The 121896-nt window shown below is 41.3% G+C and overlaps 1 protein-coding gene and 1 pseudogene across 2 annotated transcripts; both read left to right on the forward strand.

The window, feature by feature from the left end:
- The first annotated feature begins 32855 nt into the window (after nucleotides 1-32855).
- LOC110540318 (disintegrin and metalloproteinase domain-containing protein 25-like) lies at nucleotides 32856-63637 on the forward strand (annotated as a pseudogene).
- Slc7a2 (solute carrier family 7 member 2) lies at nucleotides 63238-121355 on the forward strand. 2 transcript variants are annotated; one of them, XM_021627111.2, is made up of 12 exons: nucleotides 63238-63367; nucleotides 97827-98217; nucleotides 99124-99279; nucleotides 102515-102680; nucleotides 103585-103718; nucleotides 104640-104862; nucleotides 107199-107338; nucleotides 110264-110366; nucleotides 111761-111966; nucleotides 113270-113436; nucleotides 114290-114398; nucleotides 115860-121355. In XM_021627111.2, exons 2-12 carry the CDS (start codon nucleotides 97842-97844, stop codon nucleotides 116054-116056), a joined length of 1977 nt encoding a protein of 658 aa, XP_021482786.1. In that variant the 5' UTR covers nucleotides 63238-63367; nucleotides 97827-97841; the 3' UTR covers nucleotides 116057-121355. The 2 variants fall into 2 exon arrangements, with proteins under 2 accessions (XP_021482786.1, XP_021482788.1); XM_021627113.2 differs by lacking the exon at nucleotides 107199-107338 and adding an exon at nucleotides 107533-107669.
- The last annotated feature ends 541 nt before the right edge of the window (nucleotides 121356-121896 follow it).

Here is a 121896-nt window from a genome sequence, read left to right on the forward strand (position 1 = left end):
ATTTGCTCAATCATGTTCATAGCAGCTCTATTCGTAATAGCCAGAATCTAGAAACAACCTAGATGTCCATCAATGGAGGAATATCAATACAGATATTGTGGTACATTTACACAATGGCATACTACTCACTTATTTTTTATTTATTTTTATTTTTTAATATTATTTACAGTTTATTAACTTTATATACCAGCTGTATCCCCCTCCCTCATTCCCTCCCAACCCCATCCTCCCTCCCTCATCTTCTCCTTGCCCCTTTCCAAGTCCACTGATAAGGACTACTCACCTATTAAAAACAAGGAAATCACGAAATCTGCCGGCAAATGGTGGGAACTAGAAAAGATCATCTTGAAAGAGGTAACCCAGAAGCAGAAAGACACACATGGTATGTACTCACTCATAAGTGGATATTAGCCATATAATATAGGATAAACACACTTTAGCATCTTTATCACAAGTTTTAAGAGTTCTCTTCTATGGCTTTCTGTCTAGGCCATTGCTGTCTTCAGTGGCTGGGGTGAGTTGCAGTTTTCACAGAAGCCTTCCATGTCCTTCTTTCACAGCTCTGACTCTGCAATCATCAATACCATGGCAAAGTATCTTTTTGCCCTTCACTGTAGGCGCATGAATCATGGACTTACAGAATGTTTCTGACCACACCATGGACCACGAACATGCAACTGACCTCACCATGGTCTTTTGTGGCAGTACAGACCACAGACCTCAACCCAGCCTTCCCCTGCCGAATGGGCCACAGACAGCATCCAGTCCTTGGCAGCAGCACATGGTCTCCTGTGGTAACAAGGGCCAGGGACATAGACATAGACCTCAGCTGCCGTAGGAACACAGACGCAGACATGGCCCAAGGCAGCAAGCATGGATCTGGACCTCACTATTGTCCCAGCTGTCAGCATAGAGTACCACATCAATAAGGTCCCATTGACAGCAATGTCTGAGGCCATCAACATGGTCTCAGGCTGCAGCACAAACCGTGTCACTCAGCATGGCCTTCAGGAGTATCCCAGGCCTCAGACATCAACACTGATCTTAGCAAGATGATGCACCCAGATGTAGCCCTCAGTGGTAGCAGAGACCAAGACATTATGATGGCCTCAGCTCTACCTCTCCACTGCTCATTCATCTCTTCATTTCTTTATCTTTCCCACCTCTCCATTGAATATTTGTTTGTTGTAGTGGCATTGCAAATTGCAATATATATCTATAAACACACACTCACAAACATATATATATATATACACACACACATATACACACAAAATATATGAGTATATGTACACATACATATACACATACATATGTATACACATATATATGTACATTATATGTGTACACACACATGTGCACCCATGCGCGCGCACACACACACACACACAAATACCTTTTCTCTGCAACTTATGTCTATGAACCTGAGGCTTGCCCAGGCTTGATCTTTGTATTATGTTTGGTCTCCCAGCCTGGCAAGTAGCACAGCCTGAGCTGCAGTGCCTTTATGCCCAGAACTGGGGATTTGGGCCATCACTCAGCAAGCACATGTTTGTACAGGAGCTCCAGGGGCCAGCACATCTCTTTGTCATCCCCACCTGCAGCCCCACTGCTCATCAGGAACTATTTTTGTTCTTGCATCCTGCTGGCTGAGATGTGGTGGCTATGCCAGGCTCTGTTCTGTCATCTTCCAGTTTGGGGAGTCCACATTTTAAAAGCATCTTCCCTTAAGAATTGTGTCCCACCCCTTTTTTCCCTTGTTGTGCTAGAGATATTGTGGGCCTGCAGGCTCCTTTTCCACCACTGCTGCTATCACCTCTTGAAGCCTTCATAAGACTGTCAGACTGCTAGGTTCTCTATGCGGGAGCGCCAGTGGCCATCTTTACCTGCAGATGGGTAAGCCATTCTTATGATACAACAGCAAAGAATTTTGTTGCACTATGTCCATGCCTAGTACTTTGAAAAACAGAGAACTTTAGTGTGAGAAACTATGATGCCTGCAGAATAAGAACTTTTTGAGCAGCAGAGCATTCATGTTATTTGGCTACTGTTGGCTAATTAAGTTTTTTTTTTCAAAAATCTAAAATTTAAAGGCAGAATTTATCATTAAAATTGATCATGAAGATGGATAGATAGTCAGTTAACTCCAGTGGTGCAAACATGAGGCTCTACATTTTGTGTCCAGAACACATAGAAAATCTGGCCATGGTTATACTTATCAGTGACCTCAGGGATAAAGGAGATGGAGATGAGTAGAAACCAGGACATCATTGGTCAGACCAGCCAAACTATTGAACTCTAAGGTCAGTAAGAGAGTCTGTGTCAAAAAATAAGTTGGAGAGTGATCAAGGAAGACACTCAGTGTTGACCTCTGGCCTCTACACAAACATCCACTCATGCACACACATACATAAACACACCCACCCAGACAAGTGAATCTATGTACCAGTTTTAAAAATTTGGCAGTTAAACAAATGAGGGGTGGAATGGTTATTCTGGGAAGAAAACTAACTTGAAGCTAAGCAGTGTTTCATAGCTTGATATAAGTAGAAGAAATCCAGGTGAAATACAAGAAAACATCAGGGACATTGTAGCCAGCCCTGAAGAGACCTGATAAGCTAGGATCAGATGGAAAGGGAGGAGAACCTCCCCCATCAATGGACTTAGAGAGGGGCAGGAAGTAGATGAGGGAGAGAGAGTAGGATTGAGAGGGAAGGAGGGAGGGGGCTACAGCTGAGATACAAAGTAAATAAACTGTAATTAATATAAAAATAATAAATAAATAAATAAATGAAAAAATAAATACATTCTTAAAAACTCTTCAAAAAAGAAAGAAAGAAAACATCAGGGAAAAGACCGGGAATACTTTTCAGTGATTTCAGGTGGCCGTCCCATGACAGCTGCAGCTAATTTAATGGGTTTATTTTCAGTTCCTATGCAGCTGTTCCATCTATTTCTTTGTTGACTGGAAGTGTGGGCAGAGGACATCTTTGCCTTGCTCCTGATGTTTCAGACAAGCTCTAGCTTCACATCATTTTGGAGAATGTCAGCTCCCAGCTTTTCAATGTTGCCTTTATAGGGTCTAAACAAATATCTTCTATGAAGTTTTTTTTTTTTTTGTGGGGTTTTGTATGAAAATGGTGTTTCATTCTGCCAAATGCTTTTTTATCTTTATTGAGACAGTCTTGTGGCTTTAGTCTTGTGGTTTTCCCCCTTTTAATATGGGGATTAATATAGTGGGGATTAATATAGAGCCATATGCACAGCTCAAGCTTTCACTCTGTTAATAAAGTGGAGTATCCTAATTATACTTGCATGTCAAAGTACTTTTGAATCTCAGATGTATTTCACACTTGGTTTCATGAATAATTTTCAAGTACTGTTAAATTTGGAGTGGAAGTTGTCGGGTCAAAAGAAAACTCCATTCCTGCAAATTATGGAACTCTGTTTCCCTCTGCTAAAGGAGCCATTCCTCTCCTTATCTGTCTGAAGGGACAAGTGGTAGCAGTAGAATACAAGGCGCAGGCTGGCCTCCAAGCTCACTTAGAATTTTTGTTTTTCTTTGTTTGGAATAGGGAATTCATTAGTAGGCTAGGTTGGCTCACCACCAACCCACAATATATGCCTGCCTCCATGTGGGCAGCATTTTCCCCATAATCTCTCTTTATAGATGACTTATGAGGATAAGATTCAGACATTTCTATTTACAAGAAAACATTTTCTTGACTGATCCATCTTCCTAGCCCCAAATAATGAACTTTTTAGAACATCACATGGATGTATGTCACTGGACTTTGTTCACGTTCACTAGCTGATTACTCTCCATTGTCCGCCTTTTTCAGTCTAGACAGTCCACCCACTACGCAATAGTTCTGCAGCCCCACTTCAGATTGTATATCATGGATCATGTATATATTTATATATTAGTATAGATTCTATTGCTAGGAACGATTTTATCAGAATATTTACTGGGACTTTGTTTAAATTAGATTACTTTCAGTAATACATTTCACAACATTTGTTTATCAGTTTGTAAGAATACCTTTGTTGGATATTTGGTTGTTTACTTTAGGGCTTTGAAATACAGCATGTCCTGAATTCTTGGATTTTAGAGTTCTGTTGAGAAGATAAGGTTATTCTGATACGCCTTTCTTACCACTTCTAATGATTCTTTGATTTCTATGCTTGGATTCTTCATTATAATTTATTATATATTTTCTTTGCTGGCATGCTTACTTAGGCTTGAAATGCTTGTTAGGTTTGGAAGCCTATTTCTTTCTCTAGTTTAGCAAAGTTTTCTGCTCCAATTAGATTGAATAGATTTCTCATGCATTTAGTTTTATCTCTGTTCCTTATTCCCCATGCATTTTTGATTCAGTATAATGAACTTGTGACTCCTTCCAGGTCACAGGCTTCCCTCCCCAGTTACTCTTTCTCCTTATAATTCTGCTATATTGGCCATGCTAACTCCCTTGTCTTCAATGGTCAATCAAGTTCTTAGAATTGTAGTCATACTTATTGATATTTTTTTATTGGTATCTAAATGTGTTAATCAGTAAACCTTGTTTTTCAGTCCTGATTCTTTCCTAGACTTGGTTTTTTCTATTGTTGAAGTTTGTGTGTTGTCTATCAGGTCAATGTGTTTTCAGTAGATTCACTGTGATTTTCACATCTACATTCATATATAATTATTTTTAAATCATTACTTATGTGGAGACTTTCTTACACATGCTGCCAAATTTTTCATGCACATTTCTTCCTTATTCATGTTGCTGCACTTCTTCTCCAGGACTCGAATTGATAACATTACTTCATTCTTTTATAGCAAGCAAAATGTGTTCTTTGAAATCACTGATCACTTTTACTCGTGAACTATTGAAATCTTCGCCTTCCATTTTACTAACTTTATCATCTGAATTCACTTGTTGAGAAGCTGTGATCTTCTGGGGGGAACCACATTTTTCAGGTTCAAGGAAAAGTCCATTTTCTCAGATCTGGTAGTTAGACAAAAGCGCACATTCTTCAGGGACTTTTGAAGCTGGTTCCCTCTAACAAAGAAAGCTATTTCCCTTATCACTGATAGATGGGACAAATGACCATCTATCCCTTACCAAAGCACATGCTGGCCTCCAGTCTCCCTCAGTATCACAAGCACCTACTACACATTTCAAAGTTCATGCAAGCCTCATACATATATGCAGACAGACAGACAGACAGACAGACGCATATTTGGTAGATGTGGAGGGAGCAAATTCGAATGGCTCCAAACAACTTATGTTATTGTCCTGGCATATATACCTTCTAAAACAAAACTCTGCATATCAGAAGAAAAATTACCTCATGGCCATAAAAGCAATTATTACAGAAAGAGAGAACATCATTACACAAAGGGAATACAGCAAGATTGTTGATTGTTCATGCTTAACTAAACATTTCTTATCTACCACTTCATTCCACAAGTTCTTTGTAAGCTCAAAGCAAGTTCCTCATGTCATAGGATAACGAGGATTTTTACCAAGAAAGAGGTCATCTATCTTATGTTTTATTTTTGATGTCTTGTATAGCCAATTATTTATTCTCTGATTTTATATCCACAATAGAATCATCCATACCTAGATCATAACTTTTCTTTTCATGGTGCATATTGAGACCTGATATCATCTCTGGACTTGACCTAGAGTGAATGTTTTTCTAGATCATAAATCTGTCTCAAGCCTTTTCTCTCTTCCTAGTGCAATTTATATGGTTGACACAAGAAGGTTCACAGACTCTCTTATGCAGCCTCTGCTATTTTACAGAAGAGAGGGCTTAAAGTTACCTGAATCAAATCAGGTAAAAAATCATTATCAGGAATTAGGAACTCTTCAATTGATCTAAACAGCATTATTTCATGACAGCATATTTTCATATTGATCTGCAGAAAATTTGCCCAACAGAATTGGTAAATACCCAGAAAATAACAAGGAGTGAGGATTTCCCATTGCCATGCCAGATATCTGAGGGGTACAATGATAATAAGCATAGCAAGACATGTCAGCAGTGAGAAGCAATCTAGAGACAAAAATCTTTAGGGTCCATTCCTCTTCAGGTTATACATTTTGTCAGTTGTGCAAAGCGCAGCAAGCCCACTTGTTTGCCATAGCCTTTTCCCCATGGACCCTGTCACCTTGATATTTTGGTTGGTTATGCTTACTCTCTTTGTCTTCCTTCTTTGATCTTTCTCTCTCCCTCTCTGTCTTCTTTCTCTCCTTCGCTCTGATTTTCCACACTCTCCCTCACTAATCTCTCTGCTCTGTTCCTGCTTCGCTTATGGCTAGGTCCACTCTGCTACCCATGTTCAGTTTACTATTTTCTGCTCTGGATGCTTCCAGAATTCTCTGTCTGTTCTCTCATATCTACAATAAAAGCATTTTCCCTTAACCATACCATGGAATGTTCATGCCATCAGTTTAGACAACAATGTCTTGCTTTTTCATAACTTCTGTTTATTGGGAAATCATTGATTAGTATGTTTTCTTCCAAAGCTGCTGTAATAGCAACAGCAGCAGCAAACCAGATAAAAAATACAATTAAAAATAATTAAAGCTTACTAACTAATATACTACCAAAGATCATAGATTAGAGTATGGAAAATATAATGTCGAATGTATTATAAACTTAAAATGTATTAAGTGTAAATGTATAATCGTAAATAATAAAAAGGCAGGAAAGTGAGAAGGAAAGAATACTGAAGCTTTGGTAAAGAAACAAAATGAATGGAGGAAAGTGTTTTCTAAGAAAAAGGAAGGAGAAAAAAATAACATAATAAAATAAAATAAAGAAAAAGGAAGGAGGAAGCTTATGGCACTGGCTGTTCCTGGGGACTCAGAAGCCTGTATGATCGGGAGAAGAGGAGGGAGTGCCCAAAGACTGGGATCCAAAGTGTACAAATAGAAATTAATCTTAAAAAAGAAAAGAAAGAAAGAAGAGAGTTTAACAAAATATGACAAAATATAATGGGAAGAATAAAAAATTAAAAACATCTGGGTTGTTTCCAGCTTCTGGCTATTACAAATAAAGCTGCTACAAACATGGTTGAGCAAATGTCCTTTTTGTGTACTTGAGCCTCTTTTGGATATATGCCCAGGAGTGGTATGGCTGGATCTTGAGGAAGCGCTAGATGCCCCTCAACTGAAGAATGGATGCAGAAATTGTGGTACATCTACACAATGGAATATTACTCAGCAATGAAAAATAAGGAAATCTTGAAATTTGCAGGTAAATGGTGGGATCTGGAAAGGATCATCCTGAGTGAGTTGTCCCAGAAGCAAAAAGACACACATGGTATATATTCACTCATATAGATATACAACATAGGACAAACCCACTAAAACCTGTGCATCTAAAGAAACTAAGCAAGAGAGAGGACCCTAACTAAAATGTCCAATCCCCATCCGGAAAGGCAAAGAAGATGGACATCAGAAGAAGAAGAAAACAGGAAACAACCTAGGAACCTACCACAGAGGGCCTCTGAAAGCCTCTGCCCTACAGACTATCAAGGCAGATGCTGAGCCTGATGGGCAACTGTTGGGCAGAGTGAACGGAATTTTAGGTAAGAACTGGGAAATAGTAAGAGCTGGAGAGGACAGGGTCTCCACAAGGAGAGCAACAGAACAAGAAAATTTGAACACAGGGAACTTCCCAGAGACTCATACTCCAACCAAGGACTATTCATAGAGATAACCCAGAACCCCTGCACAGTTGTAGCCCAGGGCAGTTCAGAGTCCAATTGGGTTACATAGTAATGTGAAGAGGGACTGCCTCTGACATAATCTGATTGGCTTGCTCTTTGATCACCTCCCCGTGGGGGGGAGCAGCCTTACCAGGCCATAGTAGAGGACAATGCAGCCACTTTTGATGTGAACTGATAGACTAAGATCAGAAAGGAGAGGAGAACCTCCCCTATCAGTGGACTTGGGGAGTGGCATGCATGCAGAGGGAGGAGGGAGGGTGGGATTGGGAGGGGAGGAGGGAGGGGCTTATGGGGGGATGCAGAATGAATAAAGTGTAACTGATGAAAAATTAATAAAAAAATAAGAAAAATTAAAAACATAAAGGGCTGTCTTTTTAATGAAGTCAATATACTACAAAAAATATAATACAAAGAGTAAAGGAGAAACGCAAGATAAACAAATGTGAAGTGTTAGAACAGCTGTATCAGGACCTCTAAAGCTGGAATATGCCTCATGGGTGGGGTGCCATTAAATGTGGGGACACATGTCTTCCCTTTGACTTAGGTTGGTGCCAAGTCTGTATTGAATAATCTTAAGTCCTCTGACAGAGATATCTTCCTACAGTTACTCCTTTTCTGTGTAGACCATGAGCCTGTACTGACCATCCAGAGCTCTAGCATCTGTGGACCCAGCATACTCTCCAATGTTCTTGATATCACACATGTTCATATGACCTGTGGTGGCTATGCTCTAGCACACTGGGAAGAGAATGACAAACAGCACTGGGAGAGCCAGACAGTCTGCATCCTTTTAGAATCTGGTCGGCATTGAACACCCCACTGCACAGAACAGGCTGGGGGTTGCAAGTAAGCTTCTGTGGCCACAGAGCACTCAGTGCTTATGCTACTGAAGCTCATAGCAGATAGATGGCTTAGAGACTGCTCCAGCTACCCACTGACCTCAGCCTCACAGCTAGAAGATTCCTCATTCTTCCTCAGGTGTGGGCTGTGCTCCCAAACACTGAGGGCTGGCTACCTCCCACAGAACACTGACTGCACTGTACAGAGCAAGGCTCCTTTCCCTTGTTCTTGCAGCAGGCCACCCTCAGGCACTCCAATTCCCATCACCTTGTTACAACCACTTAAGATATGTTTGTCTTCTGCAACTCTGCCAAGGTAACTCCAGATGAAAAGCTGGCCCACCTCCAATTTGTAATTATGAGCCATTCCATAGACATCAGAAAAGGGAGAAAACAGGAAACAGGACAGGAGCCTACAACAGAGGGCCTCTGAAAGACTCTACCCAGCGAGGTATCAAAGCAGATGCTGAGTCTCATAGCAAAACTTTAGGCAGAGTGAAGGGAATCTTATGAATGAAGGGAGAAATGAAAGACCTAGAGGGGACAGGAGCTCTTACAAAGAGAGCATCAGAACCAAGAAATATGGGCCCAACAGTCTTTTCTGAGACTGATACTCCAGCCAAGGACCATGTGTGGAGATAATCTAGAACCTCTGAAGAGATGTAGCCCATAGAAGCTCAGTGTTCAAGTGGGTCCCTAGTAAGGGGAACAGGGGCTGTCTCTGATACGAATCGGTGGCTGGCTCTTTGATCACCTCCTGCTGAGTGGGGAGCAGCCTTACCAGGCCACAGAAGATGACAATGCAGTCAGTCCAGATGAGAACTTATTGGCGAGGGTTAGATAGAAGGGAAGGAGGACCTCCCCTATCAGTGGACTTGGGGAGGGGCATGGGAAGAGATGAGAGAGAGCAGTTGGGATTGGGAGGGGACAAAGGAGGGGGCTACAGCTGGGATACAAAGTGAATAAATAGTAATTAATAAAAATAAATAAATTTTTAAAAAATAGGAGCTATTTTGATGTACTAGTTCAGTTAAGGTTTCGTGTTTCTGTAAAACGTAGTTTCTGTTTCTGGGAATTGGTACCTATAACAATTAGTAAGATTTAATTATTTTTAATTGTGTTTTCTATCTGGTTTGCTGTTGATGCTATTATGCCTGTAACAGATGTTTTGGAAGATTTGACTGCTGATCTTTCTTATGTAACTATGCTTGACTACAAAATTCCCTACCTCCTGTTTTGTCCTATTAAAGAATCTTGGGTAATTGGCTCAGGGCTGCTCTCTTGATCTCTGTTTTAGGAGGAGACAGCTGCCACTCTATCTTTGGGATTCACTGAATAAAGCTTGCTTTGATTTGGTCATGACTTGGAGTTTCTGATTTTCTCCTCATGTCCATGGCATTAATACAGACTCTCTGAATTGTGATTATTATTTAAAAGTACCCTTGGTTGGTTGTCTTAAACAATAACTTCCACGTACAGATATCTAGGATGTGTGTGGCAGATTTAGTGGCAGAGTATATTGGCAGGAATCGGTACTCAGGCAACAGATCTCACACAAGAAATTTATTCAGCAAGGAGGTGGGTAGTGGGCAACAAAAGCCATTTCAGAGGAAGAACTTGAGAGAGAGACAAAGAGAATGAGAGAGAGACAGACAGTGTGAAAGACCAAGACAGAACATGAGCAGGTGACCTGTGATGGTGGCGGGCCTTTTATAGTGTTGGTGACTGGTAATGATGTAGCTTCTGGTGCTAAGTCCCTGAAGTCAAGCTGGGGGAAGATCTTATTTCCCTTCCTTTTGTTTATTATAAAAGGTGAGGAAATAGGAAGGGGTGGTGGTGAGGCAGAAATGTGGGCACCATGGTCTTTAGACTGCTTCCTGCTGTCTGAGGGCACCACCATCATTGGGGATCCAAGAAACCTAGGGTGCTGGCCATGTACTGTTAAGGGCAGGCTGTTTCCCTTGCTGCCCAGGCTCTGTGAGACCATCTGGGGCTACAAAAGTGCAGGCCTAGTTGAAGCAGTCTATGAGGCTGGATCAACTGGGATTATCTACTGTAAAGCTGTCAGGGGTGTAGATTTTGGGGAAACACCTGGACCTGGCTAGATGCTGGAAGATATATATTTGGAGGCTAGATGCTGGAAGATAGATATTTGGAGCAGAAGAACTTAAAATTGAGGAGTTTACAGGGAACATCTTTTTCTGAGGTATACATTCGATGCTTTCAGACCCACGGCCCTAGAAGTTAGAGAAGGGGAGTCTCAAGACCCAGGAAATTGGGGTGGGGGATTCAAGTCTCAAAAATAAACAGGATAAAGAGGTGGAGAAACAGGATGTTTGATTGTACTATAAGTACTCTCTGTTGAGTGATAGTACTTATCTGGAGTCCATTTGACCTATGAGAGATGGATTTAAGTTGATTCCCTGAAGCCTATAAGAAAAATTTTAACTTTACAAAATGAGATAAGTTTTAGAAATGTTAGTATTGCTGCTGTTTGTAATCAGTACTTAAATACACAGTGTAGAAAAGACTGAGTTTTTTGTGTCATTCGTTGCAGAATGTTTTGGGGTTAAAAGCATGAACAACACTCTTTAAGGCAAGCTCAGGGAGGACAGAAACCTTGCATTGAGAAAAAGGGGGAAAGCTAACTCTGGACTTCTTTCCTATATCCAGAAGACTGGATATATGTAGTTTAGACAGCTGTCTGACATTAAAAGAAACACTTTTAAGGTTATAGATAGAAGACAACCAAATAAAATTTTAAAGCTTGAGCTTATGACTATGATAATGGTAGTCAGTGGTTACCAGAGCTAGATTAATAGCTTATCAGAATGCCACTAATTAATGTGAAAACTTCGAACTTTTGAAGTCTTCCTATGACAGCAGCATAGCGTGGCAAAGGAATCTAAAATATTTTTCTTTTTAAAAAATACTTTAAGTCACTTTCTTATCACAACTTAAAATTTTACATCCTCAGGTCCTTGTGACCTGTATTTACACACCTTAAATCATCTTCCTAGAACCTAACACGTTTTTTTACATCATCATACCTTAAGCTTTTATATTCTCAGATCTGACATAAACTTTACACCTTTTTTTTTTCTATCCATCATTTGAGACACAGAGGGACTAGAGGAGTCATTGTAAAGTGAATTTCTATAAATAAAGGAGCAGTTAAATCACTGCATTGAAATCTTTGTTTTGTTTTGTGAGCTTATCTCTAGTTTGGAGTCTGGTAACAAAGTAAAATGTGTCTATATCTAGTAGTAACTCTAGGAAAGTGAGGCCAGTGGTCTGATTTTTACATACGAAGAGAAGTGAGAAGGCATCTGAAGCCTTGGTTCTGTTTTTTGCAAGATTACTTAATCACATTGTGAACCCCACGATTGTGTACCTGATTCTAGGTGTGGCTCAGTCATAGCACATACCTTTAATCAAAGAATTTTCTGTTTATTGTAAGCAGTAAATTATGGTATGGTTCAACCCTAGCACACACCTTTAATACTAGAGCTTTCTGTAAAGAGGATTAAACAAAGTCAACCCTAGGTCAAGAGGTGGTGCAAGAAACCAGTTGAAAAAAGTAAACATAGTCTATCACAGTCTCAACAATGTTCAGAAGCCCCAAATCCAAAATTGCTTCTGAGATTCATGCAATGTCTTTACTGCAATCCCTTATAAAATAAATATAAAAAACAGATACATACTTCCAACATACAATGGCAAAGGATATACATTACCATTCCAAAATGGATGAAAAGCAGAATAGTGATGAAATACTGGACCAAAGGAAGACTGAAACCTAGCTGAACAAACTGAAAACTCTGCATCTCTATGTTTCTAACTCCTTTCAGCTTTTTTGACTCAATCTACTTCTTTCTATTGGGTCAGTTCTATCCCTTGTTGGCAGCTTTCTTTGGCATGTATCTCACAGCTCTGGTATCTCTACCATCTTGGGGTCTCCAAGGCAATCCAGGTTTCACCTTCATAGCTTTACACAATGGACTATCTGGCCTCCATGCAAGGACATCCCTGCCATTTTGCCTGACATCAGCTGCTTTCCTTAGTCTCAGAGGGAGATTCCATAAACCCTTTCTTCTATCCTTGACTCTAAAGGCAGTACTACATGGCTGAAGTTGTCAGCTTCTGCTGTTTGCTGGGGATGGAACATGGATTTTCTTTGTTCAAATACATCTTGACCAGCTTTCTGTTTTAGATAGTTTCCTTTTCTGTCTAAGCTTGGCTGTCCTGGAACTTGCTCTGTAGAGCAGGCTGACCTTGAACTCAGGGATCATCATGTCTCTGTCTCCTGAGTGCTTGGATTTAAGGCATGTACCTCCGTGCCTGTACTTAAACAGTGCTTTAATTCCTTTTTCACAAGGTGGAAACTTAACTGGGAGGGATCGTGCCCTACTTTTATTTAATGTTATATCTTTTTGTTTGGTTGGTTGTTCTTTGGTTTTTCTTCAAAACAGGGTTTCTCTGTGTAGCCATGGCTTTCCTAGACTCGCTTTGTAGACCAGGCTAGCCTAGAATTCACAGTGATTTCCTGGCCTCTGCCTCCCTGAGTGTTGGAATTAAAGATATGCCTGGCTAACGCTGCCTGGCTAACATAACATCATTATTGTTTTTATCTACTTGAACACAGTTTTTAGCTCCATTCCACTTCCTGGTGCCCCTTTTCTATTTGAACCAGACATTTTCTAATTTTCCTTGCTCAGCTTGCTTTTTTTCATCAAAATGCTCTTCATGGGGATGGAGAGATACCTCAGAGAGTAAAAGCACTGGTTGCTCTTCCAGAAGTCCAGAGTTCAATTTCCAGCTACCCCACAGTGGCTCACAAACATCTATAATGAGATTTGGTGCCCTTTTCTGGCATGAAGGTGTACATGCATATATGACATTATATACATAATAAATAAATAAATTTTTAAAAAGGCACTCTTCATAAGAGGGAACAATAGTAAAAGTAACCACAAGCAGATATATATTAGGCTATTTTGAGATTTACTTTTTCAATGCAATTAATCCAAAACTCTTCACAACCCTCAGGCAAATTTTTCAGACAAGGGCAAAAAGCAGCCAAATTCTTTGCCAAAATATCATAAGAACAATCTCCAAGCCACATACTAAAATTCTTCTACTCTGAAATCTCTTGAGTTGGGCCCTCATACTTCAAATCACTCTCTGTACACTGTCTTTGATATTCTTACTAGAATGTCCCATTAAGCCCCACTTAAAGCATTCTACTGCTTTCCCAACCAACATTCCAAAATCCACATTCCACCAAACAGAAGCATGATCAGGCCTATCAGAGCAATATCCCAAACCATGGTCCCAACTTTGGTCTTAGTTAGAGTTTTATTGCTGTGAAGAGTCACCATAGTGATTCTTATAAAGAAAAACATTTAATTGGGGATGGCTTACAGTTTCAGGGGTTTAGTCCATTATTATATTTGCAAGAAACAAGGCAGCATGCAGACAGACATAATATTGGAGGTGGAGCTGAGAATTTTTTATGTGTTGTCAGCAAGAAGATACTATACCACACTGGGCATAGCTTGAGCAAATATAACCTCAAAGCCCACCTCCACAGTGACACACTTCCTCCAACAAGTCCACACCTACTCCAACAAAACCACTGCTCTTAATAGTGCCACTCTCTGTGGTCAAGCATTCAAACATATGAATCTATGTGGGCCATAGTTATTCAAACCACCAAAAATTCAGAACTTTAAATTTTTATCATCATGTTTACTATATTTGAAATCAGAGTTGAAATATATATATTTTATTGTAGTAAATATGACCTTAAATGTTTGTCATCATACAGAAATATATGCCAACTCAAAACATTTGAGACTTTTTGCTCCTTTAGTCTAAAAGGAGACACAATGATAAACAGAGAGTTTATTGGAACTAGCAAGTTTTCCAAATGTTGCTTTATACCACATGGTCATCTTAAGATGGACAGGAGCTCCACAAGGAGAGCAACACAACCAAAAATTCTGAACACAGGGGTCTTTTCTGAGACTGATACTCCAACCAAGGACCATTCATGGAGATAACCTAGAACCCCTGCACAGATGTAGCCCATGGCAGCTAATGTCCAAGTGGGTTCCCTACTAATGGGAACAGAGACTGTCTCTCATGAATTCAGTTGCTGGCTCTTTGATCACCTCCGTGATGGGGGAGCAGCCTTACCAGGCCACAGAGGAAAAGTATGCAGCCAGCCCAGATGAGACCTGATAGGCAGGGTCAGATGGAAGAAGAAAATGAGTGGATGTGGGGAGGGGCATGGGAAGAGAAGAGGGAGAGAGGGTGGCAGTGGGAGAGGACAAGGAAGGAAGCTACAGCTGGGATACAAAGTGAATATAAACTGCAATTAATAAAAAAATATACATTTTTTTAAAAGATGGTGAAATCACATGATATGTACTTCTTAACTTTAGTTAAGATTACTGCCAGCAGGTGATTGCTTTCATTCTGATGAAGTCAGCAGCCAAGATAAAGGAGAACCACATGGTTGCTATTTTAAAAATGTTTTTCTAGGTACCTAAATATCACAAAGACTCAACAAAGAAAGAGAATTCTAGGCCAATCTCCCTTATGAACATTGATGCAAAAATACTCAACAAAATACTTGCAAACCGAATACAAGAACACATCAAAGATATCATCCACTATGACCAAGTAGGCTTCATCCCAGGTATGCAGGGGTGGTTCAATATATGGAAATCCATCAATGTGATCCACCATATTAACAAACTGAAAGAAAAAAAAAACAACATGATAATCTCCCTAGATGCTGAAAAAGCATTTGACAAAATCCAACATCCATGCATGTTTAAAGTATTGGAGAGATCAGGGATACAAGGCACATATCTAAACATAGTAAAGGCAATATACAGCAAGCCTATAGCCAACATCAAACTGAACGGAGAGAAACTTAAAGCAATCCCACTGAAATCAGGGACAAGACAAGGATGCCCACTCTCTCCATATCTCTTCAACATAGTGCTGGAAGTCCTTGCTAGAGCAATAAGACAGTTGAAGGAGATCAAGGGGATACAAATTGGAAAGGAAGAAGTCAAATTATCACTATTGGCAGATGATATGATAGTATACGTGAGTGACCCAAAAACTCTACCAGGGAACTCCTACAGCTGATAAATACCTTCAGCAAAGTGGCCAGATACAAAATTAACTCAAAAAAATCAGTAGCCCTCCTGTATACAAAAGACAAAAGGGCTGAGAAAGAAATTAGGGAAACAACACCTTCACAATAGCCACAGGAGGACATAAAGTACTTTGGTGTAACCGTAACCAAGCAAGTCAAGACTTGTATGAAAAAAATTTCAAATCTCTGAAGAAAGAATTAGAAGAAGATATGAGAAGATGGAAAGATCTCCCATGCTCATGGCTTGGCAAGATTAACATAGTAAAAATGGCCATCTTACCAAAAGCAATCTACAGATTCAATGCAATGCCCATCAAATTACCAACACAATTCTTTACAGACCTGGAAAGAAAAATTCTCAACTTCATATGGAATAACAAGAAACCCAGAATTGCTAAAACAATCCTCTACAATAAAAGATCTTCTGGAGGTATCTTCATCCCTGATCTCAAGCTGTACTATAGAGCAACAGTTATAAAAACTGCATGGTACTGGCATAGAAACAGAATGGTGGATCAATGGAACCGAACAGAAGACCCAGAAATAAACCCACACGCTTATGGACACCTGATTTTTGACAAAGATGCCAAAACCATACAGTGGAAAAGAGATAGTATCTTCAACAAATGGTGCTGGTCCAACTGGATGTCTACATGTAGAAAAATGAAAATAGATCCATACTTATCACCCTGCACAAAACTGAAGTCCAAGTGGATCAAAGACCTCAACATAAAACCAGACACATTAAATTGGCTAGAAAAAAAAAAAAGTGGGGAATACCCTAGAACTCATTGGCACAGCGGACAACTTCCTGAACAGAACACCAACAGCACAGGCTCTAAGAGCAACAATCAATAAATGGGACCTCATGAAACTAAAAACCTTCTGTAAAGCAAAGGACACCGTCATCAAAACAAAACGACTGCCTACAGACTGGGAAAGAATCTTCACTAACCCTTTTATCTGACAGAGGGCTAATATCCAGCATATGTAAAGAACTAAAGAAGCTGAAAAGTAGCAAACCAAGTAATCCAATTAAAAAATGGGGAACAGAGCTAAACAGAGAATTCTCTGTAGAGGAGTATCAAATGGCAGAGAAACACTTGAAGAAATGCTCAACCTCATTAGCCATTAGGGAAATGCAAATCAAAACAACCCTGAGATTTCACCTTATACCCATGAGAATGGCCAAGATCAAAAACTCAAGTGACAACACATGCTGGAGAGGTTGTGGAGAAAGGGGAACCCTCCTCCACTGCTGGTGGGAATGTAAACTTGTACAACCACTCTGGAAATCAATTTGGTGCTTTCTCAGACAACTAGAAATAGCGCTTCCTCAAGATCCAGCCGTACCACTCCTGGGCATATATCCAAAAGAGGCTCAAGTACACAATAAGGACATTCGTTCAACCATGTTTGTATCAGCCTTATTTGTAATAGCCAGAAGCTGGAAACAGCCCAGATGCCCCTCAACCGAAGAGTGGATGCAGAAATTGTGGTACATCTACACAATGGAGTATTACTCTGCAATGAAAAATAAGGAAATCATGCAATTTGCTAGTAAATGGTGGAACCTAGAAAGGATCATCCTGAGTGAGCTGTCCCACAAGCAGAAAGACACACATGGTATATACTCACTCACATAGACTTGTAAGATAAACCTAAAATCTGTCCATCTAAAGAAACTAATCAAGAGAGAGGACCCTGACTAAAACGCTCAATCTCCATCCCGAAAAACAAAGAGAGTGGACATCAGAAGAAGAAGAAAGCAGGAAACAACCTAGGAACCTGCCATGGAGGGCCTCTGATAGGCTCTGCCCTGCAGACTATCAAAGTAGACACTGTGACTTTATGGCCAACTGTTGGGCAGAGTGCATGGAATCTTATGTAAGAAGTGGGAAGTAGTAGGTTATGGAGAGGACAGGAACCCCACAAGGAGAGCAACAGAACTAGATGATTTGAATATAGGGGTCTTCCCAGAGACCCATACTCCAACCAAGTACCAGGCATGGGGATAACCTAGAAACCCTGCACAGATGTAATCCATGGCAGTTTAGTGTCTAAGTGGGTTACATAGTAATGGGAAGAGGGACTGCCTCTGACATAATCTGATAAGCCTGCTCTTTGATCACCTCCCCCTGAGGGTAGAGCAGCCTTACCAGGCCACAGAAGAGGACAATGCAGCCACTCCTGCTGTGATCTGATAGACTAAGATCAGATGGAAGGAGAGGAGGACCTCCCCTATCAGTGGACTTGGGGAGGGGCATGCATGAAGAAGGGGGAGGGAGGGTGGGATCGGGAGGGGAGGAGGGAGGGTCTTATTGGGGGATACAAAGTGAATAAAGTGTAAAAAAATAACAAAAAAAATGAAAAAATGTTTTTCTAGTTCTCTCTCTCTGTATATATGTGTGTGTGTCTGTGTGTACGTATGTATGAATATGTATGTATATATATTTGAGAGTTTAAATGAGAATTGAATCCAAGTTAGTATACATACAGAACTGAATACAAGTTATACACACACATATATAGCCAACACATGAGTTGAATTATATATATATGTATAAATTTTTAATTATATGCATGTTGTTATAACTTTAAATCCATTACTTAAAGGTTTTGGTTTTTAATTTAATTTTATTTATATATTTATTTATTACAATTTAGTTACTTTGTATCCCAGCTGCAGCCCCCTCCATTGCTCCTTCCAGTCCCATACTCCCTCCCTCTTCTCGCCCTATCCTCTTTCCCTAGTCCCCTGATAGGGGAGGACATCCTCCCCTTCTAGCTGATTCTAGCTTATCAGGTTTCATCAAGGCTGGCTGCATCATCTTCCTCTGTGGCCTGGCAAGACTGCACCCCCCATGGGGAGGTGATCAGAGAGCCAGCCACTGAGGTCATGTCAGAGACAGTACCTACTCCCATTACTAGGGAACCCACTTTGGAAACTGAGCAGCCAATGGGCTTCCTTTGAAGAAAAGGTCTAGATCCTCTCCATGCATGTTCCTTAGTTGGAGTATCCATCTCTGCATGCCCCGCTGGGTCCAGGTATTTCAGCTCTGATGTTCTCCTTATGGAGTTCCTGTCCCTCCAGGTCTTTCCATCTCCCTCTTCTTCCATAAGGATTTTGGCATTCTGCCCAAAGTTTGGCTATGAGTCTCAGTATCTCCTTCCATACCTTGGTGGGTAAAGTCTATCAGAGGTCTTCTGTGGAAGGCTCCTGTCCTGTTCCTTGTCTTCTCCTACTTCCAATGTCTATTCTATTTGCCCTTCTGAGTGAGGATTGAGCATCTTCCTTAGGGGGCTCCTTGTTGTTTAGCTTCTTTGTTTAGTATGTTTATATTATGTGGCTAATATCCACTTATAAGTGAGCATATATCATATGTGTCTTTCTGCTTCTGGGTTACCTCACTCAGGATGATCTTTTCTAGTTCCTACCATTTGCCTGCAAATTTCATGATTTCCTTGTTTTCAATTGCTGAGTAGTATTCCATTGTATAGATGTACCACAATTTCTGTATCCATTCCTCCTTTGAGGGACATCTAGGTTGTTTCTATATTCTGACTATTAGAAATAAAGCTGCTATGAACATAGTTGAGCAAATGCCCATGTTGAATGGTGCGGCATCTTTTGGGTATATGCCCAGGAGTGGTATAGATGGATCTCGAGGTAGCACTATTCCTAATTGTCTGAGAAAGTGCCAGATTGATTTCCAAAGTGGTTGTACAAGTTTACATTCCCACCAGCAACGGAGGAAGGTTCCCCTTTCTCCGCAACTTGTCAAGCATGTATTGTCTCGAGTTTTTTTTTTTTTTTTTTCAATGCAGTTTATTCAGGAACTTTGAACAATCATCTGACCCTGGGGAAAGCCAACCCACAGCTTAAATAGCCTCTGGGTAGACAACCCCAGCATGCCACGTGGGCAATGCAGATAGGTCCACATACATGGAAGCAAGCCAGATCCTCAGCCTTAGCCAAATATGGAGTTCTTTGTGACAGAGAGCACTCACCATCAGGAAGGTGGAAGGCGGAAACCAGCTCCATCTTTAAGGTGCGGCATTACGCAGCTCTCTACAGTTCCCCCTTTTTGTTTTAGACGCATCAGGCAAGAGTAGAGGTCTGATCTCTGATATTAGAAATAAATTGGGACTTTGTACCGATGTTCATTTAGGTGTCATCCACCCAAAGGGCATCAGACCCGTCTGATACCTTTTTCTCAGAGGCGGGACCTGGGGCATCAACCCGCATGCAATCAGACATGCTCTTCTCTGGGTCGAAAGCAGCTGGCCCTGAGTGCAGTGCTTAGCCTTGCATCCTGAGCGTAACATTTTAGCTTTTTATGGTAGCCAACCATGCTTGGGGAGACTGTCCTGCTTCAATGGCAGTAAAGGCCTGAATGGTCATGGCTGCATTACGTTGTTGTGAGACTCTAATCTTGCATATATACCACAGGCAAACCAAGGAGACCAATACCAGAAGGCCTGCTAACGTTCCCATGCCCGCCTTAGCCATTCTGATGGATTTAAGGTGAAATCTCTGGGTCGTTTTGATTTGCATGTCTTTAAGTGATTCTCTGCCATTCCATATTCCTCTACTGAGAATTCTATTTAGCTATGTATCCTATTTTTAAAATTTTATTTTTTATATTAATTACAGTTTATTCACTTTGCATCCCACCTATAGCCCCCTCCCTTAATCCCTCCCAATCCCACTCTCCCTACCTTATCTTCTCCCATGCCCCTCCCTAAGTCCACTGATAGGGGAGGTCCTCCTCCCCTTCCATCTGACCCTAGGGTTTCATCTGGACAGGCTGCATTGTCTTTCTCTGTGGTCTGGTAAGGCTGCACTCCCCTCAAGGGGAAGTGATCACCAGTCTATTTCTATGCCAGTACCATGCCATTTTTATTATTTTTGCACAATGGTACAGATTGAGATCTGGCAAGGAGATACCTCCAGAAGATCTTTTATTGTACAGGATTGTTTTAGGTATTCTGGGTTTTTTGTTTTTCCATATGAAATGAAGAATTGTCTGTAAAATATTGTGTTGGTATTTTGATGGGATTGCATTAAATCTGTAGATTGCTTTTGGTAGGATGGCCGTTTTCACTTGTTACTCTTACCAATCCATGAGAATGGGATATCTTTCCATCTTCTGATATCGTCTTCAATTTCTTTCTTCAGAGACTTGAAGTTTTTTTTCACATAGGTCTTTCACTTGCTTGGTTAGAGTTACACCATTATACCAAGGTACTGTCTGTTATTTGTGGCTATTGTGAAGGGTGTTGTTTCCCTAATATCTTTCTCAGCCCGTTTGTCTTTTGTATACAGGAGAGCTTCAGGTATTTTTGAGTTAATTTTTTAGCCATTGACTTTGCTGAAGGTGTTTATCAACTGAAGGAGTTATCTGGTAGAATTTTTGGGGTCACTCATGTATACTATTATACCATCTGCATGTAGTGATACTTTGACTTCTTCCTTTCTGATTTGTATCTTTTTAATGTCCTTTAGTTGTCTTATTGCTCTGGCTAGGACTTCAAGAACTATGTTGAAGAGAGAAAGGAGAGAGTGTGCTGCCTTTCCTTTTCCCTGATTTCAGTGTGATTGATTTAAGTTTCTCTCCATTTAGTTTGATGTTGGCTATAGGCTTGCTGTATATTGTCTTGACAATGTTAAGTGTGTTCCTTGTATCCCTGATCTCTCCAAAACATTAAACATGAATGGGTGTTGAATTTTGTCAACCACTTTGTCAACCAGCATCCAAAGAATTTTCTTGATTTTTTAAACCATGCCCAATGAATTTATAAATCCCGAGATGAGAGTTTATAGCATAATCTTAAAATTTTTTCTGAGAGCAAAGCACAGAAAAATCACCAAGAATCTCATGTCTGATTGCATGCGGGTTGATACCCCAGGTCCCGCCTCTGAGAAAAAGGTATCAGACGGGTCTGATGCTCTTTGGGTGGATGACACCTAAATGAACATCGGTACAAAGTCCCAATTTATTTCTAATATCAGAGATCAGACCTCTACTCTTGCCTGATGCGTCTAAAACAAAAAGGGGGAATTGTAGAGAGCTGCGGAATGCTGTGCCTTAAAGATGGAGCTGGTTTCCGCCTTCCACCTTCCCGATGGTGAGTGCTCTCTGTCACGAACAATTCCACATTTGGCTAAGGCTGAGGATCTGGCTTGCTTCCATGTATGTGGACCTATCTGCATTGCCCACGTGGCACGCCTGGGTTGGCTACCCAGAGGCTATTTAAGCTGTGGGCTGGCTTTCCCCAGGGTCAGATGATTGTTCAAGGTTCCTGAATAAACTGCATTGAAAAAAAAAAAAAGAATCTCATCTATTTCTATTTCTCTTAATTTTTCCCCTTGGGGAAATGTTTACATTGATGTATGTCTTAATGGTGTTCTGAATTTCATCTGTCTTTCATAATCATTCAATTTTTACTTCTCAGTTTACTCATTTTTTATTTTCTCACTCTTAGTGTGACTCACACTTTGTCAATCTTATTTATCTTTCCAAAGCCCAACTTTTTGCTTCTCTAACTTTTTGTATTTTCATTGCTATTCCTTCATTTATTATTATTATTTTTATTTTCAGCTACTATTTATGTATTTATTTTATTATTTTTTATTATTTATTTATTTTCAAATACTAATATACTTCAGTAGTTTTCAATAACTACTGTAGTTTCAATTACTAATGTGCTTTATTTTCAACTACTAATGGGTTCAGCTTATTCTTGGTTACATAAGGCCCTTAGTTATATATTAGTTGAGATCTCTCTGATATTCTAAATATCGGCACTGGACCTATGTACTTTTCTTTCATGACTGATTTCATTGTATCTGAGAGGTTTTTATATGCTATGGTTTTTGTTTTTAGGATTTTTTATATCTTCAATGACCTACTCATCATTCAGTGGATTGTGTCATTTAATATCCCAGAGTTTATGTGTGTTTGATAGTTTCTTGTACAATTTATTTGTGCTTTCCATTTCCTTGTGATCAGGCAAAATACAAATAATTATGTGTTTCCTGATATTTGGTAAGACTTCCATTTTGTCCTAACATTTTATTTCTTTTACAAAATGTTCCATGGTTGTTAAGATTGTTTATTCTCTACTCATTGGATAGATTCTTATGTAGCTTCTGTTAAATCCTTTTCATCTATGATATCATTTAATATAGATGTTTATCTGCTTATGTTTTGCCTGAATGATGAGAATAAGCTGAGGCTATGTTGGCAGCATGAACAAATATACAGAAGACATAATATTTATGATCTTAGGGCAAGTAGAGACGGGTAGTAAAGAAATGAGATTCGTTTTGAAAAGTTATTGAAGCATACTAGAAAACCCGATTACTCATAATGAGAAGTCAATAGAAAATAAACTGTTGATATAATAAAGGAGTGGAGTAGAATCTTGTCCACTTGCAACGTTCTGTAGACTGAAACACTGTTGCTAGGCAGTTCAATCTAGAACTCAACTTTGTGAGAGACAAAGGAATATGGAGACTAATATTCTCTTTGTCATGTAAAGTCTCGAGAAAAATCTACACTGCAAATGTGACATGAAGCAAGCTATCATTAGAAAAGGTCATCAACATTGTCACTTCACCTGCTAGTAAGTCATTCAGAAATTTAGCACTAGAGAATAGAAGCATTAGACTATGGACCCACATACCATGATTCTTACCCAGTATTTCAAACCTTTAATTGACAAAAGGAATTATATCTGTCTTCCTTCCTAATATGCTTTATTTATTTGATTGGCTATTCTAAACATTTCTAATGTGTGGTTACTCTTGTTTTGAATAACACTGAACTAGGCACTATATCAGAGAAAATGCTCGGTAGGACGTATAGTACAAAGATTGATTAATTTGATGAAACTCTGGAAAGAGAACAATGGCCAAAGGATTTTAAAAGTCAAACTTAACCATTTCTGTACTATATGGCACTATGTACCTTTATGAATGAAGATGTTACAGTCACTTGGGAGTGATAGAACATTGAGTTATTGTATAAAATATTGTAGACAGTACAAAAAAATCAAGGTGATATACATGTCTGTATATATACATTTATATAAATTATGCAATAAATGATGATGAATTCATATGGAAAGCAACAAGTAATACATGCCTATAATTCCAACATTTGAATGGGGTCTGAGGCTAAAGAACCATGAAATCAAAGTGATGTCCTGAAACCCTATCTTAAAAATAACATCAGGGGCTGGAGAGATTAAGAGCACTGACTGCTCTTTCTGAGGACCTGGATAAAATTCCCAGCACCCACATGGCAGCTCACAACTGTATGTAACGATCGATTACCCTCACACAAATATACATGCAGGTGAATTCCAATGCACATAAACATGAAAATAAAGTATATAAAAAGTAAAAATAATAAATTTCAAAAGCAAGGTAAACAAATGACAGTATTAGAATGTTACTCACAATTTGGATTTTGTCCTCAATAGTTCCTTTACTCGTTTTCTCTTCTGCTATGGTCTCTAGGTATTTTGCACGTTAAGCCTACACTGTGTGACTGTGTGTGTGTGTGTGTGTGTATGCGTGTGTGTGTATACATGTGTTCACTTGTAAGGTGTATGCAAATGCATACATAAGCACATCAAACATAGGCCCCAAGTAGATGTTAGCTGTATTCCTCAACTTTCCTCACCTTATTTTGGGACAGGATGATATCTCAATGTGCACAGAACTTACATATGTAGCTAGATGGGCTGGCCTAATACCCCCAAGAATTGATCTATTTCTGTTCTCTCTGCTTTAGCCTCACCGGCCATTGCTGTGCTTACAGACACAAATCACCAACCCTGCTGTGCAAACATGAGTTCTGGTGACCCAAATTAAGTCCTTATGCATGGCCCACATGATGAAGCCATCTCTTCAGTCTTGTAAGTCTCTTTTTTTTTCTTTTTATTCAATTTACATCCTTTTGTACTTTCATCCCTCCTTCCCTCCAAGCCCTACCCTCCCAGCCTCCCCAGCCACTTCTTTTCCTCAGAAAAGGGGAACTCCCTTTCCCATCCAGCCCAGTTCATCTTGTTGGATCAGTATTGGGCATGTCCTCTTACCCTGTGGCCTGGCAAGACAGTACCACCAGGGGGAAGTGACAAAAAGCTGGCAAATGTCCTATGAAGTCCCACTTACCTTACTAGAGGACCTACATGAAGCCTAAGCTGTCTATCTGCTACATCTTTGTAAGGGGCCTAGTTTGTGCATGGTGCTTGGTTGATGCTTCAGCCTCAGCAATCCCCTCTGGGCCCTGGTTAGTTGGTCCTGTTGTCCTTCTTGTGAAGCTTTTGTCATATCCAGGTCCTTTTCTCTTTCCTCCCACTTTTCCACAAGACTTCCTGAGCATTGCCCAATGTTTGGCTGTGAGTCTAGGCATCTGTTTTGAGGCGCTGCTGGGTAGTGCCTCTCAGAGGACAACTCTGTCAGGTGCCTGCCTGCAGACTTAGAGTAGTATCCTTCATAGTGCCAGGGGTTGGCACTCTTTGATAGGGTGGATCTTTGGTTGGGTCAACTATTGGTTGGGTATTTCCTCAATCTCTGCTCTGTCTGCTTTATCTTTGTCCCTGCACCTCTTGTTGGCCTGGTAAATTTGGGGTTGAAGTGTTTGTGGATGCGTTGGTGTTCCCCTCCTTTTGCTAGGAGACTAGTCTAGTTAGTGGGTGTTTTACTCAGTCTCTATGGTCTATGCTACTAGGAGTCTCTGCTTGAATTCTCTTCGTATCCTCCCAGGAGCCTACCCTGACTTGGGTCTCCAGTTTGTCACAGAGATACCCCCACTCTCAGTTTCTCTTTTCTCTACAGGCCCTCTGTCCCTTTGCTCTCCCCAGGTCTGTTCTCTACCCACTTAACTCTCTGCATCCCTTCTCCTACCTTGTTCCCTCTTTTCAGCCACTACCTCTGTCTATTCTATCTTCCTTTCCAAGTGAGACTTATATATCCTCACTTAGGTCCTCCTTGTTATTTATCTTCTTTGGGCCTGTGCCTAATAGTATGCTAACCTGTACTATATGGCTAAAATCCACTTATAAGTAAGTACATACCATGTGCTTCTTTCTGGTCTGGGTTACCTCACTCAGGATGGTCTTTTCTAGTTCTCACCATTTGCCTGAAAATTTCATGTTTTCTTTGTGTTTAATAGCTGGGTAGTATTCCATTGTGTAAATGTGTCATAGTTTCTTTATCCATTCTTTGGTTGAGGTACATCTAGGTTTCCAGATTCTGGCTATTGTGAATAAAGCTGCTGTAAACATAGCTGAGCAAATGTCCTTGATGTATGGTGGAACATCTTTTGGGTATGTACCCAGGAGTGCTATACCTGGGTCTTGAGGAAAAGCTGTTCCTAATTTTCTGAAAAGAACCAGATTAACTTCCAAAGTGGTTGTACAAGTTTACATTCCCACCAGCAATGGAGGAGGGTTCTCCTTTCTCCACACCCTCTCCAGAATTTGCTATCACTTCAGATTTTGATCTTAGCCATTCTGGCTGGTGTGAGATGGAATCTCAGAGTTGTTTTTATTTGGATTTCCCTGATGACTAAGGAAGTTGAACATTTCTTTAAGTGTTTCTTGGCCAGTTGAGATTTCTCTGTTGAGAACTCTCTGTTTAGTTCTGTGCCCCATTTTTAATTGGGTTAATTTGTTTATTGGTGTTTGATTTCTTGAGTTCATTATATATTTTGGATATTAGCCCTTTGTCAGATGTAGGAACGGTGAAGATCTTTTCCCAATATGTAGATCGTTGTTTTGTTCTATTGACAGTGCCCTTTGCCTTACGGAAGCTTTTCTGTTTCAAAAGATCCCATTTATTAATTGTTGATCTAGAGCCTGAGCTGTTGGTGTTCTGTTCAAGAAGTTGTCTCCTGAACAATGAGCTCGAGGCACTTCCACACTTTCTCTTCCAATAGCTTTAGTGTATCTGGTCTTACCTTGAGGTCTTTGATCCACTTGAATTTGAGTTTTGTGCAGGGAGATAAGTACAGATCTGTTTACATTTTTATACATGTAGACATCCAGTTAGACCAGCACCATTTGTTGAAGATGCTGTCTTTTTTTCCACTGTATGGTTTTGTCTCCTTTGTAAAGATCAAGGGACTGTAGGTAGGTGGTTTTATTTCTGGATCCTTTATTTGATTCCATTCATCCTCCAGACTGTTTCTCTGCCAGTACCATACAGTTTTTACTAATATTGCTCTATAGTATAGCTTTGAAGTCAGGGATGGAGATATGTCTAGAATTTCTTTTATTGTGTAGAATTGTTTTAGCTATTCTGGGATTTTTATTTTTCCATATGAAGTTTAGAATTGTTTTTCCGAGGTCTGTAAAGAACTGTGTTGGTATTTTTGTGGGGATTGCATTGAATCTGAAGACTGCTTTTGGTAAGATGGTTTTTTTATTAATTATTTTTTTATTAATTACAGTTTATTCATTTTGTATCACAACTGTAGCCCCCTCCCTTGTCTCCTCACAATCCCATACTCCCTGCCTCTTCTCCACCCATACCCCTCCCAGTCTATTGATAGGAGAGGCCCTCCTCACCTTCCATCTGATCCCAGTCTATCAGGTCTCATCAGGAGTAATATGACTGTTTTAAATAGGTTAATCCTGCTAACCACAAGCATGGGGCATCTTTCCATCTTCTGGTATCTTTGTCAATTTATTTCTCCAGAGACTTGAACTTCTTGTCATACAGGTCTTTCACTTGCAAGGTTAGAATTACACCAAGATACTTTATATTACTTGTGGCTGTTGTGAAGGGTGTTGTGTCCCTAAATTCTTTCTCAGCTAATTTGTCGATTGTGTCACAGGAAGGCTACTGATTTTTTTTTTAATTTATTCTTGTATCCAGTCACTTTACTATAGCTGTTTATCAGCTGCAATAGTTCTCTGGTGGAATTTATGGGGTCACTTAGGTACACTATCATATCATCTGCAAATAGAGACATTTTGACTTCTTCCTTCCCAATTTATGTCCCCTTGATCTCTTTTAGTTGTATTATTGCTCTACCTAGAACTTCAAGTAATATATTGATGAAGTATGGAGAAAGTGGGCAACCTTGTCTTGTCCCAGATTTTTGTGGAATTGCTTTGAGTTTCTCTCCATTTACTTTGATGTTGGAAATTGGCTTGCTTATAAAAGCCATTATTATGTTTAGGTATGAGCCTTTTATCCCTGATCTGTCTGAGACTTTCATCATGAAGGGATGTTGAATTTTGTCAAAGGCTTTTTCTGCACCTAATGAAATAATAATGTGATTTTTTTTCAGTTTGTTTATATGGTGGATTGTATTGGTGGGTTATTGTATGTTGAACCATACCTGTGATGAAGCTTACTTGATCATGGTGCATGATGTATTTGGTGTGTTCTTGGATTTGGTTTGTATTTTATTGAGTTTTTTGCATCGATGTTCCTGAGTGAAATTAGTCTGAAATTCTTTCTTTGTGAGTCTTTGTGTGGTTTAGGTATCAAGGTGACTGTGGCTTCATAGAATGAGTTTGACAATGTTTCTTCAGTTTCTATTATATGATAGTTTGAGAAGTATTGGTATTAGCTGTTCTTTGAATGTCTGGTTGAATTTTGCACTAAAACAATCTGGACCTAGGGTTTATTCGGTTGGGAGACTTTTGATGAATGCTTCTATTTCCTTAGGGATTATAAAACTGTTTCAACTGCTTGCCTGATCTTGATTTAACTTTGGTAAGTGAAATCTATACAGAAAATTGTCCATTTCTTTAAATATTCCAATTTGTGGAATATAGGCTTTTGAAATAAGGGCTAATGATTTTTAAAATTTCCTCATTGTCTGTTGTTATGTCCCTCTTTTTCATTTCTGTTTTTTTGTTAATTTGGATACTCTCCCTCTGCCTTTTAGTTTGCCTAATGGTTTGTCTACCTTGTTGATTTTCTCAAAGAACCAACTCTTGGTTTTCTTGGTTCTTTATATTATTCTCTTTGTTTCCACTGTATTGATCTCAGCCCTAAGTTTGATTATTTCCAGTCATCTATTCTTCTTTGGTGTGTTTGCTTCCTTCTGTTCTAGAGCTTTCAGGTGTGCTGCTAATCCCTACTAAATTACTAGTAGGGATCTCTGCAATTTCTTTACGAAGGCACTTAGTGCTATGAACTTTCCTCTTAGCACTGCTTTCATTGTGTCCCATAAGTTTGGGTATGTTTTGTCTTCATTTTCATTGAATACTAGAAAGCCTTTAATTTCTTTCTTTAGTTCCTCCCCAACCCAGTAGTCATTGAGTAGGAAGTTGTTAAGTTTCCATAAGTTTCTAAGCTTTCTGCTGTTTCTGTTGTTGTTGAGTCCCAGTTCTAATCCGTGGTTGTCGGATAAGATACAAAAGGTTATTTCAATCTTTTTGTATATGCTGAGGCTTGCTTTGTGACTATGTATATGGTCAGTTTTAGAGAAGGTTCTGTGAGATACTGAGAAGAGGGTATATTCTCTTGTGTTTGGGTGATCTGTTCTATAGATATCTGTTAGGTCCATTTGATTCATGAGGTCTATTAGTTTCTACATTTCCTTTCTTTTTTTTTCTTTTAATTTTTTTTTTTCAATGCAGTTTATTCAGAAACCTTGAACAATCCTCGGACCCTGGGGAAAGCCAGCCCACAGCTTAAATAGCCTCTGGGTAGCCAACCCAGGCGTGCCACGTGGGCAATGCAGATAGGTCCACATACATGGAAGCAAGCCAGATCCTCAGCCTTAGCCAAATGTGGAGTTGTTCGTGACAGCGAGCACTCACCATCGGGAAGGTGGAAGGCGGAAACCAGCTCCATCTTTAAGGCATAGCATTCCGCAGCTCTCTACAGTTCCCCCTTTTTGTTTTAGACGCATCTACATTTCCCCACGTAGTTTCTGTCTCAGCGATCTGTCCATTGGTGAAAGTGGGGTATTAAAGTCTCCCAGTATTAATGTATGGGGTTCTATGTGTGATTTAAGCTTTAGTAATGATTCTTTTACATATGAGAGTGGCCTTGCATTTGGAGCATATGTTCAGAATTGAGACATGGTCTTAGTGTATTAATTTTCTTTGACGTGGATGAAGTGTCCTCCATCTCTTTTGATTAATTTTGGTTGAAAGTCTATTTCATTATATACTAAAATGGCTAGTCCGCCTTACTTTTGGGGTACATATTCTTGGAAAAACTTTTTCCAGCCCTTTACTCTGAGGTAATGTGTATCTTTATTGCTGAGGTGTGTTTCTTTTATGCAGCAAAATGATGGGTCCTGGTTTCGTATCCATTTTGTTAGCCTGCATCTTTTTTATTGAGGAGTTGATGCCATTGATAATAAGAGATATTAGTGTCCAGTTGTTGTTACTTCCTGTTATTTTGATGATGGGGGCAGTAGTGTGTGTGTGTGTGTGTGTGTTTGTGTGTTTGTGTGTGTGTGTGTGTTTGTAATTCCTTTCTTTTGATTTTGCTGATGTGGAGTTCTTTAATACCTGTGTTTTCCTGGGTGGAGATGGCCTTCTTGGGTTAGAGTTTTCCTTTTAGTATCTTCTGTAGGGCTAGATTTGTGGATAGGTACTATTTAAATTTGGTTTTGTTGTGGACTATCTTGTTTTCTCCCTCTGTGGTAATTCAAACTTTTGAAGGGTATAGTAGTCAGGACTGACATCTGTGTTCTTTTAATGTCTTTAAGATATCTATCCAGGTCCTTCTGGCTTTTAGAGTTTCTGATTAGAAATCAGGTGTAGTTCTGATAGGTTTGCCTTTATTTGTGACCTGGCCTTTGTCCCCAGTAGTTTCCAATATCCTCTCTGTGTCCTGTACATTTTGTGTGTTGATTATTATGTGGCAGGGTGATTTTCTTTTCTGGTCCAATCTATTGGGTGTTCTGTAAGTTTCCTGTCTGTTTATAGGTCTCTCTTTCCTTAGGTTGGGGAAGTTTTATTCTATGATTTTGTTGAAAATATTTTCTGGAAACTCAGTGGCAGGCTCTTTGACCTTCCCAACCCCCAAGGGAGGAGCAGCCCTGTTAGGCCACAGAGGAGGACTTTGCAGCCAGTCCTGAAGATACCTGATAAAACAGGGTCAGATGAAAGGGGAGGAGGTCCCAATCAGTAGACTTGGAAAGGGGCAGGGAGGAGATGAGGGAGGGAGGGGTTGGGAGGGAATGAGGGAGCAGGATACAGATGGGATACAGAGTTAATAAAATGTAACTAATAATAAAAAAATAAAAATTAAAAGAAAATATTTTCTGGACCTTGGAGCTTGGAGTCCTTTTTCTATTCCCATTATTCTTAGGTTTGGTCTTTTCATAGTGTCCCAGATTTCTTGGAAATTCTGTGCCAGGAGCTTTTTAGTTTTAACATTTTCTTTGACTAATGTATCAATTTCTTCAATTGTATCTTCTACCTTGAGATTCTCTCTTCTATCTCTTGTATTCTGTTAGTGATGCTTGTGTCTGTATTTCCTGTCCGCTTTCCTAGGTTTTCATTTCCAGTATCACCTCAGATTGTATTATCTTTATTGCTTCTAGTTCCATTTTTAGGTCTTAAACAGTTTTATTTATTTCCTTCTCTGATTTGATTATAGTTTTCCATATTTATTTAATTCAATGAAAACTTCTTGGTTTAAAAACTTACTATATTTTGATTTAAATTCAAAAATAAAAACATGTACCAGAAAACACAATGTCAATTTTCAACTGAGTTTCTATTTCTTGGTTTTAAATTTTTAAAAATTAATAAAATAGTATGGAACACAAATACAAATTAGTAAAGAACCATGGGATATGCTTCTTTTTTCTTTTTATTATTAGTTACCTGTTATTAACTCCGTATCCCAGTTGTATCCTGCTCCCTCATTCCCTCCCAATCCCACCTTCCCTCGCTCATCTCCTCCCTGCCCCTTTCCAAGTTTCTGATAGGGCAGGACCTCCTCCCTTTTCATCTGACCCTGTTTTATCAGGTATCTTCAGGACTGGTTGCAAAGTCCTCATCTGTGGCCTAGCAGGGCTGCTCCTCCCTTGGCGTTTGGGGAGGTCAAAGAGCCTGCCATTGAGTTCATGTCAGAAATAGTCCCTATTCCCCTTACTAGGGAAACCCACTCGTTTACTGAGCTACCACAGCTACATCCAAGCAGAGGTTCTAGGTTATATCCATACATGGTCCTTGATTGGGTAAACAGTCTCATATAAGACCCCTGTGCCCAGATATATTTGGTCCTTGTAGATCTCCTGTCCTCTCCATGTTGGACATGCTTCTAATGCATCTGTCAATGACTTGAGCATTTAGCCAAGGTGTCCAGCTAGCTGAACTACATACCATGTTTCCAGGAACATGCTCAAATAGGAGGATTTCAAACTAAAGATAACAGTAGCACTTACCTAGCACATTTAGAAAACTTGTAGACAAGAAGATCTGGTGGAGTTAGAAAAAAGACACCAATAGCTCCCCAACCAAGATTTATGACCTCTGAAGTCATGAGAGTTTAAACAGGAGTATTTGACATTAATCAAATTCGAACAATTAAAGTAAAATAAAAAAGTAATGACTTACTATGTGATATGTTTGTGTGTGTGTGTGTGTGTGTGTACACTGAACTGACAATAAAAAGTAATGTGAGTAGTATTTACAGATCTCTCCTAAATAAAGGACTCAACAATCCATTGCTGGAAATTGAAAAGGCAGCTTGAATGTATTCCAGATTTATGTAGGTTTATATATGATATATGGTCATTGTCTAATGACATATTTTGCTTTGAATATTTATTGTAGGTATGTGAACATATATTTCAAAAATGTTAAATCCATAAGTTCTTTGTCTAGGTTCAGAAAGCATCAACATTGGCAAATTAAAATTCTTACACACATGTTTGACTGTACTTCAACAAAATTAAACAGCAAATCAAATGTACTATTTGGAGTCATGCCTTGAACCACTACCTAAGCCATTCAAGCTCAGACCTTTTTCTTTCTCTTCTACCTTTACCTACCTACAACTAAGCTACTCCATGTCTGACTTCTTTTTCTTCTCTCATTTAGTGTTGCTGCACTAATGCATCAACTCATCCAGAAGACAGACCTTTAAAGTCAGCACTGCATGCAACCAAGACAAAGGGCAACCTCCTCTGCTGTCTCATAAGATATGGTGGTGGCTATGGGTGGGCCTGTGATGCTCATGAGGATAAATCATCTGCTCCTCTGGCTGGAGATGTTGATCATTCATTCAAAATGGCCCCTGATTGGGTATGCTCAACACACCAGCCTCCCAGAAGTTGTGACACCCTTACAGGTCCCAGGAAACAGAACAATGTGGGCTATGGGATGGCTGACCTACAGCCTGCACTTTGGAGGACAGAGACATTTTATCTGCATAAAAGCCAAGAAGTTCTTGGTATCTAGACACTTCTCTCTATTCACTTACACTGACCAAGGAACTGTACATGAGAACCAGCCCTTTATCAAGAAGGATTGCTACTACCATGGCTATGTGGATGGAGACCCAGAATCCATGGTTGCTCTTACCACCTGTTTTGGGGGATTTCAAGGAATGTTACAGGTAAATGGCACAGTATATGAAATCAAGCCCAAGAGACTTTCTTCCACATCTGAACATTTGGTTCACAAGACAGAGAGCAAGGAGACAGAATTACTTTCGATGAGATGTGCATTAACAGAAGAAGAGCTAGCACGACAAATGAAGCTTCGAGAGAAAGATAACCCCACTCTGATGCAAAGCAACTATGAGGGATGGTGGACCCACAAGCGTTTTCTTGGCCTGGCATTGGTTGTTGACCATGAGCGAATTCGTTATCACGACAATAATATTTCACGAGTGTTAGTGGAAATAGTCCTCATTGTTAATATAATAAATGAGATTTATCATACATTGGATATTGAGGTAGTTTTAAACGGAGTAGAGATGTGGGATAAAGGAAACCCATTCCAAGTGAACACCATAAAGAAACTCCTAAAAGATTTTTGTTCTTGGAAGACTGTCAGCATCAATAATCGTATTCCAAATGATATTGCCCATCTCTTTGTGAACCATTATTTTGGTGTCTACCTTGGTTTGGCTTATCTTGGAACTGCCTGTAGGCCAATTTTTAATTGTGGAGTTGATCGTCTCATAGGACATAATCTTCTTTATTTTGGATATATTGCAGCCCATGAGATGGGTCATAATTTGGGTATGTGGCATGATGATGTCTCATGTACTTGTGGAGCAAAAGCATGCTTAATGGCTGCAACAAGCAGTGGCATCCAGAAGTTCAGTAACTGCAGTTATGCTGCATTTTGGAGAACATATGCTACTACCAACTGCATGAACAAGGAAAAGAAGCCAATAAGCAAGCATGAACACAAGTTCTGTGGAAACGGTGTGGTTGATGATGGAGAGCAGTGTGATTGTGGATCTTCGCAGAGGTGTGTAAAAGATCCATGTTGTACATTGGGTTGCAGGCTCAAAGATAGAGCTACCTGTGCTTTTGGGCTTTGTTGCAAACATTGCCAGATCATGCCAGCAGGCACAGTGTGTAGAAAAAAGAACAATGAATGTGACCTTCCAGAATGGTGCAATGGACATTCATATGAGTGTCCTAGTGATGTTTATTTGCTTGATGGGAGCCCCTGTGAAGATGGTGGCTACTGCTATGAAAAGAAATGCAATAACCGAGAGAAACAGTGTCAGCAAATCTTTGGCAAAGAAGCCAGGAGTGCAGCTGAGGGATGCTACAGGAAAATCAACACCCAAGGTGACCGTTTTGGCAACTGTGGTATATCCAAAAGTACATACTTAAGATGTAATGACTCAGACGTCCTCTGTGGGAGAGTTCAGTGCAAGGATGTAACAGGTATTCCCGTTTTGGAAGATCATTCCACTGTACACTGCACTCACTTCAATGGTGTGACCTGTTGGGGGACTGACTACCATTATGGGATGACAATGCCTGACATCGGTTCTGTGAAAGATGGCGCAGACTGTGGTCCAGAGCATGTGTGCATGAATAAGAAGTGTGTCCATAAGTCAGTTTGGGCAAGCCCATGTTCATCAGAGACTTGCAATATGAAAGGCGTGTGCAACAATTTACATCACTGCCACTGCAATGTGGGGTGGGACCCTCCATATTGCCTAGAGAGAGGCTTTGGAGGGAGTGTTGACAGTGGCCCTTTCCGTGAGAAAGAAGATACTTCTAAGGAAAGAACGATTATATTGACTTTTATTCTTTATGTTAGTTTTTCACTATTGGGGTTTGTATTGCTTGGGGTTTCATATGGGTATCTAAAATCACTTAGTAATAAAGAACCTCATTCTTCAGATGGGTAACAAGAAAGCAGTGTTTCAAGCACTTGAAACAATAAAAAGTATGAAATTTCAGAAGTAGCAACAAATATTCACAAATTATCTATGTCTGACTGTGTACCCTCTAGACATGGGAAACATTGTTTCACAATTCACTGATACAAGTTCTACAGATATTTAATATTTCAGGATTGAAAAACTCATCATTCAATAAATCCCTGGATCCTAGTACATAACTAATGTTCTTCACTCCCAGCAATTTTACAGCTTCATACTTCATGTTTTTTGAGACAGGGTTTGTCTGTGTAGCTTGGCTATTCTTGACTCATTTTGTGAGTCAAGATGGTCTCAAACTCACAAAGATTTGCCTGCCTTTGCCTTTCTAAGTTTTGGGATTACAGGTATGTACCACTGTTCCCAGCTTAATTTGTCATTTTTAATTGAAAAATTCATGATATATTTTGATCATATTTCCCTTCCCCCAACTCCTGCCAGTTTTCCCCAGCTCCCTACCCATCTAAATTTATGATTTTTCTTTCTCGCTTTTAACATACAGACAGACAAAGCCCCCCCTCCCACAGAAATGAAAATCAAAATAAGCAAATGCTCAATGAAACAAAAATTGTTCAAACAAAAAAGAAAGCAAAATACTTTTTTTTAAACCCTACAAAAATACCATTTAATTTGATTTGTGTTGGCCAACTGATCTTGAGCATTGGGTCTGCCTGAAGTTAACATAAACAGTAAGATTTGATTAGAGAAAACTAACTTTTTATCTGCCAGTGTATATCAATTTCAGATACATTCTTGTTGAACAGTGGTAGCCCATGTTACTTCGCCCTTAATTCTGCAAATCTGTATAAATTGAATATTTGTAGGCCTTGTTCTTGCTGCTAGTTTCTGTGAATTCATGTATGTATCAGTCCTGTTATGTCTAGAAGACACTGTGTCCTTGAAGTCATATATCCCCTCTGGCTCTTAAAATCTTTCTAACTCTTCTATATAGATATCCAAGCTTGAGAGGAAGGCTTTAATGAAGTGATCTCATTTAGGTATGATTTAGGTAAGAAGTCTCTCTCTCTCTCTCTCTCTCTCTCTCTCTCTCTCTCTCTCTCTGTGTGTGTGTGTGTGTCTGTCTGTCTGTTTCTCTCTCTCTCTATCTCTATCTCTATCTCTATCTCTCTGTCTCTATGTCGCCCTCAACAGTGTTTCTCTTGTAACTTTGGCAATCCTGGAACTTTCTCTGTAGACCAGGTCAAACTCACCAGGATCTGCCTGCCTCTGCCTCAGAAGTACTGGGATTAAAGGCATGCTACCACCACTGGACAAAAGGAGTGTTCTTAAGTCTCTTAGTCTATGCATTGTCCAATTGTGGGTTTTTGTGTTAGTTATCATCTCCTATAAGGAGAAGTGACTCTGATAGGCCTGAATGCAGCATTGATCTTTGGTTATATAATATGTCATGAGTAGTCTTGTTATTATTACATTCCTTTAACAAAGTAATAGCATTGCGTTTATCCCTAAGCCTGTGCCATATCTAGATTCTGATTCTTGGCCATTCTACCATTGCCAGATACAGGTTCCCTCTTATAGAGTGGGCCTTAAATCAAGTCATAAAGTGGCTGTTTTCTCCCATAACATTTGCACCACAGTTGCGCCAGTATATCCTGCAGGAAGGTTTCTGTTACAGGTCACAGGTTGATAGCTGAGAGATGATTGCCTTTCACCTCCAATAGCATGTGGAGGATATTCCAGTACCACAAAAATTAGTCATTGAGGTGAAACTTCTAACTAGGCACATGGTTGATTTTTCCGTCTTAGGTGACATAGATAAGTGCTTTCTTCTCCAATAGGGCCTTGCCATAAGTTTGTGGAAAATAACAATGCCCTTGGCAACACTCTGTCATGTTGGGTGTTTCATGGGCCTCTTGGGCCAAAAAGTCAAGATGATGTAACTCATTCCTACCACTGGAGGTATCGATTAGTGGCATATGATGGTGTTATCTAGATGGGGCATTGACTGCCCTCATATTTGGTAAAACAATTTAAACTCCTTTCATATGTATATATTTTAGGAAGTTTCTACAGTAGTAGGTTTCTATATGGTTTTTCAAATGTCCTTTAGCATTACTTATCCCTGTCCATCTTCCCTTTTTACCCCTCTCTTCCACTCCTTGCCTATTTGACCATCCTGTTCTAGTTTCATCTTTATATATCCATAATAATAAATTTTGTTATTCTTTTATTCAGAGATCCTTTCCTCCCCTTTACTCTCTCATTAGGTTACTGGACTCTGTGGTTATTCTGATAGTAGCACCCATATTGAAGACATAAAAAGGATCATCCATACATAAAAGATAATATACAGTATTTGTTACTGTCTGGGTTTCCTCACTCAGTGTGTGTGTGTGTGTGTGTTTTAATTCTATCCATTTACTTGAACATACCATACTTTCACTTTTCTTAACAGCTAGATAACATTTAAGTGTACTAAGTTTTTATTAGCCATCATCCGCTGATGGACATCTAGGCTGTTTCCAATTTCTAGCTATTATGAATAAAGCAACAGTGGACATGGATTAGAAAGTATCTGTGAGCCGGGCATTGTGGCACATGCCTTTAATCCCAGCAGTCAGGGAGGCAGAGGCAGGAAGATATCTGTGAGTTTGAGGCCAGCCTAGTCTACAAAGTGTGTCCAGGACAACCAAGGCTATACAAAGAAACTCTTTCTCAAAAAAAAAACAAAACAAACAAAACAGTATCTCTGTAGTAGGATGTGGAGTGCTTTGTGTATATGCCCAGAAGTGGTATAGTTGGATCTTTAAGATCTAATTCCAGCTTCCTTGGGAGCCATAAAACTGATTTCCATAGTGGCTGTACAAGTTTGCATTCCCACCAGCAATGAGTAAGTATTACCTGTTCCTCACATGACATGCCTTCAGTCCTCAACATGAGCTGTCACTTGTTTTATTGATTTTGGCCATCGTGATTGGGATAAGATGAAATCTCAAAGTAGTTTAAATTTCCATTTCCCTAATGGCTAAGAATGTTGAACATTTCTTTAAGTGTTTCTTAGCCATTAGTGTTTCATCTTTTGAGAACTCTTTGTTTAGTTCTGTACCCCATTTTTCAATTGGGTTGGGATTTTTTTTACGTCCATATTTTAGTTATGTATTTTTAATACTAATCTTTTATTAGCTGTGTAATTGGTAAATATTTTTCCCATTATGTGGCCTGCCAGTGTGCCTTAGTGGTGGTATCTTGGGCTATACAGAAGATTTTCAGTTTCATGAGGTCCAATTTATTAATTGTTGATCTTAGTGCCTGCACTAAATGGTGTTCTATTCAGGAAGTCCTTTCTTATCACAATGAGTTCAAGACTAGTCTCCAACACTCTCTTCTATCAGATCCAAGGTATCTGGCCTTATGTGAAGGTTCTTGATCCACTTGGAGTTGAGTGCAGGATGATAAATATGATTCTATTTGCATTCTTCTACATGCCATCTAGTTTGACCAGCACCACTTTTTTATTTTTACTCTAGCTCCACAGTACGACTTGAATTATGCGATGGTAATATTTTCTATAATTCTTTTGTTATTCAGAATTTAAGCTATCCCAAGTGTTTTCTGTTCCCATGTGAAGCTGATTTTTTTTTTCAATTTATCTGAAGCATTGTGTTGGGATTTTGGTGGCAATTGCACTGAATATTTACATTTTTTTCTTTAATGAGTATGCAGTGTCCTTCATCATCTCTTATACTTCATTTTAGTTTGAAGTCTATTTTTGTTTGGCATTATAATGGCTGCACATCCTTATTTCTTGGATCCATTTGCTAGGAATACCTTTTCTCATCCTTTACCCTGAGGAGATGTCTATTCCTGGTGTAGAAATATATTTCTTGAATGCACTAGAGAGATGGATCTTGTTTGCACATATATTCTGTAAGTCTGTGTCTTTTTAGTGGGGGAAGTGAGACTATTGATATTGAGAGCTATCAATGAGCAGTGTTTATTTTATTGTTATCGTTAACATGGTTTTATTTACATTCTTTTACATGCTATCTAATTTGATAGGCACCTTTAAAAAAAATTATAGCTCTTTTGTACAACTGTGGGTTGGTGGGTGATACCTTGATGGTCTCTCAGTGTTTGTAGAACATCTCTTCAGGCCCTTCCAGGATTTCAGAGTCTTCATTGAAGAGCCTCATTTTATTTTAAGGGTCTGCCTTTATATCTTACTTCATGTTTTTACTTTGCAACTTTTAATACACTTTTGTTGTTGTTGTTGTTGTTGTTCTGTACATTTAGTGTTTTAATTATGTGTTGTAGGGACTTTCTGGTGCAGCCTGGTTTGAACTTCTGCAAGTATGATGCACACTGTTGCAGTCTCTGTGACTCTTCGTATTATGTGTAAGTACTGCTGTGTCTGAAAGACACTGTTTGCTTGGAGTAGCCTCCTTGCAATCTATCCACCTCCTCTTCTACATAGATCCCTGAGCTTTGAGGAAAGTTGTTTGATAAACACATCCCACTGAGTGGTGAGTGCTCCAATGTCTCTCACTTTCTGTACATTTCTCAGCTGTGGGTCTCTGTATTAATTTCCATCTTCCGCAAGAAGACACCTCAGTGATAAAGGTAGAGTGAGACACTGATCTATGAGTATAACAATATGTGATCAGTAGACATTTTGTCATGTTTATTTAGCAGAGTAAGAATATTATTACTTTTCCTCCTAGGCCCATTATATATCTAGCCACAGGTTTTTTACCTCTTTAGTAATGCCATATACAGGTGTTTCATCTCATAGAGTGGGCTTTAGGTCCAATCAGAAAGTCATCGGTTACTCTTAAAACATGTGTGCCATTGTCGCACCAGTATATCTCCTACGCAATTTGCTGCTGTAGGACATAGGTTTTTGTGGCTAGATAATATTAATGATTACTTTTCTTATCCAGTACTGTGCATAGCACCTTCCAGCATCATGAATGTGACTAACACTGAAGGCCTTTTGAAAAGCCATATGGAAGCCTACGCTGGTAGAAGCTTTCTAAAATATGCACATACATAAAGGGGACTTAAATGGAGTCACAACATAATGGGAGAGACAAAGCCCCTACTAGATAGCTTATGCCACCAAGAAAAACCTCCAATGCCAGGAATAGGCTACAGTTTTTTTTTGTTGTTATTTGGATAAGGGGGGCCCATAGACTCCCCCAAAACATCACAGGCTATTGTTGAGGCTATTGGCTACTCTCCATGATAATGGTAAGGCCCTGTTGCTGAAGATACAACTTATATCAATGACATGCAGAAATAGAGCTTTGCTCAACTGGAAGCTTCACCACTATTGAATCGATGGTGGTGTTTTTACATAAGTTAGGGGAAGAGCAGATGGCCATCCTTTGTTCATCCTAGCTTGATGCCTGGCTTCGTAGCTAAAGTTGTTTTATGCCTAGGACTCAAAAATATCAAATCAAGTCAAACCAAACCCAGGCAGCATAGTATGGAAGGAGAAAGACAGAGGCTTGCAGATGGAACTGCCAAAGACCTGCCCTCCTGTGCTGGTAAGGCCCTGTTGCTGAAGATACAACTTATATCAATGACATGCAGAAATAGAGCTTTGCTCAACTGGAAGCTTCACCACTATTGAATCGATGGTGGTGTTCTTACCTAAGTTAGGGGAAGAGCAGATGGCCGTCCTTTGTTCATCCTAGCTTGATGCCTGGCTTCGTAGCTAAAGTTGTTTTATGCCTAGGACTCAAAAATATCAAATCAAGCCAAACCAAACCCAGGCAGCATAGTATGGAAGGAGAAAGACAGAGGCTTGCAGATGGAACTGCCAAAGACCTGCCCTCCTGTGCATGGCACAGACAGGCCCATGGGCACCGGCTTGCCAAGATACCAAAGTGTGGGTGGAGGAGGTCATCTAGGGGCCTGCCAGCTGCATGGTCAGCCCATGGCTGGAGCCACCACAATGTGCAAGGATGCAGTGTTTAGATGGGAGGGGAAGAAAAGTGGAGCAGCTTGAGCATTATGAAGAAAGACTGAATTGGAGACGAGGGTAGAGAGGGGTAGCTCGTTATGAGTGGCTAACCCTGCAACCTGGGGCCATGGTGAAGTCCAAGCTAAGCGGCCACTGAGGTTCATGTCTGAGTTTGTGACTACATAGTGGCAGGGGTCGCTGTCAATGTCCATGGCTCATATTACTACTAGAGAATATGGGGCTATCCATGGTCAGGGAAGCCCCCCAGGGACCACCTGGATGTCCAGAGACTATGCGGAACTGTCCCTGTTCCTCACTGGATGTGGCCTCATTTCTCACCGTTAGCAGCACTCTGAAGATCGAGCCCTGTGCCTCACCCAGGTAGTACGGTGGAGCTGGTCCTTATGATGGGAGCTATAAGTGAGCTTGACCAGAGGGCTTGAGTGTAAGAGAGTTGACCCAGATACTTGTCTGCCATGGGTTGGCACAGGTACACAGATGATGCCCTACCCCACCTCTTGCCACCTCTGTCAGTCTGAAAATCTACCTACAGGACCAAGAGCTTGGGAGAACTATCCCTGCACCTCACCTGAATAACACATCAGAGCTGACCCTTGCGGTAGGGGTGCAGATGAGACAGCCCTGAGGACAAGAGCACCGAAGAGCAGACCATATTATTTGTCTGCCTGCCATGAGGTGGCGTGGGTGTGGGAATGATGCCCTCTCCCCCCGCAACACACACACTCCACCTGCCATAGTTGGGAGAGCTGGCCCTGAGGGCATGAGAGAAGGGGAGTTATCCCTGCTCTTTTTGGCTATAGCACTCAGGAGAGAAGGCCCTGCACCTTGCCTTAATGGCGAAGGCATGGGTGAACCATCCCGGAGGGTGTGAGAGAAGGAGAGCTGGCCCAGCCCCTCACAGGCTGCAGCATTTGCGAGAGTGGGCCTCACGTTCCAAAGCTGTAAGATCTCCATGACACAAGGCAACAACAGGATAACTGGGAGGAGTACCAATGAGAATCCAGTATTGATGGTGTAACAGAAGCCAGAGATCTTGAACCAGATCAATGACTCCGCAAGGAACATTTGCAAGTGAAAATGTATGGGACACACTGTGACATACTACAGCTTCTACAATGAGATATTTTCTATGCTTTGTTTGTTCTTGGTGGTGGTGGTGGTGATGGTGTGTGTATGTCTGTATATTTTGTGTGTATCTTATATTTTGGGGGAAGGGGTTGCAAGGACAAAGGGCAATATGAGAGGATGGAGAGATGAGTGGGAGTTGGCTGCATGATGTGAAATTCACAAATCTATAAAAGTTAAAAAAATACTAAGTTTTTCTAGGGCTGTGATGTTGGTTCTTTTTTGTTAGACTGTTGTTTGGACCACATGGGCTTTAATCCCAGCACTCCCCTGCATTTAACTATACAAATTACTATCAATAGGTATGCCCATAGTGAAAGAATATCAGTAATCAGTGGACAAATTGATCATTCTTTAAGAACTAATAATTTTAACTAACAAAGAGACAAATATATGCTGATATGAGCGTATATTCTAATACCTAAATTGCAGATTCCGGCCACAATTCTGCACTATCCTAAAGGTGACTCATTGCTGATACTTGCCCTGCCCCTCTTAGTCTGCTCTCTGTGTCTGCTTTTTACCAGTCTTATTTTTCTCTCTGAAATTATTTAGATGCCACTCCTGCATGTTGCACACTGGCTGAGAAAGCATTGACCCACAGATCTGCAGCATACCTGGGGCAGCCTCGGGCCAAGTTTCAGTAGGGTCATGACAGAAGCCCTGACTTTCATTACTAGAATGACAGATAGGTCTGGAGTTTTGGGTGCTATAGTGTTATCACTGATTCTTTGATGCTTTAAACATCTGTTATAATGTTTTTCATTTATGATTTTTAATCATCTCATTTTTATCCCTTAATTTAGCTAAGACTTTATGTATTATCTTAAAAATAAAATAACTCTTAGTTTTATTGATTCTTTTTTTCCTCCTCTTTTTTTTTCCTGCTTTGTTTTATGTATATGCATTTTTCCCTCTTCTAATTTTAGGCTTAGTTTCTTCTCTGTTTTCTAATTCTTTTAGACACAAAATCTTTTGGGGGATTGTGTTTCTTTCTTTTTTAAAAAACACTAATTTTTTTTATTAATTAGAATTTATTTGTTTTGTATCCCAATTGTAGTCTCCTCCCTTGTCCCTCCCAACTCCACCCTCCCTCTCTTTTTTTCACCATGCCCCTCCTCCAGTCCACTGATAGGGGAGGCCCTCTTCCCATTTCATCTGATCCTAGTCTATCAGGTCTCATCAGGACTGGCTGCATTGTCTTCCTCTGTGGCCTGGTAAGGTTACTCCCACCTCAGGGGGGGAAGGGGGTGATCAAAGAGCCAGCCACTCAGTTCATGTCAGAGACAGTCCCTGTTCCCCTTACTAGGGAACACACTTGAACACAGAGCTGCCATGGGCTACATCTGTGCAGGGGTTCTAGGTTATCTCCATGCATGGTCCTTGGTTGGAGTATCAGTCTCAGAAAAGATCCCTGTGCACAGATTTTTTTCTCTTCTTGTGGAGCTCCTGTCCCCTCCAGGTCTTTCTATCTCCTCCTTCTTTTGTAAGATTCCCTGCACTCTGCCCAAAGTTTGGCTATGAGTCTCAGCATCTGCTTTGATACCCTGCCAGGTAGAGTCTTTCAGAGGTCCTCCGTGGTAGGTTTCTTCCCTGTTCCCTGTTTTCTCCCTCTTCCGATAAACAAAATCGTACTGCTTATCTTGGATTATTATCTTCAGAATAGTCTTCTGTCAATTTTATTATAAGATGTCTTAATTTAAACATTTAAAATTTTAACCTTTGTAGAGGCCTTTTCGTTATTTACACACAAATGTCTTATTTTTCTTCTCTACATTTTGGAATCTTTTAATTCTTTTCTCATATTTTATGTAACATTCATTTCTAGTTCTATTTAACAGGACATTTCTAAATAAAATATAAAATCAGCTTATATGTATTTTTGATGTAGCAATCTATCGTTATATTATCTGATGTGAACTGTTCTCTATTACTGACAAATATAAAGCTTTAAAGAAATGGGTGCCCCTCGTCATTTCTCTTTCTATTGGCTAAAGCTTCAAGATTATATCTGAGATTTCCAAGCATTGGCAAGCATTTGCCTTGCAAGTGTGAGGATCCACATTCAGATCCTGAGAACCCATGTAAAAGGCTGGGTACATTGGTGTGCCAGTAATCCTAGCACTGCAAGATAGGGGGCAGAGACAGGCAAGTCCCTGGAAGCAGACATGCACTGACATCCCCAGATGCACCCATCCACGTGAGTGTGTGCATGTGTGCATGCTCCTGTTTGTGTGTCTGTACATGCATGTGCATGTGTGTGCGTGCATGTGAGTGTGTGCGTGAAGGTGTGCCTGTGTGCATTCTGTGTGTGTATGTGCATGTGTATGCATCTGTGTACATATACGCATGCTTCTGTGTGTGCATGTATGTGTGATGCATGCATGAGGGTATGTGTGTGTGTATGTGAGTGGGTGCATACGTGTGAGTGCACATGTTTGTGTGCATGTGTGCATGCCTGTGTGTGTGCATGTGTGTGCATGCATTGAGTGTGTACTTGCACACTCGCCAAGATCACATCTGGTTAGGCAGTTTCCGTTCATCCTAAGAAGAGGAGATTATTGTAGTTTTCCTAGCACAGATTTTTCTGTTCAGGTTTCAGTCCCTGTGTTAGGGTGAAATTTACAATGAGTCCCTGAAGGTTGTCCCTGCCTGGGGTTTGTTTATTTTTTGCTTTTAAGTCAAAATAATCTTGGAAAGCAATATTTCTACTGTATCAGGTACAAATTGCCAAATCAGTGATTGATGCCTATGACCATCTCTTCATGTCATGTTCCTTTTAATCATCTTCCCTCCATTTCTCACTTTACCCTTTAGAGACTTGCGTATGCACATATTGATTTATTTGATAATGTGACATAATTCCACAGGCCTTCTTCTCTGATTACTGCTCGCCTTTCTGATGAGGCCGTTCACACAGCCTGCCTCTGTGTGTGCTACTTTTATATTGTGCTTCATTTAGTCTATGATTGCAACTCCATTGTATTCTTCATTTCAGTCATTGTGTTCTTTAGATCCATATCACCTTCATCTTTTTGGAAATTCTAATGTTGTCTATATGTTATTTTCCTAAAATTGTTGATTTAACTATTTGTGTACATTGCACCCTTCCATGCTTCCTTGAAATCAATATTTTTAATTCATTTATAGGTAATTTCATTTCTCCACCTTCCTCTCTTTTCTGTTCTCCTTTACTTCTCCTAATAATTTTGCCCAATGTTTAATCAATTAAAAAGTCTTTAAGGGCACATCTTGGGTTTTATTTCCTTTTTCTGTTCTTTTTAAAGATTCACTTTATGAATTCCTTCTGTTGTCTTTATTATCATTTTTCTCCTTGAGATTTAGTGCCTTCTATTTCTCTTTCAATACAGCAAAAGTGTTACTATTATGACATGAGACATTTATTTTTTCTTTTTTTAATTAATTTTTATTTTTCTATTAATTCCAATTTATTCACTTTGTATCCCAGCTGTAGCCCTCTCCTTTATCCCCTCCCACTTCCACCCTCTCTCCCTCATCTCCTCCTATGCCGCTCTCCAAGGCCACAGATAGGGGAGGTCCTCCTCCTCTTCCATCTGACCCTAGCTTATCAGATCTCATCAGAACTGGCTGAATTGTCCTCCTCTGTGGACTGGCAAGACTGTTCCCCTATCAGGGGAGGCAGTCAAAGAGCTAGCCACTGAGTTCATGTCAGAGACAGTCCCTGTTCCCCTTACTAGGGTACCCACATGGATACTGAGCTGCCATGGGCTACATCTGAGCAGGAGTTCTAGGTTATATCAATGAATGGCCTTGATTGGAGTATCAGTCTCAGAAAAGATCCCTGAGCCCAGATATTTTGGTTGTGTTGCTCTCCTTGTGGAGCACCTGACCTCTCCAGGTCTTACTAACTCCCCCTTCTTTCCTAAGATTCCCTGCACTCTGCCCAAAGTTTGTTTATGAGTCTAAATATTTGCTTTGATATACTTCAGGGTAGAGTCTTTCAGAGGCCCTCTGTGGTAGGCTCCTGTCCTCTTTCCTATTTTCTGCTTCTTCCAATGTCTGTCCCATTTGCCTTTCTGAGTGAGGATTGTTCATCTTACCTAGGATCCTCCTTCTAGCTTAGCTTCTTTAGATACACAGATTTTTGTAGGTTTATCCTATATTATATGTCTACTATCCACTTATAAGTGACTATATACCCTGTGTGTCTTTCTGTTTCTGGGATACCTCACTCAAGATGATCTTTTCTAGTTCCCACCATTTGCCTGCAAATTTCATTATTTCCTTATTTTTCATTGCTGATTACTATTCCATTGTGTAAATGTACCATCATTTCTGTATCCATTCCTCTGTTGAGGGACATCTGGGTTGTTTCCAGGTTCTGACTATTACAAATAATTCTGCTACCAACACGTCTGAGCAAATGTCCTTGTTGCATAGTTGAGCATATTTTGGATATATGCCTAGGAGTGGTAAAGCTGGATCTTGAGTTAGCACTATTACTAATTATCTGAGAAAGTGCTAGATTGATTTCCAAAGTAGTTGAACAAGTTCACATTCCTACCAGCAATGGAGGAGGTTTCCCCTTTCTCCACATCCTCTCCAGTATGTATTGTCACTTGAATTTTTGATCTTAGCCATTCTGATGGGTGTAAGGTGAAATCTTAGGGTTGTTTTGATTTGCATCTCCCTGATGGCTAAGGACATTGAGCATTTCTTTAAGTGTTTCTCTGCACAGCTATTAATTTCATGTAAGAAATACATCTCAACCTGTATCTTTACCCTTGCCACATTCAGCTTCTCACACCAATAAGAAGAGTAAAGTTTTCCCCGAAGGTAAAAGTTTCTGGTGCATGCAGGGAAGTCTTTATTCTGCAGATTTTTACCAAGGGGCTTGCTCTTGCCAATGAAACACGCTTTCTCATCGCTGTTGTGGACCTGGAGTGCTAAGTGTTAAGGCTTATTCCATGATGTTACTGAGAAGTGGCAGGTACTTCAAAAGACTGGGCCTAGTGGGAGGGCTCTCAGGTCACAGACTGGAAAGGAATATTGGATCTTTGTCCCTTTTATCTTCTCTTTGCATTCCTGACCATGACATGAATGCTGCCATGCTGTGGGTTCAAGAGATAGGAAAATTCATACATGTTAGAGACCCATTTTAAATGCTTACCCCCCCCCCTCTCTCTCTCTGTCTCTCTGTGTCTGTCTGTCTTTTTCTCTCACCCACAGTCAAAATATCTGAGACCACGTGTTTTAATTGTTTTTATTATTTGTGTGGAGGAGCGCATTCGCATGTGGGTTGTGTGTGTGTGTGCATGTGTGTGCTATGTGCAGTGCAGATGTCAGAAGAGATCATTTGATTTTATAGAGCTGGAATCACAGATGATTTTTAGTTGCTTGACATGGGTTCTGGAAACCGAACTCAGGTCCCCTGCAAGAGCAGCAAGTACTCTTATCCAATGAGCCATCTCCCCCTTCTCTGAGACAAAGCGCTTTAGAAGAAAAAGGGGTTTTATGCCTCGTGACTGTAGATCAAATGGCAGGATGTAGTCATCTGGAAAGAACCTACTTACTGCCTATGTCACCGCATACTGGAAGGACCAGGAAAGAGAAAACAAAAAAATGGGTTAAAAAGGCCAAATTGCTCACTACAGCCTGTGCTTATCTCGTGAGGAAAGCTGGGACTTTTGGAAACTGCATCAGTCCTCTCTGAGAGCAGAGCTCCTATAACCACATTAATTCCACTAAGCCCCCATCTTAATGTTTCTGCGCTCTCTTAACACCACTACCGTGAGTGGATCATCGAAATCCCAATCAGTTTTTTGTATGGTAATGTTATATTCTGTGTGACAAATAGGTACTTCCAAAGTGTAGCCCACAACGATGAAACCTACTGGTGTTACACGGGGTACAAGAAGCAGAGCCTCAGAGATCCGCAGCATGCATTTGCAAAACTACTTTCTACCCCTTTACATAGCACTGTCAGTCATGGATGCTGAGGAGATGGCTCAGTAGGTAACGCGTTTGCCATGCAAGCGCAGGGACCCAGGTTCAGAACCTCTGACATGACACAAAAAGCTGACATGGGTAGCACATGTGTAACCCCAGTGAGGTAACATGGAGCCAGCTGTGTCCCCAGAGCTTTCTTGGCCAGCCAACATAGCCAAGTCAGTGAGTTCCAGATTCAGTGAGAGACTTTGTCTCAAATAACAAGGTGTCACCCACCGGTGACAGGGGTACCTACACATGAACTCATGTGCACACAGGAGTGTGAAAATGCTCACACGTATGTAAGATACAAACACAAGATATTACTGTCAAGATTTCCTAAATATAAAGTGATATGAGGCAGCCTGTCAAACCGAACCTTACCAAGCGGATGCGTGTATACGCACACAGCAAAGGAAAAGTTAAAGTATGGCTGTCGAAGCAACTTTTACTCGTGTACTTTCTGCTGCTCTGGGTGGCTTTATCTGACACTGAATGACTGCACCCACTGAGTCATATTATAAAGCGGGATTCTAGATGCTCCTCCCAGTCTGGGCACTTTGAATCTGGATAAAAGGGCACTGTCAGCTTCCATTTAGTCAAGATTGCCTCTCGGACAATACTTCAAAGATCTTATCCATATAATTCATACAGGAAGATTAGAATATGCACTCAGTTAAAAAGATTGCCTTTCTGATGAGCAGGCATAATCTTGTTGCTGATAAACTCCTTTGTATCATTTTCCCACACAAACAAGTAGTGATTCTCACGGGAAATGTGCCTATTTAATTTTTCAGAAAACATACTAAGATTTATGTCTGTTTAAAATGAACAATAAAATGCTGCCTTTAAAAGGAAATCTTGGAGTGAATGAGTAGCCTCAGGGGCGTAATATTAATTTTGATATATTTTCATTGGCTGTGTGACTGTACGAGTAAACTCAGAAGCTAGGAGTGAGGCTGTCCTCAGGACATTTCAGCCTCTGCTGATGTGGCTGGCTGCTGGCTGAGTCTCTCCTCTCTCTCTCCCCCACCCCCTCCTGTCTCTGTCTCCATATATATAAAATGCCTTCTAAGTTCCATGACTTATATGCTCCCATCTCACTATTATGTCATTTCTGACATATCTGAACATTTTGATGTGGACTCTCGGTGTCATGGGGATACGGAGGCTGCACCCTCAATGTAGGGTCCACAAGGGGTTTCTGAGTCTCATACTTAAGTGCATCTAAGTCAAAAAATTGAATAAGTGTCTGTGGATAATGATCACAAACCTACTGATGTTATAACATGTGTGCTGATTAGGTTTTTGCTGTTACTGGCTTGATGCAAGTTAGAGTCAAGTGAAAAAAGAAACCTCATTGAGGAAATGCCTCTATCACATTGACTTATAGGCAAGTCTGTGAGGGTATTTCTTCTTCTTTTCTTTCCTTTTCTTTTCCTTTTCTTTCTTTCTTTCTTGGTTTTTTCTTTTTTTTTTTTTTTTTTTGAGCTTTTACATTTAAAAAATTTTAAATGTAAAATTTTACAGCCTTATCCCAGGCCCCTCCCTCCTCTCCTCCCAATCCCACCCTCATGCCCCTTCTCCTCCCTGTCCCATTTCCCCTCTCCTTCTTCTCAAAGAAGGGGAAGCCCCCCCCCCAAGGAGTACCAACCTACCCTGGCACCTCAAGTTGCAGCAGTACAAAGCATATTCCCTCCAACTGAGGCCAGACAAGACAGCCCAAGAAAGCATCTACTCCAATTGTTAAGGGGCCCATGTGATGACCCAGCTCCACATCTGCTACATATGGGCAGGGGGCTGTGGTCCAGCCTGTGCATGCCCTTTGGTGGGTAGTTCAGTCTCTGTGAGGCCCCATGGGCCCAGGTTAGTCTACTCTGTAGGTCTTCTGTGGTGTCCTTGACTTCTCCATCTCCCTCTATCCTTCCCCTCACTCTTCTACAAGACTCCCAAACTCAGCCTATTGTTTGGCTGTAGATATGCATGTTTACATCAACTGCTGGATGAAGCCTCTCAGAAGACAGTTATTCTAGGCTTCTGTCTGAAAACATAGCAGAGTTTCATTAGTAGTGTCAGGGGTTGGCTCTGTCCCATAGGATGAGTCTCAAGTTGGCCCAGTCATTGGCTTGTCATTCCCTCAATCTCTGCTCCATCTTTATCCCTTTGTGTCTAAGGTTTTATGAGTGGGTTGGTGTCCTCCTCCCTCTACTGGAAGTCTCATCTGGGTACATGAACTGGAAACTTCAGGCTCTATATCCCCCACTGCTAGGAGTCTCAGTTAGGGTCAGCCCCTTAGATTTCTGGGAGCCTCCCTTATCTCAGAGATCATAGAGACACACACATGCATACACACACATGCACACACACACACACACACACACACACACACAAACTTCTGTTCTCTCCCGTGGTCCTCTCTCTACCACCCTCCCACTTTCCCCTTATCTGATCCCTACTCCTGTTATCCTTCCCACCTTCTCTCCCGCCCAGTTCCCTCCTTCTACCTACTTCAAATGTCTATTTTATTTCTTTTTTCTGAGTGAGATTCAAGCATCTCCCCCTTGGGCCCTCCTTGGCTTCTGTGGGTCTGTGGATTGTAGCATGCTTATCCTGAAGTTTATGGCTAATATCCACTTATAAGTGAGTACATACCATGTGTGTCCTTCTGGGTCTGGGTTACCTCACTCAAGATGATATTTTCCAGCTCCATCCATTTGCCTGCAAATTTCATGGTGCCCTTGTATTTAGTAACTGGGTAATATCCCATTGTGTAACTGTACCACATTTTCTTTATCCATTTTTTTTAATTTTTTTTTATTTTATGTGCATTGGTGTTTGACTGCACGCATGTCTGTGTGAGGGTGTGAGAGCCCCTGGAACTGGAGTTACAGACAGTTGTGAGCCACCATGTGGGTGCTGGGAATTGAACCTGGGCCCTCTAGAAGAGCAGCCAGTGCTCTTAACCACTGTGCCATCTCTCCAGTGCCCTCTTTATCCATTCTTGAGCTGAGGGACATATAGGTTGTTTCCAGTTTCTGGATATTACAAATAAAGCTGCTATGAACATAGATAATTGAGCAAGTGTCTTTGTGGTATGGTGAAGCATGTTTTGGGTATATGCTCAGGAGTGGTATAGCTGGGTCTTGAGGTAGATCTATTCCCAATTTTCTGAGAAACCCTAAAATTGATTTCCAAAGTGGTTGTACAAGCAGAGAGGAGTGCTCTCTGCTTCACATCCTCACTTGAGTTTTTGAGCTTAGTCATTCTGACTGGTGTGGAATGGAATCTTAGAGTAATTTTGATTTGTATTTCCCTGATGACTAAGGACATTGAATATTTCCTTAAGTGCTTCTCAGCCAGTAAAGATTCCTCTGTTGAGAATTCTGTTTAGGTCTGTATCCCATTTCCAAATTGGGTTATTTGGTTTATTAGTGTTTAATTTCTTTTTTTTCTCTATTAATTACACTTTATTCATTTTGTATCCCCCATAAGCCCCCCCTCCTCTCCTCCCAATCCCACCCTCCCTCCCCTTTCTGCATGCATGCCACTCCCCAAGTCCACTGATAGGGGAGGTTCTCCTCTCCTTTCTGATCTTAGTCTATCAGTTCACATCAAAAGTGGCTGCATTGTCCTCTACTGTGGCCTGGTAAGGCTGCTCCCCCCACAGGGGGAGGTGATCAAAGAGCAGGCCAATCAGATTTTGTCAGAGGCAGTCCCTCTTCACATTACTATGTAACCCACTTGGACACTGAACTGCCATGGGCTACATCTGTGCACGGGTTCTAGGTTATCTCCATGAATAGTCCTTGGTTGGAGTATGAGTCTCTGGGAAGTTCCCTGTGTTCAAATTTCCTTGTTCTGTTGCTCTCCTTGTGGAGACCCTGTCCTCTCCAGCTCTTACTGTTTCCCACCTCTTACATAAAATTCCATTCACTCTGCCCAACAGTTGACCATCAGGCTCAGCATCTGCTTTGATAGTCTGTAGGACAGAGGCTTTCAGAGGCCCTCTGTGGTAGGTTCCTAGTTTGTTTCCTGTTTTCTTCTTCTGGCTTTCAGAAGCCCTCTGTAGAAGGTTCCTAGGTTGTTTCCTGTTTTCTTTTTCTTCTAATATCCATCCTCTTTGCCTTTCAGGATGAGGATTGACCGTTTTAGTTAGGGTCCTCTCTCTTGCTTAGTTTCTTTAGATGCACAGATTTTAGTGGGTTTGTCCTATGTTGTATGTCTATATGAGTGAGTATATACCATGTGTGTCTAAAGAACTAAAGAAGCTGAAAAGCAGCAAACCAAGTAATCCACTTAAAAAATGGGGAAGAGAGCTAAACAGAGAATTCTCTGGAGAGGAATATCGAATGGCAGAGAAGCACTTAAAGAAATGTTCAACCTCATTAGCCATTAGGGAAATGCAAATCAAAACAACCCTGAGATTTCACCTTACACCCATCAGAATGGCCAAGATCAAAAACTCAAGTGACAGCACATGCTGGAGAGGTTGTGGAGAAAGGGGAACCCTTCTCCACTGCCGGTGGGAATGTAAACTTGTACAATCACTCTGGAAATCAATCTGGTGCTTTCTCAGACAACTAGGAATAGCGCTTCCCCAAGATCCAGTCATACCACTCCTGGGCATATATCCAAAAGAGGCTCAAGTACACAATAAGGACACTCGTTCAACCATGTTTGTAGCAGCTTTATTTGTAATAGCCAGAAGCTGGAAACAGCCCAGATGCCCCTCAACTGAAGAATGGATGCAGAAACTGTGGTACATCTATACAATGGAGTATTACTCAGCAATGAAAAATAAGGAAATCATGAAATTTGCAGGTAAATGGTGGGACCTGGAAAGGATCATCCTGAGTGAGTTGTCCCAAAAGCAAAAAGACACACACGGTATAATTTCTTGAGTTCTGTATATGTTTTGGATATTAGTCCTCTGTCAGATGTAGGGTTGGTGAAGATCTTTCCAAATCTGTAGGCTGTCTTTTTGTTCTATTGACAGTGACCTTTGCCTTGCAGAAGTTTTTTTTCTGTGTTATGAGGTCCCATTTATTGATTGTTGATCTTGGTGCCTGAGCTGTTGGTGTTCTGTTCAAGAAGTTTCTCCTGAGTTCAAGGCCATTCCCCACTTTATCTTCTATTAGATTTAGTGTGTCTAGTTTTATGTTGAGGTCCTTGATCCACTTAGACTTTAGTTTTGTGCAAGGTGATAAAGGTGGATATATTTGCATTCTTCTACACACAGACATCCAGTTAGACCAGCATTATTAGTTGAAAATGCTTTTTTTCCCCATTGTATGGTTTGGCTTTTTTGTCAAAAATCATATGTTCGTGGGTGTGTGAGTTTATTTCTGGGTCTTTGATTTGATTCCATTGATCAACCTGTCTGTTTTTATGTCAGTATCATAAGGTTTTTATTACTATTGCTTCTGTAGTACAGCTTGAAATCAGGGATGGTGATACCTCCAGAAATTCTTTTATTGTACAGAATTGTTTCTAACTCTTCTGGGTTTTTATTTTTCCTTATGAAGTTAAGGGTTGTTCTTTCAATGTCTTTAAAAAAATGTGTTGGAATTTTGATAGGAATTGCATTGAATCTGTAGATTGCTTTTAGTAAGATGACCATTTTTACTATTTTAATCCTACCAATCCATAAGCATGGGAGATCTATCTTTTGATATATATATAATATAAAATACATAATAATATATTATATATATGTATATGTATATATTAGGGCCGAAGAGATGTCTTAGGGGTAAAGAGCACTGGATGCTTTTCCAGAGAAGCTTCTGGACTTTGGTCACACCAGGTATGTACATGATGCAAAGACATGCAAGCCTACAAAGCACCCATACACATTAATGGCAATAAACAATTGTTATTATTATATTAATGGAGTTATATACGTTTTGCTGAATTGTACATTGCACACTGCTTAAAACATGTTAAGCATACTTATCTTCTCAAATCTTTATCATTCACTTAGAGTTGAAAGCCCTCAAACTCCTTTTAATACTTTTAATGCTCTATACATTATTGTTACTGCTAGGTGCCCTACTGCCACAGCACACCAGAGCATCTTATTCCTACGCAATTATAACTTGAAATACATTGATTGACTTTCGCTATCTCTCCCTGCCAATTTACTCTCTCAGTCTCTACCCTCTACTTCTCTCCATCTCTACTCTCTTCAACTTCTGGTAATTATGATTCTATTCCCAACTTCTATATAATTTTTTCATACTCTTCATATGAACAGGATCGTGTGGTACTTGGCTAGAATTAAAAGAATTTTAGACCTTAAATTGCACTTACAACTAAGTTTTAGACTAATTGGAGATAAAGGCTGAGGGAAGGGGAAAAACCCTTTGCAGTTTAACTGTTTGTGGTATTTTTTTAACCTTTCAGAAAAATTAACTACCATGATCTCTTTTTTACTGGGATGATAAACTCTAGAAAGTATACTTGCAAAGCTTTATGCACAAAAGCATATGTTTAGTTAAGCTACCAGTGTGACAGAAGTGACCATGCGACAGTGTAACATGATTTTTAGTGATATGCAACAGTATCTTTATTTCATGACCCCCTTTCCAGAATTGGATTTATGAAAATAGTGTGAAGCCCTAGGCAGAAATTATCTGCCTTCCAGGTTAGGGCAGGATTCTGTACAAGCTTAGCCTACCTTTAAGGGCTCTTCTCTCTCTCTCTCTCTCTCTCTCTGTCTCTCTCTCTCTGTGTCTGTGTGTGTGTAACATGTTTTAAGCAATATGCAATGTATACATAGTTAAAACATATATAACTACATTAATATAATAATAATAATTTCTCTTGCTATTCATGTATATGGGTATTTTGTGTGCATGCATGTCTTTGTGTGTGTGTGTGTATATATATATATATATATATATATCCTCTATTTCAAATCAAAAACAGGAACATTTATGTTGTGAAACTCTGTCCTCTGGCCACTGGCATGGCTGTTATCATTTCTAAGTTTCTAAAGCAGCTGTGAATATCCATAAGAAATCCTTAAAAAATAAAGCCTGTTACCACTTCTTCAGAAAGGAGTTCCTAGATGATTGGTACACTCTTAAGTTTGATCACAGCAACTTCCTGTCTTTCCCTTCTGTGCCCCTCCTCCTCAGGTGCATGTACTCCTCCCCAGCAGCACATGGTCTTGTTGGGGGGGGGTGCTAGGACACCTAGGAGATGGTGGAAGGTTAACTAAGTGAAGACTCCATCTATGTACCTTTCTGGAGGTCAACCCCCATGCTTAGGTGGGATTTTAATGAGATGTAGCAGTTCTGGGATTATCCCTGATGGTATAAGCAACACCTCACCCATCCCTCTGTTTAAAAACAAAAATAGACCCATTGGTTCATCAAGGCTTGAAATTATTTCTTTGGTCTGTTGTCAGTGTCCTGTCTGGGGTGAAGAGACACTTGTTCACAGCTTTCCTACAGGAAGAGTCACACAACAGCACATTTCCCACTAAAAGCTTCTGTAGAAAAATCTCAGTAGACACATACAGTGCAGTTTGATTTGATCACTGATACTAGGGATTAGCTACCTCAGAGCCAGCAACTTCAACTCTTCTGTGTAGCTGAGAAAGGTGTCCAGATAATCTCCCAACTGAGTCAGCTAGCTCAAACTTGTTACTAAGGAGCCGGTGGGCCAGACTTGTTATTAAAACAAACTCTGCCTTTTTGTTTGGGATGCAAAATGTAGGGGAAAACTGCTTAATATGCTGAAGAGAATCTGTTTTTGCCAATCTAAACATAAAAGTAGCACAGGTAGAAACTTAAAAAGATACATTGAAGCGTTCACCCACTCACAGACTATTTTGAAGCATGAATTCTGTGAGCCAAAACCAGACAGTTAATCATCAAAGCAATTCAAAACAAGGAAGTGAATATCCCTCTTCCTTCCTCTCATCACTGGAGGGCAATTGACTTTTCACTGTTTGATCTCAAAGAAATTTTCTGAGGAGGCTACAGAGAAGACCTGGAAGGGTGCTAGACAGTAACATTTTCCATACTGGTGTTTTCCAGACTAGTTTTGCAACCTGAAATTCACAGCACTATGCAAGCAACTGTTGCTAAGGGAAATTGGAACGTTGTTACTTTTTCATGGAATGGTGAATGATTCTACTATAACTAGCTATTCAAATTTATGATGTAGATAGCAAGATGTGGGAAGGCTCCTGTTAGCTCTTAAGAGTTCCCGTTTCTTGCCTGTCATTTCACTACCATGCTTCATTCCTTTAGGATCCAGAGGCTTTTAATCATGTGTCTTTGCTGTCAGAATTTAGAATTGAAAATGCCTCTTTAAATTTATAGTCTAGGGGGTTTCATGCCATTTTGATGCTGCCCCTTAGCATGGAACTTGAGAAAAGGCATGGCTTTGGAGGAGCACGGAGGGAGCAATGTACAAAGAAGTTGAGCAGACCTTTACAAACAAACAAGCACATTGCAGATAGAACTCACAATCCTGTATTTTGAGACTGCAGCCTCCCTTTTGTTTGTTTAAGTGTATGACATCCTTCTCCCTGCACATGCTAAAGTGACATGTTATTACATGGAAAATAACACAATTACCTAGAAGTAGTGCAATGAAATAAAATGAAACTGAGAAAAACAAACAAACAAACATGAAGCCAGGATGAAAATGGCAAGCTAAATCCATTATGTTCCCTTTAACACAGTTTTATTTCCTCTGTCATTTTGCCATGGCCACCAGGTTGACATGAGGCATAGCCATCATATTAACAGGAGAGAGGTGAGAAATGAAAACCAAAAACAGAGCTTGAAACATGCAGAGTGAGTAACCTATACCAACCGAACAAGTTTCCCCAGGATTGAAAACTTCCTAGGGCATGAACTATAGGTGCTAAAAATGAGAAAAATCACAATAAATGGCAAACCTAGACAAGCAGTTATTTAAATAAACATGATGTTCAGTCATCTCAGAGGTTGGGCTCTTGATTCCAAAGGCTTAGAGAAAGCACATGGTACCATTGTCTAGAAACACATTTAGGCCACATATTTAAATCCATGGTCATCATCAGGGAAAAGATTTGGCTTACAGCATAAATGTCTCTCTATTTTCTATTCAGGTCCTGGATGTGGTTAAGAAATAAAGAAAACAGTGGGACAAAGATGCCATTGTGGAGGTGACTGAATTCATAGGCAAAGGAGGTGTGTGGAACCAATTCAAAATGAGGCACAGAACACATGCTAGATTGATTTGGTTTACACATCTTATCCTAAACCTACTCAAGGTTTCCCTACCTCCTCCATCTCAAAATCCCTTTCACTTTCTTGCATAGATGCACAAAAGAAATGTTATGTGTCCTTTAAGGATCTTCTGAAACTCTCTTTCTTCAGAAAAGCAGTCCCGACAACTTCTTTCTCTAACCTTCCACAGAGCTACTGTTTTGGTGGTAGTAGTGGTGGTTTTGTAATTGTTGTTGTTTTGTCCTTTAGGTCCAGTACTTGTACTTGATTCTCAATGCTTTGTCAACTCAGTGGGATTCCAGGGTAATTTGAAGGAGAATTATTATTATTTTTTTAATTTTTATTTTATTTTTTATTAATTACATTTATTCCCTTTGTATCCCACGTGCAGCTCCCTTCCTCTTCCCTTCCCAATCCTACCCTCCCTCCCTCTTCTTCACCCATGCCCTTCTCCAAATCCACTGATAGAAGAGGTCCTCCTCCCCTTCCATCTGATTCTGGTCTAACAGGTCTCATCAGGAGTGGCTGTATTGTCTTCCTCTGTAGCCTGGTAAGGTTGCACCCACCTAAGGGGGAAGTGATCAAAGGGCAGGCCACTGAATTCATGTCAGAGACAGTCCCTGTTCCCATTACTAGGGTACCCACTTGGACACTGAACTGCCATGGGCTACATCTGTGCAGGGGTTCTAGGTTATCTCCATGAATGGTTCTTGGTTGGCATATCAGTCTCAAAAACTCTCCTGTGTCCAGATTTTTTGGTTCTGTTGCTCTCCTTGAGAAGCTCCAGTCCCCTTCAGGTCTTTTTATCTCCCCATTCTTTCATAAGAATCCATCACTCTGCCCAAAGTTTGGCTATGAGTCTCAACATCTGCTTTGATACTCTTTAGGGTAGAGTCTTTCAGAGGCCCTCTGTAGTAGGCTCCTGTCCTGTTCCCTGTTTTCCCCCTCTTCTGATATCTATCCCATTTGCCTTTCTGAGTGAGCATCTTAACTGGGATCCTTCTTCTTGATTAGCTTCTTTAGGTGTACAGATTTTAGTGAGTTTATCCTATATTATATGTCTAATATCCATTAATGAGTGAGCATATACCCTTTGTGTCTATTTCTGGGATACTTCAGTCAGAATGATCTTTTCTAGTTCCCAACATCTGCCTGCATATTTCTTGATTTCCTTATTTTTAATGCTGATTAGTATTCCAGTGCGCAAATGTACCACCATTTCTGTATCCATTCCTCAACTGAGAAGCATCTGGGTTGTTTCCAGCTTCTGGCTATTACAAATAAAGCTGTTACAAACATAGTTGAGCAAATGTTCTTGTTGTATACTTGAGCATCTTTTGGATATATAACTAGGAATGGTATGGCTGGATCTTGAGGAAGCGCTATTCCTAATTGTCTGAAAAAGCACCATATTGATTTCCAAAGTGGTTATACAAGTTTACATTCCCACCAGCATTCTTTTGACTTAATTTTTTCCTCAGACATTTCATAGTGTCTAACTCAAATAGACTTGTTGATTGTCTAAATGAGTGCTATACACTGTAAGTTAGACCACAGTGAAAAAGAACATAATGAAGTAAGTCAAGTTAATTGTAGTCACATCTGTATATAACTCAGCATATTTCAACAAGTTATCCACATGAAAAAATTATTAATGAATCATTTTCATGACTTTGATTATGCTAAGGCTTTAAAGGTGTTTCAATGTGTTTCTTTTCCTTTGGGACATTTAGGTTCAAAATAGTTTCATCCCAGGAAGAACAACTAAGAGGGATATAGAAAGATAATCTAAGAAAGAAATGGGTCTGTGTTTTTAAGCACCTAATTTTTTACAATCTTTTTTTTCTATCAAAGTTACAATTTGGAGCAAAGATAAGAAATGAGGCAAACTGGCTTTTGGGATTGATACTGTCAGACAAGACAAGCCTGAGAAATAGATGATAGCTAAGACCATGATGGTTGATGGTTATAATAATGACTCGAGACGGTAATAATTAAAAGACCACAATTAGTATGCAGAACAAGAAGTTATCGTGCTTGTAGGAAAAGAAAAACTATGAAATTAAAAAACCAACGGGAGCATGGACATATTAAAAAAAAAATAGATTAACCTGCATGAGAGCTGACACTCTATTAGATGTGGCTGGGGGAGACCTCTGAGACTCTGGGGGCCTTGACCAATGCTGAGGAAACTCTTTGATGCTGGGTAAACTCTTCTCTAAAACTTAGCTCCAAGTCCTTAAAACTCCATGGTAACTGAAGATATTTGGATTGAGGAAACTGTTTTTGGTTTTTTTTTTGTTTTTTTTTTTTTTCCCCAGCAGATACAGACCCAGCATGAATCCTGGCAGAAGGAAGAAGAGGCCAGCCCAAGGTTGGGTGGAGCTCTGGGCAATTCTTGATTAATGGCCAATGTAAAGAAAACCCAGCAAGAAGCCAAGTGACAGAATGCAGAGAAATTTTTAGGAAAAGCACGGTGGGACTCCGAACTATTGCAAAACCATTACATGGTCTCGGTCAAACACACACACAGACAGAGAGAGAGAAAAAAAAGATTAATTTTAAAGATAACTTTTCATCATAAAGACTTCTAGAATTTTTTCAACCACTTCACCTCTCCCTATACACAATATTTCATAACTTATCTTTAGGGATAGTAAAAGTGTACTGGGTCCGATGGAAAGTTTAAATTTATATTTATATATATATATATATATATATATATTTTTTTTTTTTTTAAGGCTAGTGAAAAGCAGTAATAGCCTGAAAGTCATCTAAACTGTACTGGCTGGACCTCTAGTCTAGTACTTGCTCAAGTCTTATTTTGTCTTGACATAAGCATCACTATCCAACATCATCTAATCAGTGTACAAAATGAAAATGTTTAAGACAATAAAGCCACAAACTAAAAATCAGTAAAAATCAGTTCATTCAGTCTCAATGTGAATCCCTCCTTTGTGGATATGAGATTTTCTCCAGGTTATATTTGGCAAGAATGGCAGGACAGGGTGTGGAATTTACTCATTGACAAAAGTCCCTTGAAATTCCCTGTAATTTCACCAAACCTTGGGATCATGAATGTGCAAGAATGTTTGTGAAATCTAGAAGATGACAACCTGGATTCCTCTCAAAAATGAGTAAACTGTACTCTCTCACTCCTAAGGGGAAAATTGTACAGATGTTATCTTGTTTTCAATGTTTTTCTCAAAATCCTGTTTTATTTTCTTATGTCTGTCATACTCCATAATAGAGTCTAATACTAGGTCTGTGGATCCCAGTCTTTCCACGGACACCCATCTTTTGAAAGTTGAGAAATAACCAAACATATAATGTAAGGCCCAAGGTTAATAATTTCAAACAGGAAATGTGTCAGTTTATATATGACACAAAATTGAGTTTGTCAAACTTCCTAGACATCTGTTGTAAAAGACTTGTTTCCTTTTTTTTTTTTTTTTTTGTCTCACAGAGAAGTAGCTCTTATTAGTCCCATGTAGACACAGTGCTTTCATGCTTCAGAAAATATCAAAGTCACATTGACTCTATCGCTGGTATTCTGTCAAAACTGGCAGTTTCTAGATAATAGATCACTTTATCTCAACTCATTGTATTGCGGCTTAATCACTGATTAAGTATACATTTGAGCATCATAAAGAACCTAAGTAAAATATATGCATCCATATATTTATATATTATATATACCCATACGTTATCTCTATCCATATATTCATCAATGGCATCTTAAATTTTAAAATAGAAAGTTAATTAGTAGAAATGGAGGTGACAGTCTAGTGACTCAAAGACTGTAAAGAATTTGTGGTAATTATCCCAACACTTGGGGTCAAGATCATCTTTGGCTATGTAATGAGTTCTAGGCCAGTCTGGATTACCTGAGACCCAGCTTTAAAATTAAAAACAGTGCATCAGGCAAGATAATAGAAAGAGTCTGCTTAGGGGCACTCTAAGGGGGCAGCGGTCGCCAAAGGAGGGGCTCTTCTCAGGCAATCAGGCAGTATTTCAATGTTCTAGCACCTTGACTATTTGGGTTTTATCTGGTGGGACACATGTAATGCTCCTATCTAGACGCATAGGAAAAAAATATTATTTTACTGAGAAATAAGTTTGCAGTAAGAGTTAATTGTATTTTCCCGGGACTATCTGTACAAAAAAGCACGGGTTACTAAGGGTCAACTGCTGAAGGTCTGAGTCTTCATTTTAAAGAGTGGAATTCTCTAGGGTAAGACCCTATGATAGATTGCATCCAGGGCTTGTTAGGGCCAGCTCTTCCTGATGGAATGCAGCAGTAGCCTTGCTCTGATCCAACTTAACGTTGAATAAAAAAAAATCAACCTTGTTCTGAGGTTAGAATAACTCAGCGTGACCGTACATTGCAGAATGATAGCTACAAAACCTTTACTTTAAAAAAAAAAAATCTACGTGATTTTTATTTATTTATTTATTTGACATTTATTTTGGGGGAATTGTTTTATTTTGCTTTTCGAGAAAGGGTTTCTCTGTGTAGCCTTGGCTGTCCTGGACTCACTCTGTAGACCAGGCTGGCTTGCAAGTCGCAGGGATCTGCCTGCCTCTGTCTCCGGGAGTGCTGGGATTACAGGCATGCGCCATTGTTCTTATAAAATCAGTGAAGCGTCTTGGGACTTGAGAAGTTGTGGAGCTGAGCTTGAGTGAGCATTCGCTGTTAGTGTCCACGTGTACCAATGCACTCGGCGTTCTTAATGACAGTTTGCATGGAAAATCTGTGATAAAATGGAAGAGGTGTATGCCGATGGCCTTTATTGATTAGTTCATTTACTCTACCAGTTCCCTGGTAGTTGCTATGCTCTGTAGATCTGGGCTCCTCCCTGAGAACCATGGATAACTTCTTTGGATACACAGCATCTTCAGATGGTGGCGGAAACTGCGCGCACGGTTTCTGGAGTTAAACCCTCACTATTCAGTAGATTCTTTTTTTCTCTCTCTCTCTCTCAGAAAGGTGTACCAGTAGGAGTTGAATGAAGAGCCCTTTCCCACAATATGATGCCGAAGAAGTTAGCCCTTTCTACCAAGCAGTAACAACATACAATAACATTCAGTTCTGGGCCAATGTTCTGCTTCATTTTGCGTTAAAATCAAGAGTTTCACATTGTAACTTTAATCTTATCAGAGACTCGAAAAGTAAGCAAAAGCTCGGAATGAGAAGCCTTGATTGTGTAACTTCTGTTTTTGCTGGCTTAGAAATACTAAGTATCGTTTTCTTAAAAAACCATCTCCAAAGAACCGTGCCTGCCTGCCTGCCTGCCTGCCTTGCCTATTCACAAGTCTGGAGTCTTCAAGTTGGGGGTTGGTTCACTCTGGGCTGCTGGTTTATTATCATCATATGCTATTATTTTTATGTTTCTAATTCTCAATGCGAGAGAGAGAGAGAGAGAGAGAGAGAGAGAGAGAGAGAATCCTCCTTAGAACAGAGAAAAATCTTGCTTAGGAGAAACCTCAGAAACGGCCCCCTGAAATTGAGTTCTGCCAAGGAAAAGGGGGCATTTTCCCCCTGCCAAGCCCTGCCTCTCAGACCCAAGCCCACCCAGCCAGAGGGCTGGCGCATAACCACGTGCGCGCGCGCCCTGGCCCTGCCCACCCAGAGGCGCGGAGCTGGACACCGCCTGGCTAGAGCCCTGGAGGAGGCCCTGACAAGCTCTCCCGGTGAGGGTCGCGACGAACGCGAGGGAGGGGCGGAGAGGCCCCGCCCCTCGCCCCGCCCCGCCCCGCCCCGCCCCTCCGTCCCTACTCGGAGGGACTCCCACGTGCCCAGCCCGCCTTCTGCAGCTCGGCGGCCCGGAGCTTGTGCGTGCGCGGACCTGGAAGGCGGCGGCCGCTCCCTTAGCCTTCCGGAACCTGGGATCCGCTGCGCGCTGCAGCCGCTCGCCCGCCCGCCCGCCCGCCCATCCCGGTCTTCGTCCCTGTCGCGCGGCCAGGGCGCTGCCCCAGTAAGTTGCCGAGTGTGTGAGGGGGCCGGAGGGGAAGCGGCGGGGCGCGGGCGTCCAGGCCGAGTCCAGCTGCGCGCAGCTGCCCCGGAGGCCGCGCTCCAGCGACGGGAGAGCGCAGCGTTGGGGGCCCCGGGGGGGACAAGGACCGCGGCTTCAGACCCACGTCCTCCAGGCTGCGCCCTGGGCCGCCCCTCTGCAACTCTGGTCCGTCCCGGGTCTCGCCGGCGTGCAGATCCGCAGCGGCCACGCGGGCTGCTGGGCTGGAGGTAGTGCCCGGCCCTGGGACTCCGCGAGCGAGCGTTCCTAGTCACTTTAGTTGCGGGGAGGGGGAAGAGGGCTAGGTACCTCTCTCCGGGAGGCCAGCCTACCTCCACACCCTGCGCGCGGAGGGGTCGCCCGTCACAGTTTTTGGATTCTTGGTTAAAATTTGAAACAAGGCTCGGATCCCTGGGAAGCCTTTTCCCATCTGCTCTGGATTGGGTACGGCAGGTAAAATGACTCACTGGGCGTGGGGGCGGGGGTTCTCTGTCGCTCTTTTAAAGTAAACGGGTGCCCTGTTAAGCGCTTGGGTTGTCCTGTGCCTCTTAAGGCCATTTCGCGACGCCTTCAGCCTTGATTTACCTTAAATTTCGGAAAGTTGGTTCGGTTCGACTAGGCTGTGCCACCTTCTGTTGTCGCATATACGTAGTGTGTGGTGAAAGGCCATCCTTGAGTTACTTTAAAGACATATGCTCACCGAAAGTCGAGCCGCCGTGGGTGGCTTGCAGCGGGAATTGCCTAAATGCCAGAAGTAAAAGAGTTAGTTCGATTCGAACTTTTAACTGTGGAAAACTGTCTTCAAAGATCCTTAGATCATGACTCCTTTGGGACTAAAGGATTAGATCCATGTGGATCCCTTCTTTGCTAGAATACTGTTACCACAATCTGGGGCCTGGACCATATGGTTAAAGTGCGTCTGTCCTGAAACTTCATTCTTGCCTGAGCCACACTTTTTAAAACTTGTTTTTCTTTTCTACCTGCACATTAATATTTATCTTTTCAGTAAAAAGAAACATTTTGTTTCTCGTTTCTGGCTATGGGGTGGACAGGTAGAGAATATTCTGGTTTTGTATGCTTTTTTTTTTTTTTTTTTTTTTTTTTTTTTTGTGCTGTTAGGTCATTTTATCTTATCGCACCAAAGTAGCATGCGGAAATGATATATGGGCTTGGAAGAACATTTTTTCCTCTTCCGTATGTTAAAAAGGTGCTAGTTGGCAGTTGTCCAGGAGTGAATCTGGGGTGCAATCTTACATGTGTTTGCATTTTTCAAGCTTTTTCCTTTGCTCCTTTCACTCTTTCCACTTTCCTTCTGTCTCTTGATCAGTGAGTGTCCCTTACCTTAAGGGGTTTTAATGTTGCGCCATATGTTCTGACTTTGAAGATCAATTGGACTGGAGTTTCTTGGTATCTGCAGAGATTCAGTTTGCAGAATCCTGACCTTCACCTCGTCAGCAAAGCCCTTTTGATTGCAGTCTCCAGCTGTTATCACTGGTCTTAGAGTTAAGAGTCCAGAAAGAAAAATGGCAACTAGAAGGGCAAGATGGTAGCCCTGGGCATTTGAAGAGTCTGAGAATGGGTCTAGTTTTTGCCTCCCGTGTTTCCATGTCCCTGGTTCACTTGAACAAACATGGCTGGGGAGTTTGAAAGCTGGTGTTTCCTGACTACAGGCCTCTCACCTTTGCAGTCACTTCCCCCCTCGCCCTTCTAGGTGGCTCTGGGTGCCAGGCTTTTGTGTTCTTAGAACTGCCTTCTAGTTCAAGTCAGTGTTATTTCTTCTGATTTTTAATCAGACACCCTCCTTCTATTTCTTCTACTATTTCCAAATATTTTTTCCTAAAGGTTTTCTCTGGTAATACGTCTCCCTAGTAAATGAGTTAATGCTGTTCTGTGTCTTGTTACATTTGTTTGTTCCTGGTGTGTGTGTGTGTGTGTGTGTCTGTGTGTGTTTGTGTGTGTGTGTGTGTCTGTGTGTCTGAGTGTGTGTGTTCAGAGCCATCTCCTGGTTTTATTTTGGTGCCCGTCAGCGACCAGCTTTCAGAACAGAATTTTGAAAACATCCTCATGCTGCTGTTTGCTTCATTTTCCCCCAGACATTGTATGAACATGATTTTGAAGTCTGGTTTCTTAATAGATGACTTCTTGCATGCCAAATATTTGGAACAAAAGGAAATTTTTCAGTTGAGTGTGTTTCTAAACTTTCGTGTTTGGTACTGTGAGCCAAAGGAATGCTTCACCATCAGACTGAAAAGCCGAGGGAGCTCCGCGACTTCAGTCTCGTTACACTCGTCTAAACACCTGAGCAAATTTAAACGTTAAACTTATCCCGAACCTTTGTGTAAATATTCAGCACCTTAAAACCTTGAACAATAGTAAAAACCAACAAGAAAGAAGAAATAAAGAAAGAAACTTTTCCTTTTGTGGTCTTCTTCTCTTTCAATAAGTTTTGTTCTGTTCCTCCACCTACTGTGACCTAACATATGTTCAGTGTGTTTCTATTGTAAAATAATTGGCAGTGGTTCCAATAACTTGAGAAAACGCCTTTTGTCTATCTTCTAATGCTTTCACGGCCTTGCTGAAAACTCACTGGGTCCCTGCAGTACACCAGGCATTGGGGGACGCAAAACCAATGGCTGCCAGCATGGAGGGAGGCTGGCCTTATTTTTGCATTTGGGAAACTCTTGATGGATTTTAGGAGCAGTTTGTTGTTGCTGAGTGTGTAAACGGAATGGCAAATATCAGCCTATGGCTTGAGTGCTGCCTGTGAAGGGAAGGCTGCGCTGTGATTTACAAAGATGGCGCTGCTGCTTCATTACCGAAAGCATGTACGCTGGGTATTCTTGCTTCCCGTGTAGTGCCAAATTTACGTTAATATGCTCATACCCTGTATACTTGCTTTTCAGGCTCTTATCTTAGAAGTGATAGCCAGCCGCAGCTTGTGGAAATACGAGCACTGCTTTGCTCAGAAACAAACGCAGTGAGAACTCATTTCCAGCAGGCAATAGCTTGTCAAGACAGTCCCAGCTTCGGCCATTCATTTTTCTTGTCTGACTCAGTAAACTTACTACTCTGTGCTCAGTGGGGGCAGACAGACTATAATTTTTCACAAGCTTATGGGCACTTTTAAATGACAGGTATCACTTTCTGAAGACTCCTTCCCCCCCACCCCACCTTTATGGCAATGTTCTCACCGGTAAGCATGGTTAGTATCCGCTTAAAAAAAAACTATATAATCTAATGTGGCTTTCGTTTAAGACTAGCTTTGACTCTGTGGGCTGTGTGTCTTCTCAGTTCTTACCATACCCTTCAATTTGCATCTCTGTCCTTACGGAGAGTTGTGGCTCTTCAGTTTACTGGGTGGACATGGATACAGTATGTTTTTGGAGACCGTGGGTTTTCTGACTGAAGGTCTTTATTCATTTGAGGCTGGATCTTTAAGCCAGAGGCCGCCATGTGCTCTCTTTTATACTGCATGCTTAGCTGCCTGTAAAAGAGTAAAGATAAAGGTAGAATCCATGGAATGAGCTAAAGAATGAAAAGCAGGCCTGCACATGCTAAAAGAAGAGAGCAATGCTCTGCATGCTAGCTCCTCTCTTCAGAACTCACCCTGATAGGAGAACTGGCAAAACCAACAATGAAAGAATATAGCACGACTTTTCCCCCAGGAATTAATTTAGTTAAAAAAAATATTTGTTATAAGCAATACATAACAAAGAACATTTACAGCCCATGTTGGTTCTTAATGGTTGTTTCCACGGCTGTGGGGATAATCCTCTTCTTTCCTGAACTCATGCTGGCTTTCAGACTCTAGTTTTCATTCTACCATGTCTCCTCCTATGGTGCTTCTCTGACCTGGAGGTGCCCTTCCTCCCACTGTCCACCTGGTGGACACAGCATATAGTCCTTGATGTCATGTCACTGGAAGGGATAGGTGTTCATATTTAAGGTAATTGGATCGGTTGTAATTAGAAACCAGTGTTTTCTCTCATAACATCACATAATAAATCTTAAAACTCACTTGTTACTTACTTTACTTGTGGGAAGAAGCATGGTGTCGGCACTGATACTTTGATCGTAAGGGGGAGAGGGTTTCTTGCATCGGCTGTGACAGTGTCGACGTCTTGTCAAACATTGATGATGACGCTAATTGCTGGTGGAATTGATGGCTATTTTATATTGAACCAAGAGGGAGAGTTAGAGTGTCCTTCCAATTTTCAGCAGTGTTTATTTATTTAATATGAACTTGGGACAGATTTTGCAAATGCAGTGTAAGTTCTTTAAAAAGCAAACCAAAACAAGAATCAAACGTAAGATGCTTGAGCAGTGGAGTTGAGAACTCATCCAGGTAGCGCCCAAAATGTCCTGCTCTGCCAGAGCATGTGGCTCCTCTGGATGTGTTTCCCCTGCTGTCAAGATCTGCATCTCATGAAAGCAACTTGATATGTTCCTAAAGTTAACATGACGAACTTACCTCTACCGCTATGTAAAACTTGCGCTGTTTAATAATGATATGTTCAGCCACATGACTGAGTACAGGTTCCTACATTAGGAACAATAGGAGATAGGGGTTTACAACTTTGATCCCAAGAATATCCCATGAGACCTTTTGTGTGGAGTTTTTCATAGTCAGAGATTAGTTTATCTACTGCACATTAATACCTGGTGTATGTTTGTGTGTGTGTGTCCGCACCCACGTTTATGTTTAGTTAATAATTCGCAGAATGTTTGTAATTTGTCGTAGCAGTTGTCCTGATTTAAAAAAAAAAGAAAAAGATCAGGGCTGGGCATAGTGGAATACATTCTTTCCCAGCACTGAGAAGGCAGAAACAGGCAAATTGAGTGAAAAACTCATACTGATAATTTGTATCAACTTGGGTATGAATACCCCTGGGAAGAGCCTGTGTAGCAGCGTGGTGGCCAGCTTTGTGGACTTACTGTTCACTCAAGCAACATTTATTCACTGGAAGAAAGAGGAGCCTGTGATCACAGCAGCTCCTTTGCATGGCTGTGGCTTGTGACATGCCTGGTGGGACTTACAGATACTTTGATATGTTTTTCTCCATCCAGTTCATTTCTCCATAGGAAAGAATGCACACACACAGACTGCCCCTCTCTGGCCGACTTGTGTGAGGTTTCTGGACATTCAGGGTCCCTACTTCCATCCAGTAGACAGGTAGAGTTTCTACAAATTGAGATAAGAATCCTACAATACAGAAGCTGCTCTGACACCTCAGGAAGGTACCTGTAGAGGTTCAGATGAGTCATCATGAGGCATTTTGTCATCAGGCCTTCTGTCTCCTTGCCGCTTTAAGATGGCCTCCAGTTTCCAAGATAAGTGTAGCAGTTGGCGACTCGCTGTGAGATCAACTGGTGAAAAGAAAAGGGTTTTCCATCCCCCGTGATTGATGTGATCATCAAAGCAGACAGAACTGTCCTGAATAGCCTGAGTAGCTGAGTAGCCCAGGGGAAATCATATCCAACTTGATATAAACTATCAGGAAGACATTTCATAGTAGCATAAGGATGACCAGCCTCTTTGTGCCATGGTGAAATCATAGTCTTTTTTTTGCCAAATTCTCAGATTCACAGATTTCAGCGTGTACCAAGGGCCCAAGGAGTGAATTTGACTCAGTTTAAACAAAAGTGAATCTAATTTGAATATTTATTATAACCTGTTTATAATTATAAACACAGGTCAAACAAGAATGGGTAAGAATAGTATGTAATGTTGGGATATATTAAAAATGACATTGACATTCGTCTTCCTGCCTTGTTGTACATCTAATGTAGGAATTGTGGAAATCACTGGAATCTCACAAACTTAACGCTGAACTAACTAAACGCCACTAGCAGGGAAGGAATGCATCACTTCAAGGCATGCCATTCCTAAGGAGCAAATGACTAGTTTGTTGCAGTTACTTGTTGTTACGTTTGCTTAATAATGTGCTGAACCAATGGCAGTGAGCCCAAGGGGATATTTACAGTCAGTTTCTGAAGTCCATCTTTTGCAGCTTGTGTGGTTGGGATTTGTAATATTTGGTTAAGGGGGTGGAAGAGAGAAAGAAAAGGCCCTCTGATGTACTGCATTTATGGCCCAGCGCTCACGTAGTGGGAAGACTCTTGTATGTGTGCTATTCATGGGGAAAAGAGCACAGAGTGCATTTGCATGCCATTGACGAACAGTAGTGGGTGTTGATACAATTTGTAGTACTAGCTGTGTAAACACATCCTAAGCCCTTGCTTGTTAAATTCCTGACACTGAACATTTCACCTCCAAAACAATCATGTTCTCAGAGGATTTGTGCCTAAGTAAGGTTTAGCTGCCTGGAGATTCAGTTGGTTTTGTCAGATAATGATGGTGAGACATGAGTATGGGAGCTGGTTTTGCACTCCACACTTTCCAGTACCTTGAAAACCATCTCCTGAGACATGTCTGAATCTTCCCAGGGTTCCTTTCTAGAGTCCTTCCCCATGGACAGTTACTGAGTTCCTGGTACTTACATCTATCCCAAACATAATTGTCATTTTAGAACGCTCTGAAAGTTCAGAAATCAAGGTCTTGAGAGATAAAACATCGAAAATTGAGACTGTGGATCCAGAACAGGGCTTAAGAATTTAGATGTGGAAGAAAGTACCGATTTGTTTCAGGCTTTTGTGGGAGAAAACTACAAATTGCTAAAATGCGCACTTCGTATGGAATTTTGCATGTGGGAATCCAATTGCAATACTGACTTAAAAGTTTTCAGAGTTTTAAATTTTCTTAGAACCTAACATGTTTGCATATTTTAGTAGAATGGTATTTTGAGGGTGCAAACAGTTTTAATAAATGGCCTACTTTACAGGGACATGAAAAATACAGGCTTAATCTGGGGGAAATTAACATTTTAAGTATGGATTCTAAACTGTTAAGTCAGTAAGAGTTAAGCCCCCACAAATAGCACCTTTGAACATGAACAAGTAAGTGCTATTTGTAAAGTGCTTTTGTGTTAACTCAAAATAAAAGAAGAAAGCTGTATGAGTTTTGGCTTTTTCAAATTATCCTAGGTAACAGCTGGCTTGCACTTAGTTCAGTGACCCAAACAAACAAACAAAAAAAAAAAAAGCGCAGACTTTGCATAAATTTTCTGTTGATAGTGCATATTGGCCTCGCAGAAATGGATCATATGAACTCTCTAATATGAGTAACATATTTACATTGTACAGATTACAAGAGAGATATGAAGAGCAAACAGCCCAGGCCTGTGACTTTAAATTATTTTGAATGCTCTTCTATGTTTCTAACTCAAGGTTTTTTTTTACCTGCCTCCTCTACCACAAAAATGTGATAAATAAATTATCTCGCCGAACTGTCAGAAGTTGTACTCAAATGGCTTTTTGCAGAGATTTTACATTTGAAGGCTGGATGGGATGGGGCGTGCCTGTGAAATTTCAGTGCTTGGGAAGAGGAGGCGGGAGAGTCGGGAGTTCAAGAGCGGTTGCCGCAGAACCTATCTCAATTCTCCTATCTCTTAACACAATTTAAAAGTATTTAGTAGAGTTGATCTAATTTTTGTGCCTCTGTGGATGACCAGTACCAGCCTTTCATAGCGTTTAGCTTCCATGGTATGTGGTGGTGAAAGCTGCAGAGGCTGAAGGTACAGGAAGGTAGAATGAGAAATATTCCCAAAGTGCAGGATAAGGTGGTATGGACCTGTAATACCAGCACTGAGAAGGCTGAGGCCACCTGAGGCCAAATGGCAAGGCTCTGTCTCCCCAAGACAAAAATTATGTTCCTGAAATGGAGTAGCTCTCTTAGAAGGAAGTGTGAACACCCAATGTCATTTTTGGTTATAAGAGAAATAAAAAGTGTGAATCTTCTTTTTTACTAATGGGCCTTTATTGCATCATATATAATTTGGATGCATTGTTTCTTAGGCCCAGGGAATCAGCAGGACTGAATGAACTATGATTACATTTCTCATTTGTTTGCTTGAACCAGAATTTACACCCTTTTCAAGAGTTGGTGGAAAGGTATTCATTACATTGAATTAAGTATAAAGTGAAGAATGAAAAAGGAATGCAAAAAATTCTATTAATTTCCTTTTTTGTCCAGAATAAAATGATGTATGTGGAACAGTGTTTTAAGAAGTTTCATCTACAATAATTACTTGTAGATGAACTATTCATAATTGCTTGCCAGCATTGCTGAGTTATGAGGTTGCTGGCTCAGAAGCAGCGCTGCTACATGTCTTGACAACAGAGTTAGGTGTGACTGCTCTTTATAGGTGCACATCCTCTGTAAACGGGAGCTGGCCATCATGTGTGTGTGCAGATGTATCTAGAGAAATGAATCGTATTTCTAAGCTGCTACCATAAATGTCGACATTTTTATACTTAAACATAATGAACAGTTGAGGGTATCTGTAGGAAAAAAGTCAGCATTTTCTCCTTAATGTTTTAATGCCCACCACTGCAGGGCTGATTTTTTTCCAACTCTTTCCTCCAGTGTCTAGAGGGACAGGGATGGTTAGAACATCAAAAGAACGTTTAAGTTCCTGGTCTCAAAAAGCAAGTGGCCCATCCCTTCCTGTTCATTAGTCTTTAGGATTTCCCCTCTGTGCTGTGGTCCTTTCTGACCACATTGTGCGGAATGCCACTTGCATTACAGGTCCTCCTGCTGTGTAGCTGGGACATTCCTGGCAGTTTATGATACCTACAGGGCTGACAGCAGGCCCCATGTGGTTTCCTTCCTTCCTTCCTCCTCCTTCCCCCCCCCACCTAATGCTCACTAGCGTCTGAACTGTCACTGCTGGATCTTGTGTGGGCCCTCCCCGTAAATACTACTCTGCTCTCCTTGGCCTAAAGATTGTATTTTCTGTCATCATGGAAGTGGCACTGGCTCTAGGCGTCGTGCTGGTGTGCAAGGATTCTGTGCCCATCATCTGCTATAACACAAGAACAACACACCCACTCATCCTTCCTCCCTGCTTTTTCTCCACTGCTTTTCCCCCTCAATCCTGACTGTAAATGCCAACTCTGGGGTCACTGGCAGCCTTTGTAAGAAAGTAAAAACAAAGGGAGCTGAATGTGGGAAGTGAGGTAAAGTTAACCTTTTAGAAAAATTTACTCTCCATCAGGTTATGCCATCATGTTAACTTTGTGACCTGGATCTCTGCAGTACTCAGGAAAGGGTTAGTGGTGGGTTTCGTGGCTCTCTCTTGGTGATCTATTTGGGTGGTTCCTTCTGTGAGTAAAGAACTCACTTAGAGCAGTGATTCTCCACCTGTGGGCCGTGACCCCTCTGAGGGGGGCGGCGGTCCCGTAGCAGATACCTTGCATAGCGGAGATTTACATTTTGTTCTATGGCAAAATTACAGTCATGAAGAAGCAACAAAAACAGTTTTGCGGCTGGGGGCCACCACCACCTGAGGGCCTGTCAGGGTGTTAGAATGCCACAGCACTAGGAAGGTTGAGAACCGCTGACTTAGGCTAACAGTTGCCACCTGTTGGACCCTTTCTCCCCTGACTGGTTTTGTTCTTGGTGCAGTAATTTACAGAACAGAAAACAATCCGCTGGCTGATCTTTGTGTTTTGCGTGCTCTGTCTCTAAAGAACTAATCATTGTGTATGTTCTGTGAACATAACACAGACGTCCGGCAGGTCATACTTTTTAATAGGTGTTTCAGGGAACGCAACTACTTCATAAAGACCTACTGATGGGACTCATTTCCAGCTTAGACTCCGGAAGGCTCAAAGTAAGAGTGAGAACTCATACTGGTCACTGGAGACTGTTCTTTCTGAAAGCTAGATCACGGCAAGCTGTGGCGTGTGCACCTGTTAGTTTTACAAAATAATCTGCTGCCCTTGGAGCAAATGACCTCATTTATGCATGAATCTTTGGATTGCTGACCTAAAGGGAAATTTTAAAAGTGGTGTGTGTGTGTGTGTGTGTGTGTGTGTGTGTGTGTTGACTTTTAATTTTTTAATAGCACAAGATTATACAAATGCCATAAAACTTTTTAAGTCCAGTTAAGGGCTGTTAAGTACCTTTACATTGCTGCTCAACAGTTTCCAGTGCTTTAGAGTTCGGAAGGATGGAAGGAAGGAAGGGAGGGAGAGAGGGAGGGAGGGAGGGAGAAAGGAAGGAAGGAAGGAAGGAAGGAAGGAAGGAAGGAAGGAAGGAAGGAAACAAAAAGAAAAAATCTATATCCCTTGCCTGGAGGATTGGGGGGCGGGGGGTGGGGAGGCAGCCACTGACTTATTTTCTGGCCCTATGAGTGTGTGAGAAAAATATTACTTGTTCTTGCTTTATATCTCACAGTGTCCTAAAGGTTCATTCATGTTTTATTATGTGTCAGAATTTGCTTCCTACGTGTGCGCTTGCAGGCGTGTGCATGACCGCGTGGAAGCCAGAGGGCAACCTCGCTTGTCATTCCTTAGGCTGTCCACTTTTTTTGTGAGGGTCTCTGACTGGCCAGAAGTTAGCTATGTGGGCGAGGCCAGGAAGCCCAAGGGATCCGCCTGCCGCTGCCTCTCCAGCACTGGGATTACACGTGTGTGCTGACACACCACTTTTTGTACATGGGTTTTTGGATCAAACTCAGGTCCTCAAGCCTTCAAAACAGCACTGTACTAACTGAGCTCCCAGAATTTGCTTTCTTTTTATAGCTGAGCATTATTATTTCATGATATTAATACTCCGTATCTTATTTCTCTTTTTATACAGCCACTAACATTAAGGGTCCTTCCACCCTCTGAGCCCAGGCAGGTAGCTCTTTACTCAAAACCTGCTGTCTTTTAGCTATATACCTAGAAATAAAAGTGCTGCATCATCATCATGTGGCAATTCTATTTGGAAATTTTTTTAGTTTACAATACTGTTTCCCAGAGTGGTGGCACCATTTCACATTTCCACCAACAGCACACCACTTAATTGCCTCTGATTCTCATCCTAATCCTTGGAAGGGAATTTTGTAGTTACAAGTTTGCTCTAATGTTAAAAAGAAGAAGAGGAAGAAGAACAAGAAGAAGAAAAAGAAGAAGAAAGGCTTGGGCTGGAGAAATGGCTCAGAGATTAAGAGCACTGGCTGCTCTTCCAAAGGTCCTGAGTTCAATTTTGACAACCATCTATAATAAATATCTAGTGCCCTCTTCTGGCATGCAGGCATAATACTGTATAAATAATAAGTAAATCTTTTAAAAGGAAGAAGAAGAAGAAGAAGAAGAAGAAGAAGAAGAAGAAGAAGAAGAAGAAGAAGAAGAAGAAGAAGAAGGGCTTTCACTTTTATTCATACACACAGATTTAAAATCTTGCTGGTGATTTAAAGGGCTTCTTCTTAGGATATCTTGTCTGTATAATAATGAACACCATGGAGTGGGGAACTTCTGTGATTGCTTCAACATGCAAATAACATACAAATATTGAATATTAACAATAATGTTGATTTCTCTCCACATGGCCACATGGGTATGTATTCATCTCTTGTAGGGTTGTTTGGCAGCAAAAACACCTCCACACATCTCTGATGTTTGCTTCATTTACCCCAAAGTCTACCACTAATTTGACCCCAGTTCTGTGGGCCCAGAAAGGAACATAAATGAAAGAAACCCTAATGCAAAATAGTAAGGAATTTGTCAAATTAAGGTGAACCAGAGACCTATCAACTTAGAAAATTCTCTGTCCTAGCGTACGTTACTGGCTGGGAGCAGTGACAGAACAGTTATAAAGGACTCAGTGGTGTTATGCTTGATGATACAGTTCTGTAAGTCTAGCAAATGGGGAGATTGGGGCAAAAGGATTATGAGTTCGAGATCAGCCTGGGCAACTTAGTGAAATCCTGTCTCAAGATGAACTGTACAAGCTGAGGGTGTAACTCACTGAGCAAAGTGCTTGCCTGACATGTACAGAGATCTGGGTCTGACCTCCAGCCCTTCATAAACCAGGGCAAGCGACTGAAGCAGGAGGGTTATGGTATTCCAGGCCGGGCTGGGATACCAGGCAAGATGGCCCTCAAAGAAAACAAACCCCAAGCCAAAACGAAACAAAACAAGAAACCAAGAATTTGTTCTGTTATCCCAGCGTCTGATGTTAGTTACATGGACCAGCCCAAGTGAATAAAGGATAGAGCATTTCCTTCCGGTTTTTGGATACATGGTTTCCTATCTTACGGGTGGGTACGCTGGCAGAACTATGAATAAGGGCAATGCCTGCACTTTTGAATTAAATACACCCCTGGCATAGAGGGGGGAGGGAAGCCAAGGGGAAATTACAGGCAAACAGTTAACGCTAGCTAGGCTGTTGCATCAGTTGGACCTTTAAACTTAAGACAGGTTTACCAAATCAATATTTACTTGATCTAAGTGTTATGCTGTGGTGTAATAACCCCTGACCCTTTTCCAGAGTCATCAGTGATGAAAGCATGGCTGTTGGGTTTTGTTTTTTTTTTAATTCTCTAGTCCCTGTGGTCTTACCAGATTCAAGGATGGGGATAAGTCCCTACCCTTGTGTAGGGACATTCTAAGGGTTGTTATACCCTGTGTCTCAGGTGCCGCCACATTGCCTTGTCCTCCAGGTATGGACACAACTGGGGCAGCAAGGGAATGAAGAAAAGATAGACACATATAGGCACTGGCGGAAATGGCTGGGGTCTAGGGGACTGGGCGTTCTGCTGAAGAGAGCCCAGCATCCTGGAAGCTCAGCACATTTATTAGGTAGAGTTGAATAGAGTGGCAGTCATTGCATACAGCTGAGGAAGGAGGTGGGGTCACTACACACAGATAAACAAGGAGGCAGGGTTAGTGGCTTACAGCTGCATCTAGGGGGACTGGGTTAGTTAATCTCTGTAAGGGCAGTCTCCGTAGGGGAATAGTCCTCAGGTGGCAAACATCCCTCGGAAGGAGGCAAAGGTGGACATTTTCAGCACACACAGCCAACATTCTCACTTTGTCCTCAGAGGGAGGCTTTGCCAACCTTTGAGCCTGAGGCTAATGGAATCCCTAACGTGGTTGTGACCCTGTCTACAGCACACATTTACTCACGACTTCACGGGCTCAGGGGTTCCTTCGCTCTCCACACCCCACAGAGCTGCTAAGAAGCAGAGGTAAGGATTGTGTGAGAACTTCAAATAAGGATTGAAACATGACAGATATCTATACCCGCTCCAGTCACTTCAAACACATTCCTTCTGTGGATAAAGAAAATAATGTTAGCTCTGACTGAATTACCCTAATTTACTTCCAGGCATGACATAAGGTCCCAGAAAACCTTTGGACAGTAGAAGGGGGCAAGTTCCTGATATTATCAGAGGTCAATTGAAATTAAATTGAAACAAAGTGAAATATAAAAGATGCGACTTGTAGGACCAAGATGCTTTGCTCTGAAATAGTTTTGAGTTTAGAAATTTGTGAAGACTTGAGAATATTTGATATTTGAGAAGGCAGATGTTAGATTAGGAATGTGATAGGTAAGTCATGAACTGTGTACAGTGTTTTAGAAAGTACAATGTGATCACACACACACACACAAAACCTTCAGCTTTTTATTGAAAATAAGCTTATATTAAATCATTGAAGGATTTTACAGCCAGAAGAAAGAGACTTTTAAAATATGGTAACAGTCTTGACATAATGCTTATCTAGATATTTAAAAATTGATTTCTTTTATACTGCTTGCCCAATAATTACTGCATTTTCCTTCTTCGGCCAGTATTAGCTTTGAACATTTTGACATTGAGAAGGTAAAACCTTGTGCAGATGAACTTTTAAAATTCCAGCGTTTTTCCGATATATTTTCGCTACGATCTTGATGACCTTCAAGTGTCCTTTTATCGGCAGAGTGGTGAGTGGGCTGCCAAGAGCCTGGGAGCAGGAAGAATTCGTCATTTTCCTGCTGCCTGTAGGTCCTTTGGACCAGAGCTAACAGAAGAGGCTTACCAGCCGTGTAGACCTTCAATCCAGATGCCTATCATTTTGAGCACTTTGTTTAGTAGTGCTAGGCTTGAGTTTGATCATCTGAAGACAGGCTGAGGTGCCGAGAACAGGGATGTTCACAGGTCAGGAGCCATAGAAGAAAGAAGAGCAGTGAAGAGCCTACACTGCTTCCGAGTTATATCCCAAGTCTGGCATAGGATAGCTTTGCTCAAAAGTGGAATCCTCCTTGATTTACGTTTTCTCCCCGTATGATCATCTCAGATATTTATTCCTTTTTCTCTTCTCTCTCTCCCCTGCCTAATCCCCATGTATCAGAACTAAAGAAAACACTATACCAGGCAGCACTGCAGACTCGGAGTTTTCCCTGCTGCTGCTATACTGAGCTGGATGATGTAACCATTAGCTAACATTGGCCTCCCACCAAGCTATGGCGACAAGTTTCTTTCCTGAAGGCATGCTCTGGGTAGTATTTCATCTCAGTTTAGAAGTCCTACTTCATAACAGGACTATTTATTTATAGGGAACTGCCTGTGCTTTGCTTGCTGGGCTGTGGTAATTAACACTTTGATCATACTGAGCACTCTCTTTCCTCAAGCTGGGGGCCCATCGTGGGAAAGCAAGTTCTGATGCAAGCACAGACTTCAAGCCCACCTCTTCAGGAGTGCGTGGCACCCCAAAACTTCAACCACTGCAGCAGACTGCAAGGATAGAAAAAGAATGCTAATGTGCCGGAGCCTGTTGTGGACAGTCAGGCAGAATTGATCCAGTGTCCTAATTTGGGATTTCCCAGTACCTTTGTCAGTTCAAAGTGCTGTAAGAAATAGCCATGGATTGGGGGCCGAAACCACAAACATAAATTTCATGGAGAGGCTCTGGTGGGGGCTCTCTTGGCTTACAGATGCTTCCTTCCCTCCATCTTTACATTACATGGTGGAGGAAGAGTGCCAACTCTAGGGCTTATTAAAGACGCACGTGCATCATAGGGAATGGGGAGAATCCACCCACATGACCTCATGTGACCCTCATTACCCCCTTAAGTGTCTACCTATAAACACCATCACACTGAGCAATAAAATTCAGGAGAATTTGGGGCAGGAGATGCAGTGCATCCATACCCCTTAGCTAATGCTTAGTCTCTCTGGGCTTAGTTTTGTCACCTCTAAGTTAGAGATGATAACAAGCAACCACCACGTAGAGTAGCATTATACTGCCCCTAGGGTCCCCAAGCTCAGTGGTTCTTGGTGAAGTCTGTTCACATAGCCACACTAGTGTGTGGCTATATATCTATAAACCTGTCTCATTCTGGGAGTTTACTACAGCTCTTAAGTCATAAAGTGATGGTTAACTTTCTTGTAGGCTTTTCAAAGTCACCTTTCTGTATTCCTGCCCCTCACTCCCAGCTCTGTTTCTCTAGATCAGCCTTCACCCAAGGTGTGGGATTGCTGACACCCTATTTTCTTCTCCTCTTTGCTCCTCCATCTTGTCTCACTCATTCACTTCAAGGTGATGTGTGGTTTTTTTTTTTAAATGGGGGTGAGGGGAAGAGGTTCCTGCTGAACCAGGATAGGTGGTGTCTTATGCCAAACACGCCCACTCATCCTACCCCAGTGGATCAGCTCGCTTATTCTCTACAGTCTCTTCCCCAGAGAGCGCTCCAGAATGCCTGAGGAAGAGTACCCTGACTCTTCTGTGGACCCTGGCTCACCTTCTGCCAGAAGGGCAGGTGATGAGTTAAAATATCTAACCCCACACCATGAATTCAAAGACAATATAATTTTGTTTTTTAAAGAATGTGTGATTTTATCATCATGAAACACATACATTAAAGCTAAATTGTATTTATTTAAGGTTTTTCTGTTCTTTTGGTACAGCTGGCTACCTCTTCAGAGCACCAAGAAAGCTTCATGGTGAAATTAGGATTTGAGAAACATCCGGGAGAGGGATATAAGGAGTAGATAGATGTGGAGATGAGCATTGAATGACTTAATCCTAAAAGACATTAAGCCCCGACATAGAGAATAGAATGGCAACTGTGAATGCTGGGGCGAGTTTGTGTGTGGGTGTTCAGCAGGCTTTCTTTTTTATTTTTTTCACTTTTTTTAAGTTATTAATTACATTTTATTCACTTTGTATCCCCCCATAAACCCCTCTCTCCTCCCCTCCTAATCCCACCTCCCCTCATTCTTCACGCATGCCCTTCCCCAAGTCCACTGATAGGGAAGGTCCTCCTCTCCTTCCTTCTGATCTTAGTCTATCAGATCACATCAGGAGTGGCTGCTTTGTCCTCTTCTGTGGCCTGGTAAGGCTGCTCCCCCCTCAGGGGGAGGTGATCGAAGAGCAGGCCAGTCAGATTATGTCAGAGGCAGTCCCTCTTCCCATTACTATGTAACCCACTTGGACACTGAACTGCCATGGGCTACATCTGTGCAACAGTTCTAGGTTATCTCCATGCATGGTACTTGGCTGGAGTCTGAGTCTCTGGAAAGGCCCCTGTGTCCAAATTTTCTGGTTCTGTTGCTCTCCTTGTGGAGTTCCCAGCAGGCTTTCTTAATTGCATCAGTGAACAAGTGAAGATTCTGGGAGATGAGGACCCCAGGGTGACCTCGAGATTAGGGGACTGCAATGCCAGAGGTACCCATGAGCAGCAGTAGTGGTGTTTTCCTATGTGTAAATCGGTGTATAGAGGAAGACAGTGCATCCACTCCTGATGAGACCTGATAGACTAGGATCAGAAGAAGGAGAGGAAGACCTCCCCTATCAGTGGACTTGGGAGGGGCATGTGTGGAGAAGAGGGAGGGAGGGTGGGATTGGAAGGAGAAGAGGAAGGGAGCCACAGGGGGATAAAAAGTGAATAAAGTGTAATTAATAAAAATGAAAGTAAAAAATGGGGAAAAAAAAGGAGGATATGTATTTTTAAAGGAACAGCTGCCTTGCTATTCTATCGCTGCTCTGTGAACACAGAACTACTGTATAAAAGTCTTAAAAGTGTCTGAAAAGGCCGGTCCTTCCTGCTCTCTGCTCTGAGGTACTTAACATGTTGGTGCAGAGCTGAAATATTCGAGGAGGCTGAAATGACCTTTTGTAAGCTTGTGCTGGGCTGAGCGTTTTTTTAGGTTTGGTTTTGAAGGAAAACCCATAGTACCATAGTGATATTTGCTCTCTCAGATCTGTTGATATTATTGATTAGGCTAACGTATGCAAGGTGACTATTCTTTTACTAATTCTCTTCTCTTCTTTTTTTTTTCCCTTGAGCCTTTTTAGTATCCTTGCCTTTTTAAAAAGAAGTACACCAAAAATACAAAATTGTATATTTTGATAGAAGGAGGACAAAGAAGTATTTATATTTCAGGAGAGAATGGAGGGAAATGCTTTCAGGGGTCAGACAATGTTTAGTGTACTTTGTGTCGTCGTCGTCGTCGTCGTCCCCCCTTCCCCCCCCCCCCCCCCCGCATAAGAGAGAAAACGCTTGTAAATGATCTGCGTGCGTTCTCCGTGATTGCTGGTAAGGGAACAGAGTGTGTGGCGGTAGGAATTTGCATCAGATTAGTGTGGCAGGGTGCTGATCACTCCTCCAGGAAGGCTTTCTCTGCTGGTAGTTTGATTGAAACTCCTAGCTAGAGATTGCACTGACAGAATTTGTTCTTCTACCCACAGCGGTTCCTACCCACCGTCATTTAGTGCCACAGAAACTCTTCCCTAGTCAGAGCACACAGTGAAGACAGCCATACCAGGACTTGGCTCAGGGTGAGCCAGTAGCCCTAGGAAGGGGTTCTTCGTGGGAAGGAGACGTGGCTCTGGGCTCTGGCCTCCTTTCCGCTTTCTGGCAGTGACTCTCTCATTAGCATGGGGTGCTGGGATACGCTTGGCTCAGGAGGCAAACCCGAAGAGGGCTTAAAGAGAACGCAGCTCTTGTGTCCCTGCCCAGAATGATGTGTTACTGGCACACAGCTCGTCGTACAAGGAAGAAATCAAACCCAAATGTGGAGGCAGGCTGCTTTCATTTTCCTGTTTCAAGTGCTGTTCAGCACCTCTCATCGTGGAGTAGTGCCCAAAGGCCAGGCTTAAGGAATTCAATGGTTTATAAACTGGGACTACAAGGGCCGGTGAAACAGCTCAGCAGGTAAAGGCCCTTGCTGTAGAGACGCATAACTTGAGTTCAGTCTTCTTAGAAGGAGAGAGCCAGCTCCTCCTAGTTCTGCTCCCATCTCCACACGCTCAAAGTTGGCACCAAGCAAGCTCCAGTATTAATTATAGCAGCAGCGTTTTAAAAACGAGGAGCTGAAGCAATGTCTCAGTGTGTAGAGCACTGGCTGCTCCAGCGAAGGACTCTGCTCAGTTCCCAGCACCCACATCTGGCAGCTCACAACTGCCTGTAACTCCAGCTCCAGAGCTCTGATACCTTCTAGCCTCTCTGAGTCCTACACTTACACATTACCCGTCATGTGAGTGCGCTATGGTGTGCTATGGTGTCAGACACAGGGAAGAAGGTCCTATGCCAAGGACCTTAAAAGTTCAGAGCTTTCAGCCACAGAAGAGACAGCAAAGGTGGCTTGGAGCTTGCGAGTATCACGTGCCCTTGGCTGTACGACCCAGGTAAGTGGCTGAGAAGAGAGCTTGGGCAAAATGTTTGTGATATTTTATTGTATCACCTTGAGTGATATCATAGAGAGGTCTGCTAGCCCCCACTACTGTCTGATTCCCAGTTTTAACTCAGGCATATCCGTGAACAGCTGAAGTAGAGAGCAGAGTCTCTGTGCCCTGTATGGGTGGCCAGTGGACGTGGACTCTAGCTAATGTCACATAAGGCATAGAGTCCTTTTTCTCACCCTTTTCCATGTCAAACTGATGAGAATGCCAATACAAAGGCTGGAGTTTCAAGAGCTCTTCAGATCACGAGTTTAATTTAAGACTGTGCAGTGAGTTGGCAGGGGCCAAGCTGTAAGGGACTCATGACTCTGGTCTGTAGACCTAAGACAGATGGCCTCAGGACCTGGCTAACATGACAATGAGATGAGCCCCTTCTTCAGGGTGCTGCTCTCTGGGGGTTTCTGTCACTGATATTGGAACATACTCCTAACACAGAGGCTTCGTGGTAGAAATGGAGACAGAAGAGACTTAAGTTTTAAGTAGAGAAGATTTTTATGACAGTGAACAATGTAAAGACGAGAATGCATTGGCAAGCTCTTGGGTAAAGGTATTAAAACACTCAGAATGCTATTTCTAGTTTACAATGAGTTCTTTTTGGAAAAAAAAAAAAAGAACATTTGAAAGTTGGAGGATTTTATTTTTGGAGGCCTGAAATTCTATGAGAGCTATGAAGTGTATTCTGAATTGAGTATATGTATACACTTTCAAATGTTTGGCTTTTAAAGTAAATTGTAGGTAATGGAACTAGTTGGTGATTGATCATTGTTGTCTGATAAATAATTTTTCTTAGAAATTTTCTTCCCAGCTTAGTGTTTTTACATATTTATCCTGGGTTTGAGATATATGTGGATTCCCTGGTTCCGGATGAAACTTCTGTGTATGTCAAAGCAACATGCAGACTTGTACCTGTGTTCATTTTTTGTGTCCACACTTGTGCTCCATTTCCACAAGGGTAAGAGCTTGGCTGTCTTCTCGTTCTTTTCTCCATGGCCAATCTGGTAACAGGTCCATAGCCGATGGATAGCATTTAGAAGTGAATCTCATCAAGTGAGCTATCCACGGCACTTGCGGTATTGACTCATTTGTGTGTTAGGAATCTTAATTTTTTTACTTTGAACACCGGTAACTGAAGAAGATAAGTTGAAGCCTGTCCTTATGAACATGCGTTTGTCCATTTTGTCATTGTGATTCTTTGTTTTCATCTTGTGTATCTGGAAGCTGTCATACTAGTGCCTTTTGTTAGATGTGACTCCTTGACCTCTGGGGTTGTGTGTTAGAAGCTTGGCCCTCACTTCGGCAAAGCTGAGAAGTTATAGAACGTTGAAATGGTGGTGCCAGGCTGGAGTTGGTTATCAGTGGAGTCATGAACCCTGGGAAGGGATTAAGATAGTCCTTGTCGGTCCTAAATTAGTTCTCACAAGAAAGTTGATATTAAAAAGGTGAATGTGGCCTCTCCCTTCATCATGGCTTATTTTACCATGTGATCTCTCCCTCTGCTCACGTTCCCCACATGATATCATCCATGAATAAACTAAGATGATGCTCTTGGATCCACTGTCAATTGAGTAAATCCCTTCATTTGGGAAGTATCCAGATTCAAGTATTTTGCTATAGTCACCATATGGGCATATCTGTATATTTTCAAGAATAATTTCTTCCTAATAAATTGTATTTATTCTAGTGTTAGCAGTGGTATCCCTCTGCTAATTAGGCTTTTTACCGTAGAATTTATTATATCTCATAAACTACTGTTGTTTTAATTACATTTTTTTCTGTGTGTTGTTATATGCCTGGTTGTTTTGCCTTTATTTGTTATGGTTATAACACAGACTAATCCTTTTCTACCCACCTCCAAAATTTTCATGTTCTTTTAATATGATGAAATCAGTAATGACACCTATAACTGAAAAATTAAAAATCCAGATGATAATCTCTAATATTAATGGGAATTTTTTCCGTCCTGTTTAGTATGAGTTTTGGTAGTTTTTGATGTGTGCATCTTAACTAGTGAACTTACGAGTCATGTTTCTCACAGAGTTTATTTGTCGTTCCATTTCTGTGCTCTGCCTATGTGAGTTAACTTGTACTGTATCCCTTTTCCGTTGGTGCTGAGAACTGCGGTCAACCATGCATTACTGTCTGGAAGTTAAGAACGTAGGCCCCTTGGCTCAGACATTCCTCTCACGCGTGATTACCCTTCCGCTTATATGCCGAGGCTCTTTCTCTGTATCTAAAATGTTCCTTCGCCCACTCACTGAGTTTGTCATTTCTCCAGTTATATTTTTCAAGAGGCCTGTTTGGTTCTTTTGTTTGTTTGTTTGTTTGTTTGTTTGTTTAATCTACCTGACCACTTTTCTACGTTGATTCATATTTTCAAACAGTAGTTTTATTTTTTACATTTTTGTGCTCACCTGCGATTTCCATTATCTGAAGTTTTAGAAGGGCTACACAGGTACTTTTATATGTGGCTGTTTATTTTGTAGGGTCCTGGGTCCTGGTTTGTTTTGTTGTGTGTCTGGAAAATTTTTGGCTGTAAGCCCATGCTTTGCTTAATTCAATCTGTGAGAATGATGGAGCCCTAAATTGAGTAGGCTTTCCTCTCAGGAGGATTTGCATTCATACAGAATGCACACTAAGGGTCTGTTTTATTAGGCACACAAAAGTGCTACTGCCCTTGGCCACTCGGGTCCAGGTTTCCTGCTGGGGGACAACGCTCTGGTTTCTGCCCTCTTGTCTTGTACTTTCATGGACATCTGACTCCCTATTAACTGTACATCCACTGGTCTGCCTCCACTTTGTTCATATTTGTTCTCTCTGTCTCCCTCCCACTCCCCCTCTGCCTCCCTCCCTCCATCCTCCTTTACTCTGTTGCTCCTCCGATCCCTCCCTCCTTTCCATTGCCTTTTGCTGAATACTACCAAACTGTGTTTCCATTTACTCAGAATCCAGTTGTGGTTTGTAAACAGTCTCCTGGACATCCAGCCAGCTGTACCTCCGGAAACAGGATGGCCTGCATAGTAGCTAAGCATTGATCTTCTGTGTATGTTTCAGATACCCACTTGTGATCTGGGAAAGGTAGTGATCTGGGAAAGGTGGTTTTACACCTGTGACACTTAACAGGGACAAATATTCTTAAGATTCAGCCCCTGAGCTCTCAAGGCTCTTGTCATTTGAAATGCATGTTGAGCATCTGAAATCCCAAATCCTCTCAATCCAAAATTTATTGAGCTCAAAAGTTTCAGATTTCAGGTACTCATACCAGAGGTGTGATAGTTAATATTCCCAGATAGTTAATATTCTCCAGATTCCTCAGGTCTGAGACACTTCTGGGGTCAAGCATGTCAGGTAAGTGGTGCTTAACTGGTATTGGATCACCGTGCCTGGAGAAGACCCTAGTGTCCCTCGGTTTGATTGAAGGAGTTTCAGGGATGGAAGAAGAGGTGAGGTGGAGGGAGGCACAGTGTGTTCCTTTGCTCTCACTTCAGTTCCTTTGGAACTGAATCCCCCAGATAGAGGTGGACAGGGAAGAATGGTCCCTGAACCATGTCGCTAGCTGTCTTGGGGAGAGAGAAGAGGAATGGAAGTGGGATTTTGGTGGTGAATCCTTGGAGCCTAGTTTTCTCCTTTAAGGGTTATCAGCACTCTGTTTCATCCGAGATCCTGATTTTTACATACCTGATACCCTTTCTAAATAAAAGTGGGCAGCTTATATAAATGGAGTAGTTTTGGTGTTCCAAGATAAAAATTTCCAAACACATATCTATGGTGTATGTTACGGAAATAAATTAGTAACAGCCCCCGCCCCTGCCGCCACCATCCATGGAGTGCTTGGTCTCTAGTGGGCACTTCACATGTGTGTCACGTGATCTTTACAGTCGCCTGACATGAACACCATTGCCTTCATTTGGCCAGACAGGAAACGCAGATCCGAGCATCGAAAATCGATCTCATCTGCAGTCCCACGCTGTGTCCACATGGGGCGCTGCTTTTAGGAGCTGTCTGAGTCATGTGCTAGACCAAATGAACGCAGACAGTGATAGAAAGCCACAGGATTATTACTGTTACCTTTTAAAATGTTTAGTTTCCCGCAAGTGCTCCCTGAATGAAGAGCGATGTTGTTATTGTCACCTCTGAAAAGGGTCAGAACAAAACAGTCTGTCCACTCCACAAGCACACACACACACACATACACACACACACACACACACACACACACTTTCACCATTCAGAAGTGAGGAAATGACCCAAAGTATCGATTGGGACAACAGTCAAGGGTGACACAGAGTCAGCTCCGTCCCTGCATGTAGATAAGAATGTATGTGGAATATTGTCCCCGTGTTTTCTCCATACTTGTGTGATTAAAAAAAAAAAAAAAAAGTCCTTTCTGCCCATCAGATTTGCCTTGACATTTTCAGGTGAGTGGTATCCCTCTGCTCATGTCTTACGTGCACTAGGATGTTTGTAAACGTCACTTGAAAATGGGTATTTTTTCATTGTGGATTTTTTTTTTTAATTTGGAGAAAACCAATTGGGAAGGATTTCTTTCTTGAAGGGGTAACTGATTTGGTGGGTCTGTTAGTTTGATTGGCCATAGGAACCGAAGTAACCATTTCACTATGAAGAAGCATAGTTAAACACCATTTTGTCCACCCAGAATATGTACAGTGAGAGTAAGGGAAAACAGCCAAGCCCCAGAATAGAATGAAGAAAAAAAAAAAGCGCCCAGAAACCTTAGTTGTAATTATTAGTGTTTGCTGTGTTTACTTCTTGACTCTTAATGGATTCTGTATGCACTCACAGAAAGATGTCCCAACAAAGGGACACTATACAGATAAAAGTGTGGGCCCTGGGAACTGAGGGGGGGGCAAGTCCTGAGGGAGGTTCAGTGATAATCTGGAAGGATTTGTTTGCTCAGGTCTTAATTTGACAATCAGTTGTTTGTTTTTGAATGATCAAGTTAGAGCTCTGCTCGTCTCCTTAGGGATGGGCCATAGATGGATTCCCACTCAGGGACATTAAGTGACTGGAAGGTTCTAGAGCTGCAGATGTTGAAATACTGTTTCTCTGCTTGCTAACAAGAAAAATCCTGAGAGCAAGGTTTTTTTTGTTTTGTTTTGTTTTGTTTTGTTTTTGCCTCCTTTGAAAGATTCTTAAACAAACAAGTTCTTTGTTGGCATACGATCAAAGAAAAGGAGTTAGCTAGTAAGAGTTTGGGAACTATAGCTTGCAGTAAATACTCTTTGCTGATATTCATAAAATGTCTCCTGGTGACAGGGACATACTTTGCTTGTACCTGGTAACATTCTGTAATGACAAGCCAGGATGCTCAGTCTATACCTTCCAAATCCCTTTAAAGCAGGTCTTTTAAGTACTCAGGGAAAATGTGGCTATGACTTCATAGACTATAGTCCTATGTGGCAATGCTGTTCAAGAAAAAAAAAAATCAAATATCGTGAGAAATCCTGTCAGAGGGTGACTGTTCAGTCTAAGGGGGAACAAGAAAGGTAAGTGGATTCCAGAAAGAATAACTGCGGCCACCTTGGGAATTGATTTGAGTGGTTTAACTCTAAAATATGCAAGAATAAAATAAGTGGTGTGAATTTGTGAAAAACAGCAACAAAATATGAGAGCTGAAGTTTTATGAAATAGTTCACCAAGTAAGTGGCCAAAGGGGGAATGGCTTGGAATGGAAGCAGGGGCCTGGGAGAAGAGAAGCACTGCCCCCCCCCCTTTGAGGGGGTCTGTAAAATGATGCAATCTGACTAGAACAGAACAAATAGCCCTGGGAGAACCCAAAGCCAACGGTGGAGAGACAGGGAGGACCTTGCCACTTGTTATAACCTGGTTCATGATTTCAGGTCCAGGTGAATGGCACCTTACGGTGTTGAAAAGAACCTGTAGGAATGTGCACTGAGTGACCCTCCGTAACCCCTGCGCCCTGAAATAGAAGGGAGCTGAAGAAGGGAGGAAGCAGTTTCAGACTAGAAACCACCGGGAACTACTGAAGAGGCAGTTGCACACCACTCACCAGTAAAAACCCAGACATTTCTAGTAAATAAAATAAAATGTCAGGATTTTGCAAAGCATTTAACTCCATTTATTGTGACAACCTGGACTAGTTATAGGCTAGAGAGACGTATAGGTTAATTGTTAGCTGTATGATGTACCCAGAATTTTGTCAGCAGTCCAGGTACGTGTTAGGGGAACGTTCTTGGGGATATGACACAATGCCATCCATGTTCTTGCCTCTGTCATGCTTAACATTTTTGACATAATTTACTTAAAGATGAAAAACATGCTTGTCAAAATTGCAGAGACACAAGAATATGTAGGGTACTTAATGAATTTATTTCTGGACCTGTATTACTACAGTCTCAAATAGGACATCAAAACTGCTAAGCTTCAGTTTTAATGCGGTATGGTAAACACTCTGGAATTAAGGCATTCACTCGTACAGGTATCTTTGCTAGAAACAGGCATGTGCATTAGACTTGACTGCAGACTAGATATGAATCAGTCACTTCTTTGTTGAGCCAATGATTGCTTTTCTATATTTCAAAATCTCTGTGGGGTGGGGGGCACAAGGAATACAGCAACAAGTAAAATATAGACTGTTGTTTTAAGAAACTTAATAGCCTAAAGGAATATATTGCTTTCTGGAGCTTGCTGTACAAAAGCACAGTAAACCAGATGACTTAACAGAAACGAACCGTGTCGCAGATCTGAAGTCACAAGTCCAAATATCAGAATGACAGCCGGGATACGGTTTTCCAGGAATCTCGAGGGAACACTCCTTTCTCATTTCCCTAAATTCTTCTTGGGGGGTGGCCCTCAACCTTTGCTATTCATTGGATAAAAGGCGCATCACTGGCTTATGCCTCTGGTACTACATGGCATTTTCCTGTGTGTCCTGTGGCAGTTTCCTCTTTAGATATGAGCACTAGGTCCTGCCCTGATGAACTTCATGCTTACAGCGACCCTATATCCACACAACGTCCGCAAGCAGGATGCTGGAGTTCAGCCCTTCACAGCAGTTTGGGAAACACAGCTCAGCCTGAAATAAGGAGTAAAACATGTTCACCCAAGTGGTTGCCTGTAATTATTATAAAGACAGAAGTGACCTAAAACCGCAGAGTGGGCTGTGGGGGTAGCATGGGTGCTGTTCACAATGTTTGAGGTTGTAGGTTGGCCCCTGAGTACCAAGAAAGAAAAAGAAACAAACAACAGCAAAAACAGTACTGGGAGAATAATAGTGACCTAATTTCATGCAAAGGGAGCTGTCTAGGTGGAAAGAAAAAAAAGCAGTTTTCCAAGAAGAAACACCAAGCAGTCTCTGTGTGAAGATTAAGAGGAAACCCAGTGTTGCTCGAGGCAGAGAAGAGGAAGCAAAAGATGGGCTAAGGAGATAGGGAGGAGCAGATCCAAGCCTGTATGCAGGGGTCACGTTGTCAGGCCAGGGAGGTTATTAAAAACAGCAAATTGATAGATGTGTGTAGGATGGAAGTAGACTGTAAGCAAATGAGATTCTGTGTGTGCTCGGCCACATCTGGAACCCTTTGCCTTGAGTGTGTCAGGCCTTACGTCAGAGGTTCTCAGTGTGTTTGCTGGGCTTGAATGGATGTGTGTGCCTCTGAGGAAGTCTCTGGGCAGTGGCCATTTGGATTTACTTGAATGGGGTTTATCTGTATTTGTTGTTGGGACAGAATTAAACCCAGGGGCAGAAGTAGGAAACACATTCAGGATACGAAAGGTTTTCTAGCAGTGAGTGTTGCACAGAGGGAAAACAGATGCCTTCATGCCCAGCCCTTTTTGAGGGCCAATGATGAAGAAGGTGACATGTTGTGGTGGGAGCGAATGAATGTGCAGTGAGGTGAGGAAACCGCTGTTTCCTTAATGGTCCTCTACATGAAGCGTTCATGAAGTTTGGAAGGTGGCATTGAGATTTGCGTGCCCGTTAAAATAGAAAATTTTAAATCTTACTGAAATTGGAGAATGATCAAATGCCTGGATTCATTTAAAAATAGTGGCAGCTTTATTTAGGTAATTCTGCTGTGTTCAATTCCATTTGTCTTACACTGCCGTAGTCTCAGTGAGAGTTGTCTGTGCTCAGGCCTTTGGCATGACTCTCTCTGCCCTTCCCTGTCTATTCCTTCAGCTGCTGGCATATAGTCCACTCACTCAAGCTTGATTATAGAGATTACCGAAATATATTTATGTTAAGCCTATGATGTCTTATTCAGAAATGAAGACATGTGAATGTATGTGTTCTGTTTCACACCAAACAAGCAATGCTACATTCTTTGGGGAGGAGGGAACCAGAGGGCACAGAGTAATCACCCCTGTCTCTTGGAGGAGATCTGAATCTGATTCCTGGTCTCGAAACCTCCCTCCCTCTCCCTTCCCTTGGAACACATGATCTAAAGGCACCAGTTCTTTAGAATATTGGCTCTTCTTTCTAGTGAAAAGGAGTCAAGAGCTGGTAAAGAAAGCAGAGAAATGTCTCGCTGATTCTAGTGGCTCAGACGCCATGGCGTGAGGACAGAAGCAGAGGGCCAGGAGACAAGCCAGGAGCAGCCAGGAACACACGGGTCAATATCTCTTTTCACGTGTGTGGGCGAGAGAGCAAATGTACCAAGGATAGTTGGTGGGCGGGTCAGGCCACAGCATTCACGCGGAAAGCAGCAGAACTCAAGGCTAGAAAGGTAAACTGGAGACAGAGCGCAGAGGGGTGACTTGGAAACCAGGGCTCAAGGCAGATGAGGTTTCAGTGTGACTAAGATTCAAAGCATTAAAATGAAAACTAATGAGCGGCATTTCACAGTTCTCTATCTGTGTTCTGACGTATACATACGGATAGATATCCAAGCTTAAAGTAATTCATTTCCAAACCTCTGTGCAGCATTGTCTCAAGTATCTGTTACTTCATCATTTAAAGCATTCACCATTTAAAGTGAGTGCTGGGAAACGGCTGTGTCCTGGCTGTGGCCAGGACTCAGAGCGTAAGGCGATGCCCTCTGAGCATGTTGCTCTGCTTTATGGCCTTTAGAGCATCTCTCTCAGTGAACTGGAAGCACTCTGTTTGGGTTATGCTAGCAAGCCAGCAAGCTCTGGGGTCCATGTATCTCTCCCAGCCTAGTGCTGGGTTGGAGGCCTACACTGCATACCCAGCTTTTTATGTGGCTGGCTGGGGATTCAGACTAGGTTTCCAAAGATGCAGAATGAGTGTGCTTATCCACTGAGCCAACCTGACAGCCTTTATTTTGTTTTTTGTGAGTCACTTTTATAAAATACACTCTTCCCACATTATTTAAATACCTTAAAGCTTTTATTGATGAATGGTTATCAGATTTAAGTTACCTCAATTTAAATTTTAAATCACATAATAACCTAAACTGCTTCTATTTAAAATTAAATCAAAATAGCTAGAGGAACGGTTGGTAAAGATTTTATATAGTAATATTATTTTAAATTTTTTTCTCTTATTGTTTATTATGGAAATGTCTATTCATTGTTTTGCAAAATGTGGGATTTTTTTTTTTTTCAAAAAAAGGTATTGTTTCAAAAGATCAAAGGAGACCGTTTGATCTTTCAGAAGTAGCAGAAGTACAGAGCGTTTAGCAAAATTTCAAAATGAGTTTTGAACATTGTGGATATTGCTTCATTGTTAGAAGTTTGTTTGGTTTTTTTGGGGTTTTTTTTTTTTTTTTTTTTTTGTCTTAAAATACCATCTATGCTGTAGGAAGCTTTGCTTTATTTACTCTTTATGTAGTTTTTGAGACAGTCTGCCAGTATGATCCAGGCTGGCCTTGAACTCTTGATCTTGTTTCAGCCTTCAAAGCTCTCGGACTATAGGAATGCCTTGCTGTGCTTAACATTTTTGTTCTTTCCACCTCTGTAGAGGCTGAAGAGTCTGCCCCCTGCTGTGCATTCTGGTAGTGCAGGACTTTCCTTAACACAGGCCATAAGGATGACCAGTCTCCTCGTTTCTGTCTCTGTGCTCCTTAAAGAATAGTCTTAAAGGACCTCCATTTAGGCTTAAAAATAATAAAATAAAAAATATATTTTTAAAAAGTGGGGTTTTTTTTGCAATTTCTGAAATTTCTAAGGCTTACTTAACCTTTTAAATAACTTGATGTTTGGTTGAGCAGTTCGTAGGCTGAATTCAGTCTTTAAGGAAATATGCAAATAAAAACAAATTTTACTAAAAACTTGTCTGAGCAATTGTTGACAGATACAACATTTAGTAATGTGTCAGGACTGCCAGGCTTGCATTTTAAAAACTTCATTCTCTCAAGTTGGGCTCATTTTTAACCGTAGTCTTCGTTTGCATAGTCTAAATATAACTTGTGGTTCTGCACCATGGGGATGAGCTGGCATCGGTTTCCTTGCTTCCTCCAAGCACACAATAGGAGTGTTTTATTCTGAACTAGCTGAAGCCAAGCGACCTTACAAAGTTCCCATAATCAATAGCAATGTTTCAAAGATCTTCCAAAGATGCCAGAGATAGCAGTCTCTGCTCAGACACTGGAATTTAAGAAACGCCAATTTGGAGCATTCTTTTCAAAATTGAAAGCATAGTGTCAAAAGTGACCTCTTTTTTTTTTTTTTTTTTTTTTTGTTCAAGAAATAACTTTGCAGCAACAACAAAAAACTAGGTATCCAGCTACATTTTTTTGAGCTAAAAATGGGTGTGAATTCTTGTCAAATTCCTTTCCCACCACAGTTTGGTGGAAGGAATTTTTGCCCAGCACTGAAACAAAAGTGGTAGAATTCTAACAGCCAGTTAAATTTGGAGAAAACGCAGCAATGAAAAGGAGTGTTTTGCCTCTGGAAAGAATGAATAGAGGAAATCAGAGTGTCCTAAAACATTTCTCAGTTCTTCACCTTCGGACAAAAGACCTCTGCATTTCTCTAAGCCCCTTCCTAGTCCAGGCTTATATCCCAGCATCTGGAATCTAAAATTTGGTGACTGACCCAGAAACAAGTAAAGCAGTTTGGTTCCCATGCAATGACTGCTTCAAAAGGTGGTAAGTACATAGGTTCCTTCAGTTTGTCTGGATTCTCTTGGCATCCTAGAATTGACAGGGCATTAAATGTAGAATTGAGGTAATATGGATTATTTTTAAAACAATCGTCATTTTTTTTTAAGTTTTCTTAATAAGCAATACTAAATGACACCCCTCTTTGTTTTGCTTTATTTTGCCATTTTGATTAATTTGGTTGAAAACAAGCTCTCCTCATGTAGCCCAGGTTGGCCTCTGTGGCTTTGAGATGATGCTCTTCCCGCCTCAGCGTCCTGAGAGCTGCCGTTACAGGCATGTGCTGCTACGCCCAGTCGGAACCTCCTTCTTGAAGAGAGGAGCAATTTGGATGCCACAACATCTGGCTAGCATAAAGCTGCAGCTTGTACGGAAGATCACCAGACTGTAGCAACAGTCAGTGGACAACAGCCAAAGATTTAGAGATTTGGGCTTCCAAAATCTAGAAAATCCACACCTGTGAAATACTCTCTACCTTGAAAACTGCACACCAAACTCAGCTGTTAGTAGGTGTCTGTACCTCTATGTAAAGGGGAGACCTAATGGGTATTAAACTCGCTGAATGCCTCACTAGAAAAATAGGGAAGCATTGGAGTTATTCCAACTAGAAGGCTGATGTTGGAAGGAAGGTGAATTAGCGGAAGTGAAGCACAAAATGGTAAAAGGTAAACAATTCAGAGTTGAACGAAAGCAGAATAGAGGCTGGGAGAATGGCCCTCTCAGGACCGCCAGATCTTCATTGATAGCGTCTGGTTTTAATAACCAGCTGCAGCTCAGCACAGCTTACATGAAGAGGGAATCAGAACAAAGCAGAGAAAACACAGTCTGACGCAAGTTCAGCATGGTTCGAGGGAAGAGGGAAGGCCAGTGGTGCGCCCCCTCTGGCCATGTCTCCCTGCTGGAGGAGCGCATTCGGTCACCTCCGCTCTGCAGCCTAACTCTGCCTAAATGCCGTGGCAGCAGAAACTATTGGTTTGGGTGTTCCACTCCTTTTGTTCTGTAGGGTGTGGGGGACATCTGAGTGTGCCCCGCCTGTCTATCTCTGCTTTGGAGTGGGAGAGCGAGCGAGCCATAGTGATGAAGGAGCATGCCCAGTGGTGAGGGCTTCAACAAAGCGGCCATGCTGCACATTGGCTCTCAAGAATTGCTCCACACTTTCCTCAACCTTCCCAATGCTGCGAGCCTTTCATACAGTTCCTGGTGTTGTGATGACCCCAACCGTGGAAATGTTCCTTTGCTGCTTCATAACTGTAATTTTCCTACTGTTGTGAATCATAATGTAAATACCTGATGGGTGGGATATCGGATACGGGACCCCTTGAAAGGGTCGTTGACACCCCTCACCCCCGCGCCTAGATTAAGACCCCTGAGGGGTCACAACCCACAGGTTGAGAACCACTGTTCCAGAGTCCCGTGCAGTGAGTTTCATCTTATTTACACCATAGGTAGATGCTGATGCTGGCTAACTATACCTTAGTTTGTTCATCTCTACAGTCACATTAATAATAGACCTGGTATTTACAGGAACATTGAGAAAGTCATGGGAAGATAAAATAAAAGGTGGCAAGTAGTACCGGCCATGTGATGTGCACCACAGACCTTTGGCATTTTAACTACGGCACTTGTGCATTAGTGGCCGGTATCAAATAATTTTGGGAAGAGCCTCATCTCCTGATGTCTGCAATGGTGTGTATAGGGTGACTGGCACTAGCAGCTTGGGAAAAGCGAACAGGTGGTACCCGGTGGCACCAGGGTGATTTATTGGCCAGCCATTGCTGAAGAGAACGGGCGCCTGTTTGGTGCCCATGCTGCCACCAAGCCAGGACAGAGTGCTGACCGGGCAGCTACTTTGGTTACCACAGCGTCCAAGGCTTTGCCTTCATTATTGCACTTTCTGCTTCATTCTCTTGCTCTGGGAACAAAGTTACAGGCTTTAAAAAAAAAAAAAAAATCTAATTCAATGAAACCACTAGACCCATACCACAGCTGTGTTTTCACTTTTACTGAGGTAAGTGTATCCACGTGTTACCAACCACCGGTTGTCTTTAAGGCCTTTCCAGAATCATGCCTCAGCTGTTCATTTGTTGTATAACCTTAGGGAAATTGCTTGCCCGTGGGAAATTTTGAGAGTACATTTTTACTTTAACTTTCTTGCCGTACTGATTCAGTACTCAAAAAGAAGAAAATGGTGTCATTGTTACTATAGTTGTTGATTTGTAATAAGCTCAGTTGTGTCTTTTATTTTTACTCATCTCAACTCTTCCATTCACATATCTCCCTTTAGAAAAAGAAATTGTTTAGGAAATTTGATGTGGAGAAAAGATAGGGCAAACCGTTAAGGGAAATATATTCAGAAAAGTGTTTTTCAGAAAATCAGCCATCTTAGGTTTCGGTGCAAAAGCTTGTTTTTGTTGTTGACTGGTCCAGGTGCAACAGTTCCCATTTCTGATTGAGTAATACTTTGTTTTGAGAAATTCCTCTCTCAAAGATAAGAATTACCATCAGCAATCCAGGCCATATTGTTTTCCCCTTTTGCTGACTTGTTTAACCTATAATACAATTTCAAACTTTGTATTGGAATTTTAAAAATTGTAAGGATGTAATTGATGTTGACTATGGAGATTACAAAATCAAAATATCTAATTTGGAGGAAAAAAAAAAAGGGCAGGCAAAGAGCCCTTTGCTACACATTGTAAATGTATTTCTCTTCATCAATCCCAAATGCAAAGCGTATATGCCTCGCCGTATACACTGGCAGAGGAATGAGAAAGAAAGTAGGTTCTAATTGAGACAAGCTAATTGGTTGCAGGCCCTCGGGGACCCCTGCCCCACTGGTTTGCCTCCTGCTGTTCCTCCTGTAGTGTATTTATGAGAGCTTGTCATCAGAATGCAGGGACTAAATTCGACATAACAGCCTTGAAATAGGGCAGGACTGGAAGGATTTCTGTGGACATTTGTAGCAAATATGGAAGTAAAGCCACGATCCACGGTGGACAGTTTTCTGTAACTATCAGGTTTCAAATGATACCTATGGAGGCCAGTTGGGGATATCTGTGCCCTGGTGTTGAATCATTGGGTATGAGAGTTTATTAGACCCAGAATTTTCTACTGTCAAATTGATGATCTGGATTGGAGAAGCTTTAGAAGTTGCTGAAAAGGGAATTTGCTTTTTGGCAAGAATTAAGTAGTTCATCTGAGTATAGATACTTAGAAACTGCCAGTCTTCAGGCTGGGAGTAGACTGAGGAAGATTCACACATATCATCCGCCTCAATAAAATCATGGGGAGACATGTGCATAGGTGCCAATCCACTTCGGCCTCCTTTGTCTAAATTATCTTTAGTCTCAGCTGATTTGTATTTTCCTTCCTCAAATGAAACCACTGTTTTAGCAATTAGCAAAATAATCATTTGTTGAAAAAGGATATGTACCTATTCCTGCTATCGCCAGAGTCCCTGATTATATGGGGATGTAAGAGCCCATGTATCCTGAGGCCAAAGACATGTATCCTAGGTGCAAGTGTCTCATGAAGCAATTTCAAGAGTTTTTGTTATTGATGGTGAAGATTAGGAAGTTGAAGGGAGCAGAACCTCACATCAGCAGATCCTTGACAGCCCGTGAAGTACAAGTGGACATGACTTAATCTCTACAGTTACGCTCACTGACACGCAGCACACTGCACCCCTCTTCCTCAGATGCCTCCAGTCTGCTGAGTTACATGTCCCTGTAGACAAGGCCAAACAGACTTTCAAAATTGCAGTACTTCTCTTGCATGCAGGTTGTACATATTTCTTGGAAGTAACCCAGAGATAGATAACAACAGTATGCATTGGATGAAATACATAGCAATAAAAAATTAACTCAGGATCAAAATATAGCAAGGTTAATATTTTGGTTCAGACCTTTTTTGTTGCCATAGGTGTGTGTGTGTGTGTGTGTTTGTGTGTGTGTGTACCGTTACTATAATCCATACTTTGCTTTATATGATGATATTTTCCAGGGTTGAATTGTTTGGGCCAGTGGTGAAGAATGGGGCTCTTTCTCATCTTTATTCCTCCCATTTGAAAAGAACATGAGGTGCACTGACTATAGGCTTTGAACTTGTTTGTTTTAAAAATCTTAAGCATAACAAACACACATAGTTTAGAAGCAATCCATGCTCCAAGCGTGGCTGGATGGTAGTTGCGTAAGAGCAATCTAAACGTGGTGCGGGAAGGAGATATTCCTTCTAGTGAGTTTACATCTGTTCCATGTTCCCTGCTGAGGAGAAAAAATGGTTCTGACACAGTCAGTGAAGCTTTAGAGTATATAACCATCATCACCATCATCCTTTACCTACTTTTAGGCTATACCGAGACTCTAAGTCCCTTAAATGAGAGGCCATCCATGCGGGACCATTCTACTTATATTTTTAGTACAATCCTTGGCATTTCATTTAAAAAGGCTCAGAAATATTGAATTGGACGAATGATTAAAGGGGAAAAAAAACGGTTTTAAAGGCAGAATCCATTGCCTTGCACTCTTGTGAGGGTTAAATAAGCCATCAGGAAAAAAAAATGCATTCTTTTCAACATATCTACAAAAATTGAAATAATTGAACCAAGTAGTTACTCTTTTAAGTCACCATTTCCCTCCCTCCGCCCCAGAAAAAGCCATTTGTTGGAGTACCTTTAATTTGGCATGTGTGAATGAACCCCAGAAATGAGTGGCTTCCTCTTTTTAACACACCCGTGGCTGTGAACCAAGATAGGAGGCGCTGTCTTTCTTTCTTCAGTGGCAGAGGAGAAACCCTCAAATTCCTCTTAACCTTTCCTCTCCTTTCTCATTCAGGTTGCTCTCTTCACCATGATTCCCTGCAGAGCGGTGCTGACCTTTGCGCGATGTCTGATCAGGAGAAAAATCGTCACGCTGGAAAGTCTAGAAGATTCCAAACTCTGTCGCTGCTTAACCACCATGGACCTCATCGCCCTGGGGGTCGGAAGCACACTGGGCGCTGGGGTTTACGTCCTGGCTGGGGAAGTCGCCAAAGCAGATTCTGGCCCCAGTATTGTGGTGTCTTTCCTCATCGCCGCCCTGGCTTCAGTGATGGCCGGCCTTTGCTATGCTGAATTTGGAGCCCGAGTTCCCAAGACTGGGTCTGCATATCTATACACATATGTCACCGTAGGAGAGCTGTGGGCCTTCATCACTGGCTGGAATCTCATTCTGTCGTATGTCATAGGTATGTGCCAAAAACAGGTATCAGTTGTATACAAAGAGCCCTCCAGAGGGCAGCAGCACTACGGTAAGCCTGAACTTGGCTGTGGGGTGGTCTTGGGGGAATCATGTGTTCCCCTGTCTTATTTTTGTCATTTCTAAAATATGTCCTCATTGCTGAAGTCTATGATTTTGCTTCCACTTTGAATTCACGATTCTTAATGGGTTTGACAATTGTTTGAAGTTTTTTAAAAACCTTCTTTTCTCTTTGTGAGTTTGTATGTGTGATGTGGTGTGTGTGTGTGTGTGTGTGTGTGTGTGTGTGTGTGTGTGTGTGTGTTCATATGTATGCTGGTGCGGTCAGAGAATATTGTCAGGGATCTTCCCCAATTGCTCTTCTCCCTTGTTCTTTGAGGCAGGATCTTTCTGGGGAGCCCAAGGGTTACATTCGAGCTAGTCTTGGCCAGCTTCCTCTGGGGTGCTGCCCCTGCCTCCTAAGGTTAGACTTACAGGCTATGCCACCCAGTACTACTTACTCAAAGGTCTGAACTGTCATCCTGCTTGTGCAGCAAATGCTTTAAGTGCTCAGCCATCTCCCTGGCCTCGAAAATAGTTCTTTAATGCAGATAAAGTTGCCTGATCTAAGCATTTAATTGTGACTGTGGCTGGACAATTAAATAGGAGGCAGTTCACACCTGTATGAGGTCTGCCTGGGCTGCCTAACAAGACCCTGTCCTCTACCCTCTCCCCCCCCAAAAAAAAGAGTACTCTTGTGATTTATTTTTAATCGCGATAATAATTTGTCTTTATAATGTAGTTAAAGTTTTCAGTTGGTGTGAACTAAGCCAGGTTTATCCAGAAATGGACTAATGATGTTACATTAAGTTTCTACCGGTAACCTTTTATTCTCTGAACCTTCTGTTCTGGGTAGGTACATCCAGTGTCGCAAGAGCATGGAGCGGCACCTTCGATGAACTTCTTAACAAACAGATTGGTCAGTTTTTCAAGACATACTTCAAAATGAATTACACCGGCCTGGCAGAGTATCCAGACTTTTTTGCTGTGTGCCTCATATTACTTCTGGCAGGTGAGAAACCCACTCATATGCCATTCCCTGTAATGAGCCACACTAATGGGCCCAGGAAAGTAAGCTGCACAGACTTTGGAGCCTGAGTTCTCTGAATGAGGTCAGCATATTCGTATCATGCCAGTAGGGTCAGGGTTGGGGTCACTGTGGGCGTCATATGACCTTCCCTGTGTTTCACAAAGAGGATTAAATGTGCACAAAACTTTGCTCCTGAGGAAGAGGCACCTGAAATGCAGTAAGTAGTAGGATGAAGATAATCAGTTTTTGTTTTGAGAGCATCAGTTTTTAATACTAAGAGATGTTCAAGAATAGGAATGACATTTCTATAAGAAAAAAAAATGTAGAATTCTATGGTATTTCATCTTATTAAATGCAGCCAGAGTCATTAGCAAACATAGCAGCTGAGTGTTTTCTTGCCATGTATCTCCGATAGACACCTGCTTGAAAAGGAAGCATTCAGCTCACCTGGCATTTTCTAATGCAGGTATCCCATAGACAGGCATACTTGATATAGGACCTTTCACCAGGGTGGTGGCATAGTGGCTTAACCAGGCTCAGGAGCTACAGAAGGGGCATCTAGGTTTCTCGCTTTTCTCTGCTAATTGCTGCTTGTGGACTTTGAAAAGCATGCTCCGTCTTCTCCGCCCTTGTCATGTTCGCCCATGAAATGGGAATATCACAAGCTGCCTTGCACAGACCCTCGCTTGGGGTGCAGTATGCAGATGGCAGCCATTCTTATTTTGTAAGCACAGCTAATCCCGGCTGTCTCCTTACGTTATTTGAACGTTTTCTATTCTAACTGTCCTGCCTACCTGCAGACCCTTTTAAGCCCAGTCTGTTTGTTCCAACGTCTTACTTGGTTTACCCTGAGTAATTGACTTCTTGCTTTCCATCCGGCTATGTTTTCTCACTGGGATTGAAGAGTTTGACAGAGGTAATCTTTCTTTTGGGAAATGTTTACCTGGACAGTTGTACGCTTTAGAAACTAGCCCTACACTTTAAAAGGCCTGCCATTAGTGAAGTATATCATAAAGATACAAACACGTTTCATAGGTCTAAAATATTGTGTACTTTGCTTCAAGTGTTAAGAGAAGTGCATTGTGGGTCGGTGACATGGCTCAGTGGCTAAAGGTAACTGCTGTTAAGCCTGACCACCCAAGCACTGGGGGGGCGGGGGGAACTCAGGCAGATGGATTCCTGGATCCCTAGAGCCTATTGGACAACCAGTCAAACTGTGGCGCTCCAGTTACAGTGGGGACTCTCTCAAAAATGAGGTGCAGAGCAATCAAAGAGGACACCCACATCAGCCTCTGTCCTCCATATTCACACACATACACACACACACACACACACACACACACACGCCCACAAACTTGTACAATGCATGCCCTCCCAGTCACTCTTTATATTTTTGTTTTCAACATATCCTGTTGTAAAAAGCATTACTATTTACTATTGGTCTATCTTTTATTAAAGCTGCTGTTAGTCCTAAACAGCTGTATACCCAAATCACCACACAGAGACTGGGGTTTATTTAGTTAACCTAGAACACAATGCTGGGGGCAATAGTTACTCCATCCTAAACCTCCAAGCCCTCAGAGTTTCCTGACATTTAGATTCACCCATTATACTTGCTTTTTGTGAAATCTTAGGTCCGGTTCATTCTCCACATCATTCCAAGACCTCTGCTCCTGCCTCAGCTCTCCCAGCCTCTGCCTTCCCTCCTCCTCTGCCTCCCACACCCACCTGTCCTCTGGCTCCTCCCTCTCTTCCTGCTTCCTTTCCATTGCTCACCATTGTGGCTGGTTGTTTTATTTTGGCATGTTTACACAAAGTTGAGACAGGTGATGCTTAGAATAGGTATCATAATGCAATGTCCAGATTAAAACCAGAGAGTTGGGGAGAGAAATCAGCATTTGAATGATCAAGGGTAAAGTGTATATATTCCAAAAGAACATTATACCAATGATATCCTGACTGCAGTTTCCCTTCCCTCCCCTCCTTCCAGTCCCTGCCACCCCAAACCCCCAGATCCACTCCTTCTCTCTTTCTCTTCAGAAAAGAACAAGTCTCCCAGAGATAGCCACTGAACGCAGCATAACAAGATATAATAAGACCAGGCACAAACCCTCATATCAACTCTACTGGATGAGGCAACCCAGTAGGAGGAAAAGGGTCCAAAGATGAGGCAAAAGAGTCTGAAAAGAGAGAGGCATCCCTACTCCCACTCTCCCACTGTTAGGAGCCCCACAGAAATACAAAGCTACACAACCACAGCATGTATGCAGAGGGTCTGTGCAGACCCATGCAGGCTCCGTGACTGCCGCTTCAGTCTCTGTGAACCCCTATGAGCCCTGCTTAGCTGCTTCTGTGGCCATGTTCTCCTGGGGTTCTTGCCGCTTCTGGCTCCTGCAGTTCTTCCTCCACATCTCCTTTGGGATTCCCCAAGTTCCAAGGGAAGGGACCCTCCTTACACTCTTAATTTACAAAAGAATATTGTAAGGAAAATTTTAGAAAAGGCGGAAAGATATTTATAAAAAGACAGTGATGTCAATGCTGTTTATAAAACAAAACCAAGAGTGACCTAATTGTCTATAAATAAGGGATTAAAGGATCTCCACATAGTATGTCATGCAGCTGCTGGAACTGATGATATATTTATTGGTGCAGGAATAACATGTGTGTCCATGTGTAGAATTCTACAATGATACCAAAATTGGTCTTTACTCTTTATACTGTTCTGTTTCTTCAAACTACTTTAATAGGATTTTACATTTGTAATATAAAGTAAATCTAGTCCGGTGGGGATAGACTTAAGAGAGACCTTCTTTTTTGGTATGGCTCTTAGAAGAATTGTTTTCTGGTGATATGGTCAGAAGGCACATGGCAGACTTGTGAATGGACTTTTTCATTAGCCCTAGAATCACTTTTAAGGATAGCCTTTCAGATTAAGCCATCTACCTATTATTACCACCACGGTAGTAATACCCAGAGTTACTAGGCTTACATAGGCAGTGTGGAATCTCTTGAGTGTGAGCACAGTATGCTTCCAGAATCAAAATCAGAAGAAGTGCTGTCTCCAAATGCATTGATTCACAGTAAAGTGACCAGTTACAGCGCTAGCTAAATATATGAATGCTGACGCAATAATATCCAATGCATGTATTGGCAAAAGGATAGCATTGCCTTTTCTATGGGTGAAGAGCACACACTAATGCCTTCTCTTTTTCCACAGGCCTTTTATCTTTTGGAGTTAAAGAGTCTGCTTGGGTGAATAAATTCTTCACAGCTATTAATATCCTGGTGCTTCTCTTTGTCATGGTGGCTGGGTTTGTGAAAGGAAATGTGGCCAACTGGAAGATCAGTGAAGAGTTTCTCAAAAACATATCAGCAAGTTCCAGGTAAAATATTGAGTCCCTCTGGAATCCCGCCCACCCTCCCCTTCCTCCATCTGCCCTCTCCACTCTCATTGTGTTACATTTGGGAGAACATGCAAGTTCTCTGTAGAGCAAGAGTTCTCAGTCGTGTTGGTGCTGAGACCTTTCTGGAGAATGTTTTTGGACGCAGGTCCCCTTCCCAGGCTTCCCATCCTAAGGTAGGGGTGTACTTCCAGCTGAGCCACTAGGTAAAGTTCTGCAGCCACTGGCTCCCAACCTCAGCCTCCAGGGCAGATCTAACCACTGGAAGAGCGTCACCTCTGCTCACCAACACCTCACCACCTCTAAGTAACTATGGATACTTTTGATTCTTGCTGTAGTTTCTCCTTTGGGACTATCATTTTCATCTCATGCTTTCAGGCTTTTAAGAATTTTGGAAGCCTGGCATGATGGCATGAGCCTTTAATCCCAGCACTTGGGAGGCAGAGGCAGAGGCAGAGGCAGAGGCAGGTCTATGCAGATGAGCACGGTGGTACACACAGGAGGCCAAGGCAAAAGGCTGGATTGATACAAGTTTAAGAGTAGCCTGAACTGTATTGCCAAGTTCCAGGCTAATGTGGATTCAGTGAGACCCACCCCTACCCCTCTCTCTGTCTCTTTCACACACACACACACACACACTTTGTTCTGGGCTTTCTGTATTTGCTTTTGAGTATTCTGTAATTGGATGTTAGTGTCATAGGGGGTCATTGTGAGGGAGTCTACCATAGTCTCCAGAACAAAATGACAGAATAAAGTTTTAGTTCTATATACCTTAGCTTCAAAGAGCAAATGAGCAGCAACAGTCTGCCAAGGATGCAATTTGAGAGAAATCAGCAGAAGGTGCGGTTTCCATGAAGTGGCTGAGTGTGTCTGTCCTTTTCTTCAGAGAACTACCTTCTGAAAATGGAACGAGCCTCTACGGGGCTGGTGGCTTTATGCCCTATGGCTTCACTGGGACATTGGCTGGTGCTGCAACTTGCTTTTATGCCTTTGTGGGCTTTGACTGCATTGCAACAACTGGTAAGGGCAGTGTCTTTTCGACAGTTAGAAGCAAAGAGTACCATAGCGGTGGCCATGGGTACAGCAGAGGATGGAGGAAAGAGGATGAGATATGGGGTGGGAACGATATTAATTCCTGATCCCCCTGCAGCCCCTGCTGCATATTCTACAAAAGCCGCTTGGTGAAACTCTCAGAGAGTTGGTTTCTGTGCTGTAAAGAGCAGCACCTAGCCCTGAGAGTATTATGAGGCTCGGCTAAGAAACACATCTGGATTTTTAACCATTTAACTCAAATTTCTGTCCCCTCCAGATGGTTATCATCTTAAATTGTCTTTTCACTCAGCGGGCAAATTATTATACCAACTCTTCCAACTCTTTCGTTCTATCCCAAATGACAAAATCCTCATCCCAGAGTCTTTCTAGTTTCCATTTGCATAGCCTTACAATTGACTGTGTTTGGAGAGCTTCAAATGTCAACTCTGTAAGAAAGCTATTTTGATTTTTTTAATAGAATCTAAAGTTTCATGTAAATATATGAAATCAGTTTATTTGAAGCCTTCCAGTTCAAAAGCTTACAGAATACCAGTGCAGCTGTTTTCCAAATGACATCAAGTGCGATTCTAGACCTCAACATTTAAGAGTGCTCATGGGTCTTTTTAACCCCCTTTCTACAAGCAGGAAACTGATTTGTATATTTTATTCTTCTCTTCTCCCTCTCACTGTTAGGTCATTTTTGTTAAGCAAAGTATCCTGAAGAAGAGAACGGAAATTTTATGTGAAATAGATAGAACCGCTAAGAAAGCAGAATAGGACAAAAAAAAAAAAAAAAACAGAATAGAATGGACACAGGGGTGGGGCAGGGGATGGCTCTGACCCACAGGGAGTTCCTCACCTGTTTAATTCATTACTAACCATGCAAATCTTCTGTCTGTATTTCCTTAGGTGAAGAGGTCCGGAATCCCCAAAAAGCTATTCCCATTGGAATAGTAACATCCTTACTTGTTTGCTTTATGGCCTATTTTGGCGTTTCTGCAGCTTTAACACTTATGATGCCTTACTACCTCCTGGATGAGAAAAGCCCACTTCCTGTTGCATTTGAATATGTTGGGTGGGGTCCTGCCAAATATGTGGTCGCTGCAGGCTCTCTCTGCGCCTTGTCAACAAGGTACCTTGCACTGCCCTTAGGATTGGGGCTCCTAAAGATCTTGCGAAGTGTAGTCAGTGTCTTCAAGTTTGCTTTTGCGAGTTGTAAGGATAGTTCAGTGGTAGAAGGCTTGACTAGCATTCCGGAGGCCCTGGGTCAACGCCCTAGCCACCGCTACCACAAGATTGATTTTGTACATTCTAAAAATATCCTAACATGAGGAACACATTATACAGCTATGCACTCAATGAACAATTTGCCCAGAATTCCTGTCTAAAAGTCTTGAATGATTACAAAAAACATGACCATCATCAACTAAGTCAGTTTATTTTTTCCAAGAGAATATTTGTATTAGCTTCAATAGTAATATGCACAGCACCAGGACACACAAATATCTGTGTCACACATAATCACATATTATCTTAGACATCTTTGGGATGGTCATGCTACTGGTATCAGTATTGCTTGCATTGTTTCAGTCAGTCTGAGGCTACACAGACTTTACACGTTGGACGATTCTCCATGAAGCAGGAGTGTGTCTGGGGCTAGTAACTGTATGCTCTGTAGTTTTGAAATGTAAAAGTCCTTTTGTGACAAAGCTGATCCTTTTTACTTTTGGTGCTGACCAGAATGGATTCTTTCAGGAGACAGAAGTTAACATTCTGAAATTACCAGTAGAAATTCTTTATTTATATAAAAAGACCAGAAAATTTGAATGTCAAATGTTCAAATTTTCAGTAGCTACTTATTTAATATGTCACAGCTCGTGTCTGAGGTTTCCAGAGCATCTCGTACATCTAGCTAACATATCCGAAGCAAAACATTTCATTCATGCCACACTTCATAGCAGAATGCTCTCACAAAGAGAAAAGCTTTTGTGGGTTTTTTGTTTTTTTTTTTTTTTTTTTTTTTTTTTTTGCTTGAGCATTCCTTTTTTTAAATTAAAAATAACTTTCAAAAATCTGAAACTAGAAATTTTTTTCAATATAATCTGTCAATGTGGCTTTTTTTTCCTTTCAAAAGTATTTTTAGTTTCTAGTCTCGATAATACTAAGTGAGTTTAAGAATTACTTATTTGGGTTTCTAAGTTATCTGCTATTAATGAGGTTCGTTATGAAGAATTTTGAATAGTTTGAAGCCCGAACTGTAAAGAGAGTGTGCCACCATGAACTTCGAAGGAGTGAAAAGATCCCCCTGTGGCTACATCAACTATGGCTGTGTCGCATGCCACTGTGGTTGGCCCTTACACATATATAATATGAATTTTGGAAACTTTTCAGCTATGCTGTCAACTTTGGGGAAAAAAGTTCCTCAGATTACTGTGTTGAGTTAGCATTGCACAGAGACCAACAGCTACATTGGTCTAGAGATGTTCAACTTAGTTTTTTTTCCATTTGTATAAGGATATCATATCACACCGTATTAAATATGTATGGTCTTATCTATGTAGGTTTGATGACAGAAACTAATAAAGTATTCTCTAAGCAATGGGGGGGAAAAGATTTAAAAAATGGATGTTTTTGGAGATAAGGTCTTGCTGTGTAGCCACAATTGGCCTCGTACTCTCTGTGAAGTCTAGGCTAGGCCTAAACATTTAGCAACCATCTGTATCAGCTTCTCAATAATAAGGTTTCAGACATGAGCCACCATGCTCGCCCCTTCCCGTAGATTTTTTAAATCCAATATTATACAACTGAATCATACATGGAATGACACAAGCAATAAGCATAAATAATTCAGTTTATGTTAAGCAAAAATTGTACATTGAGCCTCACTGTTACTAACATTTAATTGTAGCTCCTTCTATATACTAAACCTATGGTATGTTCAAATTTTTAAAACATTCTTTACCTTGATAATTTTGATGCTTAGAACTGTTGCGTATATCAATGATCAAGCTATAGGGTGCAAAATCATGGTAATGTGAGCATATATCATCACAGTATAAATGGGTTGCTTACTGTGACGTAAAACTGATTAATCTTTTTAATTACTTGTTAATTTGGGAATTTTGTTCTCTGAATTATTAACACTAAGACATTTTAGTGGTTGATACCTCACTTAATTTTGCACAGTCTACTTTTAATTCAGTAACAATCATAGATAGAAACGAATGACTCACAATGATGTTTTTAGTCTTATAATTTAGTTGGGCAAATCTCTGCAAGAGTACAGAGCAACACAATGGCCATGACTGGCAGGTGGGTTTGAATGCCCAGTCATGGTACAACTTAAGACTGTGCGAGTCCTTGGTCACAGCTGCCATGCTGGGTGTCATACAATCACTGTGTTTCTATTCTGGGTGTGATCTTGCATGAATGTGTTTGCCATACTGCATGTCTTTGCTTTTTACTCAGTCTTCTTGGATCCATTTTCCCAATGCCTCGTGTAATCTATGCTATGGCGGAGGATGGGTTGCTTTTCAAATGTCTAGCTCAAATCAATTCCAAAACGAAGACACCACTAATTGCTACTTTGTCGTCGGGTGCAGTGGCAGGTGAGAGGGTTGACTTTTACTATGAAAAGGGGGCTCGTTTCCATCAAGAACTCTGGAAAGTGTAGACAGGTGGTTTTCTGTTTTTATAAAGGTCAATAACTGTGGCTTTCCTGTTCCGATTTCTTTGTGTACCTATATGTACCCTTGTAGAGTAATACTCAACTCACGCTGGATTATGAATTTTTCTGTTCTAGTCTTCTGGGTTCTATGTTCCCTTTACCCCGCATTCTGTTTGCCATGGCCCGGGATGGCTTACTGTTTAGATTTCTTGCAAGAGTGAGTAAGAGGCAGTCACCCGTTGCTGCCACGTTGACTGCGGGGGTCATTGCTGGTAAGCTCTATAAACACAGGTTTCTCCGCCATTGGACTAAAACATGCTGTGCACATGCATGGACTTTCAAAGGGCCTGCATGCTGTGCATGTAAGTTAAAGACAAAATAATGAATAAATTAGTGTATGAGTGTTGGGATTAACATCTTACGATTATGGTGATGGTGAAACACTGAAATTCATTCTTAACTAATCATTGGGGATTCTACTATTTTACTACTTAACCATATGGGCATGTAACAAATGTGCAAAGCATTGTTAATGATTCTCCATAATGTACTAGGTAGTACTCTCCTAATTGACGAATAAGCACATAAAATTATAGTTTGGGCACAGAAAAAGATCTAAATTGGATAATTGCCTAATTTTGGAAGTACTAATTTTAAAAAAACGATTGTGGGATTTTTGAAAAAGCTAAACTTTATCAGTTTTTAATCTCATGTTAAAAAAAAAAAAGGAAAGAAAGAAATGCCAAGATAGTCAGAAGTTGTTCATTGTCCTCACTGCCCAGAGTGTGGTGGGTTGCCCTACGGATTTAGACTTGCATCCTCTCAGCCCAGATTCAGGACCTAGTTATCTTTCAGTAGTGTGGACATGTAGGTTTTGCTCCTAGAATCCAGATTGCCTACATTTTGGCAAGCCATGATATCCATGTAAACGACCTCTGGCCAGATTCTTAACATCATGCAGAAATTTCCAGGGATGGTGTAAGCAGAGAGACTAGTCCTAAGGGCCCTGACTCGGAGCAGGAGAAAGACTGCATGTAGCAAGCTTTACAGCTGTATGAAGTGGAACACTCTCAGGAGTAGCTGTTCAAATAAAAAGTCTGACTTTGCTGAGACTCTGTAAAGTGCTGGGAAGTTGGGATCAAGAATGTTTTATTCCATATCCAGCTGGTTTTTCTTTCAGGCCAGGAAGTATTTGTCTAAGTAGTTTCACCTGGCAGACATCTTCTACATCTGCCCCTCGAGACATATGTTGGAAGGTCGAATCACTTCTTCTCAGGCTTAAATTTTTGCCCCCATAAAAATGAAGATATTTTTTCTAGGTTAGTGATCCTCAACTTGTGGGTGGCAACCCCACAGGGGTCACATGCCAGATCTCCTGCATATTTACATTATGATTCATACCAGCTGCAAAATTAGATTTATGGAAGTAGCAATGAAATGATTTCATGGTTGGGGTCATCACAGCGTGAGGAGCCGTATTAAAGAACAGCAGCATTAGAAGGTTGAGAACCACTGTTCGAGGTAATCTGAAGTCCATTGTGAAATGGTTCTCATAATGCTAAAGATAAGCCATGTCATAACTACTTCCTCATAAAGCAAAAATCTTTCCCATTAGTAACTCTACTTTGAATCTAAAATTTTAAAGGTAATTTAACTTCCCCTCTATTTAGGAAGAAAGTAGCTTAGCAGTCCAATAAGACAGTGAAGATAATAATTTAAAGTGTCATTATAATAGAAGACTACTTTCTAAAGTATTATATTTTATATTTTACATTCTCACACCCAAGTTTGAACTTTTGTAACTTAGATGAAAGCTAAGATGAGTGATGTTTATGTGGCTACCTGTGGTCATCACAAGCATGTTAAAAGTGTAATAATCTATTACATAAGTGTGTTAGTAATGACGTGCTTCCAGAGGGAGGCACGTGGTGCAGATTTGGACAGAAGATGAGATACCAAGGGGCTGGAGGGACAGGAAAGCTCTGCGGGTGTCTAACCACTGCAGCCTTCTTAAGCCAATCTGTCTGCAAGACAGGAATAATCCTAGCAAGGCAGATCTTAGGAAGTTGCTCGATTTGGTAAAAATAAGGAAATAAATAAATAGTCAAGTACTGTCCATGTTATGTAACTAAAAATTCTATGCCACCTAGCATCACTGACTTGAAGATAAAGGGAGCTCATAGAATATAAACTTGTAAAGAGGTGTAGGGCACCATATGAATTGAACGTACTGTCATCTGTTTATGGAGGTAAATTCAGCTAATATGCAGGTATTTTCACTCTTCAACACTGTTGGGATTTTGTGTGCAGGATCATAAGCTGACCTCTCACATCTAGTCAGTCTTCCAGAATGTGTGGCTCTCGTTAGATTAGAGCAGAGTTTACGCTACTTTGAAAATATAACTTTATTGAAAATGGGTTTTATTTTGTACAGGCTATTTGAAGTGTTTTGAGTTGTAAATGACTTGATATAGATGGAATTTAAAGTGATTATGTAACTTATATACAGAAAACTAAACTTTTCTTATGATTTAAAAGGCAGTTTCTGGCAGTTCCTAGCAGTGTTTGTTTACTTTTCAAGACCTCAAAAGACCGTATTCTGTCATATAATATTTTTTCACTCTTGGTCAAGCCAAGTAGTTGTAAATAATCAAAGTCAGTGTATTTAGTGTTTCCTAAAGAGCAGAGGGCCTTGAAATCTTAGTGTTAGCAATCTATATGTCTCAGAGAACAGCTTCTGCTGTTGTGATGTTGACTTGTCATTTGTATCAGAACAGAAGAGACAGTTATCCCTGACTGCATGAACAAATGTAAGAAATATCATCAAAGGCCTTTGGTTTTACCTTTCTTGTCTGTTTCCCGATAGCTTTGATGGCATTTCTTTTTGACCTGAAAGCTCTTGTGGACATGATGTCTATTGGCACCCTTATGGCCTACTCTCTGGTCGCAGCCTGTGTGCTTATACTCAGGTGAGTCTCTTGTTTCTGAAGGGTGTGTGACAGGTGGGGTACAGGAAGTAGAGATATTAAGGACTACAAAGAGCCAGCAGTTTCACCAAAGTGGGGGGCCAGGCCATTAAAAGCAGTAACTTGGCCTCCAGCAAAGAAGCAAGTATAATTTGACCCTTACCAACCGCTTGGCCCAGTCAAGCAGTATACTAAACATGTGTGGCGATATATCAACAGGTTGTAGTTTTAGAACTGTAACAGACTGACAAAGAGAACCCTATTCTTAGCTACTGTATGATACAGTCTTTGTTATGTTAGCAATATATTGTAAATATTTTTCCAAGTCAATAAATGTATATCTATCAAATATATGCGTAGCAAATATTTCATTACCAAAAATGTGTGATAAAGACTTTATCAAAGAAACACCAACAAGTAGTTGCGAAGGATGCTCACAAAAAGGTAGATCAACCGGAGGGATGAACACATAGCTGAGTTGAGTATCAATAGGAGAAGTATGTACAGATCATACATATGTATATACCAATAGGAGAATGTAAATGAAGGTACACTTATTCGTTGGCTTCTTCTACAGTAAAAACTGAGATTTTTGGTAGGATAGATATTCTAATTTTAAGATTCAAAGCCATAGCATTTAAATATGTTTCAACAGCACTATAAATTTACATTAAGTATGCCCACGTGCCAGGATGGACTTGTCCCAAAATGCTAAAAATATTTAATGGTGCTGTTGGATGGTTGTTACTTCCTTCTGAGTTCCTTTTGGCATTTTCGTAAGTGAACATACTTCTTTACGTGGAAGGAAAGCATTTCTGGTATAAGCAAGGGCCGTAGGTACTAGGAAGTGAGGCAGGTAATAGACTGATGAGCTGTGGAGGGATGGGGCAAGTGATGGAGGAAACCGGTGCCTGGAGGTAGTTAGGTGTGTGAGTAGCTATGTGAGCTTCTCTGGGTGAGGCTGGATAAATCAGGCTGGCAATAAGGAAAAGTGGCCAGAGGGACTGACCAGGATGCAGCCTTTGAATCCCAAGCCCAAGCAGCTCTGTGCTCCACAGCTGGTGGCTGCTTCTGTACTGTTCTCAGGAATCACAATTCCATTGGGCACTGGGGGCTTCAGATACCATCCTATTGGCCCGAACTGCTTTCACCTTTACTTTTAACTTGATTTTGTTCAGCTACTGTACAGGTTTCTAATTAAATAGCAAAGAGAGGGAATCCAGAGCTGCTGTGGGTGTTTTATGGAAGAGGTCTGTAGCCTGGTTCAGCATACTGTGGGTTGGGGTGTCATCTGACTACACATGCTGTGACTTTGTAAAGTATCTAACCAAAGAGTTTAAGGTAATAGTTTCATTTCATGAGATGAAAGACACCAACCAATATTTATTTGGGGATAGGTACCAACCTGGCTTGTGTTATGAGCAGCCCAAATACACCTCTGAGAAAGAAATGCTGGAGCCATGTAACACCGCAGCTTCGAAAAGTGAGTCCCAGGTCACCATGCTACAAGGACGGGGTTTCAGCTTAAGAACCGTCTTCAGCCCCTCTGCTCTTCCCACTCGCCAGTCGGCTTCCCTCGTGAGCTTCCTGGTGGGGTTCCTGGGTAAGTCTTCGCTGCAGATGTTAAAAGGCCCAACAGATGTGGGTGTGCAGAACCAGTGTACGTGGAAGGAAAAGGACAAGGCCCTACATTGCCCTGGGATATGTTGGTGGTTTGAGCTGTGAAATTTGTGCCTACAGAGATACTGGTAGCTGGGGTTGGGTTCCATCTACAGTGTAGGAAGATTTAAGAACTGGGAAAGATGGCTCTGTGGGTAAAGCATGTGCTGTATACATGTGAGGCTCTGAGTTAAGGTCTCCAAGACTCTTGTGAAGCTAGATGAGGAAATGCGTGCCTGTAATGCCAACGTGGTTGTGGCAAGATGGGAGGTAGAAAGAGAATGCCCTAGTAACTTGCATGCCACCCAGCTTTCTGTATGCAGTGACAAATAAGAGATACTGCTTCAGGTAAGGTGGAAGGTGGTGACCAACATCCAGGGTCCTTTGGAGCTCCACATACGGACCATGGTGCACATTTCCCCACGGTCACACAGGTACACACAAAAGCAGGGAATCCCTGCAGTAAGAGTAGCAGAATTACAAACTGGCACATTTTATTAGCATAGGGGGCTCCCTGTCTTAAAGAATGAGGCCAAGTAAGAGAACTGGAACCCAGCGGCATTTTGGAAGCAATGTATGAAAGATATGTTTGCTCAGCTCAAGTTGCCTAATCATCTGTATGTTTAGTGACCACCACTGGGTGTTTTTTCCATGCCGAGCCCTGTTCTGGGTACCTGGGGTAGTGAGGTAGGCTGTCTTTGCTCTTGAGGTTTGTACTGTGAGCTTACGGCAGACTAGGGAAGAACAATTCTCTGAGAGTGAGTCAGAGGGGATTATATTGCATGCTTAATGATCAGAAGAAGCCTGCCATCATTGCCTGGAATACAGAAAAAGATTCAGATCGTGTGAGATTATTTGTTTTCATTAACAAATAATCTTTATCTTAGCTCAGCATAGACAAAGTTGTCATTTGTCATTTGAAAAAAAAAATGGAATCTGTACACCACCAAAACCATCCTATCCGTATAGTCTGCAGATAGGAAATGAGGACCCCTGGCCACATGACAGACAAAGCGAGATGTTGGGGTCAAATGGGGAGGTTGCCTTCTAAGAACATGAACATGCACACATGTACATGATCTTCCGATGGGTTAAAGTGGACTCTTTTTCAGTGAAAAAAGAAGTGAGGGGTCTGTGTGGCAAAGTAGATTACAAAGAACTTGGTATTTCACAAGGATAGACTATAGAACTGAGAAGCAGGAGGGAAGATTATGCGCTGACTCTGCCGTGTGTCCCCACCACTACAGCCTTTCTCATCTTGGGCTTGAGTGTTCTAACCACATACGGAATCAAGGCTATCAACAGACTGGAATCCTGGAGCCTGGCTCTTCTTGCCCTGTTTCTTGTCCTCTGCACCGCCATCATTCTGACCATTTGGAGGCAGCCACAGAATCAGCAAAAAGTAGCCTTTATGGTATGTGAAATAATAGCTAGAAATCCTAACTGTTATGTACACTTCCTCTGTATGACACCCTGTGTTTGTTTCATTTGTCTGAACAAAATCAAGCACTGAACAAGAGTGTCAAGGTTCTTAATGAGCTCCTTTTAATGAACTCCTCTTAGTCTCAGCTGTCTTATCTCTCTTCTCAAAAACTTGAATATCCATACATACATGCATGCATACATACATTCATGCTTACATATATACAGTGAAAAGGTTTTGTGTTCTGTGAACAGAGAACATACAGTGAACAGTCTATAGTATAAGAAGATGATTTATGACATTCTGGGTTTAATCCCAAGCACTGAAAATTAAAATAAAATAATAGAAATGAAGGAAAATAATTCGAGGATTTTACTTCCAGAACTTTGGAGCCCTCTTGTGAGGATTTATTCCCACCAAGCTCTTCCTTCGGGAAGTTAAATTGTCCTGCCCCACTGGAGCTAGGAGTAGGCTTGAGTGTGGGCAGCACTTCCTAAAAGGGTCCCCCAGGATGCTCTATGTACCCAGAGTTCCAGAGGCCCTTCCTGTTGATGGCCAAATGAGACCAGTAACCTCTGCGTTTTACTTGATACCTAAGCCCTGTGGTATCTTGATGGTAATGTTCATGTGCTACTGTTTCCTTCAGCTTCAGCAAGTAATGCGAACAGTGATTTTCCTTCATTAGTCTCTACAGGAACGATGTTTATCCAGGATGTCCTTTTTATGAGGCTGTAAACCGAGCGACACGGCGTGACTATATGTCCGCTATTGGCAGTGCCTGGAGATAACTTGGAGAGTATGCTCGCACAGTAACACTGTGTTCAAAGGCTGTTTCTTTCCGTAGGTCCCGTTCCTACCGTTTCTCCCGGCCTTCAGCATCCTGGTCAACATTTACTTGATGGTCCAGTTGAGTGCAGACACCTGGGTCCGATTCAGCATCTGGATGGTCTTTGGTAGGTCTAGCCATGATTTACACTTTCTGGACTTCAAATCAACGTGCTTTGTGGGCTGTGGATACAGCAGTGTGCCTCTTCCTTCCTTCCTAAAACTAAGAGCCCTGTTAATTTCCTTCCATTCTGACTTCATGGAACATCTCCGCATTTACTTTCTGTATGTTTTCAGATCCCTTTTCTTTATTTTTTCTCTCCTTTCTTCATTTCTTTCTGTAGAGGATTCAACCCTACAGACATGCTATCTCAGGCCTCTACCCCTAGGCCACATCTCCAGCTCTTCAGATGCTGTTTTTATTTCAAATCTCTCAGTAACCCTGGAGTTCACGGAGATTTTATTTTCTTTAAGTTATGAATGAGAAAATGAAGCCCTCAAAAAGTCACTCTAAAAGCTGGGCACAGTGGCACAAAACTGGAATCCCAACACTAAGGGAGGCAGAGGAAGGCAGATCTCTATGAGTTCAAGGCCAGCCTGGTCTACAAAGCGAGTCCAGGACAACCAAAGCTACACAGAAAAACCCTGTCTCAAAAAAACAAAACAAACAGACAAACTCTTAGTCACCTGGCTTTGTAAAAATGAATGAAAGCATGGGAAAATACGTATTTATAAGTAATTATCGTCTAAGGACGTTTAAAACACTGCCTCCTTCACCCCACAGTGGGCATGGCTATTGACATTTTGTGCTCAGGCCTTAGGTGTCCCATTTGACAGTAACAGGTAGAAGAATGTCCATGTCCATTGGGAACACAGGGCCTGCTTTCCAGACTACCTTACCATCACTCCAATAAGCACCTTCCAGGGTTTCCTGTGTAACGTGAGCCTCTGCCTCCCCCATCTTTCTGCTTAAAGTCAATCTGTTGAGTTTTAAGAGCGTAAGTAGAAAATTTCCACATGACTGTTATCTGAAAATACTTGTTGAGAGAAAAATGTTTTCTGTGGGGTTGGAGTGTCACAAATGAAGAGGTGCTTTCCATCTAGACAGGGGATCTGGGCAACATCTTATTTTCACATTCTGTTGTTTTCTTTTACGGGTTTTTACGTTTTTATTTAAATATATTTTAAACTGAAATATAAGTATATTACTTTCCCTCCTCCGTTTTCTCCCTCTATTTCCATCTGGGTACCTGCCTCTAACCCCTCCTAGGCCTCGTAGAGATACTCTCAAGCTGATAGCCTCTAGAATTACAACGAATAACAGCTGGAAGAAGGAGAGTTAGCCTCTCCCAGGGCTGAGCCCCCTATGGGTGGCCCTGGGCAGCATGGTCAGCCCTGAAACCGTGTCCACATGGATAACAAGAGCAGACTCAGCAGGTTTTATTCATATATTGCGTATACACTTTTTATTTATATATTGCGTATGAACTTTTCTAAGGTTCCGCAGAAACAAAGGGGGACACTTACTGCATTAAATTGCCCACATTAAAACATTTCCTAACACGCTGATATGCCTTCTCTCCCCAAAGGCTTTCTGATTTATTTCGCTTATGGCATTAGACACAGCTTGGAGGGTAACCCCAAGGATGAAGACGATGATGAAGATGTTTATTCGGACAACATCAACGCAGCAACAGAAGAAAAATCCGCCGTGCAAGCAAGTGACGATCACCAAAGAAACCTCAGCTTACCTTTCATATTTCATGAAAAGACAAGTGAATGCTGATGATGGCTCACAGTCTGACCACACATATCTTCTAATGAGTAGACTATGGCAGGGCGTCACCATCGTGCTGGGCTGTGGTTTGCTGCAGGCATGGTCCACCTAACTTATGCTTCCTCCTCCGGACAGTTTCTCTTCAGATGGTGAATCATGTGTACGGGGAAACTGACTGAGCGCACTCCTCAGTGATGGGTAGCCCCAGAGTAATGTGTCCGTGTGCGTTCATGTATGTCTGGGAACGTGAGTGTTAAATGTCGTCAGTTTTTACTACTATGTGACATTATTCCAGTGCTGTAAATAGTGGCATATACTGCACATACTAATTCACAGTATATTGCTGAATAGAGATGTATTCTGTGTGTGTCCTATGTGCTTGGGGAAATAGCAGTGGTCTTTTTTTTTCTTACTGGGTACATGATTGTCAATTTGGGCATCCTGAAAATGCTGCCACCTGTCATGATGTTTAACGGCGGTGAGGGATGGGGGGGGAAGGATGAGCCTTTTCTGTAAATTATAACGCCATGTTTTCTTCACCTACTTGCTGAGACAGTTTTCTAAAACAGCCAGGAGAATGTCTGTTTCCTCTTCATTGCAGCATGAAGAGACAGTCTGTGACACCAGACAGCCACTCCTATTTTGGAGATCCTTAGTCGTTAAATAGAATACTTCCATCCTGCTGTAAGTGACATGCCTCCCCTAACCCCCCAGCCCTGTCAAGGGCTCCAGACAGGTACTATAGCCTCCTTGGGACCCCTGAAGAGCAGAGGTGTAGGCAGGTGCTTGGATAGCTTTCCCGTCTTTAAAGGTGACTGAAGACAGTAGAAGCCCCCATAGCACACACTTGGTCAAATGGTTCAGGCTGTTTTCCATTACTTAATACCTGATCACAGCTCAGCACCTGTCACGTCATCAAGCACAGAGCTCACCCTTTTGCTCCTGATATTTTCTCTGATCTGGATGAAAATGGACGTGGTAGCAAATTCTCCCTTTACAGTATACAAAAAAGAAAAAGACAGGGGGTATAGGAAAATACCCTTACTTTAGTGTCACAAGGCATTTGGGCCCAGGTTAAGGATTTTATACCTAATTTATCTCTGATGGCTTTTTTAAGAAATGTTTAGAGATCCTCACCCCATCCTCCATCCCGTAATTTAGCACTCTTTTTGTTTCTTCAACACAGGGTAGCCCTGAAACTCAATCAGTAGACCAGGCTAACCTTGCACTCACAGAGAGCCATTGGCCTCTGCCTCCCAAGTGCTGGGACTAAAGGAATGCATCACCTCTGCCTGCCCATTTAGCACTTTTCATTTAATTTGCTTTTGAAAGGCCACACTAAGCCTATTTACAATAAATCATCAATTACTTTCAGAATTTGAAACTTCGAGCTAAAAAACCTAACTGAAAAAAAAACACAGTGACCTTTGTATATGATTAAATAAACATTTATAGGTAAGATTCTCTGACTGCTACACTTCATAGAGTTCTCTGATAGTATAAATCTCCAATCCTTCTTATTCCTTATGAATTAATTTTGTATAGATGATTAAATGGCTTATTAGATAAATCTAAGAGCTAGATGCTTACGCAGGTATGGCACTCTCAGGAGACAATGTGTTACCAAGAATGCTAATTGCCCTGCATAATCCATTTATTTTGGAAAATTACCATTTTCTTGTCGTTCTCCTAAGAGGTCGATTATTTTACTGGTGCTGTTTAAAAGCAAGCTGCAGTCCTCTTGGTGTAAACAGCTGTTTATTGTGATTAACTATCAGATAAGCAGGCAAAGGTCCCGGGTACTTGGCTGTCAGCAGTGCAACCCTGACCCAGACATGCTGAGATTTCCAGGGCGCACGTGATAAAGTCTGAAGGCTAGACACCCTTTCCAGCTGCTTGCTTCACTGTGGAGGAGGAGTGGGTCCATAGGATGGGAAGGACTGTAGGCTTGATCAGGGATTCTTGCAGTCATTAGGGGCTGCTCAGAGAGAGAATCAGGGATGAGCCCCGGGACAGGTTATGCAATCACAAGTGGTCAGCATGAAACACATGTACATACAAGTAACACTAGATGGACTCAATGGGTTACATATACATACATACATACATAAGTACACACACACACACACAGAGAAAATACAGAGAGAGACACACGCCAACACATATGTAGCAATAATAGAGAAGAGGTTATGGATTGGATAGGGAGTGGGGGGACTGAAGGTGAGATGGGAGGGTAGAAATTATCGGGATACTAAACTCATCAAAAACAGTTCTCCAAAAAAATTTATTTAAAAAAATCCTCGCCGTTATAGCAGTGCCCTTCCCACGGGAAACGTGAGCTGTTCCATATGTGAATCCCTGACTTTCTTTCTATAACAAAAACAGATTCGTTTGGATTATGTAAGGCAACTAGAATTAACGTGCCCACTGTGTTCAGTTAATAACAGAGTCTAGTTCAAAATGCTCACACCAAAACATGTTGGAAGCATGAATGTCTGTGAAGAGAGGTTTTGTTGGTGACCATGCTCTTTTTTTTTTTTCTTTTTTCTGTGAAGACCCAAAAGGACAAGCATGTCTCCATGTATATAATGTTTCTAAACACATTGACATATGTATGTGTGATGTATATTTGTGTGTTTGTTTGGGGGCAGGGTTGCTATCACTGTGTAAGTAAGTTGGGCTTATGATGAGCTTTGGATATGATATTGTTACCTAGATAAAAACCCAATTGATATGGAGAGAGATTATTGTTTTATATTGATAGATAATTTAGATTTTAAGCTGTTTTAAAATATACAATTTTATATATATGTTTTCTATTAGATTCTCTAAGACATATTTATCATGTCTCTAGTATGAAGTCACTAGACTCTGGCATGCTATGACAGGTGCTTTGGAACCTGAATGAAAAATGGAATAGGGGTAGGGACCTCGAGCTGTTCTTGTTTACTTGTTTCTGTAACACTGTTTCCGACACACCAGTCCCTGGGTGAGTTTTGCCAGTGAACGCCAGCATTGCTGGCTTGTTGCCAGCCGTCTGCCCTCCTACCACTTGAGTTCATTACACTTTGAACAAAATGTCCTATTCTGTTTGTTTTGTTTTGTTTTTAGGATCACCAAAATATTTTGTATAGATTCAACTAGCCAGTAAATGCCCCAGAATCTGTTCATCAGGCTGAGCAAAAGCCGCTTGGATGACGATTTCCCCTTAAGAACGGTGTTGTTGGTATTTTTAGTGAGATTGTCTCAGAGCAGCACCTTAACTTCATACTCTTTACAAAAGAGAATGAGCTGTGAGTTAGCACGTAAAGTTCAAGCCACCTGTATATTTAAAAGGGTAGTTATGAAAACTCACGTTTAGAAACTCCTGAGAAAAACTTATTAGAACCTCTGAGATATACTCAAATATCTTTATCTTTTTCCTTCATGATAAAAATGTAAATAAAACTAATGAAAATATTATAAATATATATATATATCAACATTAATATGTAAAATCAACATTGAAACTAATGTTGGTGGGTTAACTTTGGTAGTACTAACTACAATTGATTTAAAAATCCCAGCTTCTGAATTGTCTTCTACAGAATAAAAGATTGTTTAATTTTAATTTTTATAAAGCTTTTCTTTTAGCCAGAATTTTTCCCAAGTCCTCAGCGCTTATAGGTAGCCATTTAAAATGTTTTCTAATAAAAGACTGTCAGAATTGTTACTAAATTGTTTTATAAGTGTGAACACAGCACAGGTGAAGAAATGCAACGCCATACAGTGCTAAGGATTTGGAAGGAATGCCTGCACTTTACCTTCTCCCTTCTTATATCAGGAGGGAGGGAAGGGGAGAGAGAGAGAGGTGACTGTGTAAGATAAAAATTGGTGTGTATCCCAGACTTGCCACCCAGATGATGAAGTCACACTACAATACAATACTGGCTTTTGCTTCCTTGCAACGCTGCTAGGGATTTCTCCAGATACACTTGAAGTGATAGTCCCCAAAATACAATCTCAACAGCACTTTTGATGATCTGGATTTAGAGTGTTCATCGTGGCGGATTCACATTCACAGTGTGCAGGGTTTGGGGCTGGTGAGATAAGTGGCGTTAACTGTCCTTTTTGCTAATAGCAAAATAGTGCCTTTGGCAGAGAAGTGCCTCCTCTGTACATTTTCTGTTTTACATATCGAGGAAAAGTACTGAAATTCATGTAGCAACAATAATGCCAGTAAAGGTCATCGTAGAAATAGATGTGAAAAAAAAAGAAAGGCTGCTAGACTTTGTTGTTTAGCTGAGATTTTGTTTTTCTTATATACTTATATTTAAAGAATTCAAGGTAGCTTTGTGGATTTTGAGAGGCCTGCTACTACCATTGTATTGCTGGTGTAGGTGTCGGCATTTATAGTTTTCATGATTGTTTATAGCTACACAGTTTGGTCTTACTGGCTTCAAATGTATTCTTTTATGGCATGACTTGATTTTAAAACTACAGGCCAGGAGCTCTGTACCTGTCTGTTCTTGCCCGTGGCCGAAGCCATTGCCACTGTCTCCGAGCTCTAGGCAGACTTTCTGACCACTGACAGCCCCAGAGACACTGCTCAGGACCCCAATTTGATGACACAGCCAGGCTGCCTGCAGTACGTAGGTGTCTATTGTTAGACTGTGATGGTGTCTTAGGTAGGAGGTAGGGTAGGAAGTAAAGGAATTCTAATGATCATAAGGTCATCTGGGATCCTCCACTCCAGTTCCAAATCTCTCGTGAGTGTGCTAAGACGAATAAGGACCAAGGAATATCTGTGACCTGTGGAGGGAGTGGCCATGTCTTGGAAACTGGCATGGTAGGGCCTGGCCTGCTGTATTTCCTGCAGGTACACAGCCTCAAGGGGAGAAACACATGGCCGAGACTCTTCTGGTAAAGAGTCTTGTATTGCCAGCAGGGTAGCCTTGTGTGCCCACGCCGAATTGACAGGTCCCTCTCTGTTCTTGTCCACTAGCAGTGCCAAATTGTTTTATGGCTTTGTGTTGTTATTGTTACATTTAATAGCAGTTGTGCATACAGAGGCCTAAAACCATCCAGAATGTCTATTTCTGCAAACCCTACAAGTACCCTATTGTAAGTACTTGTGCAAATGTAAAGATATGTTGTTTAGTAGCTAATTTTGCTATTTTTAATGATAATTGGTGTTCCTTTTTACATATAAAGTTGGACTCTTTTTTTAGAATTTATAATAAAAACTGTTGCTGCTTTAACTGTTGTAATATATACTTTATAATGTAACCATATCTTTTTAAATAAACCTTAATATGACTTATAACAATTTAGTATGTGTGTGTATCACACAAAACAAAAGCACGCTTTTCATACTCACTTAAATTTTGGGAACTTTTGTTTGTCTTTGTTTTCCAAATTTAAGGGCCTTTAAGGCCCTTAAACAATGCAGTCTACTTTATTATCATTTTATTATACTCAAAGGTTCACCACTGTGGCTGCCAACTCTTATGAGATAGAGAAACATTCACAAAAACTTAGTCCTGATGACACATAATGAAAACAATAAGCTGTTCTTGAAGCATGCCACCCCAAAATCCAATGCCTGAGGTTACCATTCAACTCCCATTACACGGACCAGTCACTTTGACATTGATCTTCAGGAAGCTCCTCAGTGTCTGGCCATCACTAGCAAAATATTTGATAAGGGGCTGTGGAAATAGCTTGGTGAGTAAGAGCACGTCTGTGAAAAAAGGAGGGCCTAAGTTCAAATTTCCAGCACCACTGCAAAAGCTAGATTCGGCCACGTGATCCTATAATCCCGGAGCTGGAGGTAGTGTTCTGGGTGGAGATAGGCATGTCCTCAGATG

Source organism: Meriones unguiculatus, chromosome 4 (assembly GCF_030254825.1).
Source record: "Meriones unguiculatus strain TT.TT164.6M chromosome 4, Bangor_MerUng_6.1, whole genome shotgun sequence".
NCBI classification, from domain to species: Eukaryota; Metazoa; Chordata; class Mammalia; order Rodentia; family Muridae; genus Meriones; species Meriones unguiculatus.

Bases quoted from the DNA above. Each gene is read 5' to 3' on its own strand.
- Slc7a2 (XM_021627111.2), top strand. From the start codon at position 97,842: ATGATTCCCTGCAGAGCGGTGCTGACCTTTGCGCGATGTCTGATCAGG. The intron at 107,339-110,263 runs GTGAGAGGGTTG...GTTTCCCGATAG, and splicing joins GTCGTCGGGTGCAGTGGCAG to CTTTGATGGCATTTCTTTTT. The intron at 110,367-111,760 runs GTGAGTCTCTTG...ATTTGGGGATAG, and splicing joins GCCTGTGTGCTTATACTCAG to GTACCAACCTGGCTTGTGTT.